Source organism: Sturnus vulgaris, chromosome 3 (assembly GCF_052056855.1).
Source record: "Sturnus vulgaris isolate bStuVul1 chromosome 3, bStuVul1.hap1, whole genome shotgun sequence".
NCBI lineage: Eukaryota > Metazoa > Chordata > Aves > Passeriformes > Sturnidae > Sturnus > Sturnus vulgaris.
Genome location: NC_142245.1, coordinates 80,102,224 through 80,230,816, shown reverse-complemented (window position 1 = coordinate 80,230,816; position 128,593 = coordinate 80,102,224). Strand labels below are relative to the sequence as shown.

The 128,593-nt window shown below is 40.3% G+C and overlaps 4 protein-coding genes across 6 annotated transcripts; 2 read left to right on the top strand and 2 right to left on the bottom strand.

Annotated features, from left to right (window-relative positions):
* Positions 1-23,968: 23,968 nt before the first annotated feature.
* On the bottom strand, positions 23,969-26,777 carry CGA (glycoprotein hormones, alpha polypeptide). The gene is made up of 3 exons (XM_014877781.2): positions 26,678-26,777; positions 25,591-25,775; positions 23,969-24,174 (listed from the first exon to the last, which is right to left on the bottom strand). The coding sequence occupies exons 1-3, from the start codon at positions 26,775-26,777 to the stop codon at positions 24,097-24,099; spliced, it is 363 nt and encodes a 120-aa protein (XP_014733267.1). The 3' UTR covers positions 23,969-24,096.
* A 20,551-nt stretch (positions 26,778-47,328) lies between these two features.
* ZNF292 (zinc finger protein 292) lies at positions 47,329-100,717 on the top strand. The gene is made up of 8 exons (XM_014877787.2): positions 47,329-47,508; positions 73,994-74,148; positions 74,629-74,707; positions 76,045-76,180; positions 82,744-82,946; positions 85,713-85,849; positions 87,027-87,168; positions 88,877-100,717. Exons 1-8 carry the CDS (start codon positions 47,347-47,349, stop codon positions 96,047-96,049), a joined length of 8,187 nt encoding a protein of 2,728 aa, XP_014733273.2. The 5' UTR covers positions 47,329-47,346; the 3' UTR covers positions 96,050-100,717.
* GJB7 (gap junction protein beta 7) lies at positions 97,158-103,548 on the bottom strand. 2 transcript variants are annotated; one of them, XM_088162076.1, is made up of 2 exons: positions 102,857-103,548; positions 97,158-97,296 (listed from the first exon to the last, which is right to left on the bottom strand). In XM_088162076.1, the coding sequence occupies exons 1-2, from the start codon at positions 103,546-103,548 to the stop codon at positions 97,158-97,160; spliced, it is 831 nt and encodes a 276-aa protein (XP_088018202.1). The 2 variants fall into 2 exon arrangements, with proteins under 2 accessions (XP_088018202.1, XP_014733274.2); XM_014877788.2 differs by lacking the exon at positions 97,158-97,296 and having other exon boundaries at positions 102,757-103,548.
* A 15,449-nt stretch (positions 103,549-118,997) lies between these two features.
* SMIM8 (small integral membrane protein 8) lies at positions 118,998-121,528 on the top strand. Of its 2 annotated transcripts, none has more exons than XM_088162074.1 (3): positions 118,998-119,044; positions 120,101-120,242; positions 121,185-121,528. In XM_088162074.1, exons 2-3 carry the CDS (start codon positions 120,123-120,125, stop codon positions 121,341-121,343), a joined length of 279 nt encoding a protein of 92 aa, XP_088018200.1. In that variant the 5' UTR covers positions 118,998-119,044; positions 120,101-120,122; the 3' UTR covers positions 121,344-121,528. The 2 variants fall into 2 exon arrangements, with proteins under 2 accessions (XP_088018200.1, XP_088018201.1); XM_088162075.1 differs by lacking the exon at positions 118,998-119,044 and adding an exon at positions 119,271-120,019.
* Positions 121,529-128,593: the final 7,065 nt, after the last annotated feature.

The following is a 128,593-nucleotide window of genomic DNA, read 5'->3' as shown; positions in this document are numbered from 1 at the left end:
ATGTGACAGAGCAGGACAGGCATCTGGGCAGTGACAGACTGCAAATAAGCCACCTGCACAATCACCACACCCTGGGCACCTCTCAGCAAGGCACTGTCCCCAACGCAGTAGCTGTCCCTCTCCCTGCAGCATGCTCCAGCACACCAAATGTACTCCACACCTGCAGCTCAGTTCAGACCTGCAGCAGGGACTCCCAGGAGAGCAGACCTGGCTGGAGCAAGCACATGCTGCCACATTCATCAAGCCCTTCTGGCACATTACAGCAAGGCACACAGCAGCCTGGGCTGAGCATCGTCCCTCGGTGGGGCTGTGCTTGTGTGTCAGCCTTGCAAAAGCTTGGGCTGCAGCATCCTGACCAACAGCAGCCCAGTTAATGCAGAAAGGACACATCACACGTTACAGGGATGCCTTTACCTTGCTCAGCTGGGCTGCTTTCTGCTGCCAAGCCCTTCTTTGTATGGCAGGCAGGCACACACCCCTATGGCAAGAACAGACCAACTCAGGAGTAGAACAGTCACACTAGGGACAGTTTCTAAACCTCCCCATTCCCTAAAGCAGACTAACAAGTTCTGATAGTCTATAATTAAAACAGTCCCAAGCAGGACATTCAACTCTCCTTTAAAAGGAAGCCTTGCTGTCCTCCACATCCAGAGGTCCTAGAAACAAACCATGTGTCTCCTACAGACACTGCAGTGGCTGCTCTGGCTGACAACAGTGTCACTGGGACCAAACCTAGCTCCCCCACAAAGACAGCCAAGGCACACAGAGACACTGAGACAACTGAAAGGTTGTGTGGGCAAAATCAAGGGAAGGGCTGATAAAACTCAGCATCCAGCGACAGCATTAACCCCCAAGCTCCACGGCTGGAATTCCTGACACCTCGCACAGCAGCCACCAGTGTTCCCAACAGCAGCCACTACCAGTCTTTAAGAGCCTGTCGAGGTGACAACAACTTCTCAGTTCAGTGCCCAGCTTGAACAGCTGAGGAAATACAATGGAAGACACCAAATGCCCTTTTTTTAGCCCCAGGCTGGGGAAAAAGCTGCTGCCACTGCAGCCCCAGAGCAACAACGAACTTGTGGCTTTGCTGCTCTCTACCCTCAGGATGGGCACAAGTATGGAATAAGACAGTTTTGATCCCCAAAACTGATAGCTTAGATCACTCTTAAATGTGCCATGTGGCAACCACCAAGGGCAGCATTGGCACTCAGCAACAATCAGGTGTGTAAAAGCTCGTGGGGCACAGAGAGCACTGAGCAGCTCCTGCTGACTCTCCTGGCTAATTGACATCCTATCACCTCCTTCCACATCTAAGTTTGTTCCTTTTCCTCTCCCTCTTTTGAAAATCAGTCATTATTGATGCTGACAGTCAGCACAGTCTGACATTGACGCGTAAGTCTGACAGCCTTAATATCAAACCCCTCAAGGTTTGAATCAAACTTTGCAATTTTTTTTAAGTACCAATAGTGGGACGGTTGTGATTAAGCAATTGCATTGTGAACATTGTAGTGCTTGGCTAGTCTTTTGTTTTAAGGAAGAGGGAAGACAATCCCAAGATGAATGGGCTGTCAGTCTGGGAGCCACCAGGAATGAAGTCAGCATTAACTGGGGGAAAGGTAATTCTGGCAGTGGAAGATTGCAATCCCTGACTGATTGACCACCTACTCAAAACAGACCTCAGACTCAAAAGGAGAGGAAAACTGCACACACAGGATAACTAGCATGTGAAACAAGAGATTTAACTAGCAACGAGGAATTTGAGTATTAATTTTTTAAAAATGTGTAATCTGTAACCAATGAATGCTGATGCCTTTGTTATTAAAATATAACAGTGTAAAGTTTTGATGTCCAGTGAGCCAGCTTTTTGTGGGTTGCCACCTAGCTCCCTACTTTGCACAAACTAGAACAAAAAATGGAAATACCTCACCTCCGTGTGTGAATTGGTGCCGTGCATCAGGTAACGAGCCTACATCTGGGACAACAGTCTGACACTGACACCCCAAATCAATGGAAATTACTAACAGCACACAAAGTGTGGAGGTCGTCTGGGCCAGCTGCACTCCCTTTGGAGATTACAGTTATTTCCATACTAAAGAAACAGCTTGTAAGATATCTTCTAAAGGAGGATGCATTTGAGAGGACAAAGTACTGAGAGGTTCTGGAGTGTGGTGATCTGTTTGTCATGTTTATGTTTTATATATTGCACACCCATACAATTGTGGAAACTGGATCCAAAGTCAAAAAAGTCAGTGTTAGACCTAGTACTGTCCTCAACTACCTTTGAATGAGTCTCTTTGTGTGCAAAATTTGGAGCTATTTTTGAAGGCTGTTTGAAAACTTGCCTTATAATCTGCATTTTGGAGTTACAATAACCAGTAATGTCTGGATGCTGATTACCTTAGATGAGTGGCTTTTTCGTGGTCCTCTCTATTTTCTCCCTCTTCCCCACATTCCCCCATTATACTGTTGGATTAATATTTTACTGGGAACCATTATCTTCAATCCAGTGGGTCAGTTTGACTTTGGCAGAAGCAAAGAGATTATAATGTGCATTCCTCAAACTTTAACCAAAAGCCACAACAAACCTGAGAAGCAGGATGTTAAACAGCAGCAGAGGTAGAATATACCTTGGATGAGGGCTGATGTGCTCTCTGATATGCTGCTTACATGTCCACACTGTATTTCTCAATAGTTTTGTATCTCTGCAAGGCACTCTGCACTTGGTGGCACTCTGAGATCAGCCCTTCTGTCATCATAATGACAGGGGAAAATGTCAAGCAAACTGAAGAAGTGACAAGTGAAATGTATTATGCTTTCAAATATACATATATGCACCATGAGGGACAGAAGTGCCATCACCAGCATGAAACCCACAGGCTGCTGTCATCCAAGCTAAAAGGAGTGCTTTCCTAATAAAAAGTCTTGCCTCCCTGGCAGGCTGGCAGCTGGAGGCAGAGGGAATGTCATCCCCCACACAGATCCTTAGTGCAGGAGGCAGGGAGGGCTGTCCAGCCCTGGTATTGGGCTGTCAGGGAACAGACTCACACTGCACTGCTACCCCTACAGCACTCACCAGGGATGCTCTGATTTAATAATGACACCACTCAAGTCTGGATTAAATTCACAGTTGCTGAGTATTGTCTTCCTCTGCACAGGAGAGTGATTGCCGGGTGGAGATAACATGTTGCAGGGAAAACAAAGGTATGGAAGTGAACCTCATGCCTGTCCCACATTCATCCAGCTGCAGTGGACTTTGCCATGGGGCTGTGGATCCCAAGGAAGTTGGATAGAGTCTATTCATCCTGTTGTTTCATGTGCTATAAGCTAGAGAAAAAGAACTTTAACCTATACTGAGTTTGACTGTGTTTCCTCCATTGCAACTGACATCACTTTTTTTTTAAACAGCATCACTGAAGGGTTTGATTTGACGAGGCAGCCAGAGGCCAACCCCACCAGGCACAATCCCTGGGTCCAAAAGCACAGCTGCCAGCCCCCAGTGCACATCTGTGTCATGGATGTCACCTCTCTGAGCTGGGGCAGGCAAGGGAAAGGCAGCAGCTTCATGCCTGGCACTCACACCTGAAATTCCATTTCTCAGAATGGCTATAAGCCAGTCATCTTCAGAAATGCCCCTAAGTTACTAGTGTATTAAGTTAACTAGTAAGTTCTGTTTATTAGGAGGGTGTATTTCACAAACAGGCTTCAAACCTCATTTGTTAGATATGTAACTTGCCAATATGTTATCAAATATGAACATGCATAAGCCTATAAATCAAACAGATCCCAAAAATCATTATTTTTAAAGGGAATTTTGAACTAAGTAGAAGGAAACAGCCAGGGGTGTTCCAGAGATTAATCTTTCCCACAGGCTTTCACTTAGGTTGATGAATGCCTCCATGCTCTATTGTTCCCTGCTACTTTACACTGAACACTTTCCAATGGTAGTTTTCTGGCTTTCAACCAACTTAAAACACAAGTTGTTTCTACAGCTCACCGGATCTGTTAGTCACACAGTTCTTCACATAAGTCTTTCCATTTTTCCTGGTAACCCACCATTTCATGATCTTTTTAACCTATCTACCATTATATGTAAGGTGATTGACAAGCAAGCATCTTGAGAAGCTGTGTTAATTGAAAGCAAAAATCAAATACTTCCATGGATGTAAGACCTCTCTTTGGCTCTAAAGCAGCTTTTCCACTTATCTTTCGAATTCTTGCCAATGCAATTGCTACATTTTGCCTTACAAGAAGCTAATTTTCTTGCTAGCACAGGAAATGTAGTACTTGGCTTTCTTGGGATTCAAAGCTTTTTGGTGTCCAATTCATGAATGTTTTGTTTTCCAAAGGCAAAAAAAAAGAAAGTTATGATCATTTCACTTACCCTTCTGCCTAAAAAGAAGAAAGCTCAGTTGTTCTTTATCAGTGATACAAAAGGTATTGAAATTCCAAATTGTCAAGGCTGCATCGTATCCCCAGCTTAACGAGGCTGAGATTGGGAGCATAAGAGGGATATCAGAGATTGTCTGGAATAGAGACAGATGGGACAGGATATGGCTGCTTATGAAAACACAAAATTTAAATGTATAGGAACACCTATATGTGTGCTGGGTTTGTCTGCTCCCGTTACATCCAAGAGGGATTTGTCCAACACAACCTTTGGAATGAGGGGCTGTGATTCACTTCATCCTGGAAGATCCACCTGCACCCAGGCATGACACAAGCCTCACAGACCTGCAGAGCAGCAGCAGGATCCTTTAGGGCACCCCAGGTGTCCCTAGATGCCTACCTGTGGGCAGTGGAGCTAAACCCTAGATTTTCAATGTCTCCAAAGGGAGCTTGGACTCCTGTAGGCAACTGCACATCAGCTACACTTGAACGCTGAAACATGGTCATGCAAGAATAAGTTTTCTACTTTGACCTTTTAAAAACAAAGTCTTTTAAAATACCCCACGCTCGCCACGCAAATCCCATTTCTTAGGGATAGTTATCTTCTTTTTCCAGCTAAGCACTTGCTTTGGTCTGTCTTTGAATCACAAAAAGGAATTTTCTAATGTACCTTTTAAAGTTTGTCATGTGTAGATCAACAGAGTGCTAGAAACAGCAAGGCTATCCAAGGAAATAAATGTGAAAAAATATGTTTAGATGAAGGAAAGAGCCATGTTTTTGTAATGAATACATGAACATGCTAAAGAAAAGGGATGCAAACAAGGCCAGTCGTCCAGGTCACTTAATTCCAAAACCTGGAGATAAGAATAAGTTTCTGCACACACAAAAGGAGAGGCTTAAAAATAATTGTGGAAAGGTAAGACAGTACAGCTTCTCTGCTCACAAGGTCCTGTGATACCTGTGGGGCTGTGTTAACACAGTTCTTATTGAGGGTGGGTTTTTTATCTGATAGTGTATCTGTGTTGTTGACATTTTTGTTAATGATCTCTTGGTCCATAGGCAGAGGCAGGAAATGCAAACACGGTGGAAGCTCCTTGTCTTAAATCTGTGTGTGAGCTCCACAGGAGCCCTCCAGGGCAGCCCAGTTTCCACAGCTGCACAAGAGAGAAGCACCAGTGCTTTGGGGACCAGCATGGATTGGGGATTTGTCTCCAGGTCCATGGCTTCACCTGGCTCTGTCAGGTCTTCAGGACTGCATCGACACTGATGTGGTCATGAATGCATTATATGATCATGCACTTCCACAGACAGGGTAATCAGTCACAGAAGCACCCCCACAGATGTTTTTAACATTCCAGTTAGTTCCCATCCTTGTCTCATCTCCAGTCAGAGGCTTGTGCCTACCCACAGAATCCTGATCTTGCTGTGTTGGCCTCCCCACCTGCTCAAAAAGGGAGAGAAAAGGAGCAGGTGATCCTTGCATACCCCAGGCACAGGGGCATGCCACAATTCTGTGTCATCTGCACTGCAGATATCGTAGGGCTGTTTTAGGAGATGGAGCCCCGGCACCAGCACACTTCTGGTGACACTTCTGGTGTCTTTCACACACTAGAAGTACAGTCCCTTGATGAGAGCTGTCACCATCAATTGTAAATCTACTATGTCCTGACCACTGTGGACAACACAAGCACCCTGTTGGGACTACCCTGTACTCCTGATTCAGGGGAGTGCCAGGCTGTTCACCTGAAGATGTGGATCTTCATGGTCCTGGGCTCAGAGCAGAGTAGCCAGCAGCTTTGTAGTGGCAGTTCACCAATGCCCAGCCTCAATCCCCACACAGATACAGGAAACTGCTTTCTTCTGAAAGCTCACATCAGCAACCTCTCCCCACTGCCCCATGTAGGTGCTGACCATCAGCATCCTTACCACAGCAGCTACAAGCCATACTGTCATTCCCCCTGCCCCAGCCCAGGTCCCACCACCCCTTCCCGGGTAAGCAGTATGTCTGACTGTTTTGGAGCTGATGGGGCTGGACATCCCTCCAAGTGAAGCAGTGGTTATCACAATCACAATTTCTTCTTAGACTGAGGCCTCACCAGTCACTGCCAAATTCCCTCACAAAATCTTTCACAGATATAGTGCTGGCATACTCTGGAACCCCGTTCTTCCTCCAACAATGTACCTATAGTGACACCTAGGGTGTACTTATGATGACACTTGCCGATTTTACCACCACTTCTGTCATCCCAACAATCCTCGTGTTCCCTGGGAGACCAGCCTTGTTGTCATTTCCCAGCTGATGCTGTCAAGCACAGATTTTGGTGGCCAAAGGCCATCTGGCACTAACTACGAAACCACAGGGTACTGAGGAGGCTGCCTAGATCACTGTGACCAGACTGCAGCATGCACACCATGGGAAACCGTGGGGAGCAGATGCTGAGTGGGTGGAAGCTGACTGGGTATAGGGAATGGTACTTGTCCGGCCAGCTGACCACCCTGGACACAGCTTTGGTCCAGGTGGCTTCTGTAAAAGTTATACATCACGTCACCTTAGGCTCTGTTCAAAAATTTAGAGAGAGAAGGAGAGACAGCAAGGGAAGCACAGGAAGCATGCAGGGAAGAGGCATCATGCACCAGCAGTATCAGGAAGATGGTGTAATTCTCACAGATCTGTTGTACACCCCTCATGTCCTGAATCAAGAGTAACTCACACCTGAAAAATAACCAACCGTTCCCTCTCCTGCTCAGTTCTTTAAAAACTGTAGTGCTGTATGAGCCAGTCTGCAATATTAGAAGCAGCAAGTATTACATTCAGACTTTTTAGAATAGGCTTCCTAAATAGATTCCTCCATCCCTTGCTTCATTTCAGGAAATTAACCTCAATTAAATGTGAAGCATTAAACTCATATCTGTTAGGCTGTCTATTTGTAATCACAGTGGTCCAACAGTCTGACAAACATATTGGTGTGGTGCTTATTCCAACAGACTTGTCTGAATTAGATAATCCATCTCAGAAGGAGCAGATCATAAGGCTGGAAGGGGCCTCATCCGTTCCCTAGCTTCAAGGCAGGGTCACCCACAGCTGTGTTACTTCTGACAAATATTTTTTAAATCTGTTCTCAGAGTTCTCCAGTGATGGAGATACCTCATCTTCCTCAGACAGCCAATTTCACTGCTTCATTTCCTTCAGCAACAGAAGGCTTTATTCACTATCTAACCTGAATCTCCTCATTTGCTACAACTGGCATCCTATCTAACACCAACAAAGAAAAAAAATTCCCTATTCTTTGCAACAGCCTCTAAACCCTTACCATCTGACAAATCTTCCTTCATATTTGGGTATGTCTTGCCCATAAGCAGATTGCAGCTATTTGGACATTACAGTCTGAAAAATTTCTCTGAAAATGTCATGCATTTTAAAAGCTTCCACTGTGCAAACTGCTGCTGTGCTGCATTTGCTTCACAGACCTCCTGAGACCCCTTCTTCTCAGCTCAGCCATGGAAGGAGGCACTAATACTCCAGCCTCTGCTGAGAGTATTTGCTGACAGCAAACTTCAAATTTGCTTAATATCAATAATTGCTGAGTAAACTTTGGCTGCACAAAAGTGTATGGAAAGTGAGCCAGAAGAGTTTGCTGTAGACAGATATTTACTGTTCACTGGAGGAAACCATGCACTGCAAAAGAAGGTATTTAACAGCAGTCTTCTCAGTCACTTCCTACCTGCACCCTCATCCAGGGTCTGCCTCCTGAGATTCTCAGTAATCTCCATCTCCTGACCCATCAGCCTTCCCCTTGAGGCACCACCAACAACCTCATCTTCTTCAGTGTCCTTTTCTCTGCCTCAGGCAGTGCCACTGCACAGGCCAAACTAGCAAGTTTGGCACTGCCCAGGAGGGCAGATGCTGCTCTACCATCATGATATGTAATGGTGGCAGCATTGCCAGGTTCATCTCACCAGTTAGCCAACACTCAGGTGAAATTTATTTCACCTGGTTTTGGCCACCCAGAAAAGAGGCACCTGAGCTACTCATGTGATCTTATTCACAAGACAAGGGCACAAATGACCCCCTGTACAGGGACATGTCTCTCTGTACTGGTTATAGAGGTGATTTAAAAAATCCCCCTCCTAGTGAGAGAAATAGTTTCCTTCATCAGTGCCAAAGTCATTGGACTTCACACAGTTTCTAGCAAAATTCAAACAAGGAGCAGTGTTTGAAGAAAATACTACTATCTCACACCTAACAATGGAAAGGGCAAGGTCAGCATCAAAGCCTCACTGCATAGACAATTACTTTTTCTTCAGATGCCTGTTTTTCTGTAGATCTCAGTGCACAGGGAGCCTGAGGCCCATGAATTGCAAGTGAAAAAGATCATCAACTTCACCTCAGGTCAACGGGAATAGAAGACAAGAAACCAGCCTACATTCAGTAAACAGTTCAGAATGACTCGCTTTCTTATTCTTCCTCTGCAGCTGGGTGCCTATTACAAGAAATACTTACAAGTTTGAAATGCCCCACATAGCCTACATTTAACTATCAGAGCACTCTTCAACAACTCTTATTCCTGGAGATAAGTATTATGAGAAACACACAGCTTAAGAAAGGATGTGTTTACCAGAAAAAAAAGAATTTCCTTTAGCAGCAAGAGAAGTCTCTGATGCATACATCTGAGCTCCAGGCTTAACAGCCAATTGTTTTTCATATGCCTCACATATATGCATGAAAAAGTTTCTTTTTGGTGAAGTACATAAGCCCTGCACATTAAATAACCACTTATCCTCAGGTGGCATTCTCAAATATCCCTAGCAGGCACTGACCAGGAAAGGAGAGCACAAGTGACTCCCTGCTCAGCTAGCAAATGGGTGGCAATCCAGGAATCCAGCAGCTCTAGGACTAACTGGTAGGATGGTGACAGCCCTTCTCATTTGAGATAGTTGTTAGTTACACAGAGGTGGCTTTGACTAGTTCTTTCCATACTTCTTCAATCAGATGTGTTCAGCCTGACATCAAAATTACATGTTCTTTACCCATTCTTTCAATTATTTTTAGTCTATTCTTGATCACTTCTTCCCCTTTCTGACCTTGATGTGGAGAAAAGCAGAGAAAGTGCAAAAGAATCAGGACTGTCCTCCCCCCATAAATATACTTCCTCATGAGGGGAAGAAGAAGGGCAGGCACTGATCTCTTCTCTCTGGTGACCAGTGACAAGGACATGAGGCAATGGCCTGAAGTTGTGTTATGGAGACTCAGGCTGGGTATTAGGAAAAATTTCTTCACCCAGAGGGTGTTTGGGCACTGAACAGGCTCCCCAGAGAAGTGGTCACAGCACCAAGCCTGACAGAGTTCAAGAAGTGTTTGGAGAGTGTTCTCAGGTACATGGTGTGACTCTTTGGGATGGTCCTGTAACTGGGACAAGAGTCAGCCCTTGATGATTCTTGTGGGTCCCTTCCAAATGAGGATATTCTGTGTTTCTATGTAGCTTCTGACGTTTGATTAGTTTTGATGGCACCTGCTGGCAGACACAGGATATGCCACTGCAAAGCAAAGAGGTGCAGCAGACAGACACAGTCAACAGGAATATTTGCACCCCCACCACAGAAACCAAAGTAAGACAGAACTGAAAGGATAGGTCCTGGTGAAAATTGTGATGTCTTGTGAGGAAATTATCTCCACCCAGCACCCAAATTTGTTTCTGTGCTGCTGGAAACGAGATTTTAACTGTACTACATGCAAATAGAGAGGAACACTTCAAGTTGCACAACACTACCCAGAGTCAGGAATCTGAGAGGGTGCAGGCTGAAGCCCAGCTGAAAGGCAGAAAACACACCTGTGTGGCAGTAGAATAGCCTGAGTCTTGATACAGCTGCACAATGTGTCTGTCAGCTTCTTCAGACATGAGAACCACAGCCTCTGTTGTGCAGGACTGACAGAAAAATGCCATGTTTGGCATCAACTGCTAGGACCAGAGACCTGTGCTGCCTGCTGGTATTGCCACCATCCTAAGCAGCAGCAGGACATGTGGCAATGGCTGCAGGGCACTGTCCAGGCAGGCACAAACACCAGGCACAGTGTACCTGGGTCAGAATTAACTCAGTGCAGCTGTTGCATTCCTTCCCTGCTTCCTGAATCACCTCCCTTTACTCTTCTGCTTGGAATCAGTGGCTAGCACCGAAACTGGAGTGAGATTCTGAACCCCTTGAACAGCCTGAAGTGAGGAGCCAAGGGAGAAGGTGGAATGACACAGGCAGCCCTGCCAGTCTCTGCTTGTCTCTCTGCACTTGAGTGAAAGGGTACAAAGAAGGCAGGGAAGCTTAAAAGTATGGTACCACTACGGGCTGTAAAACTAGGAAGCAAATAAAGTTACAAACTATTGCTGTGAAGAATTTAATTACTTTTACACTACATTCCTAAATTTTGAAGCTTGATCTGTGCTTATTTTTCAGCACTTGGAGAGCTGCTATGAATCCTGATTTCTAAGAACACTTTGCTCCTTGAGAGATGTGGCAGATAAAAGAGAGATGCAATTTACCTCACCAAGAGAAGTGTATGCAAGATCCTAATGGAAAAGGCATTGGGAACATGTCTGTCAGAGCAAAGAGTAAAGTAACACAACAGAGCTGAGTGATAGCTCTTTCCTGGGATTAGTGTTCAGTGACAGGCATACTTGGAGTGTGAATCCCAAAATGTATCCCACTGTTGCTGCAATAGTTTCCCTGAAATTTTTACCTGGGGAATTCAGTGGCATTTCTGATCCCATAGTCCCCAAACCATAGCAATCCTCACAAACATGCAAATTGTTTTAAACACTCAGGATGAAATGAAAATTTTTGTGCCTCACTACAACTAAGGACTGAGTAGCCATTAAGACCAATGCCAAAAGTAACTATAAACAGTGTCTGGGGTTCAGGAAATATTTGAGTACTATATTCTAGAAGATCAGGACCTGTACACGAAAAGTACAGACACCCAGCCAATTAACACCACTAATCCTTGCTTCTAGATCCTGAGGTGAGTCCAGCAGCTCCCTGTCCCTCTCCAAACTTTCACTCCAAAACAGGAACCCTACTGGAACAGTCCCAAGTGTTCTCTGTTGAACCAGATCTGGGATTCGTGCTGCATGGCATAGACTGGCACAGTGTCCTGGGTGTGCCAACAGGCCACCAGTATGAATCTCCACGTGGCTGGAATCTGCCCTAGTACTGTCTGACAGTAGCCAGGGAGAAGGGAGTTGTTAGGTGGAAGGCCACGAGTATCCATTAATCTCTGCACCCCAAATCCTTGCAAGGCAATCCCTGAGGAGTGTGCATGTAGAAGCCTGAGGCTTCAGAACAAGGGCTGACCTTCAGTGTTGAATTGGTGGTTTAGCACAGGCACCATAAGTGCTCACACCTCAGGGTGCAGGTGGAGAATCCCACTGGAGGGCAAGAAATCTGGGCAATAATCTCACTGAAAATAAGAAGGGACTGGTCAGAGACTGTTTTAAATTAAAAAAAAAAAAAAATCCGCAAAGGCAATGAATTTTAAAGGAATGAAAATTCAGTTTTGCAGAGACAGAAAAAAGAAGATGCTCTTCCATGTTAGAAGAAATAAGAAAATGAGGATTTGGTAGGGTTTTATTGTTGTTTTAGAGTGGCTTTTTGAAACTTTTTCCTTCTGTTTTTCCAGCCATTTCCTCTTTGTTCATTCTCTGTTGCCATCATTAAATGGCAGTGGTGGGACAAAGCAGAAACTGTGTGAGGAGTGAAAACAGTGAAAATGTGACTTTAAATTGTGGTTTAAGAACTGAGTAATATAAATATTTGAGAACTGCACTTATTCTATATGTTTGGGGTTTTTTTAATTTAAAAAAACCTTCAAAATATATTTCCAACTTCCAAACAAACCTGGTGTTTATTTGACAGGCTGAAGTGTCTTTGCTGTCATCTGCAGTCTGCTTTTTTATAATTGCATAGAATCAAATACTTACTGAATCTACACTATGGGAAAGGCAGAAAGCGCTGTCACTTAAATAACAATGTACTCTTAACAAGGCATATGTTGAAATCTCTGCAGGTTAAGTTTCCAAAACACCCAGCTGTTCCAAAGCCCTGCATGGAAATAGTTAACAAAGCTGTCTCCCTCCACGGCAGCTCATATTTTAGCTCTCTTGAGCAAGCAAATCCCAAGAGAAAATTCTGCCTTAAAAAATCATGATGAAGATGAAAAAGTCAGCCCTTGCAGTTGTTTGAAGCTTGAGCTTTAAAGCCAATTATAATACAAATTATAAATACAGTCTATTTCTGTCACACATTTTAAAGAACTGTGAAACGCCAGATGGCTTTTCTGTCGCTGTGCCCTGCCATACAAAAATATATTTTTATGGTTTCTGATCTCACTACAAATAGGGCATGAGAATGATAAGCTGTTAATGTAAAAATAATTTTCCGTGTGAACTTGCCGTGTCTGGAGGCAGTTTCTCAGCAGGCTGGGAGATGCCCTGCTTTTCCACCACTGGATGGCATTCAAGGGCCATAAATACTCGCGCTGGGAACCGCAGCAAAAGAAAATTAATACACAAAGCGTCCAAAGCCTTTGGATTTTTGGTAATGCTTCTGTAATATATTCACGCTTTCAAGGTTCCTAGGAAATAAATCTGGAAATATAAAAAAGCAGTTTCGGAGGAGAAAGAAGCTTTCCTCTGAGAGGAAACTGAATATGCATGTAGGATGTGGGACAGGAGAGCTGAAAGCAGCATTCCAATTAGGAGAATCCAACAGTCATATCTCGGTATCTCAGTCTGCATCAACATTAATACAGGTTGGCAGGAAACAATTCGATGTACCTTGTGTTTTTCCTACCCAATATGGACCCAACAGGGAGAGGAAAAGTGAGATGTATTAATTTGACCTTGCGTCTAGGCAGACACAACGCCACGGTGGTGCAACACCTGCACACACAAAAAGGTCTTTAAAGCGTTTCTGCCTTTGTATTCCCTCTTTAAAGCTCAGCCCCGTCCTAGCGCCAGGCAGGGTGATTAAATCCAGCCCATCTCGCAGCTGAGCAGGCCGGGCTGGAGACCCCTGGGGCCGCTTCCCACCTGAGCCGCCCTGCACTTCCAGCCCCTCATTAGGAACAGAGACAGATTGGCATTTCTCGGAGATAAGAGCAGCCCCCCGGGGCGGCAGCAGCGTTTGTGGGGGTGTAGCTGTAAGGGCCGGGTTTGCAGGCAGGCAGGCAGCGCTTTCACAGCCCAGCTGGCGGGCCCGGCACAGAGGGCTGAGCGCTGGAGCGCACCCGGCTCCCGGCACGTCGGGAAGGACACGGCACACCCCGGGCACGCAGAATTTGCTCAGTTAACACCTTTAGAGGAACAGACAGTTTGCACCTCTGTGGTACAAAGGAAAGTTTGGGAGAGGAGAGATGACAGAGCCGCGGCCTCTGCTATGTAAAGACAGAGTGCTAGCAACAAAAAACTCACCAGGAAAAGCTGTGATATTCTGGGCAGCCAGTACTGCTGCCAAGTCTGGAGTTTTCGTTATGAAGTCTAGCTATGAATTTTATTCCCTCTTTAATTTTTTAAGTCTGCCTAGTGTTGCTGCCGCTTGCTTAGAGTGTGGCTACTGGTGGTGTTTGTGTTTCTCAAGCTGTGCTGTCTGGAGTGCTGGTCACAGTGTTTGTGGTGACGTGCTCAGGACTCCCTGCTGCAGCTTAGATCCATTTGGGGTATAATGGCAATGAATATGTTTCCTTCTGGTGAGGATTTAAGTCGGGGGATAGGTGCCTGTAGGTGAAAACTGGGGAGGTCTGAGAATACCTAAGCAAAAATGTGATCTTGTCCAGCTATTATACGGGGCACTTCACAGCAAAAAGAAGTTGATGTGGCTTAATCTTCCTATTGCAGTGAATGAGTTTGTAGTATTCAAGTATCTCATTTAAAATATATATGCTCTATAATAAATTATATAATATTTTATAAACATGTAAATATATATTATGTTATATATTCGTTTATATAACTATTCATATCCCTAGAGATGTGTCCTTTGTTCAGAGAAGATCCCCAGTGGCACGTGGAGTACAGTCCTCACAACAGCCTGGTGGAATCTTAGTACCCAGCTACAGACAGCATTTAGGGGTGTTTGATTGCTGGGTGTCTGGAAGGCTTACGTGGGTCCCTGGATCTGATATGATAACGTGTAATTATCTCTCTAATGTAGCTTACGAAATCTAAAAACAAAATAGGAGTTACAACAGTCTTGCCTGTACAACCTTGTTCTCCCAGCCTGGGCACTGTTGTTCAAACCAGGGCTTGAGGGCAGGGAGAGGCTCCCAGGGAGCAATCTTCTGGTCCTCTTTCATAGCAGTCTGCTGAGAAGACTCATGTCAGATACAGACCTTGTCCAAACCCTCTTCCTGTCAGGCCTATTTTATCTAAACTGAAGAGGGGGAAGGGGTGGAGTGGTTATCAGTCTTAAACTACTATCAACCATTCACAAGAATTTCTACCTAGCCCATTGAAACGAGCTTTTAAAATAACAGAAGAAGAACAACTTTTTTTCTTCCTGTGGAAGAAAACAGTAACAACGTTTTTGACACTTAGTAGTACCGTGTAATGTAAAACAGAAGAAATAGGAAACATCAAGGGCGGAGTTTTAATTCTAAGTATCAAAACACCGACTGTGAATTGAGTTTTAGGAACTACAAAGCACGGTTCAAATATACAATAATTTCTCAACAGAGATTGTGTATACAACAAAGGTATTGTGCTCTATCTAACACATTCCTCATGTAAGAATCCCAGCATTATCTTTGCCCCACGGCCATTCTCTAATCAAGCAGCTAAAAAAGGAACAAATCTTCCCCATTAGCTCCACTACCAATCACAGCCATATGGACACCGAGAATCACATCAGCCACTGAGATCTGTTGTTCATCTCTTTATGCCTGTAGAGCCCTTATACCCATACCAACAACCAGGAACTCAGTTCCTTCTTGAGGTGATCTGCAACACAACCTCTGGATGGATCCAGAGCATAAACACTGAACTCATTTGTATTGTCACCAGCTTTTTCTTCCCAAGCACTTCACAGAAATCTATTGCATCCATGGCACCAGCAAACAGTCCCAGGGCTGATGCTGCCCAAGGATGGAGAAAATGAAGAGCACAGAAAGGCAAGTTGTTATAGTAAATAGCGTCATGCTGTCTCTGTGTTTATTGCTCTGAACACTCTGCTGGTTTTCAGTCTCCCCACTGCTAGACCACACGTCTAGAGCAAAATTATGTTTTCTCTTCTGCTTGGGACAGAAAGTGTTCATTAATGCTAAGAAACTAGAAGAGATCTTTATTAGAAATATTCTTACACTATGAAATCCTGTACCATTGCCCCAGCAATGGTTAATGCCTCATGCCCAAGAAAAGGAAAAAAAATTTAATAAAACCTATCACAAACAAATATTTGATCTGACCAAAAAGCAATAAAAAAACCCCATTCCTTCTAATGCCTACAGGGCCAACATCTTGAGCAATGGATTTGTTTATGCTTCTCATTATCTTTGCATTTATGGCTGTAAATGTTACTAATGGCTATGCAATTACCCATCTCTTTTAAACATTAACTTAGAGCTCTTTCAGACTTCTACCTCCAGCTCTGTACTTGGAGACCCCATCAGCTGGAGATGTTTCCCCTGGGCTCTCAGGCAACTGTGCACCCTTATGTCTTCCAAAAATATGTGGCTCAGTGTTTTGCCCTTTTATTTATTTTGTGCCTTTTCAGAATAGCTTTGCTGTTGTATCCTCCTCTGGGAGTATATTTACATGAAAGGAACATTACGAACCACTTAGTATAAAGACTTAAAAGAAGTGAAATGACAAACACATGTAAAAACATAGTTATTCCAAATCAAGCTAACTCAAAAACCTGCAGTGGAAAGAAAAATCATTCTCCCTTCATGCCTTCATCTGGCCTTACCTTACTTAAATTAATAAGTGTACACTTGTGTTAAGGAGTGAGAATAAGGAAAAACATTCTCTATCCCTGTCTGCTGAGGATGACACCTGATGGGCCTTTGCATTCACTAGAGTATCACTATCAAGTAGATGGGCAGAAAATAACGATGAGAAATAAAATGAAAATTAAAAAAACCAACAACAAACAAACAGAGAAATAGAGCATGTTGGCTTTTCCTCTTTGAACACTGATTCCCTGAGCTGTGACTGTATGGTAGAAGTTACCATGTTCATACAGGCTACCAGTGACTTACTATAGTCATTTCTGGAAGTAGGAACAGGGATAGGAGCTGTGATTGGAGTGGTGGTTTTGTTTCTAGACTGACTCTTTCTCCAGGCTGTCTCCATGCAGAGCTGTAGGAAGCTCAAACCTTACTGTTGCTGAGCCAAACTATAGGCTTGCTCCAAAAGAAAATACCCTATCAAAATTTTCAAGAAATAAAAACCGACTCTGCTGTAAAGAGGCCTGACTCCAAACTCTGCAGCAAGGTAAAGGGAGTCTTTGCAATCACCAGGGGATTGTTCAATCTCTATCAAACAGCAGCTTGAGACAGCTTCAACTGGGGTTCACTGGTCTTACTATTATAATACTGCAGGAAATGGAGACAAGCCAAAATAATGCCCAAAGGGTGTTTTTAGAGAAGCTTAAGTTGCCACAAAGTTGGAGAAAAAGTTTCTTTTACAAAGTAAAAGCTGGTTAAAAGATAGAAAACAAAGGGTAAGGCTAACTTGGACCTTTTACTTTCAAGAATCAGTTTTACTCAACATAATAATCAGAAAACTAGAGAAGGAAATCCTCTGTAACATTTCCAAATTCAGAGACTGTACTAAACCATTGTTCAGGCAGCCAACACTTATGCTGATGGTGAAGAACCCCAGAAAGACCAGACAAACCAAAATGGTCCAACAGGCGTCAGATAAACTTCGGAGCATATAAATATAAGTTAAGGCATTTAGGGAAAAATGAGCCAAACCACAGATGATGCTGAATGCAGAACTGGAAGCAGCATGTCACAAAAAAAAGATCTTAATGGTCATTATGTACAAGTCTGTGGTCTTACAAGTCTCTGGGTAGCAATACAATCTAAGACAGTATAATGAAAAAGGGTACCAGAACAAGACAGAAGGCATCATTTTGCTTTGGTATTTCCACATTGGAATACAGGTCAGGGTCTGCTCTCACAGGTCAGTGTCTGCTCTCTGCATCTCAGGAAGGGTGAAGTAGAGTTAAAATAGGTATGAAGAAAACCAACCAAAAAGATCAAGCAGCTGCCTTACAAGGAAAACCCTAAAAATTCTGGGGTCTTTGTGATAGTGGGGACAATGCTAAGAACAGGAACAGTTGAGTATTACAAAATAATTTAGGGAGTATCTAGGAAATTAGTTTAAAATAGAGTAAGTAATTTTTATACTTCTCTAACTTATTGTGGCAGCAAGTTATGAAAGTGTGTAATATCAGCAGGTTCAAACTAGAGTGAATAAACTAATACAAAAGTTCATGGGTCGATACAAAAAGAATAACGCAGAGGTGTAATCACTAGCAGCTCCCAGTAAACCAGTGTGGATATTGGCACATGTGGGAGTGATTCTGTGACACTGTGGGAGTGGCACAAGGGAAAAGAACTGCAAGAAATGGCCACAGTCTTGTGATCCCATAAACAGCATCTCATACTGCCAGAGTCAGAAACTGAGTGCTTGGGCTAGAAGGATGATTGATTTGACCTAAAAGATGTTTCTTATGCTTTTAGACCATCAAAATTCTGGAGAAAGGCAGATTGTTTTAAAAACAAATTATAAAATCAATAAACCCCAAATTTTCTCATGGAATTAACTGAGCTGAAGTCCTTTCCCAAAGCAAATTTCCTGGGCTTCCCTCAACCAAAAGAATAGTGGTTTCTTTCATAACGCCAGACCCAGAATGGTTTGGCAGAGCAGTGACTGTTAGATTTACTGCTTATACTTGTGCAGATAAAGAGATGGCATCTTTCTCCAACCTGACAGCAGGCTAAGTGCTGGGTTAACATATGTCAGAGACACGGGAAACTGCAGAGCAGCAGGGAAATCCCTTAGATGGTGAAATCCTCCAGACACCTGTTATAACAGACACCTGATTAACTGTTAGTTTTATTTCATCACCAAGTGAGTTTACAAGTTTCCTGGCATCACCTTCAAATCCATCTTTTTTCATGGCAATCTTCATTGATGCCCTTCCCTCCACTGCAAGAGACTCCTGCTATATATGAATATATTTGAGTGAATTCCAAGTTAGCAAGGAACTTATACCCAACTGTAAAAGGAAGACACATAGCCTCTGCTTTTCCAAAGCAACCCCTGGGATAACATCTTTTCCTCCTCATCACTATTAAAAAACACTGTTTAGGCAGGGTGAAAGGGAAGGAAAAGGACTGCTCACTTGGATCTTCTCAGTCTTGCTTGGAGTAAGAGGTCTGGCCTGAAATGTCAATTCATTAAAATCATTACAGCTCGAGAGCTTTATCTTTCTGCCAAGAAGACACCCTTCCTGCTCTCACCAGCTGTGGACTGGAAATCACAGTACCTAAGAATCATTAATAGGTTTTTCAGCCTGGCACCTGGAAGCAGTGAGGCATTCACACTGTCTGCCCACACAGATGTCTGACAGCTGCTCCTCAGCAAATCTTTTAACCCTCTGGTCAGTTTTGAGTATTTTTGGATAAAGGGTAATGACCGCAGCCCTTGGAAGGTCTTAATAGCACTGCGAAAATCAACACCTACTAATGGCAAAATATAAAAATTGGGATCTGACCCGAAATAAGTTGATAGCACCCCTAAGAAAACGTGCTGGATGGACAAACAGCGGCCCTGGCTCTGGCTAATGGCTCTGCAGCAGCCCAAGAGGGCACCTGATGGGACCACCAGGCAGGAGGAAGAAGGCTTTGCTGAGGACCTGGCAAGATGGATTTTCAATGAGATGTAGCACAGATAGTCAGGAAATCGAGCTTCACTAGTCTCTCTGCTCACAGAATGAATTTGTTATTAGGACTGTGGTGATGTAAGTTTATATAGGTCACTGTGACAGCAAAAATATATCATTTTTATCTTCAGTCTGCTTCATCTTCAGCATTTTTAAATCACAGGATCAGTCTGACTGGTTCATTGTTACTTATTAACCACACTGACAAAGGCTTCGTTTTATCTCCATGCACAAATACCCTCTTCCTAAAATGTACATTGGCTATCTATGTAAACAAGGGATTAGTTTTTCTTCTGATTTTATTACATTGTCTGTTTGCGCCCTCTTGAATATATATGACTAACTGAGCCTTTATTTCAGCCATTTTACAATGCAAGGAAACTGTATAGTGCTTTTTTCCTGTTTTTCTTTTTTACTGCAAATATGGTATTTAATCCCTACAAATATGAATCTAGATAGTCTTCAGTATTCTTATTCATATATTATGGTCAACTCTATCAGCTTCCTAATAACATGTAGCATTGTTTTTCCTAGTCCTGACTGTAAGTGGGCCCACTGATCTACCATTACTACTCTTCCAACCACAGTCTGGATTAGAATATAAACAAACTAATATAAACACAAATATATACAAACACATTCTGACAGCAACAATGACCGAAAAATGCATTTGGATAATGTATGTTAAAGATGTATAGGTTGGCTGCTGAATCCTGTGAACTCCAGGACTCAAGGATCTGTCTGGGCTGACTGGTGCAGCCCAGCTGTGGGCACACAGGGTCTCTCCATCCCAGTCTGTTGGACAGAGCTCCTGTCTGTGTGCAGGTTTGTCCAGCAGCAAAGCTGAGCATCTGTCCCAGGTAGGCACACAGAGAGCACCAAGGCAACTGCACACAGAGATTCCCCACAGTGCCAGACCACTGCCTTCAGCCACACTTGCATAAACACCAAAAACCCCCACCTTCCTCCTCTCCAACTAATAAGGATTGAAATCCTCTATGAAAATCCTCTGTATGTGTCCTCACTAGTGAGATTCACAAGTGCAGTGACATTCACAGATCCTTAAACATCAGTCCAGCTTGTAAAGCCCTCTAAAACCCATGCCTGGGCTCCTTTATCCAGTAAGTGGGTCCCCTCCTAGTCTTCAGACAATCCAGTTTGAACTTTGCTAGCAAGAAAATATGTGGACCACACACTTGTCTCACAAGCCTCTCCACAGTCATGGATTCCTCGAATTTAGCACAGCTTCTCTTTCCACCCATGCCCAGACCCTGTGCCCACTTATTCAGCATCATCTCAGACCTTGAGTCCTTCCACATTCAGGCTTCCTCCTGCCCATCAATTAGTCCAGCTTAAAATTTGTTGTATAATTACACATACACATGCATACAAGATTAAATTAACTGGGGGAAAGATAAGCATATTTTGTTATTTACATGTGCTACTATTTAAACCTCTCCATATAAATATACACCCTGATCCCTCTACTTGCTGACAACTTGACCTACCCACTGTTCCTCCAATTGGCACAATCCTAGTGTCTAGAAGAAAATAATTTCATCCTAGATGATGAGTGTTCTCTTTTAGAATGATAGAATCATTTCAGATGGAATAAACCTCTAAGATCAACTAGTCTAACCATTAACCCAGCCCTGCCAAGTCCTCTATTTAATCATGTCCCTAAATGCCACATTTACACGTCTTTTAAATACCTCCAGGGTGACTCCCTGGGCAGCCTGTTCCAGGCTTAACAAGCCTCTCTGTGCAGAAATGTTTCCTGGGATTAAATCCAAACCTCCCCTGCTGCAACTTGAGGCCACTACCGCCTGTCCTATACTTGTTACTTTGGGAAAGAGACAGACCCTCACCTGTCTACAACCTCTGTTTAGGCAGGTGTGCAGGCTGGTAAGGTCTGCCCTGACCTTTTCATGCTCGTCTCTGACATATTGGTCTTCTAGTTGCTGCCACCAAGATCTATGGGTTCTTTCTCCAGTTGCTAGCACTTACCTATTGCAGCACTCACATGTGATACAAAGTTTTGCCCGGTCCCCAAGCACCCACGACACCGACAGCAGGCTCATTCCCCCTTCCCACCGCTTAGGGAGCCAGGATCCCCCCCACTGCTGTGCCCGAGGACAATCCCTAATGGCCCATCAAGCAGTGGCAGTAGGGGTCTGGTCTGCCTTCTTGTTTCCTTTACCACCTGCTGATAAGTTTGTGTATCTGCATGCTTATTCCATTCCTTTTCCTTGTTATGTATTGCTACTTCTAAACTGGAAAGTTAGAGCCAGGTAACTTAGAGAGGCCAATGCTCCCCATCCCACACAGCCTCACAATACACATTTTGCAAGCTCTTGGTGCCTGAGATGGCCTGAGGGGGAGAGGGATCCATGAGTTGAGGGGCTCACTACTGAAAAGCTTGGTACAAGCAAGAGGGGAAAGCCGCTGAAGAAAACGCCAGGCATCCTAGCAGGACACAGAGCTAGAGCATCTCTTTATATTTTCTTTTTCTTTCTTTTTCTTTTTTCTTTTTTTTTTCTTTTTTTTTTTTTTTTTTTTTTTTTTAAGCATAGGTTTCACTCTAATTTATATTTCTATGGTTTTACAAAGCGAAATATGGAAGTTGATTCAGAAATTCCAAACAAAAGTTTGCTGTGCTGCAACTGTGGGCAGCACAAGTAGACAAGCAAGGGCTCAGTTCTGCCGGAGGAGATGATTTGAGTAAGATGTTATCCAAGAAGGTTGGCAACACAAAAAGGCACATCGCTCCTGCAAGCGAACCTCAGGGAACATGTTTCCCTGCTCTCCTTTTCAGTCCTGTCAAAGTTATGAGAAAACGCGATACCATTCCCAAAGGTAATCATTCTGCAGCTTCAAATCAGTCCTCTCTCTCATTGCCCAGGAATCTCAGGTAGGACCTGGCTTTCCTGCAAAAGTAGCCACATCAATCACGCTTAATAAAATTGTACGGCAGCTTGGAATTGTGAGTCAGCCACAGCAGCTGCTCCACACGTATTCCCATAATGTTTGAGTGATGTTCCGGAATGAGAAATTAGACTTCTCATCCTGAAACCCTGTGCTGCTGGTGTTACTAATCTAATCCTAAAGAGCATCCTACTGAACTGTCTCTCCTCTGACCAAAAGTAACATGGAAGCAAATGAGACTTAGATAAAGCACTGAGGGAAAAGCTTTCCAGAATATTGAAATTTTCCAGAATAGTAAGAATAATGAAGCAACGAGATCAGTCTCCTTCACAAAATCGGGTTTTTTTCAAGACTAAGTCCGGCAAAACGTCTCCTAGGAATGGCAAGATGAAGCTACGACATAAGAGGGGGTTAAGGGGTTAAGACGTGGAGATCAGGTTAGTAAGGTTTATTGAATATACACTGAAAAATGCTTCTCTAAGAACCTCATCTCTTCTACATACGAAAAGTCTTTTCTTCTCCACAAAGCCCCATGATTGTATTCTTAGCAAACAGCCCCGAATTTGCACTCCAATAGACAGAAGGGTGGGTGATTGGTGGATTTAAATGATCATTAGAAGCCTATCTTCAGCTCCTCAAATTCCCCATCACAGCTTAGCCCTGGGGTCCGTCTAAACTACTTCAGTCCTTTGGCATCGGCACAGGTTTCAGCCACGGCCATGGGCCGGGATAGCCACCCCCGCAGCCTCACTCCAAGAAATCTTCCCTATCCCCACTGGAATGTCTTCCTGCTATCCTCACAGCTTCAGCTGCAGGGAAATTCCCCACAAACATATCTGAGGCTTTTTGAGTCAGCACATTTAAACTCTTGCAGCCAGTGACAGAAACAACGATTATGTTCTCACACCAAAAATTAGGAGGAAAAGCAAGAAAATTGATTCACTTCAGTTCCCATGGGAAGGCTTCAGACCTGTGAGCAGCTCCTCCAGAGCTCCCGATGCAGCCTGCTACAATTAAACAAGATCTTGATACTAATGTCAGGTGTTATGAGTACATATTTTGTGATCGTCTTCTCACCTAACACATTCCCTACCTTTTCCATTTGTATACCTGGGTCTAGCACAAGGAATTTGGGAACTACAAAACCTTATGCTATGATGAAGACAAGCAAAAGGTAAACAGCTTAAGCAGCTAATACTGTTGTATGACTATTCCACCATTGCTACATGAAAATGTACAAAAATACTTTATAATGTGTGATTTGCCTATCTATATGGGAGGAATACAAAAGATGGCACAGAAAGACAGAGTACTGTGCATGGATGATATATTGTTATACTTTCTGCCCATTAGGTAAAATAAAAACTGGAAGAAAAGCAGGAGAAACAATACATTGCATCTTCAAAAAATCTAGTCACTAAGTAGATAAGGGGGAAAATAATTCTTCTTCTGTTCAGTTTCCCACCCCTCTCTTCTTTTTTCCCCTCTCTCCCCCATAAAAAAAGTCTAGAAATTTCAATTGCATCAGAATCTATTTTTGTATGTTAAGCTAATAAATCACCATTTTTTCCTCAATAAACATTGATGATTTAACTGACAGTTTATTTTAAAAATAGATCAAGCATTTGGTCATATAAGTGCTGTATTTTATCCCTAATGGAAATAATTACACTTACTTAAATGCATGAAGAAGCAAGGAGGAAATAAAATAGCCATCTATCTTATCCAGAGGTCTACCCGGAGTCTTTACCAGAAAACATAAGGTTTTACACTGTGGTGCTATAAAAGCTGAAAAACAAATGTTCCATTCACCGTTGTCCTTGACCATTAACAAAGGGACAGGTTTTAGGATTTATGATAGTAGCAGGTACTGCAGTGACAATCTGTATGGTTCTCTATCTTCACATTGTCCTTAAGGGTAATCTTAAAAAGAAAACACACACATATAACAAGTAATTAGGATTAGCTGCGCAGTAAAAACAACATTGTCAAGTAAAATATGTCTGAAAACTTTTTCTTAACTACAAAGTACACAGGCCCTTTGGGGTACATGTACTAGAATGACCTCAACACCAACCCATGAAGCTGCATCATCACTGGTTTTGGAGCTGTAATGTGAAGGGTTTCAGTAGTGACATGCATAGTTACATAATTAGCTGCTCTTTAACTTGGACACTCCTTAAAGCGTCTAATTTTCCAAAAGTGTCAAGTAACAATATATGGAAAATCAGAAAATATCCTTAAAATACATCCCATGGGAATTATAAAAACAAAGGCAACAAACTGAAGAGTCACCTTCATATTTAAGCTCAACCAAATTCTAGCTGCTGCCTCTGGGCAAATATAGCATTGCCAATGTAGAATAAGATCTATGTTCTCCTCAGGTGAAGAGCCAGGATTGATTCAGCATAGTTTAATGTCAGGTATCTGACTCATCATCACAGCTAGTGGAGACCCAGTGCTCACCAAGCCTCCAGCTGTCACTCTAGAAACACTTTCATAGGTTCTGTGTCTGCCAGCCATACTCATATGACTTCAGTGCCCTAGGGTATTTGAAATGCACCAAAACTGTGAGTGGGTAACTCAGCTGAACCTCTAGCTGACACATTTAATGAGCCTGATTTAGGTTACCATAGGATAGACACCTTAGCTTGTTTCAACTCTCTCACCATTTATTACATAAAATGTAAGGTTTCTTCACTTGGACCAGAAGCACTCCCAAAATAATCAGATTTAGAAGAATCTTTACAAGAATCTTCCAGATGAATGTTTAATGCTCACTGTACTTGTACACATTTACAGTTTCATCTTGGTTATACTATTAAAAAGTAGAACACCAACTCAATTAATCTCATGAGCACAGATGGGTTTTTTTGGCCCATCATTCCCACATATGTAATTGATAGTATTGATCAGACACCTTCCCAGAGAAGTCCTGTCTATGCAGGAAAGACACAAGACAATCAACTTATTAAAATCAAATACGCACTGCATAGCATTTTAGGGGAGGGTGCACATTCAGGAAAGTGGAAAATACTTGGACAAGTCCATCACCAGAGCTGCAGGTGTCATCAGACAAAGCAGTTTCATAGAATTCAGTGGCACTGCACCAATTTCCTCATCCCAGCTGAATATCAGACTTCCTACTGGTTGATGCTTTAATTTCTTCTTAAGAAAAAAAAAAAAAGGAACAAGCCACAAAGGACATAAATGCCACAGATTCTTCCCTCAAACTTTTCTCCAGTGTTCTCCAGCAAAACCATATTCTTTACTATTCACTGCTTCAGCTTAATATTGCGTTCTAAAAGAAGCTTAAGAAGACCTCATTCTCACCCTCACCTTGGTAAAAGCCTTTGCTACGCAGCATGTTGCTTCTGATGTAATGTTCTTTGGAACAAGCATGGTCTTCTTGGACCTCATTGGAGTGGGATAGGCACGGGAGAAACAGCACCCAGTGCACTGGTAAATGGGTGCTCCTGGCTTGGAAAAGAATCTGTTCTCCCCTAGCTTGCACTCAGGGCAACCTGCCATAAAAATATGAGGAAGAGAATTTTACTTGGTTTCCAGCTGTATTTTCATTTTCAAAAAGAAAGCGGAAAGTGCAGGCCAAAAAAGGAAGCACAAGCCACATTCTGCTGCTTGATGTCTGCAGAACAGAAAAGCACAGCCACCAAAGTTCTCCTCTTTAGGTTTTTTCAACTCTGCAACACGCACCAGCTGTAAAACTAGGCTGTGGCTTTCTAGGTAAACCACAAGCACTACTGGATCTTTGGTTTTTTTTCAATTTTGTTGATAATTGTGAAGGTTTGTTTCTGTCTACAGCACTAGCTATCCCTGGAAAACTTCCTACTAGCTGTAGGAAGCAGCAGGATTTGTAGTGCTTCTTAAACATTGCCTGTTTTCAGGTAAGATTCTGTTATCAAGAGCTTTTTAAATGTTCCGTGGTACCAAGATTTTTGTACATCGCACTTTTTTATATTGTATTTGAGGCTAAATAAAATAAAATTCTAATATGTGTCTTTTATAGAATACGACACCACCAGCATCCCATATTCTGGGATCTGCATAGGAAAATATTCTGCATATTATGAGGAGAAGTTGTGGTTCTGCTGTTCCTAATGTTACATTGTCATTTAAATTGCAGGAGTACAAAAAACCAAACATTTCTGTTCAATAGTGTTTCAAGGATTAAGGTTACCCACATCAACTTAAGGACATGGTCATCTGGGACATCGTTGACCTAGAGAAATTAAATTTAGGGAAGAAATAGGAAGCATGCTCATAGTGAAATTATCTTGATTTATTATACCCTCATTGTCAATAAAGGCAACTGAATGATAAAATTTATGGCCATATTTATAAAATGTAAAAATTTAATTAATATTCTTTATAATTTTTCTATTTCTGAATGTTGAAAGCAGCTTACCCTGCATAAGAAATTCTTCATCTGGGAAAGTATGAAGAAGATGTAGAAATACAGACAAAATGGTCAACGTGACAGCTGCATACTTCCCATAGCAATCCATGATCTGTTTAGAAATGCAAATATACACATTTTTGAAGGCTGAGACCAAAGGCAGGATGAAAAGAACATGGTCCCTGCATGACAGGGGTTACTAAAGTGGAGAGAAACAAAGTTTATGAGCCAAACTAATATGCAGAGCTTTCCAATGCAATGAATGAAGGCAGTGGAAACAAGCATCTTCCTAATTAAGACAGAAAAAAAAAAAAAACAGATGAAAGAGAATGATCTGAAGCTCAGCTAAGCAGAATGGCTAAGAGGCTGATAATGTGGTAGTTGCCAGGTGGCAAGGCTGGGTGCTGGGTACAAGTAACTTCACCTCCTCACTCCCACCTGCCCAGTGAGTCAGTTCATGCTGGCAGAAAACAGAGGATAAAGGAATTAAAAGCAGCCAATAACGATCGGGAAGAAAAAACATTGGCAACAATTTTGGAAGCACTAGAAATAAGCATTAGAAGAGGTATCCAAAAGCCAGTTCAGTGTATGCGTGTAGCTATGCATACGGGCTCCATGCAACCTGTGATTTTCCATCTCTGCTTGGACTTCTGAAAGCTTTGGAAGCATTGAACATGGATGTCAGGCTCCTGAGAAGCAGCTGCCAGCCTCTGTGGCCTGTTCCTTCAATAAGAGTAAGCTGTGTCTGCAGAAGAAAGGTGGTCCTTCACACTATTTAGATCCACAATCTCTTCTGGTCCTGCCAAACTTTTTGGGAACTGAACTGAGCTCAACAGCATCTACGGAGCCACACAGAGTGGATTGGCTGGATCCCTCCCTCCGGAAAATAAAACACTTTTTTTAAGGTTGTTTTCTGTATATCCTCTTCCCAGTCCCTTAGAAGGAGTGTGACTGCTGGCAGACTTGCCTGCACTGAAACACAATTCCACAGTTCAATGTTAAACTCTGCTCCATCCAAGGGACCATTCCCCAGAGTGCAAGATATCAACTAGAGAGTCTCATGCACCAGTAGAAGACAGGCAGACTTTTCCAAATGATCTGTTTCTACATCATCCTGATCCTTTTGATAGCCTAAATGCTTCAATGAATCCAACAAGAGAAGCCAGCCACAGGAATGACACCACAACCCTAGACAGATTATCCTATTTTCTGTTTTTTGCTGAAGGCACTGTGGCATTCTTCACCCTAATTTTTTCAAGAAGGCATAATGCTATAATTTGGTACATTGTAATGGCTCGAGGGAATCCCAGAGGAATATTTTTTACATTATATTAACCAAAAGGGGAATTGAAATTGCACTTTTGCACTTCCTCTATTGAGTCAGATTGTCAGGCTCATACCAAAACCACCAAAGAGACCTGTCAATAAACCGCAGATGTGATCTTCTCTACTTTTCCAGAGCAACAGCTGTTTTGTTTGATGGTCTTACTTGAATTATCTGACTGTGCCCATGCTGGTCACCCCGTTAATGTTCTCACCACTCATTTCATCTCACCATCAAATCCAAGGAAGCTTCTACTTTGTTCTATTAAATATTATCTTTCTTAAGCTACTGGAACAATGTATAATGCGAATTTCAGGAGCTCTTTGGAAGGATGGTAATTTTAAATCTTTCCCATCAGGTAAATTCTCACCTCGTTATTTACAGTATCTTGTCTTTTTCTGTTAAAGACTCTAAAAGATGTGCTAATATCACAGGCTGTGTAATGTTTGATATCTGACAGCAATTGCCACCATTCATCAGGAGAAAAACACGAAGTTACTAATGAAGACGTTTGGGACCTAATCCGAAATCAAAAATTATCAATGTTTAGCTGCAATCTAATTCTAGAGCCTCATTTTCTCTTACAAAATAAGCTTAACCCTAAGCATTGATATTTTAGTACCAAAGCAACTTTTAATTTAATGATCAAAGCAAAAACTTTGACAGAATGGAAGGAGAAGGAAACTTTTGGAAAAGAAGAGAAAGAGAAAGTCAAAACATATTTGTCCCTCTGTAACAGTAATGAAAAAATAAAAATCTATTACCTCCCTTGTTCGACAAGAATAAATCAGAGAAACTGCAGGATGATATTTGAAGATGAACTGTCCTTAATGCTTGGAGGTAAGTTCCCAAAACTGATGTATGAAAAAGTTGCATCTTTCTTTTATACCAGTAAAAGCTAGATCATATTCCTCGCCCACATCTAAGCTATTGGATCAACTGTACATTTTCTCTAATGACTGAACATCACTTTATGTAATTAGCAGCCCACCATGTTGATCTTATCTTCAACCTGACTTTCATAAGGATTATTTTTTTTTCTTATATAATGAAAAAAAGGTCAGATTGAGAGCACAAAGTCAGTGATGTATGAGTTTCCTGGGGAACTCAAACACTGAGCATCCATTTTTTTGCTGCAGTTTTCAGTGAACGGAAGATCATTTTCAAAAAAGAACAAATTACTAATGTTTTCTAACACTTCTTTTTAAACTGAGGGGTATTATTTTTAAAAAATCATAAAACACAACTATAGAAATAGCATTGTTTTAGCAGAGAATAAAAAAATAGAGCAACAGTGATCGATACAAGCATTTAGAAGAAATGACAGTTTGTAAATTCTCCATTTGAATTTAATGTCCAGAAAATGAATGCATGGACAAGCATAGAAATGTAGAAGGATCACCTTTATAAAGGTAAGATTTCTGGCAGGATCTTATCTTGTTTTTAGAATAAAGAATAAAGAAGAGTGCAGCTTAGAGGCTTTCGAGTCCTCAATTTCAAGTGACAGAGTCTGTGTCTATGCCGACTGAATAAGAAGGGTCCTACCCTGCCTTCTGGCACTGAGGCCAAGCGGTCCAGCAGGGCTCGCATCCATTGGATGATTCCCTTCCTCTTCTCCAAGGGGAGGCCAACATTCAAACACCTTTTGGGAACAGCCCCTGGCAATGCAGACAGCCTTGGGTCGGTGCCCAAGACTCTGCTGGGTTTCCAGGTCCTGGAGAGTGGAGGGAGGTTCATTTCAGATGTAAAAAATTTACTGCAGAATTTAAGTGCCTAAACCCTTGTTACTCACTCCGGATTGCCCTTACAGACAGTGGGGAGAAATAGCCCTAAACATCTATTTCAGTACAGATTATGCCACTTTCATTGTGTGTCTATTTTTCATCATTGAGAACCCAGGGTGGCTACCTTGGACTGCTCACTGTCCTACCCAGAGAGATTTACAAATGTTTTATAGATTCAAAAAAATTCTTAAACTTCCAAAGGCTTTAAATGACCCATTAAGCCCCTGTGTCACACATTGATGGAGATGGGATATTGAAAGAGACCCCCTGCAGCTTTTCGTGTTCCTATGAAAATGAGGCTTTTTTTTCCCCAAAACAATCACTCTCTTACAAAATGTTTATTGTAGAGTTGGATTTGGTGTATTGCACCTCTGTAGATTTCTGCTCCTCCATTTTCTTCTCCCTTGCCCCGACTCTTTTTAATAACAGCAACACCCCCAGACTCCATTTGCTATTTCAGACACATTTATCGCAGCCTTTAGCACCTCTGCATTCACTAACAACCTCATCTGCTTCAAGGTGTCAGACACCTCTTTCTCTTCCATTTGTTCAACTCATCACTGTAACAAAGTTAAAACAATTGTCCCCAGCCTACACTTGGCTTGAAATTGGCTCCCGTTTCACAACTGAAGACAGATTTCTGCACCTGTAAGCTTGTCTGTTTTTTTAAAAAAATGTGTGATGGTCTAATAAAAGATTAAAAAAAATAAAAGTCTCTCTCCCCCCACAATTTTTGCTTCATTTGATAACAAAAGCATACAATTGAAATTTGAGAGCTATTGGTAAACATAGTTTATTAAGAAGCACTTCCCTGGAAGACAGGAGCTTAATATTTCTTGTCATTCAAAGCAAATTGATGAAAATTGCTCAAGTTCATAGAGTGCCTCTGTCTTGCCCATTTCATACTCACCTCAGCTTGCAGTCCTTTAGGAAAGCCAGGATGGCTTGTAATGCTTCACAAAAGCTAGAAAACTGTCTTCATAACAATGAAAATAAATAAACTTTGTATTGCATATTTGATACTTACTTACTATGTATTGTAGCAAATCATCTACCAGTAAAAAGCAAAAGCCATGCAAAACGTTTATTTCATTAGAAGGATTCAAGCACAGTGACAATGTTATCCCCATAGTGAAAAAGAAAAATAAAAGTGCCCACAACATGCTACTCTTTCCCTATCAGAATGTATTAGGAAGAAATCTTGTGAAGTCAATGGAATTACACTGGTATAAAAGATAGTTTTTTAAAAAGCTCCTATATTTATTGAGAGGATTTCTTACTTTAGCTGCTCCAAATCTCTCCAACTAAAAATACTTGATTAAATCTGTCTTAATGTGTGACTGAATGAGAAATGAGAGAACGTGGCTCACTGTTTTGGAGGGGGAGAGGGCACCCTCTAGTTTATTAAATCACTTAGTGATACTCTCACAAGTGTTCTTGCCATACTGATATCATGATTTTATGGCCTGTACAAGCATATGGATGAAAATATACATCAATAGGTACCCCAAACTGGACCATCAAATATGCTTAACCAAGTTCAGTATTTTGCCATTCTGCATTGGAAAAATGCAACAAATTGCTAAAATTTTCAAGTTTCTTCCAGGCCAGTGTGTTCCTAAATTGGATTGGGACTCTATTAAGGAACATATGTGACACTAAATATAGCACTTGTTAAGGCTGAAATCAGTGTGAGCTCAGAACCTAAACATTATGGAGTTTCACAACTTTTGTCTCTTTCCTAGGAGCTGGGTCCCTACAGCTCCTTCTCTGGCTTTCTCTGGAAAGGAGAGCTCACGTCTCTTCCCCTGCTCTGCCAGATGCTGTCTCAGGGTATCTGTCCTACTTCCCTACTTAGAGATATCTGCTTATCTGCTGGCTGCTTCCTGACGCTGCCTCTTCCTTGCTAGAGGAAAGCTTTTCTACTGTGCCACTCAGCACTGTCTGCAAAAGACTGGTGAAGGGCTCTCTTGCTTCAGAAAATAAATGCTTCTATTCAAAAATAAGTCCTCTCTGCCAATAAACAGAAACACATCCTCCAAGTGTGGTTACATATTAGCACTATTAAACAGGATCTGCTGATTTTAATACGAGTAATACAAGGTTTACTATACCATACCCCAGCAGAAAAGACAGTAGAGAGCACACCAAACTTTTGTTTTCAAATTACTGCTGTGTTTATCCCTGCCTTCTTTATTGGTCTTCCTAATCCCTGCAGACAAGCAAATGAGAAGGAAAAGCCTTTAAAACGAAGTTTTGATAGTATTTTTGGCTAGGATGGACAAGCAGGTTGAGCTTTGGACGATTTTTTTTCAATAATAATTAAATTACATTTCAGAACTTCCTCCAAATGCTGCCAAAATCCACCCTTCACTCATCGTTTGTGCAAAATCAGAAAAGAGTAGTCCTCCATCTGAGAGAATGGAATGCTCACCAAATGCCAGAAACTCCTCTTTCCTTCTCCCTTGCAATCTTTAAATACCTCCTTGATATCTTTGTCCAGCCCTGCCCTACAGGCTGACACAGCTCCCACAAGTGAGAGCCTGCACCAGAAGGCATCCTGAAGCACTGGTGTATCCTTTGCATTTCGGGTGTCACTTCCTTCATTTCTTATGCTATTTTCCAGATGTTCCTAGGTGAAGAGAGGATCCCACATAACCCAAGTCGCTCTGCACTGACCTAAGCAAATTATCAGGATGGCTGAAGCGAGAGAACAACCAGAATGAATGACAGCATATCCTGGAGAGAAAAAATTTATTGAGGATTCAAGGAACAAAAGAAGTAACTTGAGTGTTAAATAATAAGATATGTGGTATTTCAGTATTTCACTGAGTCTCCCTACTCCTTCTCAGTTTGATCCTAATTTTTTCAGCTGCCATCTGCTTAGTCCCAGAGACAGTAACACCAGCTCAGTGCATATATATATGTGTGTATACATATATATATTCACACATTCATATATGTTTAAAATGCCCTCCAAGGCAACAGAAAATACAGATACACACCATTATGAGCTCCCCTCTGCTGAAATACTTCATACTGTATTATGCAGAGAGTGAAAGTCAAATTTTCTGTTCTTTTACAGATGCTTTCAACTGATTATCTAAAATTATCTCTCAAAGCAATACTTCTTGGCCTCAGCCTCCTTTGTTTAAAATTGACAGGAGTTCTGCATTTATTTCAAATGACACTGGATCAAGACTTTTAAGATTAGCTATTAGTGTTCTCAAGCTTCAGCCAAACATTGATTATTCTGAGATAATAAGTCTTCCAGAACTTATTGCACATAAATAATTGACTGAAAAACCTCTCCTATTCTAAAACCATAGTGTAAAGCAGGTTCACTAATATTTTTTTTGTTTGTTTTTAATGGAATTAATATTACAGACTGTGGCACTTCAGAAATATGTGCAATAAACATTACTTCATGCAAGCTAAGTAAAAACTGTGCCGATGAAGAAAATCAGAAAAATTATAAGGAATAGATATATTTTTTCCTCCTTCTTACTGCAATTTTGGCCAAAATATTAAATCATTTCTTGTTATTAGGCAATTTACAGTACTAATAGGATGTTGGCTCCCGTTTCGTTCTGTTTTCATACTTCTTTTATGAATAGGTTTACTTGAAATCCAATTCCTTTGAGCAAATTTAGTATAGATAATATTACAATTCTCACAGCATTGTGGGACAGCAAACAAAATGTCATTAACATGTAGGTTTAACTTCAAGGGCTTTAGAGATTGCATTTCAATATTCTTATGCTCTATTTTTAATTAATAAAATAACTACACCTCATATGGTGACTAAACGAGATTACAAGGTCAGGAAGGTCCTGACCTGAAGGTTCCTGTGATGTATAATGCTGCTGAGTTGAAGTAACCAGGTTTGTTAGACTCCTGAAACAGTAATTATTATTTATTTATTTATTACCAGACAGAGGTAAACCACTGGACTACACAGAGTACTGATCAAATCAATTATGTCAATGAATATGTTCCTGCACCACAAAGGGTAGCCCGTGAGAGATGGATAATGCTGTGTCACTTTAAACATATTTCAACATTTATCCCTTTTCTTGAAAAAAAACCCCACAAAACACACACACACACCCCAAACCATGAGTGCATCATTGCGTGTGAGGTTTAGACTTGATAAATAGCTATGTAAAAGTGAAATGTATACCTCTAGTGCAGCTAAAACAAAGAAGCCTGATCAATAATGCAGGATGTCTCATTTATACAACTAGCTATTTCAGCAACTCTCATTATCTTATACAGTGATAATTGCTCAGACAATTAGCTATTATCCTTTCCTTGCCCCAAATCTGAATGCTTTCATATGCTCACTGTATCACCTCTTTTATTAGTAGAGGTTTATATTATTAATTGCTTTCACATTTCATCTAACTTTATTTCTCGATTTTCACAAACGAAAGCAGAAAAAATGCTCAAGTTCCTCAAATTCCAATCAAATTGCAGCAAGCAAGAAGTAGCCTACATTGCTGATAATAAAAAAAATACACTGACATAGAAACTTAGCTGGAAAAAGGTTTCTGAAGAAAACAGGTTACTTCTACCAAGAGGGTCGTTACCAGGTTGCTGTTACTCTCTCTTACTGACACTGCACAGAGGAAATTGGCTGCCAGGTAATCTGGCTGAACTAAAAATTCACCATACCTAAGTTCCATATTTGCAGCAGCATCTAAGAAACCCACACAGAGAGCAAGCAGGTAACAGTCCCCTGCCCTGGAAGGCTCACCATCTCATACTCTCTTTGGGGGACTAAAGTCACTCTCTTAAACTTCTTCTGTTCAATCTGGGCATTTTTCTTGACATCAGATGTCAAACTTATGTTGTGGGGTTCACCAAAATTTTCAGATGGGGCCTTAGGTCTACATAGTGCAGCAGGTAATTTCCCTCACTCACAATGGTCTCTTCTAATCATGTCTAAGCAATCCCTTCACACAGCCACCTGCCCTTTGGAGGAACTGTGCACAGCATTTTTTTCACGTTTGCCAGAGACTATCAGAGCGACTAATAAAGGAAATCAGACATGGTATTTGGCTATTGGTGTGAGTCAGGACATGGAAAATGGGCTAGAGCATTATAATTAATGCCATGTTGGAAAGCAAAGTGGGCCAGTGTTGCCTACCTCCATACAGTTGTCTATCAGAAATAAAAAGGGCTTACATTTACATAATAACACTTCAAAATATAACTTACAGTGCTTTGAAAGGGGGATATTTAGAGTTTATTTCCCACGTTGTTGAAATATAGCCATTCTCACACAGCAAAACAGTAACCATTTGCTGCCAAAGATATTGTCCTCAGGGACCAGCAATACATTAAATTTACATCTCAAATCTAAATGTCTATCTAAGTAGACTATAAAGGTATAAGCTCTAAATTTTGGAGGAGGGAGAAGGTAGAGAAGGCAGTCTGAAAACCAGAAAAAAATGTTAAAGCTGCTATTTTATGTTATTTTGTGATCCACACTATTTCTTAGGGTAAGTTTAGAACACGAAAGTGCTGAGAAATGACTGAATAAAGACATCTCTTCAGATGGTCTAGATGGTGTGTGTGTCCCCTTTTCAGACATGAGAAATACAGTAGGAAATGCTTCAGGGGATCATTCCCTGCTTCAACACTCAGGAATTACTTTGTTCATGCAACATTCTGTGTGCACTTCAGTAGTAATCTGTCAAGAAGTATAGATTATTGATATTTTACACTTGCACAAGTGCACAGAAGGGAAAAAGCTACCACAGTGGGATTCAAATCCCCTCAACTCTAGACATCTGCAGTACATGTGACCGGTGTCAATGCTGGTTGCTCTGGCAGTCAGTTGAAACACACAGGGATTTTCTGAGTGCCATTCAAGTACTCTGTATTAGCTCTCACCTTAGAATAAAATGGGTGATGCCCTACAATTGCTTGTTTTTCTCCACTGGTTATGGACAGGTCAAGAAAGCTGGCTCAGACAGCCGTATCAATTTTTTAAGATATTCATAATGAATCAGGTGAATTCAGTGCAAAGCATCTTTAATTTTTGTCTAATGCCGGAATGAATATAATCACGCTTTTTCTTTTTCATTAGACAATCTAAGAGACATTTTATAGGTAGAAGTTCTCTGTAACTTCCCACAACATATCCAGGAGGTTAGAAAGAGAGGAAAGTGAGGATTGATTTTATCTGCTAATTGCCTCCTAGATTCTTTCTCTTTGTCTGTGCTCTTTGTAATCTTTTGCTTTAGTAGGAATGTAGCTTGAAAAGTCTGTGAAGCAAAGGCTATCCTTTTATTCAAATTATCTTTATCCAGGATGTATAGTCCTAGACAGTATAAAAACTACAGACCAACACTCTGCTTGACACTGAGAAGGGAATTCTCTGTATCCTTTGAAAGGATAGTGCTGCAAGTGCAGCAGACTTTCAGGAACATAACCTTCCCAGCTTATTCACAGGTAGGAGTAACTTCACCAGGACCTAGAGTCTGATAGGCATAGAGAAGTCCATAGACTAACACAAAACACATTTAATAATAATAGGTTTGAACTCATAGAAATATGTATTGAAGATTATCCATCTGTAGAGTCTTTGGTAGAGGCAGATATTTACAGACTGGCAAAAAATCATGTGGCAAGTGCCACACAGAATCTTTAAAGTAAACCTTTGACTCCAGATTCACAATATTGATATCTGAGAATGCACTACATGCATAAGAAGGCAATCAGACCTTTTGGCTAGCAAGCTAATAAAAACATTTCAGTGTCACCATTTGTTAATTGACTGTATTTTTTTTCCCTGTTAATATCCTTTACAGTTGTTCTGGTAGTTTTTAAAAAACATTTTAAAAGCCATATCTAGATATTAGGTGGGAAATTCTGAGATAGTACAGCTTTGCCACTTCTACTGGCTAGGACCAAATACTACCAAGCAAAGTATGACTAGGGAACAAATGTTAACATTTGGTATGCCTTGTCAAGCTGAAATGTACATTTTTAATTTAAACAGAGCTTCACTGCAGCATTGAACCAGGCAGAGTGCACTGGCCAGTGAAACCAGATTTGCTGCTGTTTGATATGCTGCAGAACATGGCAATATAAGTGATTCATTACAGCAAATAAGGTCACAAGTTTACCATTGATTTATTGGTTTAAAGGGCCATGTGTGTGAAATCAGCTCATTCTGTCAGGGAAAAGTAAAGCTCAGTGCCAATATCTTTGTGTTTTAACAGTTTCCTGGCTGCCTGCTCTAAGTCTTCTACCAATGCTGTTTTAATGTGCAGTGAAAACAGAGAAAGAAACATTCTTGGGAACTTTTTCAGACTGACATTCATAGCAGTACGCTTTAAAAACCTATGTTAAGCAAATCAGGAATTAGTACTCACAAACATGTGATTAGTATTCCTCAGAACACAACTTGCAGAATTGCTCAGTGCAAACAGGCAGGACAGGGAATGTAGTGAGTGATGGGCCCAGTTTCCTGGGGTGTACAGAAGGGTCCTCTGTGATTACCATCAGTTTATGTTGGAGCTACTCATCTTGCTGTCTGTGAACCAATACTGGGTCACAAGTTTCTGGGTGGTGGTCTAGCAAATGTTTCCAAGAAGAAATATGAATCCTATGCACATGCCTTCCCTCCCACTCAACCAAATCCTACATACAAAGTTGTGATCAGTGCCAGCTACAAATGAGGAATGAGCAAGCGCTAACCATGGAGTAAGTGACTCATCAGTCTAGCAAATCAAAGTCTAACAAAATAAAATTGAATGCAGAAAGAGTGGGGAAGGAAAACAGAGGGGGGGAAAGAGTGCACGGATATGAACTGATACTTTAATTATTCACCATACTTGGAATGTATCTTTGAAGGTATGGCTACATATAATCTGCAAAGTTTACTTGAATGAGCCTGAGATTTGTCTCATCAGACAGAGGCAACTGCAGTGCCAGATAGATAGCTGAACTGACTTTCTAGATTCCCTCAGAATCAAAAGCAGGGGGAAAGGCACTTTTAGACATCTTTTTGACAACTATCTCAGGCCAAGATAAGTTGGCCGCTCTCCTTGGTTATAGGGGAAACCTAGACATCCATCTCAGATGTAAGCATGGACAGCTGCACCTCAGATTCTTACATTTGGCCAGATAAAGCTCCCAACAAGCCCCAAAATACCAAACCCTCACCTTTTAGCAGCACATCTAAATTTATTCTATCTACTCCCTGTTTCAACCACTACAGTTTTTGTCAGAGCACCACTACAGACACCAAGGCTGTGAAAACAGGTTTAAAAACGCCAAGGCAGGTATCAGGAGGATCCAGAGGCATTCTGCAGGCACCAAATGGCCCCAGGATCTCGACTGCTGCGATATGGCCCCATATCCACACACCGGTTCAGTCACAAAAGAAGTAGAGACACGGCAGCGTCCCGCCACATCTGAATTTCTGTGCTCGGCTGAGAAGCAAGGCTTGTCATTGGAGTCACAGCAACCCGGTGCCGCTGGATTGCCGCCGTACTCAGGATCAGCTCGTTTTAGCGTCTCTGCACACGTTTCCTGCTCGGGTGGAGCTCACACGATCCATGTGGCCGCGGCCAAAGCCAAGGCTCGGCGCTCGGGGCAAGGCTGGCACACGCCCCGGGTTCAACACTCGCAACACCCAGCCGTGACTCCGCTCATCTCTGCTCCCGCCCCACCAACACGCCCTTCCCAGGGGCGCACAGAGATAATATCCAACAGCAAGCAGATATTCAAACACAGCTCAGGGCAGGGGTTCACTCCGGGTCCCCAAGAGAGCAGTCTGCACTTGTTTGCAGAGCAGGCGCTGGTGAGAAGTCTCATTAACTTGGGTGATGTCGCAAGTCCCAGCGATTTCAGAGGCATTTAATCATGTACCCACACGTTGGCTGAGCGGGGTGTACACAAGCACACACGCTGTGCTGATTGCTACAGTTTCTTGACACTAAGCGCACGTGCTGTAGAATGGTATTGGGATTGCCAAATACAAGCTTAGGGAGTCCAACCCTTGATCCCACGATAATTAGGGGGGAAAAAGGTTAGAGATGGTGACAAAATTAACCATGAATGTCCAGAGAACTAACTGAAGTAATGTTCGAATGATTAATGACGATTTTCAAGAAATAACAGCAAGCAATGAAGGTTCTAACCATATAAAAGTATAAACGCAATATTTATTTTTAAAAGAGAGAATAGAGAACATAGAGCACTTTATATTGTCAACCTAACTTTTATCTCCTGAAATGGAACAAATTATTTAATAAAAAATTTGTAAATACCTGGAAGATTATGATAATTATTAAAAAACAGTTGAAATGGGTTAGTCATGAGAAAAATTGTATCAATTGATGCTAATCTCATTCTCTGACAGGATAATTGCTTTAACAAATAAGTGCAAATAGCAGATATGATGCATCGTGACATTGACAAGCTTTTGACATTGTTCCACACAGCATTTTACTAAGTGAGCCACGTCAGTGCATTCCAGAGGTAAGTAGCAATCCTGTAGGTGCACAACATTTGTAAAATTGTTCTCAAAGTGCAGTAATTGATGGTTTGTTGTCATTCTGGGAAGCTTTCTCAGGAGGAGTCCCACAGTACGTCATCCTGGGAACAGTTTTATACCCCACATCCATTAACAGCCTGGGTGATGGCATGTGAGTGCACTGACACAGTTTGGCAGTGACATCAGCTTGGGTAAAGTGGCAAAGTGCTTTGAAGGATGGAAATAGCACTAAAAATGGGTCTTGAAGAATCAGCCTAAAATCAATCAGACAAAATACAAACCAGACAACACTTTGGAAAGAGAAATCTAATGAGGGCAGAAAGTTAAATATAGCATAGGAAACGACTGTGTAGCAGAAAACAATGGGGGAGATCACAAACTAGAGCCAGCGATGTAATAGATGACACGAAGAGTAATCATTCCACTTAGCTCTGGCAAAGTCCCAGCAAATGCAGAACTGAGTTGGACACTGGACACTGTGCTCCAAGAAATAAAAATTGCAGTCCATCACTGAAGGTGAGGGACGCATATGACAGGAAGGAAAGTAGGAAATACCAGCGGTGAGGAAAGCCGAAGGAATGAGGTTCATGTGGCTTAGAAATAGGGCAGTAAATTGCGAAATAAAGAGCTCAAGGAAAGGTATTATAGTGGCACTCAAAAATGTAGTAAGCTGCCATAAAAGATTTGGCAGCTATTGTTCCACCATGACAACTAGAGGAAGAACAAAGATCAGATGAATTTCCAGCAGGGATTTAAGTTGAATACTATGAATCCAATCAAACAGTTCAGACTGCGAAGCATTTAAACAAGCTATTTTAGAGGCTGTGAAATCTTTCCCCCAGAAATCCTGAGCTGCTTCTTTTGAAATGCCACACAACAACTTTGTTTGCATGATTAACAAAAATACTAAAGGTGTACATGGTCATCAGTGAGTCTGAAAGTCTATTTGTTCTCTGTAAGCCAAAAGTTACCCAGCATTGCTACATCATTGCAAGTCCACAACACAATGATCTGCTGTTTCTGTAAGCATGGGCTTGAACGGCAACAGGATCAGACCCACATTTTTCCTTGCACAATGGTGCCTAAGTAATGACATGCACGTCTCAGATCTTTTAATGTACCATAATTTAATGCAGGTTTTGTATTTGAATAGTATGCATAAATCACTGCAAAAGAATTGTTATCTCACTATAAGAAAGGAGCTACTAAACTGTGTGTACTAGACAAAGGAAATATTTTTCAAGAGGTTTGCCTGAGGGAAGATTTAACAGAGGAAGTTAATGCATTCCAGCAAGAATCTCCATCACTATACCAGTGGATTAATTGTAAGTAAATCTAAAGCTCTGAGTGAGGAAAATTTGTAGCATAAGGAATGTAGATGAGAAGTGTGGGATGGCTGTTGAAGATAAATACATAGTTTGAAACAAATTTTTAACTGGCTATATTTTTTCAGCATTTTGTTACTTCCATGACTAACTCAGCTATGAGAATGAGGCTTTGATTTAATTCCAAGAAATCATTTTTTAATCAAGAATTCATTAAATTTCCATCTTTTCATTTTCACTGCAGTAGTTTCTTTTACTGTGCAATGATTTTATCATCTGATTGCAATCAATATTGCTGTAACAGGCAGTATATGTAGTTCATCATCAGTCAGAGAACGGTAAGAGATTACAGAACATTTATACTACCCCTTCTTAAAGTCCATCCCTCTACCTCCTCCTCCTGCCATTTGCAGGTTGTATCATTTTTTCCTTCTATTGACACAGGGATCTATATTTTATCAGGGGTTTTCAATATTAATTTGCTGAAAAATTAAACGAAATGTTTTATATTTTTTAATATTTAAAAAAAAAATGTGTTGCTGTAAAACAAATTCCTGAGAAGCAGTTTTACACTTTATCCTAGTAAAGAGCTGGCTGTCACTACTTAGTAATTAACCGGTTATAAGACAGCTAAATCATGAAGAATCAGGAATGCAGATCAATATGAAAAGCAACATTTTCTTTAACTGACATTACATCTACAAAAAAATTCTTCCTTTACCTATTAGTAGGATAATCAGTTTTTATTTTACATATACTCTCTGCTCTCCCTCCCCAACTTATTCACAAGAACTGCCGTATCCTGGTGCCCAATCCCTTTCTTCCATACTCAGGAAAAAGATTCAGTTTTTAGACGAAAAAAAAAATTGTTTCTGTGGAATTCTCCTAATTGAAAAGCCAAATCGTGCCAAATGGGGAAGAGAATGAACAAAAGAATGCAATGATGGGAAAACACACCCATCTCCAGGATACTCTTTCTTTCTCTTAATAATTTCTTAAAGTACAGCTAGAACTCTGTTAGCTTCTCTTAATGAAGCTTAAACTATTGAGGATTCAGGCAATGTGCACTGGGAAGTCAACAAGGGAAAATGATAAACAGAAAACACAATTGGAAAGATAGAAAGGCACCATTAATTATAGGTATTAGCACTGTGGTTTGTATTAAATTATGTAAAACGAGAACATATCCACTGCATTGCTTTTAAGATAGCTCTGAAAATATTTTGTAAGATTTCCTTCTGAAAAAACAGCTGAAGCAATAACCCAGGCTGTATTTTCAAATGTGCTGTCCTCCCTCATCATTAATTTGCTCCTTTTTGCAACCTGAAAATGGATATTGCAAAAAGCTTCTTCCATTTCTTCCCCCAGCTTATGGAAAGATAACCTAAGACCAGGCTCTGCTCAGCTGGCTTTTTTCTTGCTGTCAGACATATAGGTCATGTTGATTACTGAGTAGTATATAGACCTATATCAGTGATTTTGAATATTGGGGAATGTGGGCCCAGCCTTGACAGAAGGCAGCAGTATCATTAAGGAAGATGTGACTACACAAGATTAATTTTCCAGTCTCTTTTGGAGTTTATGTTTTATTTGCAATTAATTTTCATGATCAAATCCCTTTGCACAAATCTACCATTCTACCATTTTCATGAAGTTTCTTTTGTGACCTTGTGAAGGAACACTTACATGCCTCAGAAATAGCTCTATTTATTGTCTAACATGATAACTATGTTTCAACATATTCGATAAGCAGTTAACCCATTTTTCTTCACACACTACCATCCTTCAGCTTGAAAGCCTTTTGTCCTAACTAATGCTTATTTTTACTGTCTCTAGACTGAAATTACACTTCTTTTCACCTTTTGTTTCACTAAGCTAAATGAACCATTTTTATTCGCCTCTCATGAAACAGATTCTCCATTTCACTGATCTTTCTTTGAGTCCTCTGTACCTCCTGTGGTGCGATCTCATCTTTTCTGAATAATAGTGACCAGAATCGCATAAATCCTTTCAGATGAGATGAGACCAATGTTTTTATCTGCAGTATCTAATGGAAATAGCTGACCTAGCATGTCATGTGATTTTAGTAACCTTTTTTTACAGGTGGATTGTATATATGTGCTGGTCATCTTCACCTAACACAATGAGCACTTCCTACCCACTGCTACTTCCACCTAATGAGGTTCTTCCCCTGCAGAAAGTATTGCTATCAGTCTCCTTGCATGTTGTGTTATTAAAATTAATCCATTCTGTTATTAATGTTCTGAAGGTCATCTAGTCTTGATCCTTCTCATATTGAAATTGTCTCACTATTTTGTATCATCAGCACATTTCATTATTATAGCTCGTTTTTAACCCCTACATCATTAATGGAAATTTCTGGATGAATAAAGATCTTCTGATGTTTCAGATGGGTATGTGATAGGTTTTTTGCTTTCATCTCAAATGTGAAAACATTCGTTTTCATATCCTCTTTCTCATTAGCCCTTGCTTTAATTTCCTTTGTAAAGGAAGCTGAGGTCCTCAAAATTCTCACTTTATTCTTACCCATCTTAATATTTTTCAAGTAATCATTTTGTTCCATTCCTTTCAAGCTTTTGATTGTTCCCAATAACCCTTTTGAAGTGGCTATTTATCAAGCTGGGACTGACTGTTGCTTTTGTTTGAGATTTGAATTACAGATATATTTTTTTCAGAGAGATTTGGCAGCCGCCAAACTTTTTCCACATGCAAGTCCTCAACCACCTAGATGCATTTGTCATCACCAGCTCATTCCCATAATTTCTCAAAGTCTGACCTTTGAAATAAAGAATCTTAGTTATCAACCTACTTTTGTTCTAAGTAGTATTTTCCCAATCAGTCCTCCAAAAACTATTTCTCTCCAGACTTGAAGCCAAACATCTCCAGCACATCTTCACACTCTCTAACAGAAGCTCTTTGACACATTTTTCCCAATACTGACTCAAAGTAATTCTACTTTATTTGTCCTGTCGCTGCTTGTTTCTTTAATATCTATCACACTGTAAATTCTAATCCTCCATTAATCCCCTTAGCTTCCTAAACACCATGAGTGTTTTAACATTTGTGGGATCCCATCCTAGTCTTTATTGTCATATCTTCTGTTATCCCTAAAAGAGCTAGTTTTGTTGCCAGGGCTCCAGCGACATACAAGTATCACAGCTGTTTCTTGCCAACATGACATTCTTCCAGGAAGAGTCAGTCCTCCTCCTAACTATTGGCTACATATAGTCTAAGCTACACGGTCATCACTATTCCAACCCTCTCTCTTTGCTGTCATCATCCTAACCTCTGATGGTTCTTACGCTATTTACTTGATTTCCCTCTTCCACTACTTAAAATCAAAGATTGGGAGACTAATTTTTTTCTATACTTAAAGTGATTTCAAACAACTGATAGGTAAATAACCCACATACAGGAGAGTTTAGGTCATGAAGACTCCTTTATCTCTTATGCATTTCTAACCAGGCACTGCATCCCAAAACACAAAGAGTATCTGATGTGCCTCCTCTAAATGACAGCTTTATTTGAGACATGAGAATTGAAGTATGGAACTAGGAAAATACCACACTGTGGAAATAATGAATCAGCCAAGGAAGCGGCAAGAATAAGAGAACAGGGAAGAGGGTAATTGAACCCCAAAGAAATTTCTGATGGTGAGGAATACTCACTGTTACTAGCCCTTATCTTAAATCTTTATTTCTAGCACACCCAAGTAATAAGCCTTTCAGGTCCTCTTAACAAAAAATTCTGTCTTCTAACTGGTGTAAAAGTCAGGTTCTTTCCCTTCCAGTCTTCCATCCTTTTTTTATTCTTTCTCAGACTCTTCGCCATTTTTGTTCATTGGACTGTTTTGGTTCGGTTCATTTTTTTCACCCCTCTTTTTCATTGTCCTTCCTAATACACGCATCTTCCTCATCTGCTTCTCTCGTCTCTGTATTTTCTGCTTTAACAGCAAGTGGGTTACTTGACTATATTTACAATTATAGTCAACGTTTCTTCTTCATTGTAAGCCTCCTCTCTTTTATATTCACATTCTTCCACTGTCACACAGTCTGACCCCTGTCCATGAAGAAAACAGGTATCTGAAAAGAACCTCTTCTCTGCACAATCTCTTTCTCCTGTCACCATCAAGCACCAGCTCTTCTCTTCCATGAGTTCTATCCACCAGTGTAGCTTCTATCAGGAGTCAAATACAGGATGAATAACATGGCGCCATAGTTGCTCTTTATTCTTTTCCTCTTTCTCAGGCCATTGCCACTCTTGACTCAGCTGCTGTCATCACATTCTCAGTGTTGTCAAGAAAAAAATAACTCCTTTGTTATTCACCACTGTTTGCGATCATTCCTTCTACTTAATAATTCTTTTCTGGGTCTCTTAGATATTACATTAGCAATTAGGTGCCTGTGAGTCATGGTTAAAGACAGGAGTCTCCCCCTTGCACAAGGCCCCTGGAGGCTTAAATGCAAGTCCTCTTCAGAGTAGCACAACTGAGGGACGGGCTACTTTCCACTTGACCCTGAGGAGAACAAAACAAACAAGACTTACTCTACCCTCTCCAAGTGCTAACCTTTGGCAGGAGTAAGAAACCTCACTCTCTTTCTCCTTCCTTCCGGACCTGGGCTCAATTCAGATCACCCCCGGTCAAGGCAGAAACAATACAGCAAATTAAGCAAGGACAATCAGTTGGGCTAGTGTGGTTCACCCTTAAATGAAAATAATTGCAAACAGCACAATAGAGGACAGAATTATCCAGAGAAGGTATTTTAGATCCTGCAGATATATTAAGTGATTGAGAAAGAATGAATAGGTCTTCATGCCATTGTTTCTAGCCTTTTCATGATTGACTAGTACTGGTGTTATGGGTGATTTGGTTGCGAGGGATACATACAAGCGAGATTTTCTTGGTACTACATTAAGACTTAAATGGAAAAGCCAAAAGTTTTCTCTCCTTCTGCTTGTAACAGGATGGATTTCCTGTGCAATAAAAGTCAAGGACCTTAAAATGCTTCAGGCTTACAAGTCACAAATAAGATATCTACTTGTACGCTTGTGTGGAAAACTAGAAACATATCACTTTGGGTTCACTGCTATAACCCAAAATGTGGTAATTTTTGGACCACATCCCCAGACCTGTCTCCAAAATGTTGCCTATTCAGTACTACCACTGTGAATGTCTACGCTTGCAGACCAACATTTCCACAGTGCAGTAGGAACCTCTTTTCTTCCCAGCTCTGATTTAGCGTTCATTTCACCACACACCTCAGCTTTCAATTGTATGCAAGAAGTAGGTAGAGTGATTTCTCTTTTGTGAGAAAAAAAAAAAAAAAAAAGAGAACATCAAATCAATCCCACAGTCATCCAAGATAAGGTAGAGGGTATGGGATATTGAGTTACATCTGGGTCAGTGCAAGACTGAAAGGCACATTTAGGGATCTCCTGATAGTCTCTTCCAGTCAAAAGACTGTTACACCCAATTTAAGTTTGTGTAAAGTACCAGGTTTCATCATTTTTCAGATGACGTGAAATGCCCAGCTTAAGACAGTGCTGGCTGGCTATAAGAAATGGTTCAGTTCAGCTCAGGCAGGGCTCTCGCCGCTGTAACACATTTCCTCCTCAATTCCTCAAGGAGGGCTGGCAACGTGAATAGTGTGAAGCCATCAACACACATCAACCTATGCAATCCAGAAGACTGCAAAACATGTATCCATGCCAATTCAGCATCCATCAGATCTATGTTTTTCTTCTCACCAGAATCAATGCCTCAGGCCCATCTCCAATACTTCCAAAACCTGTGACAGATGAAGGAGTCTCCTCACCTAATTTAGTATATGCAGGGAAGTACAATGTCCATCAGTGGAGCTTTGCACTGTTTTGAGTACATCACCAAGGTGTGAGAGGGTGTCTGGCCCAGCTTGCAAGGGGAACAAAGCCCTCCAGAACCTCCACATCTCAACTGCTTCGTTTGAAGAGCAAAGCTGCACTTCCCATTTCCAATTATAAAAGCGGGACTATCTAGGTGTGAGGACAACTCAGTAGCATCCTTGAGGCTAACACACTTCCTGTAGAGGAAGAAAGGTGAGGTAAACAATAAGCCACAAAACGTCAGTGGCGTCGCCCATGGCCCATCCAGCAGTGGTTCGTGCCACATGGCGCTCTCAGGTGGGAGGAAGGATTGGACGAGCCCCTTAGCGCCATGGTCTCATTGACATCATGGCGTTCAGTCATAGGTTGGATTCGATGATCTGAGAGGTCATTTCCAATCTAATTGATTCCGTTATTCTGAACTCGAGGGACAGCGGCAAAAACCGATCCCAGCCCGACCCGCTCTCACCGTCCCCACGGCCGCCGCCATTTGCGGCCCTTTTGCCGCCAAAATGCGTCGCCGCGCGGGCGGGGGAGGGCCCCGTCACGTGGCCGCGCGGGGGCGCGCCCCAGCGCGCGTGGCGTCGCGTCACGTGAGGCGCGGAGGCCCCGCCCCCTCCCCGGCCCCAGTCCTTTGCGCCGCGGGGGGACGGCGGGCGGTGCGCGCGCGCGCGCGCCGCGCGCTCCCGCGCGTCTCCATCTCCTCCGCACGTGACCCCCCGTCCCTGGAACGTGGCATTGTGTAATCACGTGACCAGGGAGCGGAGCGGGGGGAGCCGAGGGAGGCAGGGAGGGAGGAAAGGGGGGCGGGGGGGGCTGCGTACGCGACGGAGCGGGGTGCGAAGATGGCGGACGAGGAGGCCGAGCGGGAGAGCGGCGGCCCGGGCGGCGACCTCCTGGAGCTGCGGCGCCTGCGGGAGCGGCTGCTGGAGCTGGAGACGGGGCTGCGGGAGAGCCGCGAGCCGGCCGTGCAGGCGGCCACCGAGTACTGCAAGCAGCTCTGCCAGGTCAGGCCGCCTCTTCCCTTTTCCCTTCCCTTCCTCCGTGCCCTGCCCCCGCCCGCTCCCTCCCCTCCCCGGCGGGGTGTGTATGTGTGTGTGTGTGAGCTTCGCCAGGCCGGAGCGCGGGGGCCGGGCGGGACCAGCGCCGCCCCCGCCGCGGGGAACCCGCAGCCGGCGGCCCGGTGCGGCGGCCGGCCCGGGAGGGGGGGAGCGGGGACTTGGTGCTCGGGACCGGGCCGGGCGGTCGACGCCGCCGCCGCTCGTTGTGGGCTGAGGCGGAGTGGCCCCCGCTGCCGCTCCGGCCCGGCCCGTAATCCCCATCCCCCGCTTCGCCTCCCCCCGCCCCGGTTCTCGCGGTCTCCAGGCCCCTTTGTTGTGCTCTGCGGCTCGGCTTATCGAAGGGCCCTTTGTTCCTGCCGGTGGCGGACCGGGGGCCCCCCCGTCCCCGTCCGTCCGACACCCCTCCTCCCCTGGGGGCGAAGGGAGGGAGGCGGCGGTCCGGGAGGTGGGGGCTCCGCTGCTCCTCCGAGGGGCTGGGCAGGAGCTGGAAGTCCGTCCCGCATCCCGGGCACGGGACTCCTGTTTTATGCTCCCTACCCTATCTCGTACCCTGGAGGGATAGTGGAGTTTCTTCCATCCTGGGAAGGTGAAGGTGGCGGTAGACTATACAAAGTCGCCGGTGGTGGTGGCAGGTCTGTGGTGCTGCTCCCCGTTTTCTCGCCCTGTCAAGAGAGCGCAATCCCACCTCGGGAGAGGGCTCCCGAGCCGGCACTGTTTGAAGCACCATTGTGTGTAATTATTCTGCCGTCGGGAAAAGGCCCGCTTCCCGGAGCTTGTGCTGGTCCTAAGGCAGGGTTTGATTGCAGGTGTTTCTTCTGAGCTAGTGACCCTGCTGGGTATTCGTTCCTAAACAAACTTTGTGGTACTAGCTCCACAGACTGCTAAAAAAGCAGACCGTTTTAGTCATGTCTATGGCTATACATGTCTTGATTTCTCTTAGGTGCTTTTTCTTGGACAGCATTAGATGCATCCCAATGTATAAAACAAGTTCTCAAGTATTTTAGGCCACAGAAACCACTACTTCTGTAGCTTTACTTTGTTTAATAGTCTGGCTGATACAAGTGATAGTGTTTGTTTACACATTACTGTCACCCATTCATGGATGGTCAGGCAAATTGTTGAAAGGTGGAATGGATAAGAGTGAATTCACATGGTTAGTTTGAAATATGTTTTATTTATGATTTTGTATCTGGTTTCTTAAAGAGTTGGTTCTTGGTGGTCATTGTAGCATGCTAATTTCGCATCTGTCGCTTCTGGATTAAACTGGGTTCTACTTTCTACTAAGCAGGAAGATTCGCTACTAAATATTTTAAGCACAGCTTAATTTTTGTTTTGTATACACAGGATTCATATGTCAGGTTTGCTTCTCTCTGGTCAAAATTTATCTTATTGTGCCTGGTTAGAATGTCCATTCCAATGCACAGAAACATTGTTTTAGGCATGGAGAGATTGATTTATGTTTGTTCAGATCAGTGTGTTCTTGGTCTATTTTATTATCTTTGCGTCTACTTTCTTAACTTTATACACTGAGAGGTGGAAATCCGCCTTTCCTGGCTCCAGCTCAACTTGTGAATGAGCTGTTCATTGAACTGAAGTAGTGTTGGGTAGGTGGGAATGAAGACACCATCCTTGACATGTACAGAGTAGATTATTGATGTCTAAAGCAGATTTATCTCTGAAATTGTGGTTATGTGTTCTTAGTGAGTGGCTTCAAGAGTTGATTGATTGATTTAAAATTTAACAAGTATGAATATTCTTACTGATTTAATGACTGTTTCAAAAGTCTGTTGTAAGGTCCAAGTTTACTAGGTTTCTTAACCCTGCCCGTTTTAAAAACAAGTCTCGCTGAACAAATCAGTTGTGTAGAAACTGACTTAGAAATCATGCTGTTTTGAAATGAGTTAGTTCCTTCCACACCAAGATTTATAGTATGGCCATATCTGGTTTTGCAGGCTCATGTGTAACACTGAGGGTTGAGACATGCCATTCAATGTTGAAAGATCCTGCTTTTTCAAATTCTGAACGGAGGTCTAAACAGATGCTTAATGTATTCAAAAGTGTTCTTAGGCAAGTATTTTTGTACTGGTTCAGCAGGCGTTTTTTTAAATTTGTTCACCTGTGCTTGTGGTGCCAGAATACTTATCCAGCCTCTTCTGCAGTTTTAATCCTTTATTTGGGCTAACACAAAATAGTATTCATGATTCAGAGAGTGGGCTTAGCTACTTAGTTTGCACTTCATGACATAGGTTATAGAAAAACTGTATCATGTAAAAGCCATCTCAGAAATCTCTTTTCACATAACAATTTAAAGGTATCTGCCATGCTTTCTAGAATAAATTATCTGAAAATATATGCATGAAAGAAAGATTTGGTCAACTATATGAAACTGAGAGTTGTTATTTATTATATAGATAAGTTGAATATATAGCAGTTATATCTTAGGTCTAGAAGCTGAGAAGCTCAGTAATGAAGAAATATTTTAGTATTTCTCTCAGTATGATTTCACCTGTTTTTTTTTTTTAATGCTTAATTTCTAGGTATGTAATAGCTGCACAAATCTTGGAAGGTCTGGTGTACTTGTTTTGTTTTGCCAGGTAGTTACTCTGGAGCCCAGCAACCTCCTAGCTTGTTGCCATAAATGAACTTCTGTTTTTTTTTTAATGAAGTGGGTAACAGTGTTCAAGAAATGAGTTTATTTTCAAACTGATGGAAGCTAAAGAATGTGCAGTAAAGCATGGAAAGATCCTTAAGTTCAAAGGCAATAGAGGATTTAAGTATTCTCTGCTTATTAAATGAACTGGGAGTTGTACAGCCAAGTCCTTTATCTGCTTTTGAAATACCTCAGTTTGAAATATTTTATTGTTTATAACCCAACAGTGTTGAACAACTGTTAAAAATACAGAAAAACAAGACCCTTGTATCTTGACAGAAAATGTTATAGACCTGTTTTCTTCTCTTGTAAGAATAAAGTTTACTTTGATGTATTTTATATGCGGAATTTAATTAAATATGTTTTTGTGTTGCTGCTGATTGCTCTGTGAAATGGTGCAATTATTCTTAAATTTTAAGGGGATTATAGACTGGACCTTAATCCTGTACCAGATCTGTGTGATTGTAGTTCTGTTCTCTGTTGTCAGCACGTAGTAGAGAGCATTATTTTTATTGTTATCAGGTGGAATTCACATCCGTATGGGTATATGTAAAATTATTTTTGAATTGTGATTTGTGCTCTTCTGTTGCAATTTGATAATGAGCAAATCCTTGACAAACGGTTGTTTTCACAAACTATATGAGTGCAGACTGTGGCAGACAAAACAAGTGTCTTCAGCTGTAGTGACTAAAAATTGAAAGTGTAAATTTTGCAAGAATTCAGAATGGTCCAAAGAAGATTGCTGTTCTTGTCACCATGTGGTGGCTGATTAGATTATTTTTAGACTTGTCTCTTAAAGGTGACCAGTTGTTTATATTCAATTGGAAAAGACCAAAATGTATGTTTGGGTTTTTGTACTTGAGAGCTAGGTGAATGTGCTGCTGGTGGGTATATCAGAGCTCCTCACTATGGGCTGTGTTCCCTTCCAATTCTCATTACACAGTGTACCCTTTTTTTTTTTTTTTTTTAATTTTGTATAAATAAAACAATACAGATTGCAGGCTGGTAACAGATTTTCTGTTGTCACTAGGTGGTTGTGAGATCTTTGTAGTGTTTCTACGTCTTCTGACTGTTTTTCTGTAATTGACGTATCTCGAGTCTTCCCCCTTTTGTTATTTTGACACTTAACTCTTTCCTGCTTCTGAAGGTTTTTTTCTCTCCTGCTGTACTTTGTGGTACAAATTCTCCAAAACTATAAGGTGATTATGTTTTTTCTACTAATGTACAAGTTGTCAGCATAAAGTGGCCTATATTGTAAGCATAAGATAATGTTTGAGTGGTTGTGTGCCCTTTCCTCAATAACTTTGTCTGCACTTTTGGTTCATTTCTTGGTTGTCATGTCTGCTTGTTATGAGAAAGATCATGTGTTAAAAGTGTGCTTAGCTGGTAGCAGACAGCTAAGACACATTAATTCTCATGTTGGCAGTTTACCCAGTAGTAACCTAGAGTCTTCTTAACAATAGTAGCAGAAAAGGTGTAATGATGACAGAAAAATCGGGTAATGAAATTTCTTTGGCATTTCAAAAAGCACCCCAAAACTTCTTTTAAGGGAAGATTGTTTTTCACTGCTCTGGCTGCAGTTTGTTCCTACTGTTTTAAGCTGGTTTTTACTGTGTGTTCTAGTGAAGTATTAGGACCTTAAGGTCCTACCTTATTTTTTTGGGGTGTGTTGTCATGCTAGAGTAGATCTTGGTAATATTTGGGGATATATAATCTAAGATGTCCCTCCTAAAAGCAGACCTTCATGTCTCTACATAAAAACCTTGTTGTTATTTTTATTACTACTACATATTTGTAATCACTACATAGTATAGATTTTTGCTAATTATTTGTTTCTATTGGAGGTTAGTCTTATGTTTTTTTATCATAAATTCTCCTACTAATCTTATTGTAATTGGCATTCAGTTTTTATGCCTCACAGACTTGACAACTTTCTGATGCTGTCACCCTCTTCAACTGTCATTGTCTTCCTCAATTTTAGTTTCTGTATTTTCAACGTCATCTTCAGACCCAAGATGACAGAAATAATCTGCAGTTCTATCCATAAAACTTGAAATAAAGCCTTTCTTAAACATTTTACTTAAACGTTCTGGATTTATCCAAACCCAGAGTCTGTCTTAATCTAATGACAAGGAAGTATTTCAGTAGGCTGCTGTATTTTTTCCTGGAGGAGTTAGAGTATGATCCCTTGCTAAGAGTAATTCTGTGTATAAAGACCTCAACAGCCTTTGAAGGATGTTTTTTTGCTATTTCATTGAACACCTGCAGTTGTGATGTGACCATAAGATTAGCGTTCACTGATGGTGAGAAACATCACCAGCAAAACGTCAGGTGCCTTTTTAATAGAAGTATGAAGACATTTCCTCTTTTTCTTAATATAGCGCCTGATTTCTTACTCCAGACAACTTTCATCAAACTCTTCACTGAGTGAATAGGTAGATGGACACCTTAGATATTGTTTGGCTCAACAGCTAACAGTGATGTTTACATATACAGGCACCAACTGGTGGAATGTAATTGTTGGTAAGTGGATATTTTTTGAACTTTCAGTTCAATTATGCCCTGTCTAATCAAGTCTGTGTCTCTTCTTTTGGGTATGCATGGATTCCATAGCTTCCACTTCTTTAAGTAAAAAGTGTTTTTTGTTGAGTCCAGTCAGCCATTTTTACACTGATGTAACACCTGAAAGTTTCTGTTGTGATGTGTCTCTTTTTACACATTTGCTGCTACCATTCTGTGTTGCTTCTGGTCTCACAGTTAATGTAGGTAACTACATTAGAATGAGTGCAAGATTCCCATCATAACTTCTAGTACTTCTAATTTTACTTTCATACCTGTGACGTCCAGATGTTCTGCTATTCAGGGAGAGATGTACAGCTGCCAGAAATTGCAAGGAATCTGCTAAAATATAGTACACCACACAGATTCCCAACTGCATGAAGAGAAACACCTGTCTCCACTGTGTCAAGTCATGCAGACTTTCAGCTGCCTCAGGCATTTTTGTGCTACTTCATCACTGCGAGACCTGCCATGTCAAACAGTCACATTATCTCTTTGACTGGGGAGGTGGATACAACCAAAACCCCCTGATTATTTTTTTAAGCTAAACTACATGGAGTTAAGGAAATTGTCTTACTTCAAATACAACATTATGTGTACCTATCTGCTTAAAATGTGCATAAAAATATTTAGAAGAAAGCACCCTCACTGTTTAGGGTAAATCTAATCAATGAACATAAACGTTCTAATCCTTGTCCTCAATAATGGCATCAAGCCCCAGCATCATACTCGATTGGAGCTGGTCTTTTTTAGAACTTCTGAGATCTGTACTATAAGGTTTTATTAGTAAATTTTCCTGGATTGAAGTAAGCCAGGTAGGCCATGATTCCAAAGCAGCACTGATTATTGGTAAGCCATAGCTACAAATGCTTGTTTAATCTGTTCTCAAAACTATCCTTTAAAAAGATTCAAAAAAACTCGTGGCATAATGCATTTCAGTTCAGTGTTCTTTGCCCTCAATAATTTCTTCTGCCTGCCCTTGTAGTATAACTTAATATCTTGTTGCAGCTTAAGACTATTGTGATTTATTGTATTACATGTAGATAATGAAAAGTAGCACATTCTCTTTCTGTTGGAAGCGCCTTTTATATTTTCAATGCTATTTTCAGTTCTTTTCTAATTTTTACTTTTGAGAACAATTTTTGCAGTTCTTGATGTTCAATTTTTTCTATTTCCCCTTTTCCTTCTTGCTTTATTGCTATATTCTTGGAATGTATTGGATTCTTGAAGTTCTTACTTGCAAAGAAAGTAGCAATCTAGTAAGAATTTGGTAAGAAGGTGACAGTCTATCTAAGATTTAGGATTTAAGTTAAAACATTTCTCCTTCTTCAAGAGAAAAGTGATAGTTCTCTGAAGTGTTACAAGGTAGTTAACAAGATGACAAAATGTAGATGGAGGGATAAAAATTATTAAAACTTCAGCGTGTTGACAAAAGCTTATCTTTCCTTGTAAGGTTAACAAATAGATACTTAGTTTTATAGTTACCCTGATGCACGTGTTTTGCTGAGTTAAGTTACTCGATGCTTTCACTGAAGTTATGGAGAAAACCCCTTCTATCAGGCATCCGTCATTTCTCTAAGAAACACTTCTATGATGTGTGGATACAGTTCTGCATAATATCCTTAATTCTTATGCCCATTCAAAGACTGAGAGGTGTTCTGCTTTATGTAGTCCTTCATCCCTTTGAAAAAAACCTCTGAGGACTCTGTAGATTCCAGTTTACTTGTACTGTTTGGCTGTAAGCAGGAGCTGCACATCTGTGCTGGCATAACTTTCTGTACTGACGCATAGATTCCTGCCTTTACCTTTTCTTGGAAATCCAAACTTTATTCCTTACTTTTGAACAATGTGTATCAATAAAGTCCAGGTTACTTTCTAAAACTGCAATTATTGAAGATTCACGGTTTTAAAAACATGGAATATTGACTATAGAGAGCATTGTGCAGGGCTGTACAAGGAGTGTATGTATGTTAAGACTAATGTCCAGTAGGGCATCTCATTCTATCAAAATATCTACATTGTATGTCTCAAATGTTCAGTCCATTAAAAGTTATTATTTGGGTAGAGAATGAATCCTTCATAAACCGCAGGTCTGGAGGGAAGGAAGCAAAAAAAAAAATGCTCTTCTGGGGGATCTTTGCTTCCATCGTAAGTAAGAATTAGGGAGTTTTCGTATGGCCTTTTCCATTTACTCTGCCATTTAAATGTCATAGTTTTCTTGTACTCTAGGCTTATTGCAGATGTACTATATGTTGTACATTGTTTCTACTTAAGACTTCTTCAAGTTATGGATCAAACTACAACAGCTATGAGACATCAGCATACTATTTCTTCTGTGTGATACATTACCTAAACTGACATACAAGGCAAAAAAACTATTTCAAATTCACATATTTAGGGAACATATATTCAAGAATTAGTGTTCCAGACATTGATTTACACTTGTCAAAAGTGTTTAATTGGTGTTTTTTAAAGGCCTCCATGCATATTCTTGTGCAATTATAATAGTGTGTTTATTGCTAGAGTTTTCATGAGGGACACTGGCGTGAAGTTCTTAGGCCACCAGCTTCTTTACAATGATGATGTACAACAATTTGCAAATTTTGTTTTAAATAAAAGGTAAACAGTATGGCTTGAAACTGTCTGAGATAGCATTTCCCATTTTATTAGGTTTGTCCTTTTGCATTGGTTAACAACTTAATGTGTCTTGTTTTAGGAAATAGGCAAGGGGTTTTTTTTGAGAACTTGGCAGAACAAAGACTTTCAGAAAGAAGTTGTATGTAATATCAAAGAGGCAGTGGAGCTTTATAAAATTATTCTCTAAAAATAGACCTGATCCAGTAGGAAATTGGACTAAACTTGCAAAAACGCGTGCCTGTTTTTGGTAAAAATAGATTAATCAAATGTGTTTTCCGTCTTCTCTTCTGTAACTGTTTTACAGTCTTGTGGTATACAATACTTCTAGCTTTATAATTTCCTGTATGAAGGTAAAGTAAATAAAAGATTCATGAGAGAAATAGGAAAATCCTGTGCTAACTAATGCAGCTCTCACTTGATTGTTAGTCATTCTGGACTGGTCATACAGTTCTTTATTCTTATAGGAACTCATGTAACATGGACAACTACCAAAGCTCCATCTATCTTCAAACACTGACTCCTGGTGTTCATTCTTTCCTAACTGCTGGACAGGTGCATTTGTTGCTTTGAGAACTTAACTCCTGAAGTAAAATTCTTTAGGATAAAGACCCATCTTTATTTGTAAGTCTCTGTTGTTTTTTTGGGATGAATAGAGCAGTTTTTATTTGAGCTGGTGTAGCATTCTCAGAGTCCTGTATATAAAAAAAAAAAACAAAACAGAACTTGGAAGGATTCCTCTTCTGTTTTTCAGAATGATGGAGAGAATGGGTTCTGTCAAATAGGCAAATCCTGTTTGGTATTTGTATATCTAACAGACTATATATTGTTTTGGTGAATTGATAAAGTACACTCAGTGACCAGGCATTAAATCAAATAAATGAATAAGGAGTTCCTCAGTCTTGCGAGTCATCGAATCATAGAATGTTAAGGGTTGGAATGAAACTTAAAGGTCATCTAGTCCTAACCGTCCTTTCCATGGGCAGGGACATGTCCTACTATACCAGGCTGCTCAACGCCTTATTCAACATGGCTTTGAACATTGCCAGGTTTGGGGTGTCCACAGCCTTCCTGGACAGGCTGATCCAGTAACTGCTCATTACCCTCACAGTAAAGAATTTCTTCCTAATATTTAACTTCCTTAATTTCAATTTGTACCCATTACTCCTTGTGCTATCACTACAGTTCCTGATGATGAGTCTCTCTCTGGCTTCCTTGTAGGCCACTTCAGATACTGGAAGGTTGCTATGGGGTTTCCACACAACCTTCTCTTCTCCAGGCTGGACAGCCCCAACTTTCTCAGCCTGTGTTCATAGGGAAGGTGCTCCAGTCCTCTGTCAACTTCATGGCCCTGCTCTAAACTTGCTTGAATAATTTCATGTCCTTCTTATGCTGGGAACCCAGAATTGGATGCAGTACTGTGGATGGGGTCCCACAAGAGCAGACTAAAAGAGGGGAAGAATCACCTCCTTTGATCTGCTGGCCATGCTCCTTTTGGTGCAGCCCAGGATTCCATCTGGCTTTCTGGGCTTCGAGCACACACTGCTGGCTCCTGTTGTCTTTCTTCAGCCATCAAGTCTTTCTCTGCAGGGCTGCTCCCAGTCACTTTTCTGCCCAGCCTGTCAGTGTCTGGGGTTGCTCCGACCCAGGTGTAGAACCTTGCACCTCTTTGTTGAGCTCCAAGAGGTATGCACAGCCTCACATCTCCATCCTGTCAGGGTCCCTCTGGGTGGCATCCCTTCCCTCCAGCATGTTGACTGCACCACGCAGCTTAGTGTCATCAGCAAGTTTGCTGAGGGTGCACTCGGTCCCACTCTCCATGTCACCAGCAAAGATATTAAATCAGCCTCAGTACTCATCCCTGAGGGCCACCACTGGTCTGTGTGGACTGTGAGTCATTGACCACAGCTCTGCATGTGGCAATCCAGCCAGTTCTTTATCCATAATGTGGTCCATCCATCAAATCCACGCTTCTGCAGTTTGGAGACAAGCGTGTCAATGCAGCAGAGCATCAAACACTGCTTATGTCCAGGTTGCTCTGCCCCTATCCACCAATGCTGGTCCTGTCGCAGAGTGCTTGTTTCAAAGGCCTGTGATAATACACAGTTTTATAACACAGTGAATGCAGGGATGGGTACAAGAAGAGATTGACTGTTCAGAATCACAAAAGACACAATCTGAACTCTTTTTTTTTTTTAAATCATTGGAGGGTTGCTTTTATGAAGAGAATTGCAGGGATAAAAAAGTAACTTCTCTTTATGAATTCGTAATAGTGAAGATGATGAAACTTCATTATCCCCATTCTACAGACTGGGAATGTTCATAATGTTTTTGTTGAAACTTGTGTAGCAAGCTGAACCCTGCTTTTGGATACCCAGCCAGATTTAGTCACCGAGGCAGTGTGATGGCAGGAAACTCAAGAGTTCTGCTCAGGTTTGCCAACATATTCAGGATAAAGTATGGTCTTGGCTCCTCTTCTCTCTCACATGTAGACACAGTAGCAGTACTTTGTCACTGGGAAAAGGACACTGGTAGTTATTAGACACAGTGTGGTGGATGTTGCCTTGTTCTTTCACAGGAAATATTGATCAGATGGATCCTTTGGCATCCTTTGGGATGCCAGTTTGACTGTGCTGAGTAGGCAAGTTTAAAATAGCAATTGAATAATCTTTCTGCTGAGGATGAAGCTTATCAATTAAGTTATCATCAGAATTAAAAGGGTTTGAAGTAGCAGTGGGAGAAGTTGGATTCATCTGATAAAGATAGCTAATACAAAAATGTAATGTAGTTGAACTATAGAAATATCGTAATGTCTCATTTCACTTGATGAGAGAGCAGGTTTTAGTCACCTATGCTGCAGGAAATATACATATTTCCAGATCAGACACAGTTATTTCTGGCTGTCTTCCTATTTTTAATCTGCCCATATGCCAGTCTGATAATTAAAAGAATAGGTAAATTAGATTTCCTGGCAGTGGATGAAAGTTTACTGTAATGAACATCCCGCCACATTCATGAAATGCTTTTTTAATAGCCAACTGCTGAATGCTCTTTTAAAATAAACAGACTAAACTATGAGTGTTGGGATGACAACATTGCATTGAGACATGATTGAATATCTGAATAGAGAGAAATGTAACCTAGAACTATAGCAAGTTCACTTATGTTAGGATGTAAGAGAGAAATTAGATACCAATGACCAGATCAAAAAGAGCCTGTTAAATGCAAAATGTTGAAAGATTAAAGGGAAGCCTAAAGAATGGTAACGTCTGTTACTGTGTGTGACAAAGCATGAGACTTAATGAAATTATTTACTGGTGTTTTAAATAACTTAATGTTCTAAAATGGTTTGTGGATGTAACCAGAGGCTCTCCATTCATTTTCTAGGTTTTTCTAGGTCTTTTTCTAAAACCAGCTGGGGTTTGAATTCTAAGCAAATTAGTGCCTAAAAAATAATGGGACAAATAGCACCAAGGTAGTTTCACTTTTGTTTTGCCTCTTTGCATTTAATAATTAGCAAACTGAACTCGTTCAGCATGCCCAGATGAAAAACATGCAAATTGCTTGTGCCTTTTAATTTATATCTGGGGAGAGAAACATCTCTCTGTCAATTAAGAGAAGGTTCTGTGTTTAGTAATTAACTTTCAGTTGTCTCCCCTTCCTGTGGGGTTTTTTTTTAAACTTTCTGGGTGATGGTATATGACATAATTACTGTGAGAGTTGTAGTAGAGCCCCACAAGCTATTCTTCTGATTCTGCTTCTGTATCTGCTGAGGTGCTTTTTTTCAAACCTTCCTTCAACATAGACTTTGCCTTAAAAATATGAATATATTTTCCAACAGCATGGTTACGTCTCTTGGTTTTGTATCTGTAAATTCAGGGTAGTGGTACTTCCCTGCTACTCAGTTATATGCATTAGAGAGCAAACCTGAGATTTTTTTGTTGCTGTTAGGTTTTCTGCCTGGTGAAGTATAAATCGTTGGATTAGGGGAATACTTAGCTTTGTACATTTGTGTGCCAAAGAGTTGGGGTGCTACTGTTTCTAAAAATTGAATTATAGTAGGAGTTTAAAAAAATCTTCAAGAATTTGATAAAAGAAACTACGCTTAAGATTTTTACATGGATTCTTCCCACAATTAGTCTTAACTTGGCTAGTGAATGTACAACCTTGAGAGTTACAGCAAGTAGTTGTAAGAAGTCACCAAGGTCGTTAATGCCTTAGGTGGTGTAAATGTGTGTAGGGAGAGGAGGGGGGAATTCAAATACTCAGTGCGCTCTTGCGTTTTCAGAATCATTGAAATGTTTTGTAATTTCATATTAATGGTAACTAGACCTGCAATGAGTTTTATTAAAAAAAATAACCACAAAAGAGACCTAAGTAGATGTGGTTATTTGAGGAGAATCTCTTTAGGCAAGAGTTAAAAAGTAGCTAATGGTAGTTCTTATAAACTTTCTATCCTTGTTCAACTTTCATATTTTCTAATTTTTGTGGAATGATACTTACTTTGCATAATAAACCACAAAATATGTAGTTGCATTATAAGCTACTGAATATATGTATGTGTAGTGGCTGAACAGACTGAGAAAATGAATCATTCATTGCAGAGTAGTTGGTTACATTTACTGGATTTCAAAAGTATTCTAATTCTTTCTAACAAATCAAAATTAGTCAGCAAGTAGTATCAGTTCTTTAACAACTGCCTGTTCTGTGTGTTCTGAACTTAACTGTTGTCTCTAAAAAGTCTCCAGGGAGGATGGCTTTCCTTCAGAATGAACAGAGGAATGAGTTACTGCATATCTTGATTTTTTTTTGCTGTTTCTGTGAAGCTCCTTTTCCTTTTCTGGTGGAGCTTGAGCATAAAACATAGATGTGTATGGTTAATTTTTCCAGTTTTGCCACATAAAAAGGTGCAGCTATAGATCAGTTATTACTTTGTATTCTGGTTTGATAGGCAAGATTTTAGATTTACTTGGTTAGTCTGAGAATAAAAAAAAAAATAAGAGGATGGTAGGGGGAGAATGTTTATCAAAAAAAGGCTTGTAGATAGATGGGTAGAGTGCAACTCTTTTACAGGTTACCTTTAAAACTGTTCAGGACAGTAGTACTTGAAGGTATTTGAGCTCATGGTTTTTTTTGTTTAGATAACACCAAAAAATCAATTCTTATTAAATGATGGGTATCTGTATCACAGAGTGCATATTTATGTATCTGGATTCTGAAGGTACTAGTAATAAAAAACAGTGCTACCTTGTAGGTGGTACTTCAAATACTTGGGTGAGCAGAACTCGAGTGGGCTTTTTTTTGCCTGTGGAAGGAGAAACACTGTTACACAGACAAGAGTATGAAAACATACCTGCTCATACAGGCTAACGTAGTGTCCTGAAATTCTCTCTTCAGTAGATTAATAAGACAGTGATTGAAAGAACAGTTTTAGAAGATACATGTGAACCAAAAGAGTGACTTCCTGTATGTTAATACTCTGGATCAGACACAGAGTTTGCTTTGAAAGTGATCTAATCATTCCTGTTAGCACATTTATTTTTACATTGTGGAACATCTTTGTAGTGTGGAAATTTTAATGCCTTTTGGGTTAAATTAAACCAGAAGCTGTACTCCAGAAGTATTTGCAGACAGTCTATTTCTATTTGTCTATTTGGTAATGGGTATCCAGTTAATGGAACCAGCTGAATGCCAGTCTGAAATAGGACCCTTGTGATGGATTCACTGGAGACTTGAGTTCTCAGAACCCTCTCTTCTGCTGTATTATCTGCTCCTTGTGCATTAAACTGGAATGGTATAGTCATTGTGAGCTTTTTGTGGACCAGAACCTAATTGGCAAACTCAAGATTGTGGTTTTGAACTTCATCTCTGAATGAGTCTGTCTTGACTTGCTGATTCAGTACTTGCTAATCTTGACATGACTTTCCCTTGCTTTCAGCTGCAGGGTGGAGAAGCCAGTGAAGTTAGGATGGCTTTGCAAAGTGTGAAAGCAGCTGGAGTTCCCTGTTTGAAGGGAAAGGAAAAAAACAGCAAAGATTGGAACTGCAGCCTGTCAGTAGAGGAGTTGTAATGGGAAAAAAATTGGATAGCTGTGCACCATGCCTGCAGAAATTGAGAGTGAAAACAATTGCTTAAATACAATCTTGTAGTAAGTGATGGAATTAAGAGTCTGGCTTCAGTCCTCTCTTCTGGGCACGAGTCAATATCTCCATTAGAATTAAAGCGGCATCATCTGATTCTTCAGCCAAAGGAGTCTTGGCTTTTTAGAGCTATACTTTTCTTAATGACTTTATTGTGAAACAATTCAGAAGACACATTCAAGTAAAAATTGCATATCAACAGCTTAAAATCTTGATAGGTTTTAAAAATGAAAATTGAGTACAAATTGAGATTGATGTTCTTTGATTGTAACCATAATTTAAATAGTACTTTTCCTGTAGAAAATACAATTGCATTAGATTGTCATCCATAGTTTTGTATTTGCAGTCTGATGCTATGTACCTGCTGGAGTTTTGCTGTTTGATTCTGCATTGTTTTGTATTATAATAACAAAACATGTAAGGGCTAATATTCTTGCAGCACATTTGTTGCTACAAAATCAAGGTAACAGTCCTAAGCCTTGGTAAACAAATACTGAATCAGTTAAGTAGTGCTAATTTTAATTTGCATCATTAAACTGCTATGGAAATTATTTAGAAGTACAGTGCTCTGTTGTTGTGATGTAAAATAACCTCTTTGTGTACAGTTCTAAATAAATAAAAACTGGTTTTGTTGATTTTATTATGGCAAATCTGTGATAGTAGCAGTATTTCAGATGGGTACTGTTCTGTCTGATGCTTGTGGACAGGTTTGAAATACCTGTGTTTTTCCATGTAAGTTGTTTTAACCTAAAAATCTGTAAAATTGCCTGTAGAGTAACCTGACTGAAAAACAAAATGGAAACAGGTCATTTACGTTTGAGCTTTTCTGTTAGAGACAAAGGTGAAAGGAAAATAAAGATTGATTATGATCATGGTGATGTGGAGAATGTTTTGATCAGAAGGTTGTCATACCACATTGAAAGCAAAAGATACTAATTTTTTTCTTCCCTCCTTTTTGCCTGTAGTTTTTTACATGGGCAAGAGATGGGGTTTATACTATGTAACCATTTAATTTACCCTTAAATGCTTTAAAAATCAACTGTTAAAGTGTTTGTTTCTAATGACTAATGGTAACATCTCATGGGCAGTCTGAGATAGACTTGGTTTAAATTAGACATAGAAATAAAATTTTCTTGACCTGGAGAGCTAATTTAAGAACTGTTCAAGTTTTTACTTGAATACTCTGTTCATTTGACATCTCAGCTGGGTAGTTTGTCCTTTTACGAAGTGAATGTAAATGCTGGTTGCATCCCAGCAATTCCTTAGCTGCCTCCAGTTTCCTCAAAGTGGGAACCTTTCATGGGAACCTTAACCTCACAGTTTTTAAAAAAGGTTGTAGCAGTTGGCTTTTTATGTGATGAAGGACTTGTTCTCCATCTTCTGGTAAAACACTGAATAACAAGGAGGAGAGAAAGGCAAGGAGAGAAATCATGAAAGTAAAAGAATAGTTTTCACCTCTAGAAACTTTAGGCCATCAAGGCTGAGAAAAACTGTAGTTTAACACTGTAAAGTTTTTTTTGATGTCCCTTTAGAATGTAACTTTGCTGTGGGACCTCACAAAGACATCATCTGTTACCAGTGTATTGGTATGAAATCTTTTTGACTCCAAATATGTCTGAATTTGGATTTCTAATTTATTTTTAGTATCTCAAATACTTAGTTAAAAAGAACAAATGTTATAAAGCTATTCTGAACCAGTCTGTTCATTTTCCTTACAGGAGGGAGGCATCACAGGCAACGTTGCTATGTTCACTTAAATTCTGATGGTCTGGAAATGCTTCTTGAAGCAGCTTCTTTTTAGAAGCTGTGAGGATGATTGCCCAGTGCATGGTCTTGTGCTCATTGGTCATGCCTGCTATCATCCTAGTTGTCTTCTAATTGAGTTCTTTTACACTGAATTCTTGGAGTGGGGATGATTTTACTATTGCAAATCAGGACTCATGCTCCACTTACTTACAGGTTTATTTCTATTTTACCGGTTTGGTTTTGTCCCTTTTCATGTGATTCAGTAATGATACTAGCACAGGGCTGGAATTGCACAAAAGACTCAAGGCCAGAAGCCTGGCTTAGTTTGTAAACTATCATAAAAAAATAGACTAGTATCAGCTTTCCAGGAATTTGAACAATGCTGTCTTCATCACATGCTCAGTTCTTTAATGGTTGTTGGAGTCATTGAGATTATGCTTTAGGCTCACAATTTTACTCTGGAAATACAACTTTGAAAAATTAACTTGTCTTGAATGAGATGAGATGAGATGAAGCTGATTCTTGATAAATATTTAGCCTCAGCCCAAGAATCAGTGTTTTCCCAGAAAACAAACCAAAATCTTTTATTCTGCTATTGTTAAGTCAGAAGATAGCATCAACATCATGACTACACCTAGCTACTTGATCAAGAATCCACATTGTCAGCATGTTCCTTATGTTTCATCTCTTAGGATTCAGGGCCTTTGTCAGGGACTAAGTTGTCTTGCAATTTCTAGCACTTTCTCCAGTACCCATGCTCTGTTGCCATTTAAGGGCTTGTCACCTCTGCATGCAATTTGAGAAAATTTTTCCTGGCTATCCTAAAAAGACTAGAGAGCATTTCATTCTGTTGTCTTTATTCCTGAAAACAGTGTTTTAGTGGCCATTCAGCATTTTTTACTCCTTTTTTTAAAGATGTTTTATTTCTCGCTATATTGTTCTTGTTCTGAGGAATTTATGCACGTACAATAAATTTATTTATAACAGCTTTATTTTTACATTGCAGTTAGAATATAATTCACAGATTTTTAAAAAAAACCTTTTTGTTAATCTGTATTTCACTTAGGTAATTCAGCAGTGAATTTATTGGTATTAAAAGGCACCAGTATATTCATTTTTTAAAAGAAATGTGTTCATCTTAGATATGTCAAAGCAACTGCATAAACGTATATATTTATGAAGTGTTTTTAGGAGTTTCTGTATCTAATGATCTAGCTTCCCAAATTGTAGTGAGAGCTCAAAGTACTTGATTACCCTAGTATCAGGATGTATGCACACCCTTAATGTGACACCTTCTGGGAACCGTGCCTGTGCACAGTTGCCTTGTGTGCTTCTGCGATGGAGTGCTGCACATCTGAGATTCCTCAATATTTCCTCAAAGATACTGGTCCTGGATGCAAGAGTTGTCAGCAAGCTTATCTATTGGCAAGATGTGACTGCTGGAGACTTCTCAAGTTCGAGCAGAGAGTTGTCTGTGTGCACATTCCAGTACTGATGAACAGTCCTTGTGGAACCATGGATATTGCAAGAACTTTATGGAATATTTCATGGTGCTCTTAACTCCCCTAGGAAAGTTTAACCAGCAGTTTCAAATCTCGTTCTGTTTTCTTTTGAGTAATAGTTAAACATAAGCAGTTAGTTGTAGCTCCTGACTACCATACCTGAAAAGTCAACAATGTGAAGCACGTGCATGGGAAATACTTTTTCAGGGAGAAGCAGATAGGTTGCAGTTTTGGAAGTGAAAACTGACTTCAGATTATAGATCCTTGGAGTTAGTATTTGGGGGAGTGTCTTTAATCTTACTAATCAGCTTATTTTGGTAATTGAATAGTAGACAGTTCCTTTGTTGGAGAAGGAATACAGCAGAGAGAAATTATCTGGACCTACTAGTCAGACTTTTTAAATCCATGTCATCGTTTAGCAATGATCTGCAAGGTCTGGAGATCAGCGCAAAAGGCGACAAAAATGAAGGGTAAAATATTTTTTACTAGAGATGTAGTAAATCTCACTTTTCTAAGCTTCAGTAAAATTACTTTTAAAGTGTCAACAGCAGAAAGACAGCAGTTCAGGAACAAGTAATTGCGTAGGGTATAGAATATTGGGATACATTTCCATTTTAATTTTCAGTTTAGGTTTAAACGGTTAAGAGTCTTACAGCTTACCTTCAGGTCTGCACCTCAGTTTTGTAATACAAAGAGAGGATTGTGCTGGTAATACAAAACCAGGAGGCATCATCTGTTCTGTTTTCCTCACAGGTCAGTGTTCTCCATATTCAGCAGCAGTCAGATAGCATAGGAAGAGTTTCAATAGACATGATCAGTATTTTCATACCCTTACTGCTCCAGTGTCTTGGTTTGCCTACTTCTCATAGTTCTTCATTGCATGTTTTAGTAACTTGCATATTGACAAGCAGGAGTGAGACTATTACTGTGCATTACATTCTTAAAATACAGCTGAATTTGAAAAGTAGTTCTTCCTTATCTATAATATCACACAAGAAATTTGTGGAAGCAAGAGTTGAAATACTTGCAAGCAATAGTAGCGTGGAGCTTTTAAAGGTCGGTATTAGAATTGCCATTCTCTTTTTGTGCTGTTCTTTAGCTGACCACGGACAATGTATTTCATGACCTGAGGCAAATACATAGAGCCTTGTTTTTCCTCAGTTTGCATGGAAAAAGAAGACATCTTCTAGATGATGAGTAGGTATGTGGTAGAAACAGTATGTGGTATTGTAAAATACTTCCTTTCACTTTTGTTGTATGCATTTAATAGGCAATATCTGGCACTTCATCTGATTTTGTAACACAATCTAATGTAAAAGACAACCGTTCACAAAGAACATCCGTTTAAATTGTATCTCACTCCCCATGTCTTATTGTCAGGTAATAGTATTACCATAGTAAGGTGATTTATTCCTTCAAAAAACGTAAGTCCTTGTCTTCCAGTTTATGGACTGACCATTGATTTAATTAATTGCGGTGTGTGCATCTCTGTTGTTACAAGCTAAATGAAGAGATTTGTCTGCTTTTCAGAGTGTCTGAAAAATGACATATGATATTGACAAGAAACACTTTTTCATGTACTTTTTGGAAAAGGAAAAAATTTTGGCATCTGATGTTTTTGAACTACCTTTGGGAAGAATAATTTTGTGAGATGTTTCCTTATTAGTCTAGTAAACTTGCTGGCTTAAACAGACAAACTTCAGATATTCAGATACTGAAATAAATCATGGTTATATCTCTTCCCCTCCTTTTTAATTTCCCTAGATTATAATCTTGTAGGGAGGAAGAAGATACCACAAATCGTTTTCCTGTATTGCCTCAACATAAGTCAGGGATTGGGAGATCAAAATCACTCCTGAGTGAAGGTCAGGTTCACGACCACCTGAGGAACCTGATTGTACAAAATTCATCGAATCATAGAATGGTTTGGGTTCAAAGAGGCCTTAAAGATCATCTAGTTCCAGGCCATGGACAGGGATGCTGTTCACTAGATCAGGTTGCACAGGACCCATCCAGCCCAGCCTTGAGCAGTGCCTGGGATAACACATCCAGCTTCACCACTTTCTGAATAAAGAATTTTTTTCTAACATCTGATTTAAACTTGCCTGCTTTCAGTTAAAACCATTGCCCCTTGTCCTGTTACTGTCTGCCCATACAAAATTTCTCATCCGCTCCTTCTTATGAGCCCCCTTAAGATACTGGAAGGCCACAGTGAGGTCTCTGCAAAGTCTTTTCTTTATGCTGATCAACCTCAGCTCTCTTAGCCTTTATTCATAGGAGTGCTGCTCCATTCCTCTGATCATCTATGTGGCCTCCTTTGGACCTGCGCAGCCAGCTCCATGTCAGTCTTCTGCTGAGGATGGCAGAGCTGGATGCAGCACTCCAGGTTGACAAGGACAGAGTGGAGGGGGGAGAATCCCCTCCTGTGACCAGCTGGCCAACCCTCTTTTGATGCAACCCAGGTTGCAGTTGGCTCTCTGGGCTGTGAGCACATCGAATTGGCTTATGTTCAGTTTTTTTATCTGTAGGAACAAATAAGTCCTTTTCCTCAGGGCTTCTCTCAATGAGTTCTCCCAGTTGGTATTCAAATCTGGGGTTACCCTGACCCGGGTGCAGCACCTTGCACTTGGACTTGTTGAACTTCATGATGTTCTTATAGACCCAGTTTTCAAGTTTGTCCAAGTCCCTCTGGATAGTATCCCTTTCATCTGTTGCTTCAACTACACCATTCAGCTTTGTGTCATCTGGAATCCTGCTGAGGGTGCACTTGATCTCAGTGTCGGGGTCATGGATGAAGATACTTAAAAGCACTGGTCCCAAGATTAAGTCCTGAGGATCAAATTATGCTGTATGTCTTTCTCCTTTCAGTCCCTTTAATCCTAAGCATCCAATTCTAAATGAGTCCAAAGCAGTCAGTGGAACTTGATTTAACTCCAGCGGTTATGTTACCAGGCTCGTTACAGTGTATGGCATCTCTCTGCATCTTTCTCTGTATGATGATACCAAACTCAGGATCTCCAATTCATTTTCATTTCCTTGTGATCCATCGTCTAGTGATACAAGCTGTGAGTAGCTCTGGTTATTAGAACATTCCTGTTGCCTTTACAGGGGAGAATTTTAAGCCAAGAAAAATTCTCTTAAATTATGTGCATGGGTTATATGGGAGACTTGCTTCACTGGTTTTCTTCAGTTACCCTTTCTTGACTGGAACCCTCACTTTCCTTTGAAATTTCTGTTGGTTATAGCAGAACTGTAGCCATTCTTCACCAGCTTTGAATAAAGCTGGATATGTTTTCTTGAATCAGGCCATTGGTGGTTCCTCTGAAAGCAGCTGCTCTATTGTATGGGTCGTTGGCAGGTACTGGAGGAGTGAGAGGCATTGTGTCAAGGGGAGCCCCGCCTTTGTGGGAATGCCCCTTGTGAACAGCAAGTGGCAGAGTGATCTCACTGAGAAGTGCTGTAGCTCCTGCATCTGCTTGTGTGCATGGAGCTCGCGCTTTCCTTTGCTGCCTCTGCCACTTTATTTCGTGGAGGTAATTCCTTCAGCCACTCTTTGTGTGCAGCTCCCTAAGACTCATCTCCATATAATACAATTGTGTCAGGCTTGTTGTTTGGACTCTTCTCCTATGTGGATGTGCTTGAAGAAAGTCTCAGAAATAAAGGTTTTGCTACTTAGTAAGTTGTTTGAGAAGTGCATTTTACCTGTGTGGCCACTGTCTGTCACTTTCCCAGCCTCTTAGTCCTTTGGGTGTAGCCGGGAATGAAAGTCCCAGGCATGTCCTTACATAATTTTAAGTAAATAAATTTAATTTGCATATTACTTAAATTACATAAATTTAAGTAAGCTTACCCTTATTCAGGTGTGTTCAGGGTAAGAATCTGTTCTTCAGAGCTGAAGAAGCATGTAGGTATGGACCATACTTTTGTGTAACTCCTGTTAACGGTAAATAATGCTGCCTTTTAATATGAAACATATTTTAGCACTGCTTTGGTGTTTTAGGGCTAGTTTTAGCGAGCAAGATTGTTCAGTAAAGCATCCTCTGGTGGGTGGGTTGCTACAGCAACATTCTTGTAAGGGTTCTGATAAAGATTGAAAATTGTCTGAATGTTACCTGTGGCTATACGTTTATCACAGTTTAAATCACAGGTATAGTACATATTAATTTTTATTGTACAGATCAAGATTATTCTACTCTTGGAGGATTCTTAACTGTGTAAGCTGCTGCTAAAATAAAACGTCTATTTCAGTCTCACAGTGGAACAAAACTTTTGCTGCTGTGCTCAGAATACAGTACTTGGCTTGATTAACAAGCATGTCCTGACTAGGGAGATAAATAACTGAATGAGGCCCAGGGCTGGGGGTAAAATTCTTTCTTTTTATGGTTGTAACCAGAGCGCAACACTGATTCATTAAGCAAAGCAGAATGAATTTGATTTTCTTTGTATAATGGCAGTGCTGTATAGTGTAGAGACATCCAGACAAGGAAATCTGTCATACTGTGAATATTTTTTAAGGGTGTGGTGGGTGCTATACTATACTTAATATAGTTCACGTAGTTGCTTGAAAGTGGCTGATCTATATATGAGATAAAAATTTACTGCTGAAATTAGTGCCAGTATGTTATAGTGCAAACTTCTCTTCTTGCTTTTTACAGTGTTTGCCGCTTTTAAAAGATGGTAGTAACAGGTCACCAACACTCTGAATACTTTTTGTTAGATGGTGTATTCTGAGAATTTGCCAGTCTGTTGATTATTTCTATTTTGACTAACTGCTACTGAACTTTGTATCTTAAAAATAATATTTTATTTGCTTCAGTTTACTCTTAATAATCTGAATGTGGATTGTAGTGGTCTTTATTGGAGTGTCATAGTTTCTGCAAGTGCTTTTATAATTCTTCTCTCATCCAATTTTCTGGTATTAATGACTACATGGTATTTCTGTGAAGTTCCTATTTATGTGGGAGAATTCCAGCTGGTTTCTGTCATTATGGGTCAGCAGTCTTCAGTATCATCCCATGTCAGACTGGATGGTGATACTGCCTAGCTGGAGGTTCTTGAGCAAGCTGACCACCTATCATGAAACTTGAGATCTTCTGATCTTCTTGTTACATGTCTCAGTGGTCACTCATCAGTGTCTCTCTACTGAGACTGTCGGTTTCTTCCTTAGGTTCTCATCTTTGCAATGGCAGATGTCACACTTCTTAGATGACCAATTATTTAGTTATATTTTCCTGCCTCCTCCTTTTTTCTTACCCGTTCTTCTTCCTTCTTGTCCTCAGCATTTTGAGACACTTCCAGGATATGTTGTCCTGGCTTGGTAGCTAAGTTGACAATATCCTTCATTTGCCAAAGCTTGCATTTATCTTGCAATTATCATTGTTTGCTGTGGTCTTTTGAAGAGGAGATGAGCAAAAGTAGGTGGGCCAAATTCAAAATGAAATTTATGTCAACTAATAACATGGTGTTTCAAGTGTTAAACAGGATTAATGACTTCATAGATCAGTTTGCTAAATATCAACCTACCTTACAGACAGAAGTTATTTCACCAGATCTGGCTATTTGGCTTCTAGGCCAGCTGTAGCAAATTTGGACAGTCTGGATAAAAGCTGGGTAAAACTGAATGGTAGTTTATGCTGTTACTGCCTTGGTCTTGCATGTTAGCTACCACTTGGGGGGTTGGTTATTGTTGTGGTTGGATTTGGGTTTTTTAAAATATGTATTTAATCTAAAAAGAGAGGTAAGTTTCTTCAAATTAATCAGCAAGGAAAGTAATTTGGGGTGGCAGTGTTAGTTTTAACTGTTTATCTCCAATTATAATGCTAATTGTCTGAGGTAAGCAATTTGTTTTCACTTTTCCCTTTACAGGGAGAATTGTCTTTTAAGCAAGTGTGAAATTGGTTAAGCTGTAATACTCTTTTAACAAAAAGCAGTTGTGTGGTGTTTTCTCCAGTACAAAAATGCAAGTCATTCCAAAACACTTAAAAGAAGTTTATTCCATAAATAAAAAGGATTATATCACTGTGCTTTTTAAATTTTAAATTTTCTGCAAGTACTATACAGTGAAAGGTGCAGTATTGATTGCTCTAGTGAATTCTTAACAAGAAACAATGTCAATGCTGGAAGAGAGGGTTACTTTTACAGGTCTGTGGCATTCATGTAAACTGAAGCATATGCTGTTCACTCTTTTAATGGGGCTACTTATATCAACTGGACAAAGGGAAGAAGTTACTGCCTTTTCCATCCAAAACATTGCTCTAAGACCCCAAAAGTGAAGAATAAAAAGTGTACTTTCCTGGGTTGCTTTTTATTCAGCTTAGCTGTTTTTTCACTAGCATCCTTAAACACGTTGCATGTGACAAGTCAGTGATGGAAATCATAGTACTTCTGGTTATGAGAATATTAGGAGAAAGGGAGGCATTTTGCTCGAGTTTCTTTCATAATTCTTTTAATGCAACTACTTTGTTCTGGTCTGATTAGTCTAGTGCATTGAGCAAAATTGCCAAGTGGTACTGAAATAGTGTTTGCTAATACTGTTAGCTTGTTTATCCAGTCCTTCTCTGTTTTTTCTTTTATGCTCCAGCTCTGTTTTACTCTTGATTTCTCTGCCATGATCTGTGGTGTTTTTTTGCTGCTTTTAGGAGAGTATCAGATTGAGTGTTTCAGTAAAACAGACAATATTCCAGTCAGGTTCAAGGTTTCAGTAGGAAGCACTAGATTCTCAGAAGCATCTTCTGCTGCAGGGGAGAGATGGAGTAGTAGTGTAACTTCTTTATGTATTGAATTGTCTAGTAAGGTCTTCTTTAAAACCAAACCAGACTTTAATGCAGCACCTTGCCAAAACTTGCATATTTCATACCTGTTATGTTCTTGAGTGGGATATCTTGGGGTCTTTGTTTTGGGTGAACAATATATGGTGATGATATTGTAATTGCAAATGATAATGTGAAACAGATTCTGATTCAGTTCAGTATAGTTGACGTTTTTTTATTGAGAGGATTTATTTGGATATTGCCAAATATAAGAAAATTAAGTATGTTCTTAATATTACCACTGGCTAACTCAATACAGACAGCTAACATAGACAATGCTGAATTTATCTTAAGCTTAGTTTAGCAGATTTGAAGACAGGAACAAACCTAGTATTGTTTTGTCTTGTCTTTTAATACGAGGGCTTGCCTTTCCAGAATAGTTAACATTTGGTTTTCTTACTTTCTGATACATAAACTTGCACAAAGTTCCATTTTATCATTTGAGATACATTGTATCCCAAACATAGCAAGTGCTTTTAGATAGTTGTACTAACATGTTAAAAATCAAACAAAATTTCAACATTTGATGTTATGTGAGTTGAGAACCGTTTTGTTCCGTTTCTAATTCAGGTTTGTGGGGGACTGTAGCAGAAGAGCTTTGTTGCTCCAAGGGCTCGGATTTTCCTTATCCGGACAAAGCTTGTCAGAATTGAAGTAATGTTGTCAAAATTCATTTAATTACAGCTGACCTTAATAAAAAGGAGAACTGTGACTTTTGCTAAATGTCCTTGACAGAACGAGCTCTGTAACATGCTTTCACACCAACAAATCTGATTTCCTTCTGTGAATTAGGTGGTTCTGCAAACAAGGGGATAGCAGCAGATGTTTTTCTGCCAGACATTAGCAGGTCCTAGAATTTCATCTCTCACAATATTCTTATAAACAAATCTGTTAAATAGTCCACTGGCTGAAGTGTGGGTCCCAAAGACTTGGTAGTACAAAGTCCGGATGGCAGTCGGCTACTTGTGGTTTCCTGTCAAAGCTCAATACTGGAGCAAATATTCTCTTAACTTCTTTATTAGTAACTGAATGAGGGGACAGAGCACATCTTCTGCACTTTTGTGGATGATAGTGATTTGGTGGGAGCAGGCGAGATAAGGGAGGTCAGCATCCAGGGGGAATGCACTGACACAAAGTTCGCCTATGGTGAGCACAGAGCTGCAGGGGTGGGAGGGAGTAGCCCCGTGCACCAGTAGAGGCTTGGGGCCAGCTCTGGGGCACCAGCCCAGCTGTTCTCCTGATCAGCTCCAGTGTGCCCTGGCTGAGCACCTGCTACACCTTCAACGCTGCTAGCACCAGTTTGGGGGAGATTAATCCCTCTGTTGAGAATCTGTAGGACTGCTTCTCTTGGTACCAGTGGAGGACAATGCTAATAAATGGGATTCTAAACCCTCAGAAACAGGTTGCCCAGAAAGGCTGTAGAGTCTCTGTTCTTCAGATATACCCAACTCCATCAACATATTACTCCAAACAGTATATTATAATGGCCCTGCTTTCAGCAGGGCATCAGACAATCAAAACTGCTCTCTCTTACTCTCAGCTTTCTGCATGTTATGCTCCTCAAGAAGCAAACAGCAAAATTGGTCATTGTAATTTGACAGACTCCATGCAACCTGCCATGGTGTAGGAATTAGTTTGCAATCCATCAAGTTACACTAGGCATAATAGAAGAGATCCATGGGCGATGTGGTTGGGATGTTGGCTGGAGAACCTTACTGTCTATTCTGCCTAAATGCATGTCTGAGCCCCTGGCTGTGACTGAAATGAATAGAAGTCTTCTGCACTTTGCTGAGTGGTGTTTATTTCATCACTCTTACGAGTTTTAGTTTGAAATCACTGTCTGTACGTATTCAGTTGGCAAGTAGGAAAACAAGGAAAATCATTTTTTTACTAATGAGTTTTTGATGTACAAATGGTGTCTTTAAAATGCATGGAACACATTCCTTTCAGAGCCACGTAAAAAGCAATGTCTTGAAGATACCTGTATCTTCAAGGTGGCGAGGCAGGGGAAAAGTAAAACTGTTCTTGTAGAGAAGTTAAAATAAAGACAAATACTTTCAAATTTACTTGCTTTAGAAGCTGAACTATAGAGATTAATTTCTAAAAATGAGTTTTCAGCCCTTCAAGCTTCTGTACTTGGAAAATATGAATATAAAACTAATATGTTACCACAGGGAGGAAGTGTCAGTCATAACAATTTTATGTGATCAGAGAATTATTGTGTGTGGAGTTTTAAGTGTCAGTTGCTAATGAAACAATACATTTTAAGGAAAAAAACATGCTTTGAGAATATGTAATTCATATTAAGGAGATCTGCTAGTGAGAAATACAAAATTTTAAGCTTACATTTGTTCCTGATTTTTGGTTTTTTTTTTTCCTTTTCCTAAATAGACTTTGTTGGAATATGCAGAAAAGTGGAAGACATCAGAAGATCCTCTGCCTCTCTTGGAGGTGTACACGGTGGCTATCCGAAGTTATGTTAAAGCACGACCTTACCTTACCTCTGAGTGTGAAAACGTAGCCTTTGTGCTTGAACGTTTAGCACTGTGAGTATGTTTGTTTGGTTACTAAAACCAGTCAGTATGGTCTTAACTTTTCATTGCCTAAATGTTTTCCCATTCCAGTTCTCAGCACCTGCCTTCCTCATGGTGGGTGCTGTAAGTAAGGGAGAAAATCTGATGGTTGGAATTGAGGCAAGAAGGATTCCTGATTTAGGACAAGCCAACATTCCTGGCTTGAAGCACTTTGCTATTATTGATCTGCATACTGTCTGAAAGTGCATCAATTTGCACAGGCTTTTACAGGGTTGGATTCAATGATGATTTTTTTTTATGGTGTCTTTCAGAGAGAACTTGCTTTTACAGTTTCTGCAAGAGTCTTCATGACCTCTTCTTTATGTGTTCAAGGAAGTAAACTGTTTCATGGCTGGTGTTTCATATAACTATTGATATTTGAATAAAGAATTGTTGATTATACAATTTCAACATCAAAAATTACCTCAAATAATTCTCCTTTTTGACTTCTAGAAGCTGTATTGAACTTCTACTGTGTCTCCCTCTGGACCTACCTGAAAATAAATGGGAAGAATTTCAGGCTTTTGTACAGGTGAGTTTAGTTCATGAACTGAAGATTTAATAGCTTTTCATAATGGTTTGGAAACATCGGGATTTTGAGTATGTAGCATGTCTGTAAGGAGCAAGGCCTTCAGCTGGAAATCATACGTACTCTGCAGTAATTGCTGAAGGTAATATCATTTGTCTTCATGCAGCAGCTGTGGAGAAAAAATATTTACAGATTATTGAAAGAAAATTCATGTTTTAAAATATAGTTGACAATTAACACTGTTAGAAATGAAATATTATAAGTCACTCTTTACTATATATAGTTGTATGTTTAAAACTTATGAATGAAAGGCCAGTTGCTACTGAAGGGTTGTTAGACCTCCCACAGGGCACTGGCTGGTTACAGTTAGAGCACTGCATTAAAGGAGGGTGTTGGAAAAGTTCTGCTTCTCAGTATTTATCAGAAATATGTAGTGGGAGGTCCATATAACAGTTAAAAAAAAAAAAAACAAAGGAGGGGGGAGGAGAGAAGAATAATAATGAAAAGACTGTTACCTCTGGTTTCTCAGCCTAAATAATATGGGAAGATGAAAGGCTGATTATTTTTGAGTGAATTTTGACTAGCAATTGCCTTATATAAATCAATTCTCAAGAGATATGTTTGATGCTGAGGGGTTCCACAGCTTTGAGAGCAGGTGGAAAAGTAAAAGAAAAATGAGCCATTTTTTGGCTTTGGTTTTTTTGTAAAGGACTAGTGTAAGTTGTGTGTTGCTATTTAAGCTACAGATTTTTGCAGGTATTTAGTTTGCTTCCAAGTGTACATCTGCTCACAGAATTTACTCTAGGATGTAAGTGCAGTAGAAGATACTTTAATTGATTTTAAGACTCCAGCCTGTTTCATCATATTTGCATAGAACCATGCAGTGAGATCTTAACAGCTAAAATCTTTTGACATTATAAAAATATTTTTTTCAGTCTCCAGTACATAGAAATTGAGCTGCTGAAGAGTTTGAGAAGATAAAGCTTAGGCACCTGGTACCAGAACAATATGTGGACTAGAGAAATTGTTCATCTATTTTTAAAAGAGAGGCCTGTTTCAAAATGAGTTTCAGAAATTTCAGAAGTAGCTCTGTTAATAAATCTCATGGTGAGTTTGAGGCACTCAGTTGTTTTGGTTTCTCAGCTTATATCTTAGGCTACAGAGGCAGAAATAAAACCTATATAGGCTGAATTTTAAGATTGTTTTGTTATACGTTAAACTCTCTATCTGGTAAGGTGTTAATTTGATAACATAATGTATAAAAGACTATGAAAGACACATTGAGAGAAATTATTTATGGCTTTTTTAAACAATACCTTGTTTTGTAAAATATTATTCAGGTGGCTCATAAAAACTTGATGGAAAATGGCAGCCGGGAACTGCATATTTTAACAACACTTACACAAGAGAAGGGAGTGTGGAAGAACCCAGTATTGTGTAGTATTCTGTCCCAAGAACAGTTGGACCCAGATAAAGGTAAAATTGAAAGTTACGGTTGGGATAAAATGTACGTCATTTTTGTGATACATTGAAATATTATTATGATCTATGGAAGTTTTTTGTTCAATATAGTTAGTGATAATTTATAAGCTATATAAATATATATGCATGTAGCATTTTCTGAACTGTTAAGACAGTATGTTCATGGTAACATATAAATAATTTAACGTTGGTATTTTGCACAAAACATAATCATGCCTCAAATTCTCTTGCCATTTTCTTTATAAGCCTTGTGAAGGGAGTTTACATACAGGCTAATTTATGATGGGGTAAGTTCCATACTAATATGCAAAATCTATTTGACATTAACCCAAAAAATAAAAACCACATATATTTTTTAAATGAGAATGTCATTTACTCAGTTGTGAAATGCCAAGAAGACCTTTACTGAGGATTCATTTAGACCTGAGTTCTGAGAATGGCTAACAGTAGTAGCATAGGGAAGAGTATATTCACAGCAGAGGCTTACAAGGATAGTGCCCTAGTATGTTATTTTTGTTTTCGTGATTGCAATTCAGAAGTGATATCCCTGTGTGGATAAATCTTAGTTGTTTTTTTGATTTTTTGCCTAAATGGTTTTAGAATCTATATAAAGCGTCACATATAAGCATCTGTTGCAGCTGTACAGTTTTTACATCAAGTGAAGTAGTTCCTCTTACTGCCTCCTTTTAGCCTGGTCCCTGTTTATTTCATACGATATTTTCTATCTATTAAAAAGTTAACTATTCTCACCTCTTTTAATGAATGCATCACAAGACCTGATTTGATAGACTGCTATCATACCTCGTCTTCTCTCTTCTGTAGTGTATTACATGTCTTCCGACTTTACTGTCCCATTCCTTGTATGGGGAGCTAAAGGTTTATTCTATATATTATATATTTAGTTTTATCTAATATGCTATGTTATGGGCTGTTGGCATGTTTTTACTTACCCTGCTTTTGTCAGCATATTTTGTCATGGTTCTCTGCCTTTTTCCAAATGTTTATAAAAGTGCTGGACATAGGCTGTCCCTGGTGCAGATCCTGTGGAAACCCACTGAGAGTTTGTTTGGGTTTTTTTTTTTCTTTTTCTATTAACTGATAATTTATCTATAAAGGAGTCTTCTTTTTACTGCCAAGAGAGCTTGGTACCTTTAGGGATTTTATGGACTTATTTGCATTTTGTTGCTTCCTTTAATTACTTATTATACACTTAATACAGAGTTTGGATTTGTATGTAGTCCTCAGACTCCCACAGAGTACTCCTTTACTAGCTTCCTCTCAACCGCCCTGCAGCCATTGTAACAGTAAGGTGCTTGTAAGAGAGAGATTTAATCAATATTTATTTATTATTTTATATTTGAGTCTTTTTAAGAACTTGCTCGTGAGTTCAGTATTGGAGGAGGAAGACACAGGGCAATAAGTAAGATTGTGACCATGGACTTCAGGAGAGCTAATTTAACATCTTTAAGGAATTTCTTGTAATAATCCCATGGGAGCAGGTCCTGCACTGTTATCAGACATTGCATTGCGTTGCATTTGCATGGTGATTGGACTTGTTGTTACTTCAGGTTTCACCTGCATGTCTTCTTTTTTTCTCAAGATTTCATATGAGAGACAAGAAATACTTGTATTTGGAGAGAGGAATGTTCCACATTTCTCCACTTTATTAATTGGTTACAGAAGGAAACCTTAGTAATGTTGTCTTAATTTTCTCACATCATAGTGGGTGTTTTGTCTTACTGGCCTCCTCCTGAACTACCAGATAGCTTAATGTGAGATCAAGACTGATACTAATCTAGAATTGAAGCTGATCTGAATTAAGGACAACTGAAAACTAGTATTCATGAAGTCGTGTGGCTGTGCAGCCTTATTGCTCATTGTGCCAAAGACTGAAAGTTGAAGTACACCAAAGTGTTTGAGCTCATGCCATAGCCTATGCAATGTTAAAACACTGCACTTCCATCCTCAATTTCTGTCAGACATGAACCTGCTTTTCCATCCTCGAGGTTATTATTTTCTTGTAGTGGTGGTATAACCCTTCAGACCTGTCATTGGTATCTCCTCAGCTGATAGTGAGGATAAGTGGAGGAACTGTCTAGGGGAAATGGATCTTTGATAACCTTACAAAAAGCCAGGCTGCTTCTGCTTTTTTAGGTTCTAATTCTAATTATCCTGAGAAACTTAAACCTGGATGCCAAGAGTTAGGTTCTTGAATTTTTCCTAAGTTTAAATGTAGCAGGGAGGCGTCTAAAGAATATCTCACTGGAAAAAGGATCTGGATACAACTATCACTATCCAGAGATTGTCAAGGTGGATAACAGGCAGAATGTAACAGTCAACATGAAACTATTTTCAGTAATTAGAGCACCTGTCACCAGATGTTGAATGATAACAGCAGCCTCAGTTTTGAGAGGAGAAAAAAAAAAGTGTTTTCATCCTGGGTATATTCAAAGCAGCTGTCTGGAACTTCTTTTACGCTTTCTCCAGACACTATGCCACCACAGAAGCATCCAGGATTGATGCTGCATTCAGCAAAATTGTGCTGAGATGTTGTTTACATGAAGGATTCTGAGTCCCAGCTTCTGTTAGCTATGGAAAGCATCAAGTCAGTAACACTTGGCTCAACCCCAGCCAGCAGCCAAGCCCCACTCAGCCATTCTCATTCCCCCACCAGCAGGATCAGTGAGAGAATAGGAAGGGCAAAGGTATAGAACTCACGAGTTGAGATAAAGGCAGTTCCATGGGAAAGCAGAAGCCGTGCACACAAGCAAAGCAAGGAATGAATTCCCTGTTTCCCATGGGCAGGCAGGTGTTCATCCATCCCCAGTAGAGCAGGGCCCCACCTACCGGTTATTTGGGAAAGACGAATGCCATCACTGCAAACGTCCTCACCTTTTTCCATTTTCCCCTGAGCATGATGTTTCATGGTCTGGAATGTCCCTTTGGTCAGTCTGGGTCACCTGTCCCTTCTGTGTCTCCTCAAACCTCCTAAGCTCCCCCCAGCCTCTACATCAGCATGGCAGTGCAAAAATCAGGAAAGGCCTTGGCTCTGTGTAAGCCCGGCTCAGCAATAACAAAAATATCTCCATACCATCATCACTGTGTTCAGCACAAATCCAAAACACAGCCCTGTACCAGCCAATGTGAAGAAAATCAACCCTTCCCCAGCCAAACCCAGTACAGTAGTTTCCTGACTAGCAACTGAAGTTCTTGGAGATGGATTGTCCACGTGTATATTTACTTCCTGGCTTCATCCTCCTTGGCCAAAGCAAGGTTGATGAGATGTAAAGGTGGTAGATTAATCTATACCTACCCTACATGTGATGAGGGGTCTAGTAGTAGGATTATGAGTGCTTTGTAAGGCAAATATTCTTTGTGCTCTTTAAGTCTTCTAGTCAGCTAAAACGTGGCATTAATCTGGGCCGAGTTCCACAGAGAACCTGTTAGTGCGTGGAGCTTATTCCTGCTCTTGTGTGCCACTAATCCGTGGATTATGTTTTCTCTGGTTTAATCCATGTATAGTATGAACAATACTTGTAATAAAAGTTTGTAGTCCTTCTTGTGAACTTGGCATGGAATCACTTGGTAGTTAAGACCTGACATGCCAGCTATGGGATTCAAAGGTATAAGAGGGAAACTGTCTAAAAGGTTAGATCCCAATATGTCCAAGTTAATTTGCTAAATTTAGTAGATTGTAGTACCACCTGTCAGATGTTATCTGCACATCTTCATTTTCCTTCATGTTCTGTAATGTTATATGAATTTTGCACGTGCCTTGCACAAACATCTTTGTGAATTTTAATGGATGAGATAGCATTGCACAAAAAGGACAATTATTTTTCCAATAATTGTTCCCATTAAATATGTCAGGGTTTACACTCATAGAGGTTAAGCGATTTGTTCTAGAAAAGCACTTGTGTCTCAAAGCATTTTTATGAATTATAATGGTAGACTAGCAATTTGTCCACAATAACTTTTGAAATTGACACTGCATGATAAAATATATTCATCAAATATTTTAAAAAATACACAAAACCTTCCTCAATAATCTCAAAATCTTATCCTTAAGACTGTTCCCCACCATAAACTTAGTCCTGTAATCCCAGCACTGGTTTTTGTCTTAAAATGTCAGCTTTAGTTCAGTTACAAAACAAACGTAATTAAAATTCATGTTTTGAATGAGCTTTCAGGTGTTAAATGTAATGGTTAGAATCACTGGGATTAGAATGAAGGCTTAAGAGCTAATATGTAACTCTAACCCTGAGGTCTTCCTGTGTCTTGTTGAGAAGATAACAGAATATGTGCTGATGCTTATGCAAGGTAGGCTGGCTGACACAGTAAACGCTAAAGGAAGGAGATTACTGCGAACTAGCAGATAGAACAGAGTGTTTACAATATTAAATGCAGCAATTATAGTAATAAGTTAGAGTGAAACATCTTGGGTTACCAGTATATCTTAAAGTCTAAAGTTTTCCTGTATCTTGTTACAAAAATAAGGTAAAATGTTCCAGTGTTATTCCAGGCAGGCTATCCAGGACTAAATGTTGTGATTGAAGGGATTATTGGTACCTGGTAGAGGAAGAGCAAGGCTAGACTATTGAATGTGGTTAGTCACAGGGTCATTTGTGGGTTGGCAGGAGTATGAACGTTTTTTATAATGCATTAGTAATGACATTAAAGGAACATTTATCTGCTGCTTAGAATGTCCTCTAATTAATACAAAAAAAATGTTTACTGTCTACTCATTGTCAGTTAGTGTGCTCTGGTTTTCCTTTGTTCCTGCTGAATACAAATCTGGTCATAGCTTTGTCGCCAAGGGGAGAGGAAGAAGGAGCTCATTTGATTTGAATATTCTTACACATCAGTTAGCCATTGCTGATCATTTGTAACAGGGTACAAGGATATAAACAAATAACTGAGAAGTGGGTTGAATTATCATTTCAAATAAATCTGAAAATGCATGAAAGATAATGATGGGGTCTAACAGGCCTGATTTCTGCAAAAGGCAATATTTCCTGCCTTAAGGTCTTGTTTTCTAAAGTGGTAAAGAAAACGGTTGACCTGACTTCAATTCCAAAATGAATTTTTAGTAATGTTCCATATAAGCAGCTAGAAGAAGGAGAAATCATGAAATAAAGACAGTAGTGAATCAAACTAGAGTATGGGAAGAAGCAAAGAATAAAATGAGATGAGCTTTTTTTTCCCTAACAAACCATGTTTCGTATTCTAGTACTTCAGGTATTACAGAGAGAATTAATTTTTTACATGCTGAAAGTACTTACTTCATCAAGTTGAAACAGAACTTGAAAAGTCAGGAAAATACAAATTAAGTGAATGGGCAACATGATTCAGGTGAAATTCAGGACAAGGAAATTAAAAGGAATATGATGAAAGCTCCTATCAAGATGTGTCAGAAAATGAGTACTGCAGATGAACAGAAGGTTTTGGGAATACTCAAAGGCTGTAAAAAATCTCATTTAGAAAAGATCAAGATTTTACTCCTAATATTGAAAGCATATAATGAATGTGCTGGTTTTTGCAAAAGAAACAAAAAACAGTAGAAAAAGTCTGCTGTTTTTAAGGGCATGAGAATGTGTTATGAAATTAAAGTGAGGGCAATTGAAAACCAAGGGTTTTTTTATGCAGTGTCTATCTACCTTGTGGAAACAGAGAGGGGTTGATGTCAGAAGGATTACAGAAAATTGTCCGTGTGTCTAGTTTTAATAATTGACTTTAAATGTTCTAGAGGTAGTACTAAACCTCATGCTTCAAAGCTGAAACAATTTTGATCGGGCTGAGACCCGAGATGTATTTTAAGAATCGGAACATCAGCCTGTGTTCCCCCTTTTTTTAGGATTCTTATGCCTTCCACTGAGGCACCTGGAGTTAGGTTGTAAGTGTAGACTACAGAGTTTAGCTCTGCTGGGAGCATATCTGAAAAATTCAGTTCAATACCCATCTCTTTTGAGCTTTAGGCTATGCACAGTCAAATGTATACAAGATAAGCCTCTTTTTTCAAATAAGGAAACTTTTTTGGTTGAAGAACAATAAGGTGTTTGACTGTATTCTGTGTATATAATATGAAACATTTCACATCAATAAAAACGGTTTCAGAGACTTCTGTGCTTGTCACATATCCTTCAGTAGCAAGATCTTTAAAGGGCAACTGTTAGCAAAGGCATAGCACACTAGTACAAAGGATGTGAGAGTAGTGGCTTTGTGTTGTCTTTCTGTAGAACTGTAATTAAATGGTATCTAAATATTTTAATATTTATATGGTCTCTCAGTCTGTCTTGTGTGCAGCTGTTTAGCCAAGAAATTAGAATGAATTAAAACCTGCAAGCATATAAAAGGTCTGTGACAGGGAATTTTTATGATGAAGTACAGTTCACCAAGCAGCTTTTTCCTCATCTTTGCTTCATATCTTTTATATCTATTTTGACTTGTGTAAATTTCAGGGGTCAACCATGATTGAGTAAATGCAGTCTGTTAACTCTGTAATGTGCATATAACGTTTTGGCTTTTTCTTTTTTTTTTTTTTTTTTTTTTTTTTTAAGTGAATGAATTTTTAGTGTCAGAAGGCCCTGTCCTGTTGGATATGCGTATTAAGCACCTAATGAAAACAAAGCAATTAACGCAAGCTACTGCCCTGGCAAAACTCTGCTCTGACCATCCAGAAATCAGTGCAAAAGGCAATTTCAAACAAACCTACTTGGTCTGTCTTTGTTCGGGATCGCCAAATGAAAGGCTAATGGAAGAAGTAAGTAAATAATGAAGAATTTTTTTTCTTGGACTTATTTCTTTAATGATAGTAAAGTCACTAATCATAAGCTGGTGTTCTATAGAAGAGGTTTTTCTTTTGAAACATGATCTAAAATATTTTTGGTCCTTTTTTTTTCTTTTCATTCAACTCACTTTTACGCTGAGTATTAATGACCCAAAACACTCATGGAAGTGTTTTATTAGGTCATTATTAGGCATTTTCTGGTGTGCCACAACTTTGTGTTTGATTTTGCTTGAAGTCTTTTAAAATTCTGCCTCAAATCACATGAATAAAGTGAAGTTAATAATTTTTCCACTCTCATTATTTAAACGATATATTTTTTGTATATACCTAGTACATAGGATGGGTCCCTTTAGATGCTGCTTGCAGCTCGGAGAATAAATGTCACTTCACCGAAATGCCTAGATACAATTGAAGGTGAAATCAGATCTTTGATCTGGTTTGTTATATAAAATCTTTCTAATTTAAATACAGAAGTCAGAGAGGAGATGACAGCTTTGCTCTTTTACCTTCTTTCAGGTGGCATCTTCATTTCTCATACCAGCCCAAAGTTCTAGCTGAGCCTTTTTCCTTCTTGAAGGAAAACTAACTACAAATGTCATTTTTCTTGTCTGCCAATGTCTCTGCTGTCTTTTTGTTGCTGTCATCTTTTTATGTTAAGTATTAAGCATATTGCAACTGAACCTAAAGGGATAAGAGTTGTGTACTGATTAGAGCTGGAAAACTTTCCTACCCTAGATACAGATGAAATTCTAAGATGACAGCTTCTCACTGAGAATGTTGTTCAGATACTCAGTAGAATTGGATCAGTCTTGCTCTCCTCCCAGCTCTGGCTGCTGCAGACCCTGTCAGAACAGGCTCAGGAGGAGCTGTGACAGGGCTATGGAATCTTACCTTTGCTGGAGATATGCAATGGAACTTGGAATTTATGACCCTGCAAAGAAACAGGCTTCCTTCATTACTGAGCCCCAACACAGAATGGGTTGGTTCAATGAATGAACCGTGAATCCCCTGGACAAAAGGAATGGGTTAGCCTTGTTTCTTTGGATGCCATAACGTGCAGATAAGTTCAAACTGGGTTATCAGAGAGAACCTAATTCAGGTATTTCTGAGCTTTAGATTACTTAGATTAGCAGCTTCAGCTGCAGCACTGTTTGTAGTATTGCTAACCATTTTGTAAAGATCATGTATTACCAAGAGAAGGCAGATAAGCTTTAACATATCAAGGTGGACTTAGGAACTGAGAATAATGGTTATTTTGTAGTGTGAGAACAGTAAGCAAAGAGTTTAAAAAAGTATAAAAGAGTGTATTATCAGTGTGGAAATTTTTAAATCCATTCAGACTAGACAGGAAAGTAATATTCAAGCAAAAATTCAGTTTGGATTAGTGTAATAGTTTCCTTCAATAATGTGAAGAATTCAGACCTGCAGTATGTGAAATGCTAGACTTACAAACTTGATGGCTGGACCTGTACAAACCTTTGTTAGAAACAGGATCCTTTAGGAAGTGTGAGAGGCTGGAAAAGTTTTTAATGAAAAAAAACGTACCTTATTATAAATTCAGTTTGCCATATTCTTCTCTAAGCTTTTAATTTATAGTCTCTGTCTGAGATGGGGCACTAAGCCAAGCAGACCTTCAGTCTAAATTGCTATTACATTTATACTGTTCCATGTTAAGAAATGCAGCTTTCTTTAGAAGATGACTTTGAAGTTATTAAACCTCAAATAACATTCAGTGAAGGGCTGCTAGTATATTTACAAAGTGTCAATTTAGAGGTGTGAAAATAAGTAGTTGTACTATTCAAAATTGTAGTTTGATTGCTGGATACCGTGGTGCCCAACCCAGCTGTGCTGCTGCCTTACCCAGAGTGCCGGACCAGCTGGGTGTTTGGGTGAGCACTTCTGTTTCTTGCTTTGGGTGGTCTTGTGATTTCTCAAAAGAGACTTCCAACAGTGCTGTTGTCATAGTCAAGCTATTCTTCAACTGCTGGTGTCAAAGAATAAATACCAGCATGTCCTGCCAGATGCGCTAATTGATGTAATCAAACCAGTCTACTGAGAATCAAATTAGACAGTAGATGTTGCAGCAAGTGCACTGATTCAGTACTGATACAGCTGTCTAGTAGTACTGGGCAACTGTGATTTTTCCTTTGATTTGCCACAAAACGAAGTACTTCCACTGGTACTTGACAAATAATTTATATTGTACAGACTGTAGTGTTCTTCTAGAACAGCATTCAGATGACCTACTTCTTACTGTACAGCTTTCCTTTTCTTCATATCTGTGATTTTTTTAAAAGTAATAAAACATTCATGTTAAAACTCAGATTCATTAACCACCCATCTCATTGTATTAAAGCAGTAGTGAAATCAGTGACAAGTAAACTGGATTAGAATTACAGGTAATTTTCTTTTTTGTGTTAAGCTGCAATTTAGAGTTAAAAGTCTATCACTATTATCATATGTATATATATGTATGAATAATTAACATACTTTAAAATTCTTAGGTGACTGGGACACTAGATACAAATGAGTCGTATGTCTAAGAAAGTTTATGTTCACTTTAATAAAACAGTTTTTCTGGTGGCATAGTGAGTTTTGACACTGTCTAGGAATGTACTGATTTGCTTTCAAGCTCATCTCTATCAGTTCTGAATTACTGTCTTGCAAAGGCTAATGTGACTGTGTGTCTGAAAATGCAACCACTTCCTCAGTCTTTTTCTTCTCTTTTTTCCCTTCTAGATTGCAGAAGTAGATTGCAAAGATGCTCTAGAAATGATCTGTAACCTCGAATCTGATGGAGATGAAAAAAGTGCTCTAATTCTATGTGCAGCATTTCTATCTCGCCAGCTGCAGCAAGGGGAGATGTACTGTGCTTGGTGAGTTTGAATCTTGTTTTCTATCTAAGAACAAAAACTTAGTCTGGGGAAGCTGCATAAGCCATAAGTTAGCCTTCTTTAGCTGATGAAATCTGTGAGCTAAACGCAAGGAGATAAGACTCTTGAAAAGCTAAAAAAGAAAAGAAATGCATTTTGCAAGATAAGCATCCATTACAAGAGTTTGAAGGCTGTCTGTATGATGAGCAAATAGCAATAGCTGATTAATAATTTTTCTGTAGAAATAAGAAATTTAATATCTGCAGGCAACAGGTCAGCATTATGTCAACATTTAATGAATAATACTGTTCTTTCTGTTCTGTAATAACACAGTGTTTCTTTTTCTAACAAACTTAGGAAGCTCTTCACTACTACTATAACCACAATAATAAGCTAGATGAAAATACTTATTGTTTAGGGCTTGCTTTCATTAATGTGGGAACAAATAACTGGTCTTTGTTGGTGGATATTTGAGCTGTTAAGATTTGAATTTCCTTGTGCTAATTAGCAAACCTGTATAATTCCTGAAGAACTTGCTTTGTTTGTGCATCTCCATTTTATGTACCACAGCAGGAGAAAACTGCTAATGCAGGATTTTGCTTTAAAAGATTCTGCTGAAGCTTTGGGCGTTAGAGCATTCTACAAGGTACTAGGTACTCTTGGCTATTTGTACCTGAGGAGGAATGAACAAGTGAGACAGTGCAGATACTGTTATACTCTTTGGCTTTGGGAGCTAATTTCTTGCTAAATCACAGTCACATTCAGCTCTCGAAGCAGAGCAGCTTTAGAAAAAATGTATTTACCACAGAGTAAAGCCAATCGTCTGAAGGTGTTCGTAATTACTAAGAGTTCAGAAATACACAGTTCCAGTCTGTGAATAGTAGACTACTGTGCAAGACTTAACCTTTTTTTCAAGACCACATAATGAGTAAATTATGTAGCATAAATTATGGTAATGCTGGTTTTATTTGGAACTGTCCTTCTGGAATTGAGTCATTGTCATAATTTTGAAATTTAGATACTTAATAGTGTGGGTATTTTAATAAAAGATAAGGTGTGAATAAATTTCAGACTTTTTCCTTTCCCAAAGACAAAATGGAAAATGTTCTTAGCCTTGCATTTCTTGTTATCAGAATAGTGGTTGCATTGATGGCCCTGAAATATTGTTCTCTTGTTCTAGGGAACTGACTCTTTTCTGGAGTAAACTGCAGCAAAGGGTAGAGCCTTCTATTCAAGTGTATCTAGAGAGATGTCGTCAACTTTCTGTGTTAACTAAGACTGTTTATCACATTTTCTTCCTGATTAAAGTAATTAATTCAGAGGTAAGGATACTCCTGAAAGAATATTTTTGGCACTTTCAATGGAACTGTAATCAGGAAAATTTGTGAAAATTTCTTTGACATCCTATCTTTCTGTGTAGGATTAGTTTCAGGACAATCCTGATTCGTTTCAGGAAAGGCTGTAGCAACTTTCTTCTGCAGGTAAATTATAAATTGATTAATCTTGAATCATTAAAACTTTGGTTCCTCTGGAAAAAAAGAGTGGGGTTAAACAGAAAAGCTGGATGCCACAGCTGAGATGAAGAAAACACTAAAGGTGAGGTTATAGCCTCTAGGTTTGCCTGTGTCTTCAAAATGTGGAATTTTCTGTAAGCAGGCCCTAACATTCCTCACTATTATTTTCCGTATTTCAAAAACTACAGAAAATTGAGAGGACCAGCTTATGAGGAAAGGAAATGAAGGGTGTATATTAATATATAAGAAAAGGAAAATTACAGGAAATTTAGAAAGAAAAGAAGAAACTACACGAACCACAAAACTACCACTCAAAACCTTTTGAATTGCCACTTACGATTGCAGTTTATTTTGATAAATGAAATACTTGTCATTTGTGGGCTTTGTTCATCTTTCTCAGCTAACCATGTAATCTAATTTGCTTAGTTTCTTTAGTAATTGCAATATTTAATATTGATAGCTAAATTGAGCTCTTATGAAGATTTCTGTAAGTTGGAATATTAATTCTAAGCATAAAAATTCCTGGTTTTGTTTTTCAGTGTTCTGGTATGGCTTATCACGGGCTTCCAAATTTAATTTTTTTCCCCTGAAAGATGTGAAATAAATTGGAATTATAGAGGGGGAGGAAAATAACTTTCAGAGTCTTGTGATATTAAGATCTCTGCCTGCTCCCTGCGTATTGATTTTTCTCCAGTGAGCATTTGATCATTTACTTGTTGGCAGAAATTGGAAACCATGTAGGTAGTAGACCTGTACATTCATAAATTGTCTGAACTTCATTCTCATGTATGCTACAGCCTCTTTTGTGCATCCTTAGCAGCATAAAGAGTTTTTAAAGTCAACATAAATGTAAATGAAGTTGCCTTAGGGTATGAATGAGTAAAGACCATGTGACCCTTAGAACATTCAAATGATGGAGCATTTAACAAAATTTAACTATACTTACTGCTTTCAATTGGACTGAAGCCATGTGCTCAGTTGAGGTCAGTTGACTTTGAAATGACATAATTTTTAAAAATAAAAGTAAACCTTTCACCTTAACTGATCTCCAAATTATAGATCTTTCTGAAGATCACATATTTTTCTTTAAATGCAGCGATTTTTACCATTTGAATTCTACCCAGTGTTAAACTGATGTTTCTTAGAAGCTCAATCTCAAATACCAGTGGCACAACTGACAGGCTTTATTCCAAGGAAAAGGCTCGATATTCTCTAATATAAACTGAACACCTCTAACTTACAAAAGTCCAAAAATCCTCAAACTAGACAGAACATAGAATTAATTGGTCTTTTAGTTGTATGTAAACTTCAGCTTTTTTAGTAGCATGAAGACAAATTATGCAATTTAAAGAATAGCATCTGAAGGCAATCCCTTCTGTTTCTTCAGGTAAAACGTATTACTGTGAACCCCTGGTGCATTTTTTATGACACTTATGATTGAATAATGAGGTCTTTTATTTACAAGTATAGAAAGAGTTAGATAAAGCGACGTACTAAAATTAGTCTTGCTTTACAGATCGATGGTGCTGGACTTGCAACCTGCATTGAACTGTGTGTGAAAGCATTGCGCTTGGAATCCAGTGAAAATGCAGATGTCAAGATATCTATTTGCAAGACTATCTCCTGCTTACTTCCAGATGATTTGGAGGTGAAACGTGCTTGTCAGCTGAGTGAATTTCTTCTGGAACCCACTGTGGATGCATATTATGCTGTTGAAATGCTATATAATCAGCCTGACCAGAAGTATGATGAAGAGAATCTTCCAATACCAAATTCTTTGCGCTGTGAGCTTTTACTTGTACTGAAAACTCAGTGGCCTTTTGATCCGGAGTTCTGGGACTGGAAAACTCTGAAGCGTCAGTGTCTGGCACTTATGGGAGAGGAGGCATCCATCGTGTCATCCATAGACGAACTAAACGATAGTGAAGTTTATGAGAAGGTCGAGGATGGCCAAGAAGATAGTAAAGAAACTTCTCTGAATGGGCTTGCTGGCATTGATGAGGCTAACAGCCTTCTTAGGGGTATCAGGGATGAAAAGCAGAAAAAGAGAGAAATCAAAAAACTCAGAGAGAGGGGGTTCATATCAGCTAGATTTAGGAACTGGCAAGCTTACATGCAGTATTGTGTGTTATGTGACAAGGAATTCCTAGGTCACAGAATAGTTAGACATGCACAGAAACATTATAAAGATGGAATTTACAGTTGCCCTATTTGTGCCCAAAATTTTAATTCTAAAGAAAACTTTGTTCCCCATGTAACTTTGCATGTGAAAAAATCTAGCAAAGAGAGATTGGCTGCTATGAAACCACTGAGGCGACTGGGAAGACCTCCTAAAATAGCAACTGCCAATGAGAATCAGAAAACTAATTCTGTATCCAAACAGGAGCAGCGACCCATTAAGAAGAACAGCCTCTATTCAACAGACTTCATTGTGTTTAATGATAATGACGGCTCAGATGATGAAAATGATGACAAAGATAAACCTTACATACCAGAGATAGTGCCAGTTCAAAAGCCACCCCCTGTTAATGAATTCACCTGCCCTGTAACACTTTGTAAAAAAGGCTTTAAATATTTTAAAAATCTAATAGCACATGCAAAGGGCCATAAAGATAATGAAGAAGCTAAACGTTTTCTTGAAATGCAGAGCAAAAAAGTGATTTGCCAGTACTGTAGGCGACATTTTGTAAGTGTTACTCACCTGAATGATCATTTACAAATGCACTGTGGCAGCAAGCCTTATATCTGCATACAGATGAAATGTAAGGCTGGCTTTAACAGTTACGCTGAGCTGCTGACCCATAGGAGAGAGCATCAAGTCTTCAGAGCCAAGTGTATGTTTCCCAAATGTGGCAGAGTGTTTTCTGAAGCCTATTTACTCTATGATCACGAAGCACAGCACTATAATACCTATACCTGCAGAGTCACAGGCTGTGGGAAGGTGTACCGCTCTCAGAACGAACTGGAGAAGCACATTGAGGATCATAACAAGCAGCCTGAAAAAGAAGAGCAGCCTGAAAACCAAACTAATCAGCCTGATCCTAGTCAGCCTTCTAAAGCTAATGAAAGTACTGATGGAGTTGCCATTAAAGAGGAATTGACATCTCCTCCAGCAGAAAACCGAAGCAGTTTCATTGAAGGGGAAAATGTCTGGAACCAAATCAAAGCAGAACCAGTAGGGAATGAAAGTGTAAATGCATCGGTGAGTGTACTGCAGCAAAGCAATTCCTTGCCTAGTGCTGGTTCAGAGCAGTCTCCTGTGGGTTCAATAAAGACAGAAGAAACAGTTCCAGCAGGCAGCATTAAGCTGTCTGTTAACCAGAAGATCCGAGATAACTTTGTAAAAAGGGGTAAATTGGCTGCTACAGCCAGTAAGGTAGATACTACTAAACTTGGAGTCCAGCAGTTGTGCCCATCAGTTGACTCTTGTCTTCCAGTTTTCCAAGAGAGAAAGGAGGAAGGCTGTCGCAGTCAGACTCAGAATATTCAAACTGTTTCTGTGACCTCAGACACATTAAAACCAGAAGCCCTTGAATCAAAAAACTTAGAAAGACAAGTGAGCATTGTAAATCCATTCAGCATGCAGAACCAGACAGGGTATCGAAACGGTGTACCCATTTCCAAACTTGAAATTGAAGACAGTATTAAAGCTGCAGCTAATCTATATAACCTGCCTTTAAAAACTTTAGAAAGTATTGCATTTATTCCATCACAGCCTAATATAAATAGCTCTTTAGTTCCAGCTGTGTCACCAGCAGCCCCAGTTCAGAAATTTAATTGTCACGTTGAGGGGTGTACTCGAACGTACAATTCATCACAGAGCATTGGCAAACACATGAAAGCAGCACACCCTGATGAATATGCTGCTTTTAAAATGCAGCGTAAAAATAAGAAACCACGAAAATCCAGCAATCTGCAAAATGTGCCGAATGATGGGAAGATTGGATATCTTATGCCATCACAAGTGGGCAGTCCCAATGGTGCTGCTTTTACTGCACAGAACAAATCAAATTTGAATCCCACCTGTTCCAGTCAAGTGCAGCATGTCTCAAGTACTCTTTTCCCAACCCACCTAGAAAATCTGGCAAATCCTATGTTGCCTATTGTGGAAAGTGTCATAAATCCAAATTTGTCTACTCGTATTAAAAGTGAGCCTGAGAGTGTTTTGTGTTCACAAATGGAAAATCTGTCTGCTGCAACCTTACCTTCGCAGTTGGATGATCTGGCAAAAACAGTTATGCCTTTGAATATTGATGGTGGTTCAGACCCTTTTCTTCCTTTGCCTGCAGAAAATGGTCCAATGTCTCTCTTTCCTTCGTCAGCAGAGAATCCGCCAAATTCAGTCTTCTCACAACTGGAAAATAACACAAACAACTTTTCTTTGCAACTAGAAGGAAACACTAGTTCTACCTTCCCAAAAGAGGAAAGTGTTGATCAGATATTTCCCTCACAATTGAGTAATGAAAATAACTTCAGTGAAACAAGTTCTCAACATGCAGCTTCAGAAAAGGTGAAAAAGGATCGTGGCAGGGGCTCAAATGGGAAAGAAAGGAAGCCAAAACATAACAAGCGGGCGAAGTGGCCAGCAATAATCAGAGATGGCAAATTTATCTGTAGCAGGTGTTTCAGAGTGTTTACTAATCCTAGATCACTTGGTGGTCACTTATCTAAGAGGTCTTACTGTAAGCCTCTTGAAGGATCAGAAATTTCTTCAGAAGCTCTGCAGGCTAATGGACAATCTTTGCTTGCCAGTATGATTCTTTCTTCAAATACATTAAACTTGCAGCAACCTCAGGAGTCTGCCTTCAATCCAGAGACGTGTTTTAAAGATCCATCATTTCTTCAGTTACTTGCAGCTGAAAATCGTTCCACGCTGCAGACTATGTTTCCACGGGCCAATGTGGCTAATTTTAATACCAGTGGGAATGAGGAAGGTAACCAAATTATAAAACAAGCCTTGGAAACTGCAGGCATCCCGAGTAGCTTTGATAACACAGAAGCACTTCCACGTGTGGTTACAACAAGTTGTGTCTCTGGTACAACTCAGATAAATGCAGCTGTTCTCCCCAGCTCAGCCACGCCATCTGTGCTGCAGACAGTCTGTAACCCCAGTACTCTGCTGACAGACCAAAACAGGACCCTCAATGCCAAAATTCCTCCACTAAATGAATGCAAGAGTTTGCCTGTTTTTGCAGCAGAGGACTTAATGCTAAAGACTATTGAAAATGGCTTGTGTCCTAGCTCATATTCTAACACTGTTGCAGCAGCAGAAAACTTTACAGGGAACAGTTCACGAGTTTCAGTTATAAGTAGTCCCAAGAATTTGGGATCAAGCAACTTGAATAAGAAGGGAACCAGCTCTTCAAAGAGGAAGAGAAAAACACCTACACCCCTGCTTGTGCCCAATACATCACAGAAATTAGCAGTAAACAATGCAACAGTAATGGGACTTCTAACCAAAAGCACTGAAGGAAACATGCAAATACAGGGAGAAAGTTTTCAGTCCAACCTGCTGGCAAATTGTGGCTCTCAAGCAGTAGTGGAAAACCTTGCACAGAAACTCAGTAATGTTGACAATCAGTTATTCATGGCCAGTATCAAAGAGAATTTCAAAACAAATCTTGAGGCTCATACAGTTCTGCCCCCTTTAACAGTAAAAACTGAAAATGGGGATTCCCAAATGATGGCTGCAAATTCTTGTGTGCAGGCAAATTCGGAAGAACAGATTTCACAGGACAGTGTTATGCAGAACTTCGAAAAAACCCTGGAAATAATTAAAACTGCTATGAATTCACAGATGCTTGAGGTGAAAACTGAAATTCAGGATACTGTTGCTGCTTCAGGACAGAATTTACAAGTAAATAATGCCCAGGTTGCTTCAGAAAGTTCTGCACACAGTGTAAAACTACCCACTTCTACACAGTTTGCTGTGCACACAGGGAATGTTACTGCTGTAAAGGGTAGCTCTGCTCAGTCCGAGATATCTCAAAAGGATGATACTCAAATGTCAGAAATTTTGGAAGGCTTGCAAAAACTGAAGCTAGAAGATGATTCTCCCATTCCCATCTCTGAGACTGTTTCTCAGTGTCCTCCAACAGATAAGCTAGCACCAGCAGTTCCTGTTATATCAGTTGAAAATAAACCCCTCATCCAGCTATCTCCAGAGGCAAGTAATATTCAGTTTAGTGATAGAGTTAATAAACCTTTTGTTTGTCAGAATCCTGGCTGCAATTACAGTGCTATGACAAAAGATGCATTATTTAAACACTATGGCAAGATCCATCAGTATACTGCAGAAATGATACTAGAAATAAAGAAACATCAACTGAAGTATGCCCCATTCAAATGTGTTGTAGCTACCTGTCCAAAAACATTCACAAGAAATTCTAATCTCCGAGCACACTGTCAGCTTGTACATCATTTTACAACAGAAGAGATGGTAAAATTAAAAATTAAGAGGCCTTATGGCAGAAGATCTCAAAACGAAACTGTAAACACAGCCCCACAACCTGTTGAAATAAAAACGGTACAGACAGTAGTAATAGAAAACAAAACTGTACCTCCATTGGTCAAAGAAACCCAGATAAAGGAAGTTTTAGAGCCTGTAAAAGTATTGGAAAAACTTCTACCAGAAAACAGTATTCCTGAAAGACTAGAAAAACCTCCCCAGGTGGTTTCTGTTCCCGTGGAGCAGCACAATCCAGCATCTTTTGATAGTACACAGGAGCAAGCCAAAGTACGCAAGGTTAGGAAGCACAGGAAGGAGAAAGAGGAGAGGAATGGTAGGAAGCCTGTAACAAAATCTCTGGAATTTCCCACTAGATACAGCCCTTACAGACCATACCGGTGCGTCCATCAGGGCTGCTTTGCAGCTTTCACAATACAACAAAACCTAATTCTTCATTACCAAGCTGTGCACAAATCAGACCTCCCTGCTTTCTCTGCTGAAGTGGAGGAGGAGAATGAACAAGGCAAAGAGGAACACGAGGAGGTGGAAACCAAACCTGCTGTCAGAGAGTTCAGGTGTGAGGTGAGTGACTGCTCTCGCATCTTCCAGGAAGTTACCAGCTTGATACAGCATTATATGAAGCTTCATGACATGACCCCAGAGCAAATTGGAAACATGAAATCAGCCCCAGAGGTGGGAAGGTTTTTTTGTGACCAGTCTCAGTGTAAGTCTTCGTTTACAGCGTATATTAACTATGTTGTGCATCTTGAGACAGATCACAGTGTTGACATAAAGCCAAACAAAGTAGAAGATGATGGCATGTTCAAGTGTGACTGTGAAGGCTGTGACCGTATTTATGCTACTAGGTCTAACCTCTTGAGGCATATTTTTAACAAACATAATGATAGGCATAAAGATCATCTAATAAGACCCAGGAGACTGACACCAGGCCAGGAAAACATTTCAAGCAAAGCAAATCAGGAGAAACCGTTGAAATCTAAACAGAGGGGACTCAAAAATAGATCAGGAAAAGAAGGTAACAGGCTGTCAGTGAAAACAAAACGAAAGAAAAATGTGAACTTGGAAAACAAAAACTCAAAAGGAATACAGGTTCAGGAAAATAAGGCTTATTCACTGAAACGTGGCAAGTACGTGTATTTCATAAAGACCAGAAACGATGCCTTATCAGAATGTACAAGCAGGTTCATAACACAGTATCCATGTATGATAAAGGGATGTTCATCTGTAGTCACAAGTGAAAGTAACATAATAAGGCATTATAAATGTCACAAACTGTCCAAAGCTTTTACTTCCCAACACAGGAATCTTCTTATTGTATCTAAAAAACACCCTGTCTCCCAAGAAAAGGAAGCCTCTTGTGAGCAGGAGGAAACTGATAAAAAAACTGATGTGAAAGAGCCTGAACCAAGTTTGATAGTGAGCAATAATGATTCAAGCACAACTACCTTACCACAAAAGGAAACTGAAAAAGGTGAGAAGGATGAAGTGGATGAACTGACAGAACTATTCATTACTAAACTAGTTAATGAGGATTGTTCTGCTGCTGAAAATCAAGGAAAAATCTCTTCAAGTGTAAATAGTGACTTGCAGGAGAGCAGTTCCTGCCCCTCAGAGAAGCAAAAATCAAACAACCTGAAAAGAGCAAATAAAGAAAAAAATGTATCTCAGAGCAAGAGAAAGAGAGCTGAGAAAACAGAGGAAGCACTGCCCAGTGGCGTGAGTAGCCTGCACAAGGAGGAAGAGACGGCTGTCGCCATTCAAACTGCCGAAGAGCAACCCGCGGCTTTTGACTGGAGCTCGTTCAAGCCCATGGGCTTTGAAGTGTCGTTCCTCAAGTTCCTTGAAGAGTCTGCTGTGAAGCAAAAGAAAAACTCTGAAAGAGAATACCATAGCGGCGGAACCAAAAAAGGATCCCATTCAAACTCGCGGAAAGCCAGTGAGAAGGCTCCCACAGCAAGTGATAACATCACCTGGTTGTGTTCTGAAACTGAAACCCTTGTACCGTTTGCCAACCCATCACGGCTTCCATGTGGTGATAATGTAAAGATAGTGTTAGACAAGACTCTTAAAGACTGCACCGAGCGTGTGTTGAAGCAGCTGCAGGAAATGAAACCAATTGTCAGTTTGAGAAAGCTCGAAGGACCTTGGGAGGATAATCCGGAGGTTATAGCTGCAAAAGTAATTGTTTTGGGTACTGAGGAAGGGGAGTCAAAATACTGAAAACCTGATGTGTTTAACCATGACCTGTAATAGAATTTATTTTGAATAGGAAGCCATCAAGCATGCTAGTAACTGTGGAGCTCTTTTATTTTGAAGTGATTTAATCTAGCAAAAAACATGACACAAGTCATGTAAATGTCTTATTTGTTTTTATCCCTATGGGACTTGAAGAAAGTAATTGCTTCAGTTTTGTAAATACTTGATCAAGACCTCAACTTTCTATCAGATTGTCCTTTCCATAAACTAAATCTTTGTGAGTTGTCTGTGATTGGTATCTTTCACCAGGTTACTTCTCATGTATAACGGTTTTCTTTATTTGTAGATACATTTTTTTGTATATATTTATTATTGTAAATCATTTGCTGCCACCAGCAGTCTGTAAGTCTAAACTATTAAATGACACATTTATATTCGGAATTTTAATTTGTAACTAAGTGAGCAAGTTTTTAAAACTGTCCTTTAATCATTTTAAATTAAGAACTTTTGAACTAAAGCTAGCTAAGTCTGCCATATCCAGTTTATTTTGCATAAAACATTTATTTACCGAAGAAAAGCTGGATAAGATCACATTTCATAGGTTAAACATACTGACACACTCTCATTTTTGTAAATTTTAACATCCAGTATCTATGGATGATATTCATATATAGTTAACACATAAATATAATAGTTTTCTTATAGCTACATTTTTCATTGCTTTTAATTGGTTACAAAGCATTTATGATTCCATAATTAAAATGGAAATGTGAATAAAAATAGTTTGCTACATTGAAGATTTAAAACAATATTTGGTATTAAAGAATCCGTTGTGAATGTGATAGAAAATTAGTAGTGTGGAGCAGTGTATATATTTGAGGTGGTGATTTGTGAAGTAGCCCAGTATTGCCTTAAATAAAAACACATTTCATTTCTTGTTTTATACATGTGATCTTATAAAGGTTATTTTTGTTTCTGTAACTTAGATTGGTGTATAGTTTAATTTTTGTTAAAAAAACAAAACAAAACAAAAAAACTTCAGAAACCATTTTTGTAAATAGTGGGTTTATAAAACAGATGGGTTTATTTTGATAATACCAGTTTGGTATCTATCTAGAAAATACGCAAGTCCTTATGCCATACCATTAAAAACTAAATAAACAAGGCACTTTCTGAAAGGGAAGTGAGATGGTGATCTTACAGATAAACTCGGTGGTTGTGCTCTGTGTTGGTGGCATAGGCTCCCTTTGCGCTCCTCTGCCTCTCGCTGACTGTACATGGCACCACTCACAACCTCTCTTTTCCACACTGGAACGAGCCTCAGAAGCGGTGCTGCTTGTAGCGCCCAGGATTAGAGCAATTCCTCTGTATGCTGCTAACTGAAATGACAGGTATCCCATTTGTTGAGTAACCAAAAGTGTGAATGCATTGGTGGGAGCTGTCAGTACCCAGGAATCTTCAGTGTTGGTTTTCATGCATGGTTATGTTTGACTCAGCCAGCTGGATTGTGTGGTACCAAAAACTTTTCTTGGATTATTCTCGTTACTGGATGTGACCTACCTTCAGTAATATAAAACAGTCTTTATCTTGGGTGAGATTGGCTTGATTTTTTTTTCTATAAACTTGTCTTGCTGTGTAAAGCTTTTGCATTAAATTCTAGATTTGATTGCTCGTAAGCTATTCACCTCGAATCTCTGACAGTTTTCCTGAATATCAGTGCAGAGGGCACCTTCCTACAACCAAACGAAGTGACTTGTTGCGAGAGTGAGGATGTGAACAGCAACAGCATTTCACCTCGGGCACAGCCCTTGGTTTGCTACATGGTGCTAAATTGCTTACCTTCGCAGAAAGCCTGTGCTTCCATTTGAACAGAGCCAGTTGGCTCCTCTCACTTTCCATCCCTCCCAAGTGACCAAACTCTTATTACACCTCGTTAGTAAATGAAAGATGCAGTCTGAGAATGATAAAACCAAAACAAACCCTTGCATTTTTGACTCTTAAGAGTGATCATTATAATCATTACAAGTACACAGTGCCATTTTCTACCTGCCAGAGGCCGCTGGTCCCCCTGGATGGAGCTGCTGTTGGATACCAGCCACGGTGATTGTAGAGGGAACTTCTGCAGGGGAGAAGAGGGCAGAGATCCTCTGGAGAGGATCCTCAAAGCCCCCCTGAATTCTCGTGTTTTCAGCCGTACATAACCACTTCAGTCACTGTCAACAGACCTCGCGACTGTTAGTCTTTAGAAAAATGTTTGTGTTGTGTAAGTTGAATAGTTTCAACACTCCTGATGATTCATACTGTATCATTTGCAGTTCTTGGACTGAGGATAGCATACAACTATTTAGCTACAAAGTGCTATACTAGAATGCTATTTTAAAAAAGAGAAAAGCATTTTTAAAATCCAATGTCGTAAATATCCAGGAAGTGATTTGGAACTGAATTTCTGAGAATAAAATATTTAATACTGTCTCATCCCCATCTATCCAATTAAAGCAGATGCTGTACCCATATAGTTAGTACATTCCCTGGCACACTCCCTTTTAGGTGGTTACTGACAGTCTGTCCAACAGGTAAGCTAGTATGGGGTTTCTTATTTCTTTTTTAAAAAACAAATAGGAGTATTTTCAGCTTAAAAGGCAAAGGCTTAAAGGCAAGGTCTGATTTAAAGTGTCACAGACTGTAGAGGGCACTCTGGTTTGTAAAGCCACCTACGGAAACTCCCAAGGAAATAAATTTGGTGTTTGGATTTAGTTGTTTTCCCTTAGGTGATAGAGAAAATCTCCCACCCTAGCACACCTGAACGGGCAGCTTCTCTGGGGCTTGAAGCCATACCCCTGCCCTTGGGGCTGCTAGGTGGGATGGGGATCCGAGGTGGCCGAGCCAGCTGCACCAGCAGCACTTCAGCCTGCAGGGTGCCCCAAAGGTGCTGTCAGCCCCACTGCCCAGTCCTGTGTCTTCTTACTTTTCTTTCTCCTCTATGTCTCTGCCTTCCAGAATTGTCACCCATTAACTGTGGTGCATTCAAGCAAAGGTGCTTTCTTTGAAGCGCCTTGTTGCCATCAGGAATGTGCTGACTAAAGCAGCAGGTGTTGCTGATAGGGAAGCAACCAAATTGAGGAGTCTGAATGCAGAGCATGGACTGTTTTGTGATCGAAAGACACCTTTAAACTGACGGTCAGCCTCTCTGGTGCTCAACTATGTTTATAAAGAAATCTGCTATTACCTGAGCCCTAATTCAGTGTCAGTAAGAGTAATGGGTTTGTCCTCACATACTTCAGGGTGGTCCTTCTTAGCAGGATGGGGGGACTGTGGGTTCTAGAGCATTACACTGGGACATTTGGTCTATGGATATTGGATAGTAAGTGAGCAGTGCTTGTACAATTAACACTGGAATCAATTGTTGGGTCAGGTGAGGGGCAGGTAGTTGGCTAATTATTGCAATTAGTTTCTGTGCCAAAGAATGGTTGGCTGGGGCTCCCGCCTGTGTGCAGAGGAGAGAGGGACAGGGGCAGAGCCAGGCTATGCTGGGGTTTAGGTCCCGGAGTTGGAGAAGCTCGTGGTCATGCGCTGCTCAACCCTGCCTAGAGCCTTGGTATGGAGATGATACAATTAAAGGGGTGGGAAATGGGGCCACTTGTATGGGAGAAGGGAGTAGAGGGAAGAAACTATCAGCAAATAGGGAAATCTTTTGTCTTTTTTTCAAACCTCTTCTGTCCCAAGGCAAGAGGCTTACCTGGATTTTAAAGAAAATGAGTCTATGTAAGACACAGATCTTTTGATGTTTGCAGGGATGTTTTGAAATATGAATGAGGTAAATATTTTTGTATGAATGTGCATGCAGTGATTGTTATTTCTCCATTACAGTATGGACTCAGATCTGCTTCCTATCAATTGCTTATAACCTTGCAGAACATAGTACTTAAGTTCAGTTTTTTAAAATGTTAGTCTGAATGACCCAGAAGTTCAGAGACCAAACCTGTAAAGTCATTTGAACCAAAAATGTAACAGCAAATGCCTTCAGGGGTGCATGGATGAGTGAAACTTAAACTGAAGAACAAAGTCATGTAAAAGCAGGGAAAGGGAAGGAGCCAGTAAAAGACCAAATGGTTGCCAAGAGCAAGGGTTCAGAAAGCAGATTAATTTGTTTCTTTTCTCTCAGGTTAAGTGATGCTCATTTCCTTTTCATTAGGAGCCCTGTCAAACACTCAAATTGTGCAGCACATGATGTGAAGGCTTCTTGGTGATTTGCTGCGAGTGAGTCGGGTTATGTGGAGTTGGTCCATAACAATTTTTCAGAATATTTCTCATGTCATGTCTGGCTTTGTCAAAACTGAAGTATCCTCCAAGACTCAAAACATTGATTTTGGAATTTATTTATCATTTTTTGGCTGTTGGAAGATAGAATTAAAAATAAAACTTTGAATATACATTCCAAAGAATTAGAGTTCTTGTTTGATGGGAAAATTTTTGGTCTAAGTGGTAATCTCTGACCAGCTACAGAGCTTTAGGGGGTGCTCTGAAACCCTTCAAGCCCTGACTTAATATACTTTTTTATTAGAGAGCAGCTAATGCACTAATTTTATCAGAAACCTGTGTTGGCTAAACTGTGTTTGCTTCCCTTAATTTTCTCTCAAATAAACCTTACTTTGAAAAATGAATAAATACTTTTTCATCAATGTGCTCTTAAAAGTTTGTCCTCAGTTATTAAAACGCAGACATTTCAGAAACATTTTTTTCTTTGGTTGTGTTGCCCTTGTCTTAATAAAATTATGCATGAGGGTCCAGATGGGCCAAGATAATTTTGGGGTTTGTTCTCAGTTACTTAGGCTGTGGCAGTTGTGGTTTCACAGGGTTGATGGGTGGTGGTTTTGCTTCAGGCACTCTTTGGTGGGTTTTGCCTAGAAGCTGCAAAATACTTTCTAACTGCACTTCTGTCATGAGTCACATTCTGTGAATACAAAGATTTAACAGAAAATCTTCTGATATAAAGCACCCTGTTTCTATGTAAGCATTGATTCGACATCAGTCAGTATTTCAAACTAACTGGCCACAAGCTGGCAAGCTGGTGTCTGAGGGACTGCTGTTGCTGCTAAATTCAGCAGCAGCAAATATCTTTCCATATTTTATAAAAGTGTGTTTATTTTAGGGGGGGGGGAACCAAACAACAAACGCTACCTTGAAAATCACTATCAAAAATTCATAGCTTGTTTATTTGTTGCTAAGTTTTGCTCTGTAACTGCTACTCATTAAATGTAATGCTTTGTAAACAAAGCCGAGGAGCTGGAGGGGGCCTCAGTGAAAAAAAGTTAACCTGCTTTTGCTACTGTTTCTTCCTCCTTATCCTGGCACACCCAATAAAATTAGTTCAGCATTCAGGCAGCTCCACTTCAGTTGGTAGTTTTCTCTAAACAGTGCATTTTGATCAGGCTCAGTACCAGGTATGTCTGGAGGTCTTTCATTTCAGCAAGAGAAAGAGAACACTACCTTGAAGGAAGTGTTTTAAGGTGCTACTTTCCATTGTCTTAGAAGCCTAGGTTCAACAGAAGACATGTCTTAAATAATTTTTGTCCCTTTCCTGTTAGCCCAAACCACACATATAACAAAGAGCAGGGGTGTGTGGTGTTTAAGAGATACCTTGAAATTTGGGGGAGGGAACAGGTGATTCTTTTTTACTTTGTCTCTGCTGGAGGTTGTTCATATTTTTAGATTTCAGGTGTTCTTCTGCAGCAGAGAAATCGACTGAAGTACTAGCAATTTTCAGCCTGACTAAAGAGACCAGATTCTAGGCTACTTAATACTAGGGACTGCTGGCTACTGTTCTGCCATATTTGCAGTCTGCATATCTCTATTCAGATCCTAGGGAAGTGGGATTGATCTGTTCGCTTAAATGCCACTACCACAGAGCAGAAGACAAGTCTAATGACATGGGAGCTGCTTGGTGCAGGTGACCAAGAGTTAATTCTATACCCTGGTACATGCTGCTTGCACAATCTGGAACAAGTGCCTTTCTTAAAGGATGTTTTATGATTAACACCCTAACAGCTGTAAGGGCTCAAATACTTCCAGAAGGAGGTGGTCCACAAACAGCTAAATAACCAAATCTGTCTTTATCACATGGGCTAAACTAGATGTGCCTACCTCTTCTTGGGTTCTTTTTTTGTTTGTTTGTTTTTGGGTTTTTGAGATGTTTTATAGTAGTCCAATGGAATAAATTTGTGACTATCCAGCTCACTTCCAAGGCACAGGAATCACTCTATGCCAGCACTTCCCCACTGCCATTTTAGCAGTTACCAGGTCTGATCCACCCAGCTGACAAATCCTCTATATCCTCTTGCTGTTCATCTTAATGAATCCCAGGTTCTTCCTATCTCTGCATATAAAAAGCCTATTTTTGCTTGTACCAAAGCAATTCTGTGTAATATTCAGAACACGACTGTTTGAGCAATTGTTTCTGCATGATTTATCATAAGCATCTGTGTTTATATTAAAGCTTCATGGAATTCTCTGAACTTCTACATTTCTTGTTTCAACATGAAAAGGTCTCAATGATTCTATGTACGACATACATAATGCAACCGATTTTATCAGCTCAAGTAATGGGGAACTAACAGAGAAACAGCATTTCCTATGTAACTATCCTTTCAAAGAATAGTTCTGCAAAGCACAGATTGGAAAAGCAAATTGTCAAAAACAGCTTGTGTAATGGGAGGGTGGTCTCCAGCCTTCTTTCAAGTCAGCGGGGAATGTTGTTCATGTTCATCTTGCATATTCAGAGGCAAAGATGATGAGCTGTTGTGGAGTCGTCCTGCAGCTGCTGCTCTGTTGTACCTGATGACTTCTGATTCGCAGTGATTGCTTTTTGAGCCTTGCTGCTTCTTTACGTGTCTCTTCAGATAACATTTTATGGAGTATTTGAAAATCAGATAACTCAGTTCACTTAGATTTAATACGATGCACAGGCATGAAGTTGCCACTAGAAAATAGAGGAAAATCATCTTCTCCGTGGGTTTGGAAATATAACAGTCTACAGTATTGGGACATGGTTTTATGTCACATTTCACAAGACGTGGTATTGTGAATCCATTGTACAATTTATAAAAAAGAACAAGAAAAACTATTTCAAGTCCTGTTTTTAAAATGAGGCTGATTAGATAAGTGCACAGCAATCCACCATCTATCTTTCCTGGATTTTTGTAAAGTTTCTGGTTGTGTTTCTCTCTGTTCTCTCTGTAAGCAACATGAAAGACAACTAAGAGTGAAGGAGTGGAGACCATGATTAATTGCAAAGCCCAAAGTCTGATGTGAGAGACAGGGAAAAAATGGTCAAAGCAGACATTTTCACAACCAGGCTGCTTGATATTGCACTCAAATTCACCATGTTCATGTTTCCAGATGTTTTCTGCAGCAGCAACATAAACCAGTAAGCGGAACATGAACACAACAGCTACCCAAATTCTTCCAATTCCTGTCGAGTATTTATTCACTCCACTCAGCAGATCACGTAGGAACACCCAGCTCATTTTTCTCTTCAGGGAAAGAAGGAAATGCTATATGAAAGAAACACAAGATAAGAGAGATGCATCTTCTTGAGTGAAGACAAATGAGACATTCATTCAGCATGAAATATAAGTAGTAACTGAAGCAATTTAAAATTATTAAGCATTTAGAAGTAATTTAATATTACTAAGCATTTAAATAAGAAAACAAGCTGGTTTTATTTCTGTTTTAATTTAATTTAAATTATTATTAATTTAAATTGTTTATCAATGATTCTGATACATTCTGAGGCTATTGAAAAAATTTTATTTGTTGTTTAAATACATTTTGTCAATTAGGCTGAAGTCTATTCATTCTGTTAAGCTGTCCTCTGTGGGGAATGTGCCTGTTCTCCCTGAGGTCTCCTGGCTGTCAGGTAGGGCTTTTTCCAGCAAGTTCAGGCTGACACTACCACTGAATTACACTCAACTTAGTCCTGTCAGTTATGCAAATACTACACACGGTCAAGTCAGATTTCACTTTCAAATTTATGCATAGGAGCCAAGCATCCCATACTAAGTTGACAACAAAAATGCAAATTGATTTCTTTTTGTCTGTGGTGTAACTTTTGGGTAAACTTGTGCAATATTTTAAATATTTTCCTGCTTCACTGGATTTTATTTGTAGTATTTCCTATTATGACTCCAAAATATGTGTGCATGTCTGTGTGTATGTGTGTTACAGTTTCTTATCTGCACAAGTCTTCCCCTGTCCTAACTCTAGAACACTTCTTTTGAAAGAGCTGCCTAAGGAGCCACTGGCAGTGAGACTCATCAGAGTCAAAAGAAGACTGAGGTATCCACCAAGAATATACAGTCATCTTTGCACCTGGCCTCATCTCCAGGTCTGAGTGGATCTTGGAGGGTATCAAGCACCTTTATTCTTTTAGAGAAAAAAGTGGATGTATTCCCAGAACACAGAATGGCTGGGAGACATGAGGTGAGGGAAATCAGAAGTTTCCAGATCTTTGTATTATGTCAATTAATGTCCTCATACCATCTTCTGCTTCTGCAAGCTCTGCCTAGCAGGAGAGAAAATATACCCCTCTGTGGCTGCAGTGGCACACACAAATCCCACTGACACTGACAGTGCTTCTTTTGCTGCCCCTCAGCTCTGCAGCCCACCATGACCTCTGCCTATGGTCAGGCTTCCACTGGGAAGCAAGGTTGTTTGGATATTCCTGCATTGCTGCCAATAGAGATGAGCACTAGCACTAGAGGAGCTGAGGGACAGCTGCAGAAATACTGCCAAGAATGGTTACCAAGCTACTCCTTTATGCTGCAGATAAAAAAAGATAACAGGGAAATACCAGCTTATTTCCTTTCAGACATATGCTCCTATGCTTTAAAATATGTTTGGCAGTGTGGTTACTTTTTCATTAAAGAGCTATTCCTGTCTTCCACATCCGCAAACAGAGTTCAAGCAGAAGTTTAAATCAAACAAGACGTGAGCTTCAGGGCTTTAATACTTTCTAAATAAGTTACACACAGTCACAACAGTCTCAAAGGAGCTGAACAGCAAACATGAACACACCACTATGTAATAAATCACAGGCAAGGAAACAAAGCACTCACTGAGCGAGAGTGAGTGTTAGCACGTGCGTGTGCCCCTTGTGGATGAGTTGTGCTCTGGAGATGTGAAGGAAAACCTCAAGAGGGCTCTCCTAAGGCTTTAAGATGTGCACAAGGACTGTTGGACGGAATTCTGGATTTTGTTATGCCATGGAAAACAAGTACAGATGCAAGGGGGCTTTTGCTGATGGCCACTATAAGTGTACCATACCTTTCTAATGTAAAAAGCCTGATTTCACCTATCCATGACTGGAGTTACACCAGTTCTGAGCCTCCATGTGAACAGAAATGAAGGATATGCTGGGCCACCAGCAAGGCACAAAAATCAGCGGGAGCCAACACTGGTGGAAATCAGGCCATGGTTATACCTAAATATAGATTGAGAAATTTACTTTGAGGTCTCTTTTCCCCAAAGCTGAGCTGCTATTTCCTTAACTGAGCAGCAAGAGGAATTAGAAAAGAACAACTTCACACTTTCTCTTCCAATCCCACATTGAGAAGAACAATATAAAGGAGAATAAGAAGTCCTGACCAAAGAAAACAGGGATCAAGAATTTGACTAAAATCAACAGATCCTGAGCAAGGGGCAAATTCCTGCAAAGCTAATTTGAAAGAGAGCAAAATAATCTGCTACCTAGATGTTTAGTAATGAGGCATCAGGGATTCCACAGAACTGAAGGTGGTTCCTGGTCTGTGTGCAATGTTGAGGAGAAACTGAAATTTATTGAAGGACTGCAGGGCAGGTCTTGTGGCCCACAGTGCTTCTGCAGCCAGAGGTCTGCAGAAATTTGGTTATGTTTTTTCCAGTGGCAGCCTTTACTTGATAATGAGAAATGGCTGTAGGGAACAACCTTCAGCTTCAAACCGAAGGGGCCACAGAGCCTGTTTCGTAGTATTGTTTGGGTTGTAACTAGCACAGCTCCCCTGTTCAAAGGAGCTGCAAATGTGCTTTGGAAAGGTTATGTTTGCTTAATGACCGCTGTTGCTATAGATGTGGATGTTAACTGATGCTTTTGCATCCTTTGAAAATACAATTAATTCACTGAAGCATTGCAAAGAACATATGGAATGGAAAAAATAAAACAGACTTCAAAGACAAGGAGTTACTCAACAGGTAAACAAGAGAAAATTGATTTATGAGACAGAACAGGCACAAGACTGATGAGGGGTCAAGTTAGCTCAGGCTAGAGAAGACAAATACATTAAGTGGGCTGTATGAAATTCAGAGCAAGTTGAGGATTCAGGCAACAAAAAAAAGAGAAATCATCTAGTGAGCACATAGCTGGGCAGTAGCAAAAATATGGCAGTGCTATGAGGTTTTGTAACTTCAAGAAGTGGTGGTACACATGGCAGCAGATGCTGAGTAGTGTTCAGGGCATGATGCTTCAGAGAAATTATAGTCAGGCTAACCTAAGGACAAGAGAGGAAAGATATGATCCAAATCCTTGTAGCCAAGGAGGGATTTCAGCCTTAGAATCTGGAGAAGGTTCATTTTGTGCAGAAAGAAACGAAGGGAGTCAAGAAGGGAAGCTAGCTAAAGAAATTGAGTAGATGGTGGGAAATGTAGATGACATCAATTTGTGTTGAGGTAATGTCCAATGCTGAAGCTAAAAATGAAATTACTCAAAAGCATTAAAGGGGGATCTCTTTGGCACTGTGGACATGAAGACCTGGCCTCTACTGGAAATTACAAAGGAGGCATTAGAGAGTCTTAAAGAGTAGAAGATAGATTATTTGCACCAAGTACTCAAGGAAACATTAAATGGAGCAAAAAGTGAAAAGCGGGGATTTGTGGTTAGATTTACTTCAACCCTCTGCTCAATACAGACATGAACACCCCAGTTTGAACAAAAGCTGAAGATTAGAAATATGATGATTTGCTTTTCTCATTTCTAGCTGAAGTACAAGTGATAGGCATGAAAACAAGATCTGTCAGTCAGGAAATAGAGCAAGTAATCTCTCTTCCTCATGACATACACCCTTTATTCCCTATATAGGATTTAAACAGCTCCCCACAACATGCACATACACTATGTCCTGCTCATGAGAGGCACAAATGACCAGAAGAGGCTTCCCACCCCATTTCCCTCACATATATCAGTGACTTGATTTTCCCTCTTGGGGTTGGGCACGTGTTCTGCTGAGCAAACAGAGTAACCTGAATGCACCATTAGCTTCTGAGTGTGCTGAATGTACTTTATTGAGTAAAGTGTTTGAATAATGCTATTGTTGTTGAATATATTCATCAAATATTCATTTCTGTCATTCACCGAGGCCTACAGGAGGTTGGCTAATGTGCATTGAGTAATGCATCCATTGAAAAGCACAGTGCTCAGAGAATTACTTCACCTAGATTTCAATCAGCTCTGCTAATTTAATTACTTTAAAAGCAGAAAAGGTACTTTTGTGTGGAGGAAAACAGCAGGCAGAAGGCAGTGACAGGGAAGCAAGAACAAACTGAATAAGTGGAGAGGAAGTGGGGAAGCATTCTAAGTGTTAGAGGCACAAAGGGCAGGTAACTTGGAGCTCAAAGAGCTGGCAAATTACAGGAAGGAGGCACAGTATACTGGGAAATGGAGATGGAACAGTGAGAAATAAGAGAAAGAACACAAGCCTCTGAACAGTGGATCTATCAATTCTGTACAAGCAAGCTAAATTATCCTCACAGTTTGAGAGACAAAAGAGCTCCTTTTTCTGATCTAAACATTGCTGGGGAGTATTTGCTGCATGTACATCTTATCTTTTTTTTTTAATAATAAGAAGAAAGAGAACCATAAATAGTGGTAAAAATTATAAAGAAGAGAGCAGAAGTAGAAATCACAGAGGATACAGGACCATAAAAAAGCAGAGCTGGTAACAATCTTTAGAATCCATTCTCTCCTGGTTTTTTTACACGTTAATCAAAACATCATCACAGCACTTTTTTTTCTAAACACCAAGGACCTCCCAGTGTTATGAGGAAAAGAAAAAACAAGTACTGGCACAATGGTTTCCATAAATAACCAAAAAATAATGAAGCTTAACTTCAGGTGTTCATTTACAAACTACATTTTGCCCTTTTCTGTTTGTTGATATAAGGAGGTGTGCATCCATTTTATGGTTGCTGAGTCTGTTTCATGGACTGCCTACTGCTTCCTTACTGACTACCAGAGGTGTGAGGTCCACAGGCTGAGAAACACAGATTTGCTTTGTTCTCTGGCCCTAAAAAGGCTTAGTTGTGCAGAAACCATTCCTGGCATTTCAATCTATACTTAAGATGATGGAAACTCCACTAGTTCCCTCAGCATGCTGCATCTATTCCAGTGTTCTGCTAGAGAAGAGGGGAATCAGGAAACCTGGGAATACCAGGGAACAGTATCACTTGATTCGAAGTCACATTACCGAGCTGCACATGCACCAGCTGTTCCAACTGTTGCACATCTGCAGTAGGAGCTGAAAAGCTCTTGCTACAAGTCACTAACCTTGCAATAACTTTGCTTCTTGTTCAATGGTGAGAGTGCCACAGTGATCTCCAAGTCCTTATGAGAGTCAGCAAAAGAAAACAGAGGATATAAAATTATCTTTGCCTTCTTCAGACAACTCACCTCTTCTTATAAAATAAGTAGAGCTATAACATTAATGTAGGATTGACACTCATTTTTTAAGGCTTTTCAAAAACAAATCAGGTAGAGTTACATGACAACCCAAAAGCAAACACAGCCCTCCTGGGTCTGTGTCCTGGCCAAGTTGTTCACTTCTGCCATGACCACTGCTAGTCATTGGCAGTGCAGCAAACCGTTCTAGGGCTGATGTGAGCCAAAATTGTTCCACCTATTCCTCCTTCAGATGCTTCCATGTGAAGGGGAGGCCCCCAAATGGCAGAGGTAAACATAATGGCAATAGCTTGCTCTTCTCTCATGTGCAGACAAAAAGTAGACACTGTAGAGGCTTTAGAATGAAAATTCACCGATATGAACCCTTCATTAGCATGTAATGGGAGAGGGCATCCTCTTCTACAAACATTGTCAATCTAGAAAGGGAAAACATGTGCTGTCAAGGGGCAGATGTGGTTTATCCAGCATCACTCAGCACATCAGAGGCAGAGCTAAGAAAAGAACCATAGTCTCTCATAGCCCAGTCCCTTGCTTTCACCTGCATTAGCTTGCTGATTCTAACATCTCACTGTTCTATGCCTATTACTAACTTTTAATTCCTTGGAACAAGAAATAAGCCCTTCAGTCCATTGGGAGATAAACCTCTAACTACTTTTATATTAAAAGCAAAAGCAAATACAGCTTAAAATAGACATGTGGTATGTAAAGACATTAGCCTAGATACTTCTTTGTCAACCAACTATAGGAAGGAAAAGGAAACACTAGATGGAAGAGGGCTCAGCAGGTCATTTAGCACAATACTGGAGCTGGCTGATTTGGCTTTTATATCTGACTTTCACATGAGTTTCTGCAGTGGCTTGGGACAAATCTCCTTCCTTTCTGTGCTTCAGGATCTTAGTTGGCAAACATTCACTTCCCTGAAAATGCAACTTCTAAACTATGGCAAAATCCCATCTTGTTTTGTATTTACGGAAACCACAAACAACACTTAAAAAGCCAGCAGCTGCTGAATGTTTTGCTAGCTGCTAATTGCTGTGGTCTCTTCTCTGCAGCAATTAATGGGTTTTGAGAGGGCAGAAACAGTTCACTGTTTTCTTTGTTACTTAGTAAACTATGTATTTTTTTTATTGAGCTTAGAAGTAGCCAAAATTACTTAATTCTTTTAAAGTCACGATATCCATATCTTATCTACATGACCACAACTGCATTTCTCATCACCTTCATGCCAAACAGAGATAACCCATTTCTAACATGCTCTCCTGATGTAAACAAAAATCTCCCTCTGCAGCAAATGATTTTCAACATTAATAAATATTATTGCTGCATTCAGGCTACTCTCACTATTGTCACACTTTAGTCAACTTGTAAAATAAAAAAATAATTGACAAAGTCAAAAGATTTCCACTTGGACAAGCAATTTTCACTGGCCACATCACAGAGATTTTAACTCTGTAATATTATGAAGTACTGCAGTAGTGCAACAAAAAGAGAATTACATCCATGGTCTAAGTTGGCTGATGGGACTCTTGGAGGAGGCTACTATCAAGCCTATTTAATGTTAGAAAATCAACTTCTCATTCAGTGAAACTATTTTATGAGAAGATAATCTAACTTACCTGTGTCTCAGTGAATGATTACAGCTGGATCCCAGCTCTCTAGTGGAAATAATAATCAACAGTTCATTTCTGAGTAAGGGAGTTACTGCTTTATGCCTGGAAAATGGGAACTGCTTATCTCCTAAGCAATGCAAACTAAATGAGTGCAACCTGATCATCCCTGCTGGCACAGAGTTCAAACCAGAACCATAAATTGTCTTGTATCACCAGAAAGATATGAGGAAACTGTGGCATTTATTTGAAGTCATAGGATTTATCCACATCTTTTGAGCACTCATCAGTATCGGCTCAGTATTTTCACAGGAGCACAGTAACACAGCCTGAAGACACGTGTGCTGTGAGCTTTAACTCACACCCTGTTTGCTCTTTGACATTTTACCTCAGATTTGCATTTTGTATTCTCCTGGGCAAGTCAGCTGTCCACAAAACACACATATTCTTTTAGGCACACATGACTCCTAACAATACATTACACAAATGCTCAGAAAAGCCCTTCTCTTAGAATTTTAAAATACAGTGGTTTTCCCAAGCAAGTGAAGCCTGAGTTTTGTTATTGAAATGTATTTGGTTTACTGTACATGCTAATCAGTTCCCACACTGGCCTAGGCAGCTGAATCACTTCCCACCAGGAAGCCTATGACTTCACTAAGCAACAGAGTAAGTGTTCATGCCCTGCCTTACACAACTCGTATAAGGGCTTTAGTGACCATTTTTACCTGGGCTGTGGCTGTTCTGCTGCATAACATTATAAAATAAGCAGAAAGACTTGAACTCCTTGCCTCTTAAATGAATTCTTAACACTATAATTTATTCATAGTATAATTTAATTAGCTCAAACTTACTATGGCTTTTATCTGAGAATTATATGTGAACGTTTGGTGGTTTTACAGAGAGGAAACTATCACATAGCCTTACACATGTGCCTGAATCTGCACCTTGGTGCTGTCCCCAGATAAGCTGACGCCTTTAGAGAGCGACTAAAGATGCCAGAGCTTGGAGCTGGACTGCAAGTAATGCAAAATTTCCCAGTTTTCTGCTGGCAGGTCATCACAGCAGAGAGCAGACAGTTTAGTAAGTTCCTGGAGAGTGTGGAAGGTAACTCCCTGACACAGCTGGTAAGGGAGATTGCCAGGGGCAGTGCTCTGCTAGACCTGCTGTTTGCAGACAGAGAAGGACTGGTGGAAGGTGTGGAGGTCTGTGGCCATCTTGGGCACAGCAACCACAAAATAATAATTTCTAATCCTTGGTGAAGTAAGGAAGGGGGATCAGTAAAGCCTCTACCTTGGACTTCCAGAGCATGAACTTTGATCTGTTCAGGACACTGGCTCACGAAGTCCCTTGGGAAACAGCCCTTAAAAACAAAGGGATCCATGAAGGCTGGACATACTTTCAGAAGGAAACAAAAGTACAGGAGCAGGCCATTGCCATGTGCTGGAAGATGAGCTGATGTGGAAGAAACCAGCCTGACTGAATAGGGAGCTTTTACTGAAACTCAGGGGAAAGAAGAGTTTATGGCCTTTGGAAGAAAGGGCAGGCAACTCAGGAAGTGCACAAGGATATCATTAGGTCATGAAGAGAGAAAATAAGAAAGGCAGAAGCTCAGCTAGAACTAGATCTGGCCACTGCTGTGAAAGATAATAAAAAGTGGTTTTATTAACATATTAACAACATAAAAAGGGTCAAGGAAAATATCTATCTCTTATTGGTTGTAGAGAGGAACACTGTAACCAAAGATGAGGAGAAGGCTGTAGTACTTGATGCCTTCTTTGCTTCAGTTTTCAAGAGAAAGACCAGTGATCCTCAGGGCAACCAGCCCCCTGAGCTTGTAGTCAGAGCAGAGTAGACCCCCTGCACTACATGAGGAAGTAGTTGGTGGACTGCTGAGCCATTTGGACCCTCACAAGTCTGTGGGACCAGATGGAATTCATCCGAGGGCAGTGAGGGAGCTGAAGAGCTTGCTAAGCCCCTCTCCATCATTTATCACAAGCCCTGGCTAACTAGGGAGGTCCAAGTGGGATGAAAGATCAGACCCAGCCACCCTGGGGGTAGGGAAGACAGGTCCTACCTGACCAGCCTCATCTCCTTTTATGACCAGGTGACCTACCCAGTGTATGAAGGAAAGGCTGTGGATGTTGTCTACCTGACCTTCAGCAAAGCCTTTGATACCATTTCCCAGGGCATTCTCCTGGAAAAGCTGACAGCCTGTGGCTTGGACAGGCACACTCCTCTCCAGGTTTAAAACTGGCTGAATGGCCAGGTCCAGAGAAGGGTGGTGAATCGTGCTGCATCCATTTGGCATCCAGTCACTAGTGATGTCCCACAGGGATCAGTATCAGGGCCAGCCCTGTTTAACATCTTCATTAATGATCTGAACAAGGGGGTAGAATGCACCCTCAGTAAGGTTGCAGATGACACTAAGTTGAGTGGGAGTGTTGAGGCTCTCTACCTGAGGGCAGGAAGGATCTGCAGAGGGATCTGGATCAATGGGCTGAGGCCAATTTTATAAGGTCAACACTTTCATCTCAGGAAGTCTTAAAGATATGACTGGACATGGCACTTAGTGCTATGGTTTAATTGGCATGGCAGTGTTCAGTCAAACACTGGATTCACAGATCACAGAAACCAGAAGGGACCACAAAGATCATGAAGTCCAACTCTTAAGTGAATGGCCCATAGAGGGATTGAAGCCACAACTTCAGTGTTATCAGCACCATGCTTTGACCAGCTGAGCTCACCTCAGGGTCAATGATCTGGACGTATTTTCTAACCTTAATGATTCTATTATTCTATGTGGTGGTATTTATATACTAAAAGACAACTGTAAGGTGCAGAAAATCTGAAGTTCCAGAATACTGTGTGTCGGAGTCCCTTACAACAGAGTTTGTTCTCTTGAAACTGTGAAATTTCTACCCTCTGTAGGCTTCTTAGGAGCTGTGTTCCCTGCCTGAGATTAGAAAGGGTGCCTACATTAGAAAGGATTTTAAGTTCTCACACCTTGAACTGATTGGAGTCCTGGTGTCAAGGCAAAGGTTAGTTCTGGTCTGTGCCTCCACTTCCAACTGCCTTCCCAACTGCATTGCCCTGCTTACGTTAGACTGTCTTGCCCATCCAACTGAAAAATAAACTTTATTCTTTTTTCTTTTCTGGCAGTGGACCAGGGAACAAAATTGGCATACTCCAAGGCAGAGCAATTATGAAATTGCATGCAAAGAAGTCCCGAGCAATTACAAGTGAAAAGAGGTCTCCCTTGCCCTTCCTTTTTGGAGATGCAGTCTTAGCTCAAATTTGTCTTTAAACCTCACTGCAAGGTATCTGGCTGTATATTGTTATAGCAAGAAAATTCAGGGCTACACATGTTTCTCTACTCTTCCTTTGTAGTAGAAACCACCTTTTTCTTCCTAGAGGAGATGCTTTGAGTTTTGATATTCTGTTCCCAGTCAGAACCAATTTACCCACTCAAAAATAAAAGCAGAACCAAAGTGCCTTTTTCCTTCCATACTGAATTCAGCTGAAAAGGATTTATAAGCTTGATCAGTGTTTGAAGAATAACAATTGCTTTAATCTTTGCTGGAAAGCACGGTTGGGTGATTTGTTTTGTCTCACAGAGACACGGCTGGCTAACAAGTATTATAGAAGACATACACATAATGTTATAAAACACAGAAGAGTTGCACTAAGAGATTTTTGGTTTTAAAACACATACTGCCTTAAAACTGTTTTGGAATGTCAGTGGTAGGGTCCCGAGCAGTGCATGCTGCTGTCTGAAAACAGCTTTCTTTCAATGGGAACAACACAAAGGAGCAAAACCTGCTGAAAATCAGCACAAGGACTCTTGAGACTGACATGAGGAGAGCAACAACCACACAGAAAACCCTCAATACCCTCAATGCCACCCCTGTCTAGCTGGTCTGCTTGTTTCTTTTGTATTTATGTCCTTAATATGGCCATACTGTTTCACATGTCTCAGTGCAACAATGGTTACTCTCATCATTAGCTTTGAGCAAGAAGGAAAAAAATACTTCTAATTACTAATTTTTGCTTTCCCTTCTCCCCCAGATTTGTTCAGCACAAAATAAAAAAAAGATCCCAGCTGTCAACTCTAATTAATATATTGTGAAACTCATGGTGTCTAAAACATTTAAAAAATAATTTTTAAATGTGAATTTCACATTCCCATATCAAAACTCTAACAAACATGTGATGATAGTTGTCCCTCTCACTACAAGTCATACCAGTGCCGAACTCCCAGTGTAGATGCAAAAAAATCTTTTTTTCTGCCCACAACAGCTCTGTAACCGTGTCTCTAAAGCAAGGATAAGCTTATCAGTAGCTTGAGGCATCGTATCTTTATTCTGAAGACAATGTGAAGCTCTGTTCTCGTGCAGTACTTGCAATAAGCAGGAGCTGTGAGGTCAGTCAGCAAAGGCAGGAGGCACGGTGCTGCTCCCCGGACTGCAGCAGGCTGGCTGTCGCATGCTAACCATGTCTGCGGGGCACAGCACCGGCTTTGCTCTGCTCTCTACAGAGCCTCTTCCGCAGCTCAAATGATAAGGGCATGTGAGCCTCAAGAAAAGCAGAAATTGCTGTTAGGTTGTGAATGGCTATGGCACAAGGCACAATACTGAATGCGGAACCCCAAAGGAATTTAGTTGAAAGGAAAATAAATCTCAGTAACAGCCTCAGGTTTAGAAAAGGAAAGGGTTTTTGTGTGATTTATTTTCAGGAGAGATAGTCCGATATTAAGAGGATGGGTGACTCAGAAATACCACAAATGTTTACTATTCTACACTTTATAGAGTCTCTCCTATAAAGTATGCCAAACAAGTTCATAAGCCTTAATGGATTGAATGTTTCAACATCCTGTTGTGTCAGATGATAGCAACGTAATATTCACATTAAAGATATAATACAACACTTTCCCACAGACATAAAGCGAAACTAGAAACAGTAAGCAGTCCAAGCTTTTCATCACTGCACATTTAATCTGGTTAGTTGGCACACGCTTAACATGTGCCAAGTACCAACATTCATATCAAAGCCTAAGCTCATTTCTATATCTCTCTGCTTCTCTTTTTACACACAGAGCCTTATCCTGCAGCTCTTCATATGGAGAATATTTTCAGCCAGTGTTCTGTATACAGTGTAGGATCATACCCTGTCAATGATGCCTGGGACTTACCTGTCCTTTATAAGAAAGATGGGAAATACCAGAGAACTAGCAACAACCTAAGAATCCCTGCCACCAATATATTGCAAATGTGTTCTGGCATAAACCCATCCTACAATCTGGAAAAAACTATCATGACCCTGGCTGACTTTGGATCAGAAGTTATATCTGCATGGGATGGGCAGTGTAACTGCTGGGAAGGGGGGTGTGGGCCAATAAGTGAGTGCACTTTCTCTCTGTTGATGTAATTCTTTCAGCTTCCAAAATGTGGGGAAAAGAATTGCTTGGGAACTGTATGCAGAACATCTCCTATATGACAGTAAAAAATCCCCCTTCCCCTCAAGAAAACCAAGCTACCTTCCCAAAAACCAAGCTGTTGCAAAAACCTCGCATTGGCTTCTTTCAATTAGACAAACACGAAAACAAACAAAAGCAGCTTCACTCAGATTTTCTACTCAATAGTTTCCAAACAAAATCAGTTGTGTGGCATATGCCACCAAAACAATAGCTACCAGATTAGCAGATGGTATGTTGTGAATTAATTGTTGACACAAACCCCAGACATACTACTCAATCCACTCTTGACACCTAAACTTATTTCCCTATTATTTTTCTCACCTCATTATATTTGCTCACAACAAGAAAAAAAAAAAGATACTCCATCTGAATTCAGACATGAAAAGTTAACCTGCAATTTATTATTACTCTGCTATCTTAAAAAAAAAAAAAAAAAGAAAAGGCAGTTTGATTACTGCAGAAAAAAAACATGGAATAGGAAGCTTTGTGAACCTGGATACCTCTACATTTCATATAATTACAGAATCATTAAGGTTGGAAATGACTTCTAAGATTATCAAGTCCCACTGTACACCTAGAATCACTGTTTTCACCACTAAACCATACCCACAACTGCCACATCCACACTCTTTTGAGCCATTCCTGGGCAGCTTGTTCCAATGCCAGACTACCTTCTCAGTGAAGAAATTTTTCCTAATGTCCAATCTAAACCTCCGTGGTGCAACGTGAGAGCATATCCTCTTGTCTTGTCAGTTGTTACTGAAGAGATCAACCCTTAACTCACTACAACCTCCTTTCAGGTAGTTGTACAGGACAATAAGGTTCCCCCTGAGCCACCTTTTCTCCAGGTTGAAAAAACCCAGTTTCTCCAGTGTCTCCTCATGGGACTTGCGCTCCAGACCCTTCAGCAGCTTTGTTGTCCTTCTCTGGACACGTGCCAGCACCTCAGTGTCTTTCTTGTAGGGAGGGGCCCAGCACTGGATGTGGCAATTGAGGTGTGGCCTTACCAGTGCCGAGCACAGGGGAACAATCACTGGCCTGGTCCTGCTGGCCACACTATTGCTGATCCAAGCCAAGATGCCACTGGGTTTCTCGCCCACTTGGGCACACTGCCAGCTTGTGTTCAGCCACTGTTGGCCAAGACTTATGTTTGTTTCCTTCTGCCTCCCTGGCTGCAATGACAGACACTCCACCAAAGTCCTCTCACTCACCCTCCAGGTACAGGAAAGTGTGAGCAGGGGCTGGTGAGTCCAGAGCTACATGTGCTAATCCAGCAGCTCACTGCTGCTAAAACTGTAATACTATCCACCACATCTCAGTTCTGCCTGCCAATTACCTAAGAGAGCACTGATCTGTGTCCCTTCCTACCCTCCAGGTATTGTTTTTTCCAAAAGTTCGAATTTCTCCCCGACTTCATAATGCAGCTGAAACTGCCTGGTGGCATTGAAGTTGGTGAAGGTAGAAAGGGAGGCACAAGCAGTTAGAGGCAACCACATGGGCTTTGTTTCCTCTGAACTTCAAGCAATTTTAATAATTTTACTGTTTACAAATACAAGGAAACAAAACACCACCACACAGCAGCATTTACATTACCAGGAGTTTCTAGACACCCAAAATCTTGGGTTTGGATCTACACAACAGAAGTCGGACACTTAAATTGCAGCATATTTTTCTGCTCAGCCAGCTGTACTGCCAGAGACCAACCCCACATGAATTACCCCTTCCTCATTCCAGCACTTGGGATCAAGCAGACAATTCTTGGCTCCTCAGTACAACAGAGACACGGAGCTCCTGGAGTGGGTCCAATGGAAGGGAATAAAGATGATTGAGGGATTTCAGCATTCTCTTACAAGGAAAGGTGGAGAGAGCAGGACCTGTTCAGTCTTGAGCAGAGATAACTAAAAGGGGGACCCAACAGTGTCAGTCAGTATCTGAAGGGAGGCTGCAGAGAGGATGAAGCCAAGACTGGCTTCAGTCCTATGTCCATGCCCAGGTGCTGGGAGCAGCTCAACTCTGAAGGGCCCATCTGACCCAGCTTCTTCCCTCGTCTCCCACTTTCTACTTTTGAGTGCTGCATTCTCTTCTGTGGCCTTCACTTTAGAAAACACATTTGAGGTGCTGGAGTGTGGCCAGTAAATGGCAAAAAGGCTCTTGAAAGGTCTAGAAAACATGTCTTATAAGGAACAGCTGAGGGACCTGGGGCTGTTTATTCTCAAGAAGAGGAGGCTGAGGCAGCCTTTATCCCTGTCCACAATTCCCTGGAAGAAGGTTTTTGGGGCCGGTCTCTTCTGCCATGTCTGCAGTGACTGAACTAGAGGGAATGGCCTTGAACTGAGAGAGGGGACGTTTAGATTAGAAAAATATTTTTCACTATTAGGGAGGTCAGGCATTGAAATATTTCCACAGGCAGTGGTGGAGTCACCATCCCTGCAGGTCTTCAAGAGGCATCTGGATCTGGGTGATTTAGTAGTGATGGGTTACAGTGGTGGACAGCTGTACTGTATCACAGTATAACTAGGTTGGAAGAGACCGTCAAGATTATCAAGTTCAGCCTATGCCCTAACACCTCACCTAAACCATGGCACCAAGTGCCACATCCAGTCTCCTTTAAAATACGTCCAGAGATGGTGACTTCACCACCTCCCCAGGTAAAGTATTCCAATACTTTATTATTCTTTCCGTAAAAAACTTCTTCCTAATATCCAACCTATATGTCCCTTGGCACAGCTTGAGATTGTGTCCTCTGTTCTGTCAGTTGCTGCCTGGAGAAAGAGACCGACCCCCACCTGACTACAGCCATCTTTTAGGAAGTTGTAGACAGTGATAAGGTCACCCCTGAGTCTCCTTTTCTCCAGGCTGAACAACCCCAGCTCCCTCAGTCATTCCTCACAGGGTTTGTGTTCCAAGCCCCTCACCACCCAGTTGCCTCCTCTGGAGGCGCTCAAGCGTCTCAACGTCATTCCTAAACTGAGGGGCCCAGAACTGGACACAGCTCTCAAGGTGTGGCCTCATCACACTGCATGATCTTAAAGGTGTCTTCCTGCCGTGAAGAGGGCAGGCGGCTCCGCGGCCCCGACGGAGGAGAAGGCGCTCCTCCCGCTGCCCCCCCGCCACCCGGAGGACAGGAGAGGCAGGACCCGCTCTCCCGGGCCCGCGCCGCCGGCCTCCGCCCGGCAGGGGGCGCGAGCGCGCAGGCGCAGCCCCGCCTGGCAGGGAGGAGCCGCCGGCTGCGAGCGGTGAGTGGGGGCGGGGGGGGACCGGGCTGGCACTCGCGGCTTTCGTGTCCCGCGTCTCGCCGCTTTCCGTGAGGCGGTGGCGCCGGGGGTCCTCAGTGTCCCGGGAATTCCTGTTGGGCTTTTCCAAATTGTCGCCAGACTGCCCCCTTCCTCCCGGTGGCGGCGCCAGGAGCTCCTCGCCGCCCGGGCTGGGGTTGTGCGACTGCCCTTGCGCTGCCCTTTTTTTCTCGGGGGATCTCCAGCGCAGTGTTTCCTCTGCCCCTCAGTAGCCAGGGGTAGCCAAGGGCGTGTTTTTCCACCTTTTCTCAGGTGCTCATAGGGTGGTTTGGTTTGGAAAGGACCTTAAAAATCATCTCGCCCCAACGCCCCTGCCTGAGGCAGGGACACCTTCCACAAGACCAGGCTGTTCATAAGCCCCATCCAGCCTGGCCTTGAGCACTGGCAATGATGGGGCATCCACAGCTTCTCTGGGCAACCTGTGCCAGTGTCTCACCACCCCCAGAATAAAGAATTCCTTGCGTATTCTAAGCACCTTAAATTTCCCCTCTTTCAGTTTGAACCAAAGGCATTTGCAATGTGCCCAGTATGTGCAAAAGTGAGACCTGAGTGCTGGGCCTGCTGGGGTGGGTGGCTAAAGTGGCTGCACTACAGTGGTGCTTGGGCTGTCCTGTCATGCAGAAGTTTTTATTAAAAAAAACCTTCTTCCTAGGATTGTCTTTTTAGACAGTGGTCTGAAGAATGATGTTATTTGGTCCACAGGTAGCTAAAGCGTTAGCCAAAGGCAAGTGTAAAACCCTAAGCCCATTATCAGGAGATTTAGATTTGCTGCATGAAGATGTGAATCTCCAAATGTTAATTTTAGGATGCACAAAATTAACAAGATTGAAAATCAATGTGCCTAAGCTGGGAATGTTAGGTGACACCAGAAGAGATCAGTAATATTTACACCAGCTAAAATTGATGCTGTAAGACAAAGTGAGTGTGAATTTGCATTCAGTGAAGACAGCTCTTCAGTATTTTTACAGAAATTACACCTGTTTTTCATTCTACTTCTAGGAAGTATTCAACATTAAGTAACATGTCTTCCACCAAACCTCCAAATGAAAATGAAATACCCAAAGAGAGAAAACCAGGACTGAGGAGTGTTCAGACAACTATGCTTTTCCGAGCTGTGAACCCAGAGCTTTTCATTAAACCTGTAAGACAGTCATTCTGAGAGAAACTAAATATGCTTGAAGTTTGCTTTAAAGTAATCATTACAATTCTCTGTGCATTATATAACCATCTCTTGTTATGCAAACCACTCAGAAATGTAACTAAAAATATTTTTACTTTTTTCCATTCTTGATTGTTGAGAGCACAGAACATTACATTGTTTATTGCAGCTTTTATTTCACTGTTATATTGTCTGATTCTTTTGTACCTAGCCAAGTTGCTTTCAGAAAGACTTTAGTTATATTACTCATATAATTCGACAGATTAAATAGTATTTTTATTTATTGCTAAGAAATAAAAACAACAGGAGTAGTTTTTAATATTGATAAGGGAACTAATCATAGAATGCATATTTTCTTGGTATGAAATAAGGCGATTTTTGGTAGCTTTTCAGTAGTTTGGATTTTCCTTTATCTTGCTTTTATAATTAAGTCGATGATACTCAGGTTTTTATTTCCATTTGCAGAACCCAGCAATGAGTGAAATTTTGTGCATATGATAAGTATAGATTTAATATAATAAACGTGGATTTTGTAATAAGAATGCAAAATGTGGTTTTGAGGATTGCAATCAAGCAGGACCAGAGTGCATTATCCTGGTCGTATATCCAGATGATCTTTTAAAAGCAGTAGAGATCTTCAGTAATTGGTTTTGTCTGGTTTGTTCATGCTCAGTCAGCATTTCCAACCAGCAAAATACAGAGTACTGGGCAATGTGCTGTTCTGTCTCCAGAAGGAATCATCTTTTCAAAGGCAATTTCTTTTGCTGTCGGAAAATTCAGTTTGCAAGAAGGCAGTGATGATTTTTTGCAGATGTCACAAATAGTTTACTATTCAGTTTCTATGCTGAGACAGAAGAATGTCATGTTTGAGTTTAATTAAAAATGTTTCAACTAAAACCATTTACCACATTTTTTTCTTTTCAGAATAAACCTGTGATGGCATTTGGACTGATTGCAATTAGCCTCTGCGTGGCCTACCTTGGTTATTTGCACGCAACAGCAGAGAATAAAAAGGACCTCTATGAAGCAATTGACAGTGAGGGGTCCAGGTATATGAGGAGGAGAACTTCCAAATGGGACTGAGAATGTAAGAAAGGAAATCAGTCACAGAACTTTTCAAGGCAATTACTGTTTTTTCTCTTTCCCTTGAAATAATGGATAAATGTCTCTCTTGCTATTTAATCCTATTCAAGTTCCTTTATAAAATGCTGTGCCTGTACAAATAAACTGCAGTAAAGACACCTGTAAAAATAAAAGTGATTTTAAGAATTGCCCTCTGTGATCTCCAGAGATATTATTGTAAAAAGACATGAAATCACTTAGGACCTGCAGTTAGTACTGGTAAATGCCTTAGAAACTGACTTGATAGTTCAGCTTTCTCTTTGCTTTGATTAAATGAAGTCAGAGATTTATCTTTTTTTAACATAAAGAATAATGTATTGTCTGTGAAAAGAAAACTAGATATCTTAATCTGTTGATAACAGTGGTGCAAGTAAACTAATTTTAAGGCAAGGAAGATCAAGGAAGATATAAAACAGTTGGTGAAGGGTTTTATTTATTAAAGGAAACTGTAAAATACTGGCCAAAATAATCCTTGGATACTTAATATACTCTTTCTTACAAATAAAAAAAAAGGTAAATCAGTAGCCAAATAGAGGAGAAAAAGTGAAACAAGTGCTTCTGTTAAGAGAAAGGTAGGAAGAGCTCAACCATTATGTTTCCTGTTTGGCGTCATACAACAGGTCAATGAGCATGCTGGCATCAGCTTGCCAGTTGATAGCTTTAGCTCCAGGCTGGCCAGAGTTTGTGTAATACTCTTGACTAGTTAGCAGGACTAGTTTTATTTCAGCTGCATTCAGAAATTAAATTTCTCTCTATTGCAAAGTGTATTATATGACATTAATTTATTGGAGGTTACTGAACTCAAAATAAGGAGTGGAAAGTCTAAACTCCCCAGGTACTGCAGTGAGAGTGGCTGGAAGGTGAGTGGTCACTGTGGTGTTTCCCTAGCAAATATGGTCCCTTGTGAGCCTTTGAGCAAACTGTACGGGCAGGTGTCTTCTTGTTCCAGCACTGAGTCCTTCTCCCATGAGCTTCCCAGCTGTTCCTGGGTACCTGATGTTTCCCAGACAGTGTCCCATTAACCAAACTCCAGAACATGTGGTGGGAGGGCACATACCAGGCTGTGACCTGTTTCTACCATGGATGTTATGTTGCAGTTTTCCATTCGGTTTCTGCTATTTACAGACCCAACAAGGCCTCCCAGGAAGCTGAGAGATCTCTTTTTCAATCCTCTTCTGACCAAGGTGGCTTCTGTCAGGCCAGAGAAAGAACATGCAGGAACTCCCACTTTGCCATTATGAGAGTTGCTTGGGGTTTTATCAAAAGATTTTGGTACTGAAGATAAAAAAGGTGGCTGACTGCTTTGAGGGACAGCAGTTTCACCATGGGATTTCTCTGTATCTCCCTCTAAGTCCTTTACTTTGAATCTGTGAGTTTACTCCTGTTCTTGTTTTAGAGTTAACTGCATCTTAAATTCCGTGGGGCTTTGGTTAAGCTGCCTCTTTTCTTGAGAAGGGAAGTGAGCTCTACGTATAATAAAAGCTTTTTTTTTTTTTTTTTTTAACAAAGGGCATTTTTGCAGCCTTTAAAAGCAGATGCCCCTCTGGGAGCCTGCTGCCCTACAACATCAAGGTTCCTGGGCAAATCTAAATTTGCAGGTGAGGAAACTATTTTACTTTTGATTGGTGAAGGAATTTCCAGGTGAAATGATACAGTATTCAGAACTCTCACATGCTGTGAATATCCTGCAGAATATGTTTTGTTTGGTGTTTGTGAGGGATCTTTAGAATAAATCTGTTATTTTAAAAATGGTCACCCAGCTCTTTTCAGTTCATTAAAATGCACAGGTCTTGTATGTTTGCATGAATTTAAGTAAATTATTCCCAAATGGGTGCTACAAGTAAGAATTTTTATTTGTTTTTCTGTAGGCTTTTAGAGTACATACTTTGATCCTCTGCAGATGTCTGCAGATGAATCGAAAGCCCACTCTCTTATTTTCATATATTTGAGAATAATGCATCATTTGTGTTCTCAAGTTTTCAGTTATGTTTTGTGAAGTGAATATGGATCTGACAGTTACTGGGGAAAAGGAAGTGGGACTGGGAGCCATAAAAGATAATAGAACTGACCTGGACAGGATGTAGGCATGTACATGCCAGTGACACTTCTTACAAAAGCTGTCTGAGATGGGGGCCTCTTGAATGTTGGCTGGACTCAAGTCCTGTTAACCAGGTTACTTTAGAACTGTGAGGTTGAAAGAAGAATGGGTGTTTAAATTTGTCCTATTATTTCTTTGGCAGTTGCTATACAAATAACTCTTAATGATACACAATTTATATATATCAAAAAAAGATAAAGCAGCGCAAATACAGAGAGAGGTATGTGGTAGATTAATAAATGTTACATATCAACACAGGCATTTGCTGTTTTTAAGTACCTGATTTTTATCATAAGAATAATGTGTGTATAGGGATTAAAGGGAAAAAAATACCCCACCCAAACAAAACTGCTTGGATACCAAAATTTGTTTGGTCAGCTTTGAAAGCGTGGCACCCCTTATGCGTCTGGAGAACAAACACGCAGCACAAGTATAGTTTCTTTTGTTCTGTGTTTCTCAATTTCAGTCTTCAGTATAGTGATAATTATCTCTAATGGATGATAACCAGCTTGACAAAAACTGTGAGTCAAAATTATTTCCTGGGCAGAAGCTCTTTGAGATTTTTGCCAGTTCCTTACTGTCTGTGCTGACTTTCACATCTGTTACCAAGAACAGCAACAAAATGCTGTAATATCCAAAACCATAGCTGTTGTACTGTTCCTAAGATCTCCTTAGATTTATTGGTGTGAATGGGAGTTGTTGACATTCTACAACAAAAAGCAATTAAACAATAAAAGGACAAAGCCTACTGTGATGCTGCTTCACTATTACCAGGGAAAGTTAGTTCTTTGTTGGTGAAACCAGCCCTTCCCCAGTAACAGTTGCTACATGGGAAGATGCACTCAGCCTGGAAAGGGACGTTTCATGAAACCCTCCCTTATCTGTCTCCTGGATGTTACTGAATTGTCAGCATGTTTGAATCATAATTGGAAAGCAAATGTTTCAGCTAACTTGGTAAAAAGTAATTGCCAATTATTTTACTCCTTTCACCAGCTTACGTGTTTTCTGTAGCAACAGTGAGAGTTTTGCCTGCAAATGAGATTGGTCAGGAAAGGAGTTCTGACACTCTGTTAACCAGTACAGAATGACACTGGAACACCACAATGATTAGAAGTTCTGATCTGGATTCCCTTGTTGTGCTGTTTGTTCAGAAAGGGTACCATTACCACCACCTCCCAGTGCTACTTTTGATCAGATTCAGGAGTATAAGCCTTCCAGAACACAGTATTAAACTCATCATAAGATATGGGGAAAGTTAATTTCTGAAATTCCTTTCTTTCATTGCAATCTGAGATTTAAGAAAACCCCAAGTCCTCCTGGTTCTATGTATTCTGGCCAGCCACGAATGCATTCACATCTTGGTGAGAAAGAACTGCTGCATATTAGTAACTCCAGTATATTCAGAGGGGGAACAGGGTCAGCTGTTCTGTAGTGCATGAAGCATTCAGAGTTGGGCATAATGAAGAGTGAAAGGCTTTTAGCAAAGGAGCTGCAAGACCATTAGCAAGTGTTTTCTGAAGCTCAAGTACTTTTGTAAGAGCTGTTTGATTTGACATTTGCACAGATCATCCCATCATCCTTCAACAGGACACAGCTGGGATGTTTTATCCTGAACCTCACATTCTTATACCTGATTCTGGCTCCTGACCTTAGACTGAAGATCTGTACAGTCTCTTGAGGTTTGATTTTTTTCATGGCATACCACAAAGATAACCTCAGTGATGAAGGGCTCATGGTAGCTTTCATGTTTGAAGATCTAGGAAGAATCTGAAGTATATGCCATGCCTAATTGTCATAGAAGTTTCTGATCAGCGGTGTAAAGTTTTGTAGAAATCGGGTTTTGCATGGTTTTTTAATGTGTGTTGTTAAGAGCAATATTTGGTTTCTATTTTAAACAATATCAAGAGTTTATCAATGTCCTGAGAGTGCTGGCAGCAGGGTGAGTGCCATGTATGCCTGGGAGCATGAGGCTTCAGCCTTGCATTGACACTCACAGTGTGACACACTCAGAAGGCCAGAGGCCTTCTCTTTTTCAATTATTTTCTCTTCACTGCTTGATAAAATGAACAGGGGAAGAGCTGTGTCATCAAAGCACAACATGCTTTCATTACTGTGGAAATATAGCCTGCATGACAGAACAGAGTGTTTAACAACCAAGATTGTCATTCTGAATTAAAAAAAAAAAAAAAGTTGTTTGGATTTGCCTTTTTTTTTTTAAATGCCTCCTTAAACCAGTACTTTAATTCACCTGAGATTTGACCTCTAATGCCAGAAGAAGTACTTAGCCTGCAAAATGACTGATTTTGTCTTTATGCTTGATGAGATGTGAGCTTGAGCTGGCTGGATTTTTAATTCACTTTCAGAACATTTCAATACTTTTTTTTATTGCATGAAGTTTATGGACTTCATTGTATGTTTATTGTCAGGCCTTGTTTCAGCCAGCAACAGAACCTGATTAGGTACATTTCCTAAGGGCAGTAAAGTACAGGCTTAACTTTAAATCTGTCCTGAAGGTTCACATCCATCGAAGCTAGGAAAGTGTTTAACAAATTGGCTGAACCTGGACCCTAAGTGGAGTGGAGGAGAAGGAAAACTGCCAACATTCCTAAATGAAGCATGCCAACTGAAGCTTTATGTTTCTCTATATGCTTGACTCATGCTTTATATGGCTTTTTGGATATCTGAGAAAAGACTGAAATACACAAAGAGATCCTTCTGGATCTGAGCCTTCCTGCTTTCTGCACCACTTCACGGGGCTTTTCATGCCTTGAGCACCCGAGCACTCCTCAGCCTGGCGTTACTCAGCCCGTCTGACACCTGTCATCCTTAGTCTTGCAGCCTCCCACCAGATGACGAAGGGCTCACAGAGAATTGCTGGAGTGTTTTGCTTTGGAATTTTATTTTATACAAGTTTCTAAATAACTATCTGTTTAAACTGCAGGCAGTCAGAGCAACGTGCTTGGCATCTCAAGAGGAAAAGCAGGGAGGTTTACAGTGGTCTTAAGTTTTCAACAGAGTTAATTCCATTTTATGGAGCTGTTTTCCAAGGGAGCTCTGTCTTTTGCTGTCATAGTATCTACTGACAATAGCTGGCAGAATCTTAGTTCCTCGTGTTTGACCATTCAATTACTTGTAATAAGAGTGTTACATACCTTCATAGACCTGAGTGCTCAGGATTTGGATGTATACTATTTGCCCTGAAAATATTGGTTCCACAGACTAAGGGCTGGGGAGAATTCCCAGGTGCAGAATTCTACAGCTGAAACAAAATAAGAGACAGATATAACTGAAGTAATTGCAAGATGCTTTATATTGGTGGGGGTTGTTTCTTGCAGTTAATTTTAAGAGGTGTGTTAACCTTCGTTAGCTTAGCTCTTAGTGAACTAAGTGCTAGCAGTGAGCTTGGACAGCTGGTAGTGGAAAATTTATTCATCATCCCTCTAAGCAAACACATCGGTGCATGAGTGATTGAATGAGGTTTTAAGTGTAGGATAGTTCAAAGTCCATAACTCTACCAAACTAAGAAGTGAAGACAAGTGAAGTCACTTCTTTTTCGTGGAACAGTTTAATGCATATAAAATACTTTGAACAGATATTTGGCACACTCTGGCACTATTTCGGACTGACATGTCTGTAAAGTCTTACTGAATTATGGAAGCTCTGTGGATAACTGACATTCCATGTTCATTTCCCTCTTGCATCGACGCTGAAAAAATCCAAACTTCATGTTCACAGCTGTCTAATTAAATGCATAAACTGCATGGAACACACTGGATGCATGTGTCTGTGTGTAAGGCAACACGAGGGGCAGTTCTTCAAGCTACATGTTAGAAAACCAAGATACTATTAAAGTGTTTCAACTCTCATTGAACAAACAGTTCAAGTTCTCTTACACTGATAGATAAGTAGATTGGTTAGTTCTTCTCTACTAGGGAGGACGTAATATAATCGTCATTCTGCAATGCCTTACTGATCACATGGAAGGAAAAAGTCACCCCGTCTTGCAGGGTTAACCCACTTTTAATCTGGGATACAGTGGCAGGAACTGATACAAACCATGGCTGGCTACAGGGGTAGGTGACGTGTGGTGGACCTTAATCCTGGGCACCTCATTCATCCAAACAAAACCAAGGGCCCTGGTAACTGCACATCCCAGGCCCTTCTTGAGCTACAGCCTTTGGAGGTATATTTGGAGACAAGCAGCAGGGGCTTCAGATCTGGCCAGCTTTGCTGCCAGCACACTCTGGGATGGATTGACTCAGCAGTGTGTGCACAGCACATACAGCTCATAACAGTCTGTCAAACCATGGCATTGCTTCTCATTGCCTCTTGGGAAGGGAAAAACATTTTGTTTTACTGCTTTCAAATGTTAAGTTGAAGGTGTGTTTGTTCCACTTAGAAACAGCTTGTCCTCCTAAATCTGTGTGCTTGGTTTTGGAGAGGAAAGGAGCCATAGGTTGGCCTAAATAAGTAGCTTGGTAATGTAGATAAATAGACAAGATAGCAAGGAGTAGGATCACAATGGGGTCTGCAGAGCTGTTCAGCATGGACACTATTTGGTATTTAAAGGAAATATTTTAGCAAGTAAAGTAACTAAGCACAGTTTAAGAGATTTTTTTCCCCCTTGTACTCACTGCACAATATTAGTTATGATTGACTGGCAAGTTTAAAAAAATGCCATTTAATATTCTATAAATTAATGCATGTCAGGTACCGTGACTACATGAGCTACTGGCAGCTAAGAAAAATTGTGGGCTTAGACACACAAGCAAGCCTTCCACTGCATGAAGCAGATAGCATATGTTTGTTGGCTTGATTTGTTCCTGTTTGAGAAGTATTGCAGCATAAGAAGTAACACTACCCACTTTACTTGCAACTCTGATTCTGAGGGAGTGTGAATACATTCTTTATGACTGTTATGTCTGAATGATGCAAATAAAGAATCTTTCAGATAACATCTGGACGCTCGAGTGCCAGTGATGGCACATACTGAGTGCATGAGACAAAGCCTAGAATGGGGAGCTGTAATACTGCAGTGAATAATACAGAAAGCAGGATTTCTCTATTAGTTATTCAGGAGATGTCTAATAATTGCCAGAAAGTACCACAGTCT

What these genes read in the sequence shown, in the direction of transcription:
- CGA (XM_014877781.2), bottom strand. Translation starts at nt 26,777, where the DNA reads ATGGATTGCTATGGGAAGTATGCAGCTGTCACGTTGACCATTTTGTCT. An exon ending in TGAAGAATTTCTTATGCAGG is followed by an intron (nt 25,776 to 26,677) that starts GTAAGCTGCTTT and finishes TTTTTATGGCAG; the next exon opens with GTTGCCCTGAGTGCAAGCTA. An exon ending in TAGCAAAGGCTTTTACCAAG is followed by an intron (nt 24,175 to 25,590) that starts GTGAGGGTGAGA and finishes TTTCTTTTTAAG; the next exon opens with ATTACCCTTAAGGACAATGT.
- GJB7 (XM_088162076.1), bottom strand. Translation starts at nt 103,548, where the DNA reads ATGAGCTGGGTGTTCCTACGTGATCTGCTGAGTGGAGTGAATAAATAC. An exon ending in TGCGAATCAGAAGTCATCAG is followed by an intron (nt 97,297 to 102,856) that starts GTACAACAGAGC and finishes TGCCATGTACAG; the next exon opens with TCAGCGAGAGGCAGAGGAGC.
- ZNF292 (XM_014877787.2), top strand. Translation starts at nt 47,347, where the DNA reads ATGGCGGACGAGGAGGCCGAGCGGGAGAGCGGCGGCCCGGGCGGCGAC. An exon ending in GGGGAGATGTACTGTGCTTG is followed by an intron (nt 85,850 to 87,026) that starts GTGAGTTTGAAT and finishes CTCTTGTTCTAG; the next exon opens with GGAACTGACTCTTTTCTGGA. An exon ending in TTAAAGTAATTAATTCAGAG is followed by an intron (nt 87,169 to 88,876) that starts GTAAGGATACTC and finishes CTTGCTTTACAG; the next exon opens with ATCGATGGTGCTGGACTTGC.
- SMIM8 (XM_088162074.1), top strand. Translation starts at nt 120,123, where the DNA reads ATGTCTTCCACCAAACCTCCAAATGAAAATGAAATACCCAAAGAGAGA. An exon ending in CAGAGCTTTTCATTAAACCT is followed by an intron (nt 120,243 to 121,184) that starts GTAAGACAGTCA and finishes TTTTCTTTTCAG; the next exon opens with AATAAACCTGTGATGGCATT.